This window comes from Pelodiscus sinensis, chromosome 2 (genome assembly GCF_049634645.1).
Source record: "Pelodiscus sinensis isolate JC-2024 chromosome 2, ASM4963464v1, whole genome shotgun sequence".
Classification (NCBI taxonomy): domain Eukaryota; kingdom Metazoa; phylum Chordata; order Testudines; family Trionychidae; genus Pelodiscus; species Pelodiscus sinensis.
Window position 1 is genome coordinate 19,945,504 of NC_134712.1, and position 121,896 is coordinate 20,067,399.

The 121,896-nt window shown below is 44.8% G+C and overlaps 4 protein-coding genes and 1 non-coding gene across 7 annotated transcripts; 3 read left to right on the forward strand and 2 right to left on the reverse strand.

Moving 5' to 3' along the window:
- Positions 1-6,024: 6,024 nt before the first annotated feature.
- On the forward strand, positions 6,025-25,468 carry C2H8orf76 (chromosome 2 C8orf76 homolog). Its single transcript, XM_075920169.1, has 6 exons — positions 6,025-6,446; positions 18,110-18,205; positions 18,425-18,568; positions 19,390-19,916; positions 22,206-22,338; positions 23,634-25,468. The coding sequence occupies exons 1-6, from the start codon at positions 6,336-6,338 to the stop codon at positions 23,790-23,792; spliced, it is 1,170 nt and encodes a 389-aa protein (XP_075776284.1). The 5' UTR covers positions 6,025-6,335; the 3' UTR covers positions 23,793-25,468.
- A 1,965-nt stretch (positions 25,469-27,433) lies between these two features.
- On the reverse strand, positions 27,434-46,107 carry FAM83A (family with sequence similarity 83 member A). Its single transcript, XM_075920168.1, has 5 exons — positions 45,749-46,107; positions 42,504-43,504; positions 39,509-39,676; positions 38,112-38,236; positions 27,434-29,309 (listed from the first exon to the last, which is right to left on the reverse strand). Exons 2-5 carry the CDS (start codon positions 42,981-42,983, stop codon positions 28,778-28,780), a joined length of 1,305 nt encoding a protein of 434 aa, XP_075776283.1. The 5' UTR covers positions 42,984-43,504; positions 45,749-46,107; the 3' UTR covers positions 27,434-28,777.
- Positions 46,108-46,523: 416 nt separating this feature from the next.
- Positions 46,524-46,596, forward strand: TRNAM-CAU (transfer RNA methionine (anticodon CAU)). The gene has a single exon. It is a non-coding gene; the product is annotated as a tRNA-Met (tRNA).
- A 7,555-nt stretch (positions 46,597-54,151) lies between these two features.
- On the reverse strand, positions 54,152-93,618 carry TBC1D31 (TBC1 domain family member 31). 3 transcript variants are annotated; one of them, XM_075920171.1, is made up of 23 exons: positions 93,454-93,588; positions 89,770-90,011; positions 88,243-88,389; positions 86,949-87,064; positions 82,470-82,648; positions 80,447-80,598; positions 78,094-78,253; positions 77,672-77,872; positions 75,852-76,028; positions 73,489-73,568; positions 73,251-73,397; positions 71,897-72,030; positions 70,402-70,535; positions 69,483-69,662; positions 68,301-68,533; positions 66,945-67,097; positions 65,901-66,036; positions 65,419-65,511; positions 60,831-60,971; positions 59,685-59,879; positions 59,125-59,275; positions 56,968-57,099; positions 54,167-55,251 (listed from the first exon to the last, which is right to left on the reverse strand). In XM_075920171.1, the coding sequence occupies exons 4-23, from the start codon at positions 87,040-87,042 to the stop codon at positions 55,106-55,108; spliced, it is 3,018 nt and encodes a 1,005-aa protein (XP_075776286.1). In that variant the 5' UTR covers positions 87,043-87,064; positions 88,243-88,389; positions 89,770-90,011; positions 93,454-93,588; the 3' UTR covers positions 54,167-55,105. The 3 variants fall into 3 exon arrangements, with proteins under 3 accessions (XP_075776285.1, XP_006137558.2, XP_075776286.1); XM_006137496.4 differs by lacking the exon at positions 89,770-90,011 and having other exon boundaries at positions 54,166-55,251; positions 93,454-93,618; XM_075920170.1 differs by lacking the exons at positions 69,483-69,662; positions 89,770-90,011 and having other exon boundaries at positions 54,152-55,251; positions 93,454-93,618.
- Positions 93,619-97,018: 3,400 nt separating this feature from the next.
- On the forward strand, positions 97,019-120,296 carry DERL1 (derlin 1). Its single transcript, XM_075920172.1, has 8 exons — positions 97,019-97,403; positions 98,587-98,698; positions 105,239-105,303; positions 110,167-110,193; positions 112,964-113,059; positions 113,874-113,926; positions 115,140-115,250; positions 117,854-120,296. The coding sequence occupies exons 1-8, from the start codon at positions 97,251-97,253 to the stop codon at positions 117,987-117,989; spliced, it is 753 nt and encodes a 250-aa protein (XP_075776287.1). The 5' UTR covers positions 97,019-97,250; the 3' UTR covers positions 117,990-120,296.
- Positions 120,297-121,896: the final 1,600 nt, after the last annotated feature.

Here is a 121,896-nt window from a genome sequence, read left to right on the forward strand (position 1 = left end):
GCTCTTCATTGATATTGGATAAGATCAGGGCCGAATATGACCTTCTGCTTTACAGACAGCATGAACTCAGATTATTTTGGAGTTTGTAACTTAAAAAAAAAATCCAATCTGAGGAGCATACCTGCTGATTACTGTGAGGTCTGTAATGTAATTGTGCATATTCCATGCTAACCACTAGAGGGCATCTGTATGTACCAAAATCCCCAGAAGTGGAGTAGTAGAGTGTTGGGGAGCAAGAAGCAATGCAGCAGCTGGATAAAAAAGCAGGTTACTTAGCTCTCTGTCTGTCTTAATTGGCAGGTTGCTGGGTCCACACATTAACAGATCTAACAATGGTGAGGAGGTGATAGGGCTAGTACCCAGCTGCTATTTTAACTGGTCTCCAGTACTAGGACCCTGTGAATGTGACCAGGCTGAGAATGGGAGTGGGGGCTGGCACAGGCCACTGTTCTCCAGCAGCATACCTTACTGAGGGAAGGAGGGGATTATGCAAATCCCTATTAGCTAGATAAGGCTGGTGAGATGGCCTCAACAGCCTCACAAAGATGTAAAGATCTTGATTTAACAGCTGATAGTGAAAATATAGTTGTGTGAGCTGTGGTGTTATGGAGTCTGATAAAGAATATATAGAAACATTTGACACAGACTGGCCTACATACATTGAATGGCTGGAGTAATATTTTGTGCTACATGAAACATCAGATGAGTAGAAAAGTGCCTGCATTGCCAAATTATACAGGTGGCAAGACATACCACCTTCTTGGCAGCCTGACGTCTCCCTAGACTTTTGATAAGTTAGGGATGATATTACAAAAGCATTTTGCTTGGAGACAGCTGAGCGTTATAGCTTCCATAAACACAATCAACAGGAAGGTGAAACCATAACTATGTATGGTGCTGCGCTACAACAATTAGTGAGCTACTGCATACCCTACCAGCTGCCTTGAGGAATCAGCTGGTATGTGGTATCACAGATGAAACGACCTAGAAAAGCTGCCTGACAACAACCATTCTCACTGTCAAAACATCTATGGAGGATAGTTTCCTCCACACAGGCTGCAATTCAAAAGTCATATAAACTTCAATCAATGGATAACAGATTAATTAACAATCTACATGCTAATTCCATTATATTCCCAGGTGAAAAAACAGGTCAGAGTTGCAGAGAAATTGCTATCACTGTGTTTAGGGTGGACCCCGTGCAACTAATTGCCATGTCTTGCATAAGGTCTGCCAGGACTGTGGCAAAAAGGAGCACATCCAAGTGATCTGTAGAAGGAAGAACAAAATGCCAGGAAAACACCAGCAAAACCCAACAAGGCTCACTTTTCCAAGACGATAGCAGCTATAGTAGTGAGACAGCCTGGAGCACTGGGCCTGGCACAAAATCTAAGACCTGAACCAGGGGCTGTGAACCAAAGTCAGGCCAAGTATTAAAGCAGACACAAGTTACAAAAGAGAATCGAGAGAGGCTGTTCTCAGCAATGACAGAACAAGGAGCAGTGGTCTGAGGCTGCAGTGGGGGGGGCCTAGGTTAGATATTAGGAAAAACTATTTCACCAGGAGGCTGATGAAATACTGGAATGGGTTACTTAGGTAAGTGGTAGAATCTCCTAGAGGTTTTTAAGTCCTGGCCTGACAAAGTCCTGGCTTGGATGATTTAATTAGGGTTGGACCTGCTATTAGCAGGGGGTTGGACTTGATGACCTCCTGAGTTCTCTCCCAACCCTATTATTCTATGATTCCAAGTTCGCAGTCCAGTACATGAACTTGGCCAATGTATTAGGCATTTGATATTGACATATATTCCCGATAGAACTGACACATCCCAATCTAGTACAGGATGGTTTGCCAAAATAATGAAGAGGGATGTTATCTCGAAAATATCAGAAACAATGGGAGGTAAAAAAGAGATGTCATGAAATGTGTAAAGCGGTGCATATGTTATGTATTTTAGTTGTTTGCCTATAAATGTCAAGGTACTTCACTTTAATTCTTTGTCCAGCTCAGGGGGCCAAACACATGTAACATATGTAACAGACATATGTGTGCTAGTGCACCTGCAACCACGAAGCCAGGGCACTAAGCCCATGCTTCGTTGACGATAAACCGAGTGCCTTTTGTCACCAACTATGCCTGTGGCCTTTCTTTATGTAGATCATTGAGGTCTGCTGAATTAATGTGCTGCACATTCTTCAAAGAAAAAAAGCAGTGAGCTGCAATGTTACTAAGGTAACAACACTCCATACTTCAGCACTTAACAGCACTGGGTCTAACTATCCAAGTCTGTTGAATCAGCTAGCGGGACTGAGCTGGACAGCACACTGAAAGCACATCACACACACAAGCCAACTGACAGGAGGCAGAGTGTCTTAGCCAAATTATCAGAGGGGTAGCCATGTTAGTCTGATTCTCCAAAAACAACAAGAAGTCCTGTGGCACCTTATAGACTAACTGATTTATTGGAGCATACTGTATTTAATTGTATGGAGTGGAAATCCATAAACCATTGCATCTGACGAAGTGAGCTTTGCCTACAAAAGTTTATGCTCCAATAAATCAGTTAGTCTACACGGTGCCACAGGTCTTCTCGTTGTTTTAGCCAAATTAAGTATTGATTGCCTGGAAGTGTCTTGCATGCAAGACAAAGGCAAGGAAGCCATTTGGATAACGCTTGTGGTAAATGGGAAACGCCTTAAGATGGACACGTGTTCAGCTGTGTCTGATTCCACAAAAAGAAATTCACCCCTTAGTAGTACACACAGCAATGGTCAGCACCAGGGCTTGAATCTCTGTTTAGACCAGCACTCTCTGGATGGAAGTTGGCTGAAGAGCATTCATTTGGGTCCATCAAGAGTTTTCAAATTCATCAGTGTGCTATCTCATAGTAGCAGCTGGAAGAGATTGTATCTAGATATGCATCCATGTTTCAGAAGGATATCAGGCATATGAGGGACATAAAAGCCAACATTATTCTGACCGAAGGAGCAAACCCTCCATTCCCAAGGTTTGACAAGTATCACTTCCTAGCAGAGATGCAGTTGACAATGTAGCTGGAATGTCTAGCAGGCATGGGCATACTAAACAGGGTTGACTGACATGAAAGAGTGTTGCTGTTATGAAAAAAAAATGATGCAGTAAGTGTTTGTGGTGACTTTAAAGTGATCATTAATCCCATACTCTGGATGGAACAATACCCCTTACCTTGCACTGAAGCTATTTTCTTATTACCCAGATAGTCTATTCTGACCTTATTTATAGTTGCATTTTAAACATATTTGGCATGGGGTAACAACTCAGTAAGGGAGGAAAACTAACATATGTGGTGCAATTGTGAGTTTATTGATGCTGACAGATGAGATGCGGGCTCATGATCCCTATGTCTATACTGAATACTGAATACACAGCTGGAACTAGTCTGGCTCCCTTGTGTATTAATATAGTTCAAGTAGGTATTTGAATTCTAAGAGTGTGTTTACTGTTTAAAATTTATTGAATGTTTGTGAGCTGCTGCATGTCTTAATCTCAGTCATAATCTCTTTATCACATATTGCAAGGTAATATTTGAGCATTTGCATTGTGAACCTTTGTAATTGTGTAAATCACCAGACAGAAGAGAAACATTAAGTAATATGAAATGCTATTCTCCAACAGAAGGTGTTTATGTTCTGCCCAACAAGCAAAGCCAACTGACACCAGATAACTAGAGTAGAACATTAAGGGTGACCAAAGACTTTGTTGTTTCCTCTCCCTCCCCAACCATCTGTGAATGAGAATTGCAAGTAAATTCCTACTATTAGCAGACTTTGCAAATCAAAGCAGAAAGGCCGAAAGGAATAAAAAACACAAACATGGAAGAACTGTATCTTTATGTTGCTTGAACTCAGCAAGGCAAGGATTACTAGGCATACAAAAAAGATCCTCAGTGTTTAGCCTGGTTTAGCCATAAAGAACATACGGGGATTGCTTATTATAGAAGCTTCTATTACTTTTTGAAATGCAGAACTGGAACTCATTTGTGTGTATATGTGTTTATCTGCTTTACCTTAGAAATTGTTCTTATTTACTTAAGTATAAAATAAATCTTTATATAGTTTATTATAAAATTGTCTACAAGCCTAGTCTAGCTTTCACACCACAAAGTGCAGCAGAGTCAGGGTAAGTGACTGGTCTTTCGGGACTGGGAATAATCTGAATATGTCCCTGCTATAAAGGACACATTTATCACAAGCGTTAGCTTATCTGGGTTGATTGGAGTACACAGGGAGACTCCAATTTTGTCAAGACTGTTAACAGTGCCTGAGGAATTTACACTTGGTAAATTGTTGGTGAAGTCTCAGTAGAGAACTCAGTACCAACTTGGGGTTTGTGCCCTGAAGTTAGTACTTACAGGCTACGTCTACACTGGCAGCTTCTTGCGCAAGAACTCTTTTGCAGAAGAGTTCTTGTGCAAAAACTCTTCCATAAGAGAGCGTCTACACTGCCATGTGCTTTTGCGTAAGAGCATCTATGGCAGTGTAAACGCTCTCTTCCGCAAGAAAGCTCTGATGGCCATTTTAACCATAGGGGTTTCTTGTGCAAGAAATTCATGTTGCCTGTCTACACTGCCCTCTTGTGGAAGAGCTCTTGCGCAAGAGGGCTTCTTCCTGAGAGGGAGCGTCAGAGTTCTCGCGTGAGAAGCCCTGATTTTCTACAGTACAACGTCAGTTTACTTGCGCAAGAACGCGCGGCTAGTGTAGACAGGCGGCATGTTTTTGTGCAAGAGCGGCCGTTTTCGTGCAAGAACATGCCAGTGTAGACACAGCCGTCCTCTGGAGCCACAGGACAGCTTGACAGAAGGCATGCATTTGTCTGTAATCAAGATCCTTAGGGATGGTAGAATGGGATGGGGCAAGAAGCAAAGCAAAAGCTGCATTAACTACAGGCACTTTCGCTCTCTGTCCTTGTCTTAACTGGCAGGATCCTGGGTCCCCACGTAAAAGCTCCAACAATTCTGTCAGGATGTACTCAAACCACACAGCGCTCTGCCCACAGCACACTCACTTGCCACGTGTAATAGTAAAAGGCAAAGACAAAACCTATAGGCTACGTCTAGACTGACATGATTTTCCGGAAATGCTTTTAACGGAAAAGTTTTCCGTCAAAAGCATTTTCGGAACAGAGCATCTAGATTGGCACAGATGCTTTTCTGCAAAAGCACTTTTTGCAGAAAAGTGTCTGTGGCCAATCTAGACATGCTTTTCTGCAAAAAGCCCCGATCGCCATTTTCGCGATGGGGGCTTTTTTGTGCAAATCTCAGCTGTCTACACTGGCCCTTTTGCACAAAAGGGACGTTTGCCTGAACGGGAGCAGCATAGTATTTCCGCAAAAAGCACTGATTTCTTACAGTAGGAAGTCAGTGCTTTTGCGGAAATTAAGGCGGCCAGTGTAGACAGCTGGCAAGTTTTTCCAGAAAAGCGGCTGATTTTCCGGAAAAACTGGCCAGTCTAGACACAGCCCTTAAGTGTGTTAGGCTGCTGCCCCCAAACTGCATGTTTATTACAGATATCAAGTCCTGCCTGCCCTGGCTTCTGTGACTTCACAGTGAGAGGGGGCGGGGAGCCGCCTTAGCCCCGCTAGCAGCTTTCTATAGTCCTACCCCCGGACCAGGCTTTTAACTGCCTGGCCCGCAGCGCGGACCCCGGCAACCCAAGTGGCAGAGAAGAAATTCGGAAGCGGGAAGACACCCGCGTGCAAATCAGCTGTTCCTGTCCTGCCTACGACCCATGCTTGGGAGTCCTCGGGCAGCTCTAGCACAAGCCTCGGACTACAACTCCCAGCATGCCGTGGTGCACGAATAGGCCTACCGTACCCAGACGGTAGAGCAGTGCATGCTGGGAGTTTTAGTTTTCGCCTCTGAAATCCCCGCTTGGCAGAGGAAGGAGCGTTGCATGCCGGGAGCTGTAGTCCCTGCCTAGCGACTGTCCCGCTGCCCAAGCGGCTCCGTTCCCACCAGCGCGTGGGGCCTTTCCCGCTCCCAGTGACCCTGCCCGAATCCGCGAGGGCCCCCGCAAGCAGGGGGCGGCGCTCCAGCTGCTGCCGCTGCCTCTCAGGGGCTCTCGAGCTGCGTCCGCCTCAGTGCCCCGTGAGGGGGGGGTTGAGATAGTTGCTCCCCGTGAGAGGAGACACTCTGGCCGCGGCGCCGCGCTTCTCTATGGTCTCCCTAACTCCCCTCCCCCACCCACACTTCCTTGTGGTTCAGCCGGGGACTCTCTAGCCCACGGCTTCCTCTGTTGCCGCGCGGGGGCGCTCTAGCCGGAGACTCGGTGGCCGGGGAGGCCGGGTTTGTTGAGGCGATGGCGCTGGCGTTCGGCTTCGAATTCGAGGACTCGGTTTTTGCCCCGAGCAGGGAGCGGGGCCGGGGCGGCGGCTGCGCGGCCTACGCCGCCAAGCGCTGCGAGCCCCGGGTGAGCAGGGGGCGGGGGGCTTCTCTGCCCCCGGGCTCTTGAGGCGCGGGAAGGGGACCTGCCGGGCGGAGGGAGGCGCGGGGCTGTCGTGCGGGCAGTGGGGGGGCTGGGCTGGGGGTGCAATTGTGCGGGTACCGGGGGTTGGGGGCTGTTGCGTGGGCAGTGGGGGGGCTGGGCTGGGGGGGCAATTGTGCGGGTACCGGGGGTTGGGGGCTGTTGCGTGGGCAGTGGGGGGGCTGGGCTGGGGGGGCAATTGTGCGGGTACCGGGGGTTGGGGGCTGTTGCGTGGGCAGTGGGGGTCTGGTTTGGGGGTGCAATTGTGCGGGTACCGGGGGTTGGGGGCTGTTGCGTGGGCAGTGGGGGGGCTGGGCTGGGGGGGCAATTGTGCGGGTACCGGGGGTTGGGGGCTGTTGCGTGGGCAGTGGGGGGGCTGGGCTGGGGGGGCAATTGTGCGGGTACCGGGGGTTGGGGGCTGTTGCGTGGGCAGTGGGGGTCTGGTTTGGGGGTGCAATTGTGCGGGTACCGGGGGTTGGGGGCTGTTGCGTGGGTAGTGGGGGTCTGGTTTGGGGGTGCAATTGTGCGGGTACCGGGGGTTGGGGGCTGTTGCGTGGGTAGTGGGAGTCTGGTTTGGGGGTGCAATTGTGCGGGTACCGGGGGTTGGGGGGCTGTTGCGTGGGTAGTGGGGGTCTGGTTTGGGGGTGCAATTGTGCGGGTACCGAGGGTTGGGGGGCTGTTGCGTGGGTAGTGGGGGTCTGGTTTGGGGGTGCAATTGTGCGGGTACCGGGGGTTGGGGGGCTGTTGCGTGGGTAGTGGGGGTCTGGTTTGGGGGTGCAATTGTGCGGGTACCGGGGGTTGGGGGCTGTTGCGTGGGTAGTGGGGGTCTGGTTTGGGGGTGCAATTGTGCGGGTACCGGGGGTTGGGGGCTGTTGCGTGGGTAGTGGGGGTCTGGTTTGGGGGTGCAATTGTGCGGGTACCGGGGGTTGGGGGGCTGTTGCGTGGGTAGTGGGGGTCTGGTTTGGGGGTGCAATTGTGCGGGTACCGGGGGTTGGGGGGCTGTTGCGTGGGTAGTGGGGGTCTGGTTTGGGGGTGCAATTGTGCGGGTACCGGGGGTTGGGGGCTGTTGCGTGGGTAGTGGGGGTCTGGTTTGGGGGTGCAATTGTGCGGGTACCGGGGGTTGGGGGGCTGTTGCGTGGGTAGTGGGGGTCTGGTTTGGGGGTGCAATTGTGCGGGTACCGGGGGTTGGGGGGCTGTTGCGTGGGTAGTGGGGGTCTGGTTTGGGGGTGCAATTGTGCGGGTACCGGGGGTTGGGGGGCTGTTGCGTGGGTAGTGGGGGTCTGGTTTGGGGGTGCAATTGTGCGGGTACCGGGGGTTGGGGGGCTGTTGCGTGGGCAGTGGGGGTCTGGTTTGGGGGTGCAATTGTGCGGGTACCGGGGGTTGGGGGGCTGTTGCGTGGGTAGTGGGGGTCTGGTTTGGGGGTGCAATTGTGCAGGTACCGGGGGTTGGGGGCTGTTGCGTGGGCAGTGGGGGTCTGGTTTGGGGGTGCAATTGTGCAGGTACCGGGGGTTGGGGGCTGTTGCGTGGGTAGTGGGGGTCTGGTTTGGGGGTGCAATTGTGCAGGTACCGGGGGTTGGGGGGCTGTTGCGTGGGTAGTGGGGGTCTGGTTTGGGGGTGCAATTGTGCAGGTACCGGGGGTTGGGGGCTGTTGCGTGGGTAGTGGGGGTCTGGTTTGGGGGTGCAATTGTGCAGGTACCGGGGGTTGGGGGCTGTTGCGTGGGTAGTGGGGGTCTGGTTTGGGGGTGCAATTGTGCAGGTACCGGGGGTTGGGGGCTGTTGCGTGGGTAGTGGGGGTCTGGTTTGGGGGTGCAATTGTGCAGGTACCGGGGGTTGGGGGCTGTTGCGTGGGTAGTGGGGGTCTGGTTTGGGGGTGCAATTGTGCAGGTACCGGGGGTTGGGGGGCTGTTGCGTGGGTAGTGGGGGTCTGGTTTGGGGGTGCAATTGTGCAGGTACCGGGGGTTGGGGGGCTGTTGCGTGGGCAGTGGGGGTCTGGTTTGGGGGTGCAATTGTGCAGGTACCGGGGGTTGGGGGGCTGTTGCGTGGGCAGTGGGGGTCTGGTTTGGGGGTGCAATTGTGCAGGTACCGGGGGTTGGGGGCTGTTGCGTGGGTAGTGGGGGTCTGGTTTGGGGGTGCAATTGTGCAGGTACCGGGGGTTGGGGGCTGTTGCGTGGGTAGTGGGGGTCTGGTTTGGGGGTGCAATTGTGCAGGTACCGGGGGTTGGGGGCTGTTGCGTGGGTAGTGGGGGTCTGGTTTGGGGGTGCAATTGTGCAGGTACCGGGGGTTGGGGGCTGTTGCGTGGGCAGTGGGGGTCTGGTTTGGGGGTGCAATTGTGCAGGTACCGGGGGTTGGGGGGCTGTTGCGTGGGTAGTGGGGGTCTGGTTTGGGGGTGCAATTGTGCGGGTACCGGGGGTTGGGGGGCTGTTGCGTGGGTAGTGGGGGTCTGGTTTGGGGGTGCAATTGTGCAGGTACCGGGGGTTGGGGGCTGTTGCGTGGGTAGTGGGGGTCTGGTTTGGGGGTGCAATTGTGCAGGTACCGGGGGTTGGGGGGCTGTTGCGTGGGTAGTGGGGGTCTGGTTTGGGGGTGCAATTGTGCAGGTACCGGGCGTTGGGGGGCTGTTGTGTGGGCAGTGGGGGTCTGGTTTGGGGGTGCAATTGTGCGGGTACCGGGGGTTGGGGGGCTGTTGTGTGGGCAGTGGGGGGGCTGGGCTGGGGGGGCAATTGTGCGGGTACCGGGGGTTGGGGGGCTGTTGCGTGGGCAGTGGGGGTCTGGTTTGGGGGTGCAATTGTGCAGGTACCGGGGGTTGGGGGGCTGTTGCGTGGGTAGTGGGGGTCTGGTTTGGGGGTGCAATTGTGCAGGTACCGGGGGTTGGGGGGCTGTTGCGTGGGTAGTGGGGGTCTGGTTTGGGGGTGCAATTGTGCAGGTACCGGGGGTTGGGGGCTGTTGCGTGGGTAGTGGGGGTCTGGTTTGGGGGTGCAATTGTGCAGGTACCGGGGGTTGGGGGCTGTTGCGTGGGCAGTGGGGGTCTGGTTTGGGGGTGCAATTGTGCAGGTACCGGGGGTTGGGGGGCTGTTGCGTGGGTAGTGGGGGTCTGGTTTGGGGGTGCAATTGTGCGGGTACCGGGGGTTGGGGGGCTGTTGTGTGGGTAGTGGGGGTCTGGTTTGGGGGTGCAATTGTGCGGGTACCGGGGGTTGGGGGGCTGTTGCGTGGGTAGTGGGGGTCTGGTTTGGGGGTGCAATTGTGCAGGTACCGGGGGTTGGGGGGCTGTTGCGTGGGTAGTGGGGGTCTGGTTTGGGGGTGCAATTGTGCAGGTACCGGGGGTTGGGGGGCTGTTGCGTGGGCAGTGGGGGTCTGGTTTGGGGGTGCAATTGTGCGGGTACCGGGGGTTGGGGGGCTGTTGCGTGGGCAGTGGGGGTCTGGTTTGGGGGTGCAATTGTGCAGGTACCGGGGGTTGGGGGGCTGTTGCGTGGGCAGTGGGGGTCTGGTTTGGGGGTGCAATTGTGCGGGTACCGGGGGTTGGGGGGCTGTTGCGTGGGTAGTGGGGGTCTGGTTTGGGGGGTGCAATTGTGCGGGTACCGGGGGTTGGGGGGCTGTTGCGTGGGTAGTGGGGGTCTGGTTTGGGGGGTGCAATTGTGCAGGTACCGGGGGTTGGGGGCTGTTGCGTGGGTAGTGGGGGTCTGGTTTGGGGGTGCAATTGTGCAGGTACCGGGGGTTGGGGGCTGTTGCGTGGGCAGTGGGGGTCTGGTTTGGGGGTGCAATTGTGCAGGTACCGGGGGTTGGGGGGCTGTTGCGTGGGCAGTGGGGGTCTGGTTTGGGGGTGCAATTGTGCGGGTACCGGGGGTTGGGGGGCTGTTGCGTGGGCAGTGGGGGTCTGGTTTGGGGGTGCAATTGTGCGGGTACCGGGGGTTGGGGGCTGTTGCGTGGGCAGTGGGGGTCTGGTTTGGGGGTGCAATTGTGCGGGTACCGGGGGTTGGGGGCTGTTGCGTGGGCAGTGGGGGTCTGGTTTGGGGGTGCAATTGTGCGGGTACCGGGGGTTGGGGGGCTGTTGCGTGGGCAGTGGGGGTCTGGTTTGGGGGTGCAATTGTGCGGGTACCGGGGGTTGGGGGGCTGTTGCGTGGGTAGTGGGGGTCTGGTTTGGGGGTGCAATTGTGCAGGTACCGGGGGTTGGGGGGCTGTTGCGTGGGTAGTGGGGGTCTGGTTTGGGGGTGCAATTGTGCAGGTACCGGGGGTTGAGGGCTGTTGCGTGGGTAGTGGGGGTCTGGTTTGGGGGTGCAATTGTGCAGGTACCGGGGGTTGGGGGCTGTTGCGTGGGTAGTGGGGGTCTGGTTTGGGGGTGCAATTGTGCGGGTACCGGGGGTTGGGGGCTGTTGCGTGGGCAGTGGGGGTCTGGTTTGGGGGTGCAATTGTGCGGGTACCGGGGGTTGGGGGCTGTTGCGTGGGTAGTGGGGGTCTGGTTTGGGGGTGCAATTGTGCAGGTACCGGGGGTTGGGGGGCTGTTGCGTGGGCAGTGGGGGTCTGGTTTGGGGGTGCAATTGTGCGGGTACCGGGGGTTGGGGGGCTGTTGCGTGGGCAGTGGGGGTCTGGTTTGGGGGTGCAATTGTGCAGGTACCGGGGGTTGGGGGCTGTTGCGTGGGTAGTGGGGGTCTGGTTTGGGGGTGCAATTGTGCAGGTACCGGGGGTTGGGGGGCTGTTGCGTGGGTAGTGGGGGTCTGGTTTGGGGGTGCAATTGTGCAGGTACCGGGGGTTGGGGGGCTGTTGCGTGGGCAGTGGGGGTCTGGTTTGGGGGTGCAATTGTGCGGGTACCGGGGGTTGGGGGGCTGTTGCGTGGGCAGTGGGGGTCTGGTTTGGGGGTGCAATTGTGCAGGTACCGGGGGTTGGGGGGCTGTTGCGTGGGTAGTGGGGGTCTGGTTTGGGGGTGCAATTGTGCAGGTACCGGGGGTTGGGGGCTGTTGCGTGGGCAGTGGGGGTCTGGTTTGGGGGTGCAATTGTGCGGGTACCGGGGGTTGGGGGCTGTTGCGTGGGTAGTGGGGGTCTGGTTTGGGGGTGCAATTGTGCGGGTACCGGGGGTTGGGGGCTGTTGCGTGGGTAGTGGGGGTCTGGTTTGGGGGTGCAATTGTGCAGGTACCGGGGGTTGGGGGGCTGTTGCGTGGGTAGTGGGGGTCTGGTTTGGGGGTGCAATTGTGCAGGTACCGGGGGTTGGGGGCTGTTGCGTGGGTAGTGGGGGTCTGGTTTGGGGGTGCAATTGTGCAGGTACCGGGGGTTGGGGGGCTGTTGCGTGGGTAGTGGGGGTCTGGTTTGGGGGTGCAATTGTGCGGGTACCGGGGGTTGGGGGGCTGTTGCGTGGGTAGTGGGGGTCTGGTTTGGGGGTGCAATTGTGCGGGTACCGGGGGTTGGGGGCTGTTGCGTGGGCAGTGGGGGTCTGGTTTGGGGGTGCAATTGTGCAGGTACCGGGGGTTGGGGGGCTGTTGCGTGGGTAGTGGGGGTCTGGTTTGGGGGTGCAATTGTGCGGGTACCGGGGGTTGGGGGGCTGTTGCGTGGGTAGTGGGGGTCTGGTTTGGGGGTGCAATTGTGCGGGTACCGGGGGTTGGGGGGCTGTTGCGTGGGTAGTGGGGGTCTGGTTTGGGGGTGCAATTGTGCGGGTACCGGGGGTTTGGGGGCTGTTGCGTGGGTAGTGGGGGTCTGGTTTGGGGGTGCAATTGTGCGGGTACCGGGGGTTGGGGGCTGTTGCGTGGGTAGTGGGGGTCTGGTTTGGGGGTGCAATTGTGCAGGTACCGGGGGTTGGGGGGCTGTTGTGTGGGTAGTGGGGGTCTGGTTTGGGGGTGCAATTGTGCAGGTACCGGGCGTTGGGGGGCTGTTGTGTGGGCAGTGGGGGTCTGGTTTGGGGGTGCAATTGTGCGGGTACCGGGGGTTGGGGGGCTGTTGTGTGGGCAGTGGGGGGGCTGGGCTGGGGGGGCAATTGTGCGGGTACCGGGGGTTGGGGGGCTGTTGCGTGGGCAGTGGGGGTCTGGTTTGGGGGTGCAATTGTGCGGGTACCGGGGGTTGGGGGGCTGTTGCGTGGGTAGTGGGGGTCTGGTTTGGGGGTGCAATTGTGCAGGTACCGGGGGTTGGGGGCTGTTGCGTGGGTAGTGGGGGTCTGGTTTGGGGGTGCAATTGTGCAGGTACCGGGGGTTGGGGGCTGTTGCGTGGGTAGTGGGGGTCTGGTTTGGGGGTGCAATTGTGCAGGTACCGGGGGTTGGGGGCTGTTGCGTGGGTAGTTGCGTGGGTAGTGGGGGTCTGGTTTGGGGGTGCAATTGTGCAGGTACCGGGGGTTGGGGGCTGTTGCGTGGGTAGTGGGGGTCTGGTTTGGGGGTGCAATTGTGCAGGTACCGGGGGTTGGGGGCTGTTGCGTGGGCAGTGGGGGTCTGGTTTGGGGGTGCAATTGTGCAGGTACCGGGGGTTGGGGGGCTGTTGCGTGGGTAGTGGGGGTCTGGTTTGGGGGTGCAATTGTGCGGGTACCGGGGGTTGGGGGGCTGTTGCGTGGGTAGTGGGGGTCTGGTTTGGGGGTGCAATTGTGCGGGTACCGGGGGTTGGGGGGCTGTTGCGTGGGTAGTGGGGGTCTGGTTTGGGGGTGCAATTGTGCGGGTACCGGGGGTTGGGGGGCTGTTGCGTGGGTAGTGGGGGTCTGGTTTGGGGGTGCAATTGTGCAGGTACCGGGGGTTGGGGGCTGTTGCGTGGGTAGTGGGGGTCTGGTTTGGGGGTGCAATTGTGCAGGTACCGGGGGTTGGGGGGCTGTTGTGTGGGTAGTGGGGGTCTGGTTTGGGGGTGCAATTGTGCAGGTACCGGGCGTTGGGGGGCTGTTGTGTGGGCAGTGGGGGTCTGGTTTGGGGGTGCAATTGTGCGGGTACCGGGGGTTGGGGGGCTGTTGCGTGGGCAGTGGGGGGGCTGGGCTGGGGGGGCAATTGTGCGGGTACCGGGGGTTGGGGGGCTGTTGCGTGGGCAGTGGGGGTCTGGTTTGGGGGTGCAATTGTGCAGGTACCGGGGGTTGGGGGGCTGTTGCGTGGGTAGTGGGGGTCTGGTTTGGGGGTGCAATTGTGCAGGTACCGGGGGTTGGGGGCTGTTGCGTGGGTAGTGGGGGTCTGGTTTGGGGGTGCAATTGTGCAGGTACCGGGGGTTGGGGGCTGTTGCGTGGGTAGTGGGGGTCTGGTTTGGGGGTGCAATTGTGCAGGTACCGGGGGTTGGGGGCTGTTGCGTGGGCAGTGGGGGTCTGGTTTGGGGGTGCAATTGTGCAGGTACCGGGGGTTGGGGGCTGTTGCGTGGGCAGTGGGGGTCTGGTTTGGGGGTGCAATTGTGCAGGTACCGGGGGTTGGGGGCTGTTGCGTGGGCAGTGGGGGTCTGGTTTGGGGGTGCAATTGTGCAGGTACCGGGGGTTGGGGGGCTGTTGCGTGGGTAGTGGGGGTCTGGTTTGGGGGTGCAATTGTGCGGGTACCGGGGGTTGGGGGGCTGTTGTGTGGGTAGTGGGGGTCTGGTTTGGGGGTGCAATTGTGCAGGTACCGGGGGTTGGGGGCTGTTGCGTGGGTAGTGGGGGTCTGGTTTGGGGGTGCAATTGTGCAGGTACCGGGGGTTGGGGGGCTGTTGTGTGGGTAGTGGGGGTCTGGTTTGGGGGTGCAATTGTGCAGGTACCGGGGGTTGGGGGGCTGTTGCGTGGGTAGTGGGGGTCTGGTTTGGGGGTGCAATTGTGCAGGTACCGGGGGTTGGGGGGCTGTTGCGTGGGTAGTGGGGGTCTGGTTTGGGGGTGCAATTGTGCAGGTACCGGGGGTTGAGGGCTGTTGCGTGGGTAGTGGGGGTCTGGTTTGGGGGTGCAATTGTGCGGGTACCGGGGGTTGGGGGCTGTTGCGTGGGTAGTGGGGGTCTGGTTTGGGGGTGCAATTGTGCGGGTACCGGGGGTTGGGGGCTGTTGCGTGGGTAGTGGGGGTCTGGTTTGGGGGTGCAATTGTGCAGGTACCGGGGGTTGGGGGGCTGTTGCGTGGGTAGTGGGGGTCTGGTTTGGGGGTGCAATTGTGCGGGTACCGGGGGTTGGGGGGCTGTTGTGTGGGTAGTGGGGGTCTGGTTTGGGGGTGCAATTGTGCAGGTACCGGGGGTTGGGGGCTGTTGCGTGGGTAGTGGGGGTCTGGTTTGGGGGTGCAATTGTGCGGGTACCGGGGGTTTGGGGGCTGTTGCGTGGGTAGTGGGGGTCTGGTTTGGGGGTGCAATTGTGCAGGTACCGGGGGTTGGGGGGCTGTTGCGTGGGTAGTGGGGGTCTGGTTTGGGGGTGCAATTGTGCGGGTACCGGGGGTTGGGGGGCTGTTGCGTGGGTAGTGGGGGTCTGGTTTGGGGGTGCAATTGTGCAGGTACCGGGGGTTGGGGGCTGTTGCGTGGGTAGTGGGGGTCTGGTTTGGGGGTGCAATTGTGCAGGTACCGGGGGTTGGGGGGCTGTTGTGTGGGTAGTGGGGGTCTGGTTTGGGGGTGCAATTGTGCGGGTACCGGGGGTTGGGGGGCTGTTGTGTGGGTAGTGGGGGTCTGGTTTGGGGGTGCAATTGTGCGGGTACCGGGGGTTGGGGGGCTGTTGCGTGGGTAGTGGGGGTCTGGTTTGGGGGTGCAATTGTGCAGGTACCGGGGGTTGGGGGCTGTTGCGTGGGTAGTGGGGGTCTGGTTTGGGGGTGCAATTGTGCAGGTACCGGGGGTTGGGGGGCTGTTGCGTGGGTAGTGGGGGTCTGGTTTGGGGGTGCAATTGTGCGGGTACCGGGGGTTGGGGGGCTGTTGCGTGGGTAGTGGGGGTCTGGTTTGGGGGTGCAATTGTGCAGGTACCGGGGGTTGGGGGGCTGTTGTGTGGGCAGTGGGGGTCTGGTTTGGGGGTGCAATTGTGCAGGTACCGGGGGTTGGGGGGGCTGTTGCGTGGGCAGTGGGGGTCTGGTTTGGGGGTGCAATTGTGCGGGTACCGGGGGTTGGGGGGCTGTTGCGTGGGTAGTGGGGGTCTGGTTTGGGGGTGCAATTGTGCAGGTACCAGGGGTTGGGGGCTGTTGCGTGGGTAGTGGGGGTCTGGTTTGGGGGTGCAATTGTGCGGGTACCGGGGGTTGGGGGGGCTGTTGTGTGGGCAGTGGGGGTCTGGTTTGGGGGTGCAATTGTGCGGGTACCGGGGGTTGGGGGGGCTGTTGTGTGGGCAGTGGGGGTCTGGTTTGGGGGTGCAATTGTGCGGGTACCGGGGGTTAGGGGGCTGTTGCGTGGGTAGTGGGGAAGCGGAGCTGGAGGTCTGTTGTATGAGGAGGCTGGGCTGGGAGAAGCTGGTTTGGGGGCACGGTTGGTGGGTGGGTTTTTGCAGTGCGAGTCTGATTTGCTTCTAGTTCAGCGACTCTCAAACTTTTGCATCCTTGACCTTTTTCACAGAGCTCAGCTGAGTGTGCCTCCCCCATTATGAATTAAGTACACTTTTTAAAATATATTTAACGCTGTTAGAAGTGCTGGAAGTGAAGCAGGGTGTGGGGATTGAAGCTCACTGCTTGTGTCCTGCCACAAACCTTGCAGTCCCCGAAGGCTCACTACCCCCAATTTGAGAATCCTTGCCCTGGTCTATAATGTACACCCATGTGTATTAGATCTGCATCCATTTCTTAGATTGTAAACTCTGTATGGTTGTGGTCACCAACCAGTAGATCGTGATCTACCGGTAGATCTCGGAGGCTCTAAGAGTAGCTCTTGAGCCCTCTCTGAACTGTGCGCCTGCGCAGTACATTTACATTAGATTTCCTCATTTGAGGAGCAGCTACTCACCGAGCATCAGCACAGGTGAGTAGCTGTGAGAAATGGAGGGAATTTTTTTTTTAAAGCAGCAGTATAAGGATTGGAGATAGCAAGTGATGGAGAGGAGGAGAATAGAGAGGGCGGGGCTTCAAGGAAGGGGCGGGCAGTAGATCTTGGCTTGGTCTGTCATTTAAAAAGTGATCTTGGGTGTAAAAAGGTTGGAGACCACTGCTGTAGGGCTAGAGCTTTTTTGTTCTGTGTTCCTACTGTACTCAGCACTATCAGATCCTGGTCCATAATAAGCTCCTGTGGTAATTCAAATACCAATCCATTCTGTTTTTCATGCTGTTCAAAAGCAGAGAGTCTACTTTGGCTTTGAAAGTTGACAAAGTATTTCTGATTTTAGGTCGTTTGTGTAACACAAATACATAGCAGTGTGTACATTTAAAACACACACTATCCTCCACCCATCCACCCACTCCCTACCAAACCAAAACTCTCTGTGTATGTCTACACTTGCACCCTCTTTCGAGAGAGGGATGCAAATGAAGACATTCAAAATTGCAAATGAAACTGGGATTTAAATATCCCGTGCTTCATTTGCATATTCGCATTATGGTGCTATTTCGAAATAACAAACGTGTAGACACGGTTATTTTGAGAGAAAACCCTTCTCTCTGAATAACCCTTATTCCTCATACAATGAGATTTACCAGTTATTTTGAGAGAAGGGTTTTCTCTCAAAATAACTGCGTCTAAACTGCATCTGTTATTTCAAAATAGCGCTATTTTGAAATAGCGCCATAATGCAAATGAAGCATGGGATATTTAAATCCCAGCTTCATTTGCAATTTTGAATGTCTTCATTTGCATTCCTCTCTCGAAAGAGGGTGTAAGTGTAAACATACCCTCCATTGCATATGCAGGTTGAACCTCTCTAGTCTGGCAGCCTTGGGACCTGACCGGAGCCAAACCAGAGAATTTGCTGGACTGCAGGAAGTCAGTATTGTCTAACAGCATTACCAACACTTCCATTGCTTACTGGGCTTTTAGAAGACATTTAGGGGTAAATTTGAGCTAAATAGCAGAACACTAACAGCCAGGACTGGTGACTGTAAACAAACTTTATGGGACTGCAGGGAAACTTGGCCACAACCATGATAAGTGGACATCTGGCTAACTAAAATCATGGCAGACCACCCACATTGCCGGACCAGAGAGTGCCAGATTAAAGCAGTTCAACCTGTGCTGTTCGCCAAGAGAATGTACTACAAGTGGCAAATGTTAATCATGGTCCTTAACTTCCTCAAGGCTCTACTGGAAGATGCTCAGATACTATGGTAGATTATATAAGAACTTATGTTGAGTAGAATAGTCATGCTGCTGTGGTACTTTAGAAGGAGCAGAACTTTTCAGCGGCATGTCTTTAATCTTCCTTTAAAAAAGTGAAAATGACCTCTAATGCACCATTAAGACTGAGAGTAATGAAACAGAGTAAAAAGTTAAGCCTTTTAATTCGTTCACTATAAATATAACAGTAATTAAAGTAGGCTATAAAATGCATAGGTTGTATGACATGCTGGAACAAATTGCTGCTGAAACCATAACTTCTGAATTTCCATTATTTATGTCTGGTTTAGTTTTTCTAGTATTGTAAATGTTTGCATTTAATGCAGTACTGTTTTTACCCGTTGTGTGATGTGTCTACACTTTCAAATCTGCTGTATAGTTTAATCCTGAAATACTGTGTACAGGTCAGATGTTGGTAGTTTGTAGTTGTAAGCTGCTTAATAGCAAACTTGAACATCATAACTTCAGTTTCTTCAATACACTTGAATATTTTCCTTTTGTGTTTACAGTGGTTTTGTGAGGAAAGAAATAGTGAAGATGATGTTGAAATTCTAACTACTAAAAAATTCAGAGGTGATTTGGCATACAGACGACAAGAATTTCAGGTATTTTTATGGTTCCAGTACTTTTTGCTAATTACTATCTGTAATTATAATGCATATAGACTGTTTAGTCCTATTTGGTCTAGATGGTACTGGGTCCTGCCATGAGGGCAGGCGACTGGACTCGATGACCTCTTGAGGTCCCTTCCAGTTCTAGTGTTCTATGATTCTATTTCTTGTAGCATTTCATTTTAACTTTTATTTTTGCAAACATCCTATTAGAGAGCCCTGTATGAATACACAAGCTGCTTGTTGCTGTTACCATCCAGTAACATCGCAATGAGAAGAGATGTCCAAGAGGGCCAGGCTCGGTGTTTAGCTCACCTAGGAAAGCACAAAGAGGCACTGGATATTGCAGAAAAACTGGTTAGTTGCGCAGTTTCTTCCTCTCCCCCTAGCCGCTAATCATGATCAGTACTTGTTTTTAACATGTATAGTTTTCTGTGGGGCTGGGGGTGGCGGGTGGGAATCCTTCTTTAAAATAATCCCTTTGTGAGCTCAGTGTTCATTATGTTTGATTAAAGTGGTTGTTGTCACCATATCTATTTTGTTCTTTACAAATAAAAACACTTTGCCACAAAAGTGGTGGTGGTAATCCTAGAGAGGAATAGCATCGTGCTTTTCTGGGCAGAATTAATGTAATTAAGAAAGGGGCTAAATCAGTAGCCTGTAACTCGCCACCATAAGTGGCACCTCAGTTTGAACACTCGTCTTCCTCTTTAGCATTCCTTCCACCCTCTCCCATACACTCCCAAATATCTTACCCAAAGCAGAGTTCTGATCCTATAAAAGGAGTTGTGCCAGACACTCCATGAAGTCCACTGGAGATTTTACTTTTGCTATTGTTTTATGTGGCAGGCATTTAGAGACCGTGTTGATGAGTGGCAGTATAAAGTTATAAAAAGATAGGTGGTGATAAAATTCAAGGACAGTACTGTCAGGGCAGGATAAGGGACAACTTAAGGGAATGCATTCTTTGAATCTACAATAGCTGAATGTACATAATGTATACCACACTATTTTAAAAATACTTAGCAGAATTTGGACAATTAATTTTGGAAATCATGAAAACGATATGATAGGGAAGGGAGGAGTTTGTGCATTCCTGTTAACATGAAAAAAATATCTTCTGAATAGTGATGATGAGTCCATTGTACTGTGTTTGATCTGTCATAATTTGTTTTTAGAGAAATGGAGCAACTAACACAGATCATTTAACATCTGTCCTCAACCTGCAGTTTACAATTTACTGTCTCCTGAAAAATATAGAGAAGAAGACCTCATGCTTACAGCAACTGATTTCTTTACATCCTTTTAATCCATGGAACTGGAAGCTACTTGCTGAGGCTTATATAAGCGTTTTACAGACTCTGCCTCCATCATTTATTTCAGAAATGAAACTTGTTCAATGCAAAGATTGTACTGCAAAAGACAAAGTTTTCCAGGCCTCACCAGGACCGTTTAGAAAAGAAATGAACCATCAGTGTCACCAGACACACAGCGGGAGAGATGATTTTAGGTTAACATTTTCTACAAAAACAATTGGAGACAACTCTGTATCTTCTAGCGATAGCCAAATGGTAGAGGGATCCCTCCATATCTCAGAAGAATGTGCAAAAAGGGACAAAATGAAACATACTCCCTTTGAGTCCTGGGGACAGGAAGTATTCAAAGAAGTTTGGATAAAAGCATGTGCCTCTTTTGTTAGAACAAGGTAACTATATAACAAGTCTCAGAGGGACAGCCAGTTGTGTTAGTCTGTATCTGCAAAAGCAACAATGAATCCTGTGACCTCTTAGGGTATGTCTAAACAGTAGCACTATTTCGAAATAACGTAACATAGTTACGTTACACAGCAACCTTTATTTCGAAATAATATCGAGCTGGAAGACTTCTTACTCTGATTCTTGGTAACCCTCATTTCACAAGGAGTAATGAAAGTCAAAGAAAAAGTGGTCTTCCTTCGACTTCCTGCTGTGTAGACAGTGCCAAAAGCTGAATTAAGCTATTTTGACCTCAGCTATGCAATTAATGTAGCTGAAGTTGTATAGCTTAATTCAACTTTAGCCCTGCTGTGTAGACATACCCTAACAGATTGATTTGAGCATAATCTTTCATGGGTAAAAAGCACTTCATCAGAGCCATTGCCTTTAAATATATAACAAACATGGTGCTATTGCAAGAGAATCAGAAACTAAAACTGACCAGTCTGCTTTCACTAAACAAATGAAGTTAAATGCAAAAAGCAAATTATTCTTGTGAATGGTGAAATGTAAATTAATTGTTTTTTAAAATTCTTTGCTTTAGTGTACTAGAGTGTGTTATGTATTCTCAGCAGTCTTTCATGACAATAATTTTATATGGAAAATTTCCCCTACTTACAGTATTAACACTGTGCCATTTCAGTGGCACTGCTGCTTGTACTTCTTTTTGGAATTCATGCTACAGCAACTAAACTTGAGCAGTGGAGAGGAAGGCCTGTCTTATTTGCTTCCAGGTTAGATAGCTCAGAGAAAAGTGAATTATTTTTATAATTCACAAGTTTGCATAATGGATGAGGTTGAAAAATAAATGAATTTTGTGACTGTTGATTGACAAGAAAACACAGAATTTCATAACTGTTTCTCTTCTCCCCGTCTTCCTTTGCCTCCTAAAACATAATAATTGGCAAAGATAATTAGAAATGAGCTTTTACAAAAATCTTGGGTAGCTTAGAGGTTTCACGAGGCATACCGGCGCAGTCAATAAAGGCTTCCCTTGTCGACTGCGCCATGTCTAGACTCCCGCGCTGTGCTGGATCAGCACGGTGGCCATTTTTATTTTAAGGAAGCAGGGATTATTTAAATCCCCGCTTCATTGACTATGTCGAGTAAGCTACTTTACGTGGCTCCGTCGACGGAGCCACGTAGTCTAGACACACCCAAAGTGAGTGAAATGAAATATATTATATGGCACCACCTTCTGAAAGAAATTGTCTATAAATACAATAAAGTCTTTGTGTGGAGGCTTGCAACATTTCCTCTGAAATGGGAACAGTTAGATGTGGTTCTAAAATATTTCCTGCGGATGTAAGGGAGTAGTCAGGTAGTTGAGTCAACAATTCGTATCCCCTCCCCCCTTGCTGCCTCTGTATTAGAGGCAGCAAGATGAGGAAAACCAGGAGCCAGTGCTGGGGGGCGCCAACTTAAAGCTCGTTCCCCCCAGCACCATCTCTGCAGTGCAGTCCATCTCTCCCCCCACCTCACTGCTGCCTGGGGGGGTATGGTCTGCTGCAGTGAAGCAGCCCCTGTCTGCGGTCACCGTGGGCTCTGCATGAAAAAATGTAGTAGGAGCCAGGCAGGCAGGCAGCCTGGTTCAGGCCCCAAACCCCGCTGTTGCTCTGTAATTTAAAACATACTAGGAGCTAGGGGGCAAGCAGCCCGGCTCCTACTGCCTTTTAAATTGCAGAGCTGCGGCGGGGTTTGGTTCCGCACCCAGCATGAGCCAGGACTGAGTTGGGCTGCCTATTAACTAATCGAGTTGTCAATACAAATTCTATTGGCTACTCACTTAGTTAAATACCTGCCTCTTAACATCTCTACTAAGGACTGGATTGTGTGGACATGAAAATAAACTCATGAGATTTGTTCAGAATCTAAGGTGCCTTTGTGTCTTAAAATTCAAGTTTCTGGCTCTTTGATACAGTGCTAGTCATCTCTATACAACAAGATTCTGCTTTCTTGTTAAGTCTGAAGTCAGACATTGGGCACAGGATGTATGCTGAATCTGGGTAACTCATATCAAATCATGGTATCTCATCATGGTGCTGAGCATAATAACCTACATAAATGTGTACCGATTTCTCATCTTTCTCTGCTTCCTTGGTTATAAATCCTACAAAAAAAAGTTTTAAAAAAACAATACTTTAAAAAAGTCTTGATTTCATGTGGTCTTTTTAATATTTGTGACAACCAGCACTACTTTGAATTGGTTACATATTTTCACTGAGATTTTCTTTTTTCAGGCTTTTACTTCAGATTACACAGTTGCAACAGTCATCCTTTGCTCTAGAGAAGAATTTGAAGATTCAGCAAGAAACTGAAGACACAGTAAAAGGTTTTGGTTTAAATGAAGAATCCTTGCTATTGATTACTGAGGTGAGTGACCATTCATAGACATTGTGTTATATTGATCCACTTAGGGTACGTCTACACAGCAGTGTTATTTAGGAATAACTGATGTTATTCTGAAATAGCATAGTCCATGTCTACACTACAAGCAGTTATTTCGACAATGTCAAAATAATGGCAAGCTGGAGGACTTTGTAACTCTCATTTTATGAAGAGTAAGGGAAGTCAGAGGAAGAGTGCTCTTCCTCAGACTTCCTGCTATGTAGACAGCGCCAAAAGCCAAAATAAGCTATTTCAATTTAAGCTATTCAATTGACTTAGTTCAGGTTGCGTAGCTTATTTTGGCTTCAGCCTTGCTGTGTAGATGTGCCTTGAGCGTGCAGAGATTTGCCTAATGGAAATGTTGAAACATCATCTCTTCAGCCTTACATTTGCAGGTAGTTTTACAGAGGTGCATGATGGGTTGAACTGTTTTGTTCTTACCTAACAATTTTTTGCTTTGAGTAGGACACAGGTTTCCTTTTTAAGGAAAATGTATGCAAGAGAGAAAATTATAAAAGTGCAGCAAACTGAGAACATATGGAGTGGCCTTAAACACTGAAGTTTCTTAATTAGTTCTTCTGAAAATTAAACTGAAGCATCTCTAATTTTGCATACTAGGGTTTATACTAGTTCTAGATGTTTTCATAAGAGCGGAAATAATATTCCATGTCTACGTTAATAGAGATATTACAAACATGCACCTCAAAGATGGAATTTGTGACTTTAAGCTCAAGACATATAGATATCTATATATGTCGAAGTCAAGGAAGATCTCCTTTTGCTGTCACTAGTAGCGATTTATACTTTTCATGTCATGAGCCTCTAAAAGGCAAATATCCATTGCAAGCTGACACATTCAAGAAGGCATCCATTTGTTAGAGAGCAGTAGTATGCAGATGTTACAAGGAAATCAGAGAATGGAAATGACTTCTTGTACATTTCTTGGTATAATCCCCACCTCCCTGAGAAATCAAAATATTTCTACTGTTACCAAGTGTCGAATTTATAGTTTTCAATTAGGTTTATCATTTTCGACTCGTTAGCAAAAATCCCATAACCAGAGCACAGCCAGACCAACTAAAAGGAGTTTTGCAGCTATAATACATGGGCCTTCATTATCTCCATTCTTATTTCACTATGCAGTAGAAACAGTTTGACCATGTGTTGGAAATTTTACCTGAGTTGTATTCTTAATGTTCTTAGATGTGTGTGTTTGTTACTGTGGAATGTATTATTTTCCCTACAGGTAATTTTTTTCCACTTTTTTATTTCATCTTTAGGTTATGGGAGAGGATCTCATTGCAGAAAAACTGAAAGAGGATGCTCAGGGAGAAATAAAATGTCTAGGCCCTTCAGCACTGACATCCTTGGTAACTGCCTCAGTCACAGAATTTGAACACAAATGGTTCAGAAAACTCCAAGATAGTTTGTCATTTTGACAGTCAGTTCTGCCTAGACATATACATTCCACCATAAATCATTTAAACACTCCTGTTCTGTTTATTTTTTATCATCTTTATCTCAAGTGATGATGGAATAAAGTTAATATTACTTTAAAAATAAAGTTGAGTGTATATCTTTTAAGAACATTGCACTCCTAATCATCAGTTTTCTTGCATACTCACTGGCTTTTTCTTTCTGTGCTTCTACATATTCAATTTTAAATGATCAGGGCAAGTGACATTATCAGCCTTCAAAGGCATATTGCAACACTGAACATCACACTTCTTGATCACACCTCGCCTATGATTTCTTTGGAGTTGTGATATTCTTAGAGTAATCTCTTCACTATATCTAGCCTGATGTTTCTTCAGTATTTGTTTTTATCTTGCTGTTTTAGACCAGTGGAATAAGCTGTTAGATTCTTGTTTTAAAATCTGGTGGATCTGTTTTTAAAATTAGTATAAACGTAAACAAAAACTGGTCTGGTAGCACTTTATAGACTAATGAAACATATAGATGGTATCATGAGCTTTCATGGGCACGGCCCACTTCAGATGACCGGAGTTTTAAGAAGTGGGCTGTGCCCATGAAAGCTCATGATACCATCTATATGTTTTGTTAGTCTATTAAGTGCTTCCAGACCAGTTTTTGTTTTTTAAATGTATCCTGTACAGACTAACTCAGCTACCCCCTGAAGCTTAAAATTAGTATTTCTTTATAAGTTGAGATATTTTTATTATTCAAATTCAGATATTTGAGAACCTTAATGTATTTTTAATCAGAATGTTTTCAATACAGAGCAACTTGTTGACTTCCACACAAGTCTTTATATAAGACTAATGGGTTCTCTATGCAAGTGTAAATTCACTCTATATCCCCAATTTCACTTGTTCAGAGAGTTCAGAGTAACAGGTCTCTGAGGCTATACATATTGAGGAGAACTGTACTCCTTTCTTTTGTACAGTTTCACAAAATGCAGTGTTAATTCTATAGCAAACCAGTTTTCTGTTCCTTACAGATTTTTGTAGTTGTTGTTAAACCTTTATGTTATAATGAATCCAGACATCTGTTCATTGTAAGTTTAAAAGCAGTGAAATTTCATGGTTTGACTTGTCCTGTGTTTTGGAAAGGCAGAGAACTAGTTTTTTCTATCAACAGTTTGCATTCCAAGCAACCGAAGTGTGCTCTTAATTTTTAATTTTTTTTTATTCTTTAGTCATCTTCAAACAAAATTTATTCTGATCTCACTAATTTTTGTTTTGGTATCAGTTAATGAAAATATGCTCGTTCACCATGATTTTTTTTTCTTATTGTGGATTCTCCTTTGAATGTGTTTGCCTTTCTTTTCAGTATACTAAAGTACGCTAAAGTTTTTTAAATGAATTCACTGAATTGTATCCCCCACCTAAAAATGCACTTCTCTGCTAATTTTAAATGGAGTTCAAAAATTAAGAGTTGTCTGTAATATTCAATAATGTATCATCTGTGCACAGTAAAAGTTAATTATTAGTCTTCTCCAGGAAAAAAAAACCCTTCCGTCATATCAGATTATTTATGGTGATTTGATGACTTAATGCGCTTCAACCACATCCTGATCAACTTGTTACAAAAGCTGGATGTTTGGCATGAATACTTGGATAGACGTTAATAAATATAACAGAATTCCTTTTAATCATGTGTGTGCTTTTAGAACACTTTATTGGGCTCTTAAAGAAAGCACTGAATAAATACATGGCTTACACACAACTATATATGTGCTTAATAGACTGTCAACTTGTACTTTAGGATAGGAAGCTTTATGGAAAGCTAGATGTAATGGTTCTAAAGTGATTATTGCATGGGAGTGCAATCTAACTGATTTTTAATACTGTTAAGCATTTGAATAGCCATTGTTTGAATGCAGGGGTGCTGGTTTGTGGCAGACATAACCAGCTATTTTACTACAACAATTAGTGTTGGAGTGGAGTATCATAGTGGTGTTTACATGAGCCCTTCTCCTCAAGCATATATAAGTGGCGTGTCAGTGTCTTTCTCTGGTTTTGCTGAAAGTTGGGACACTTCTGCAGCTGCTTGCAATTACTCATGTTTTTGATCGCTGGCCAGTTTAGCCTGTGGGAGCCTGTTTAGGATCTTTGGCTTAATTCACTGTTGAAATTGTGAACTGCTTCAGTACTCCTTTCCATCAAAACATAAATGACATTTATTTGACATTCAAACTCAGCCTTTGTGTAAATTAATGTGAGCTGCACCCATTAATGCCAGAGCTGAATTTGGCACTTAAACTGATAAAATATGGGATAGAGTTTGTCTTCAGTCTACACTTCCTCTAAAGTTTTGGAGAACTCAGTTGCACAAAGTATCCCTCACTACCATACTGGATGAATTTCATATGGTTTATGTAGTCTTTGCACAACATCAAGACTGCCTTACAGGACCCCAGTGTGGGGAGAACATAAAACCTGCTAAAACACCTCAGGCGGAGGCTTTACATTGGGGAGTTGTCAGTTGCTTAGGCCTATAAAATACTAGGATCAGTAAAATATTTCATGACATGATTTGTATGACTGGCATTGGGGCTTGGGAGTAGCAGATGCTTTTCAGATTGCCTGTGGAAGTGAAAATCCTAGAGCTGGTGCTCTTATTGTTATGCTTTTATATTACAGGCTGCCTTGCTTTAGCGAGTGGGCACTGTTGGTGGATATTCTTGAGACATGGATTGGGGATTTCCAACACAACATTAAATTGGCTTGACACTATGCCAGTGAATGAAGCTGTCTTTCTGGTGTTTGGCTTTAACAATTTCACTAAGGCACAGTACATTTCAAGTCATAATGTCATCTCACTACAATTGGGCACAAACAGATGACTGACTAGGAGGTAAATCATCTACTTACTAGTGAAACTCTGCTCTACAAAATATTTTTAAAGGGCCAAAACTGGAGCCCCCTCATTTAATGTCCTGGCTAGTTAGCAACACTCTTTATCACAGTGCTCTCATTTTTAAAAAATGGTATTTTATAGAATGTAACCATAAATATTTGCTGACAAGTTGCAAGTTTGTGTGATATTCTGGTTCTGTGCACATCGTTAACAAACTACTCTCCTGGTGGGCTGTGTGAAGCCTTTGATTCTGCATTCCCCAGGCTATGATTCCACAGTAACAAAGAAAATTGTTTATCAGTTTGGTTACCAGGAAGAACTCCCAAATCATGCTCCATCTCCTCAGAAAATCTGTAAATTACAGGTTTTCCAAAGGGTGAAGCAAATTCCAAAGTAGAAGGATCTCTGTTGTGTACCCCCTATCGCTAGTATCCTGCTGTCTCAGCAGATCTCTACTCCACCAAAAAAACATATGCTGGACCTGTGCCAATAAAAGATTAGCTTATAAACTTTACACTTTGAGTTGGAAATGGAACTAAATGGCAAGCCACTGCAGGCCTTTGAGCCTACGCTCAGAGTGTCAGCTTGCTGGGCTAAGGATTGTGTTCTAATATGTTTATGCAATACCTAGCCACGACTGAGTCTGTTAGATAATATAAATACCAGAACACGAGTGCAGTAAGCTCTCTCTGAAACATGGCTAAGTATACAAGCAGCTGCATTTACACTAGTTGATTACAAAACTGTCAATACCGATATATTTTATTGGTTCCTTTGGCACATCTCTCTTCAAATTATGAGCAGGACACATTTGCACCTTGTATAGGCCAGTAAGCAAGATGGGCTTAATAGATTTCAATGAAAATAAAATCTAATTTTTCATTGTTTTGATTATGAATAGTATAGAAACAAGTTATGGTACTGGAAAAGATGGTACAAGGCACAAGAGGAAAGGAATAATAAAAAGATTGTTCACAAAGGAAGTTTTAATGGAGGCGTTTAAAATCCGTTTGACAAAGAGAATAGGTTATGGTTGTCCTGACGGCTGTTTGCAGATGATAGCACAAGATGCCAATGAAAATCAAATAAAAACAATGCCATAAAATCTTTTTGCTATACGCAGAGAATTGCAATTGTAGTCAGTGGCTTAGTCACACAGTTCTGTAAGGTGTGTGATGGGCAAGACTTTGCATTCAGACTTCTTGTACTGTACATCATATTCCAGTCTGAATCTGCAAATGTTTTGAAGGTAAATTTGTTTTCTAGAAATGGGAAGTCTCTCCTAAACCGGAGGCTTCAGTTTCCAATTATATAAGTAACTGACATGACTGAATAGGTGGTGCAGGACTAATGGGACTAGAAGGTTTTTCATGTATAACTTGCTTGACTACATTAAGTTGTAAAGGATAGTACCTGAAAGCTGTTACCATCTGCTGGCTTCTGGTGGCCTGCGTAACATGAGCAAGTAATCTCAATCATATTCATAGCTGGCAGGTCTATTCACAGAAAGCACAGCAACAGCTGGCTGCCTTGTTACAAGTCTCAGCAGAGATGTCAGAAATTGAATGGAGATAGAGGCTGTGCCATCCTCTGCTCCCCAAGTGACCCTTCCAAGTCAGGACTGAGACACGTTGGTGGGGAATGAGAGAGCTGCTGCCAGGATCCTGTCTAGTGAGTAAATGGAAGACTTTAAGAGCACATAAAAACCATCATTATAAACTCTTACCCACTTTCATGTAATTGGCAATGCCAACTGGCCACATTGATCCATGAATACATTATGCAAGGACAGATGAATGTGACAACTTAAACAATGCTGCTCCTGTTCCTAAATGGTAACCGCATACCTGCAAGATTTCAGTGCTAGCAGACTTAGATTTTGTTAATTTGAGAAACATCTGGCAGTGGTTGTCCATTGTGACTAAAATATATAATCATACCTAAAGTGTGAAACCAAGAGAGAATGTTGTCTTGAAAGCCTCCCGTTTTTGAACAATACATAATTTCTATGCTGAGTGTTCATCATTGAACAGGTTATTGTTAAAACGGATCTTCAACACATTTTTTTGCAATACAAAAATAAGATGGTTATGTAATCAGGTTAGTGAAGGCATCTCCACACAGGATTTAACCTTGACCTGTTTACATCATCTTGTCTAAGATGCATAGGTTTGTATATGTTAACATTATTATAAAGGACTGCTGGGGTGTCAGTAACATATTGCCACGAATAGTAGTGGGTCTGGATCATGTTCTGTGTTTGGGTTGGCATGAATGAGGGGTAGCCATGGAAAGAATTTCCCCTATGCAGTGGTGACTGTGGTGTCGGATTGCTGCTGTATACAAGAGTTCTGGGGGGTTGTTTGGTTTGATACGTGCTATTGGCTGACAAGCTGCTGAATGGATCTGAAGGAGTATTGGCACTTTTCTGGTTGCTGCTGCTAGTGAGGCTGCCTTGCGTGGTGGTGCTCTTGTTTAGCAAGAAGGGCACTGTACGTGTTGGCGATCTCAGTCCCATCACTGGCTTGGACAAAGCATAGAGGTGTCGGAACTCTTCGTCAAAGAGCTCTACAACTTGGCCAGTGAACTTGGAGAGGAAGTTCCGGTGAACCTGGCCACACAACCATGTGAAGCTGGAGGAAAAGAGAACTAAAGTCAGTATTAACCTTGTCCATCAGTCATTGAAGAGCAATGCAAAGATGATGCCAATGGCTTGTCTATTACATTTTTGAAACCTATAGTCATAACATAACAACAAGACTGGTTTTCCAGCTGAGATGCAAGTAACTTAATGTCAGTTCTCTAACTAATATGATAAACATTGTTATTATAATGGCCTCTGAAGCCTTCAAGACAGTGTTCTTAAACTTTTTGGCTGCGTCTAGACTTGTACGTTTTTCCGCAAAAGCAATTGCTTTTGCAGAAAAACTTGCCAGCTGTCTACACTGGCCGCTTGAATTTCCGCAAGAACACTGATGATCTCATGTAAGATTGTCGGTGTTCTTGTGGGAATGCTATGTTGCTCCTGTTTGGGCAAAATCCCTCTTGCACAAATGCTTTTGCGCAAGAGGGCGAGTGTAAACAACGCGGAATTGTTTTGCGCAAAAAAGCCCCGATCGCGAAAATGGCGATCGGGGCTTTCTTGCGCAAAACCACATCTAGATTGGCACGGACGCTTTTCCACAAAAAGTGCTTTTGTGGAAAAGCATCCGTGCCAATCTAGACGCTCTTTTCCGCAAATGCTTTTAACGGAAAAACTTTTCCGTTAAAAGCATTTGCGGAAAATCATGCCAGTCTAGATGTAGCCTTTAAGACTGAGGAACACTAAACAATAATTTTATTTATGAGGAACATCAAAGATTTTTTGTTGAAAAGAGAGAAAAAAAAAGGGTGGGGAGGAAGGGGAGTTATTGACACCCCTCCCAAAAAAAAGGGTCAGGGGGAAAGTGTGCCATAGAACACCATTTAAGAAACACTGCTTCGACAACCTTGTCAAGTTGACAAATCCTCTAAGAGAATAGTGTGAACCAAGTTGATTATGTCTCTCTCTATATATAAAAAATGTTCCTGCGGGTCAACAGAGTGACATCATCATGTCACTCTGCATCTGCAGGAGCCAAGCCCCACCCACTCCCTGCTTGGCCCTCCTCACAGCCCACGTGGGGAGCTGGCGACCAGGGGGAGAGCTATAGCTGCCATGGCTATGGCCTTGGCCCAGCCCCGCAGTAGCTGAGGGAGAGCCAGAGCTTGTGTGGCCTTGGCCTGGCCCCCAGTGGCTGGGGGGGAGGGGGAGAAACAAGGCTGGTGTGCTGTAGCCTGGCACTGCCCAGCGGCCAAGGGGAGAGCCTGGGCTGGCACACCACGGCCCAGTCCTGCCTGAAGGCTGGGGGGAGAGCTGGGGCTGGCATGCCCCAGCCTTGCCCTACCCGGCATTGGGGGTTGGGGGCATGGAGAGAGCCAGGGCTGGGGCAGCCTCATCTCTGGACCCTCCCTGGTACCGAGGGTGGGGGGGAAGAGCCAGAGCTGGACAAGAGGAGGCAGAGCTGGGGCTGGCTGGGATGGGGGAGGGGGCAAAGAGCTGGGACTGGCCAGGGAGTGAAGAGCTGGGGCTGGGCTTTCCCTGGTAGTGAGGGTGGAGAGGGGAAGGACCAAGTGGGGAGGGGGAAGAGCCAGGGGCCCTTTCCAGCAGTTGGGGTGTGTGGAGAACTGGAGCTACCACACTGGTGCCTCAGCCTGGCCCTCCCCAGTGGCTTGTGGGGGAGAGTCTGAAGCACCTGGCATTGGTGATTGTTGGCAGACAGGATACTGGGCTAGAAAGACCTTTGGTCTGACCCAGTATGGCCGTTCTGATTTTCTTATATAGAGATGAAATGTATCTGCCCCCTGGCTGTAACCCACTGGACCCCACTCTTCTTTCAGAGCTCAGAGACAGCCCAGGAGTCCTGAAGGGATCTGTCTCTCCCCCCAGAGTTAGTAAGTAATAAGAATATACATTAAAATGTTAAGGCTAACTAGCGTCCCTTAAGCGCCTTGCCACAAGATGTCAGAATACATTAGTGTTAGAGCTGAGTGGGTCTAATATTTATTTATTTTTCTTTCTTTGATAATAAGAATTAGATACAGTGCTCCTGTCAGCTAACTGAGAAATTGTCTGCCAAAAAAAGCAGAGTTTCCAGTGCCTTAGTTGCCCCGAGATGATGAGGAGTAGGGAGTGGAGGGCAGAAGGAATTGGTCCCCTCTACACATTTGGTGCTTGTCTTGTACTGAGCATGGTCAGTAACACTGCTGAAGCTGCTGTCCTCAGTCTACCTCCCATGCTCTCACTCTCTTTCCCCCTATCATTGCATGCAAATCTGAAATGGCGCCCCAGGCTTTATGGAGTTGTGTTTAGTATTTGAACTTTAATGCATGTAACAACTCACAAGTATTTCAAAATCTCATTTATAATATCTGTAGCTATGTTGTAAGTTAATTAACTATTTCCTATGACACTAGCAGCCTTTTACAGGCAGGAGAGAAGTATTTCCAAGCATGAAATACTATTTTAGAACAAGTGCCCAACCAAAGCAGGCCTAGAGATAACAGATGAAACATTGACAAAAGACTTTGTTAATTGCTTCCTCCATACCTGTGAAGAGGATACATCCACAGTCCCATCTCAGTTTGAACACTAGCAGGAGGGAATAAAAATCCCTGACCAGAAGGCTTTGGATCATCATGCTGCTTGGCACTGAGAGACGGCAGTATTGCTAAGCATAAGTAAAAGATCCCCAAGCTGGAGCATGTGTTTTTACAGCAGCTCCTCTTATTTTTTTGAAGCCTAAGACTGAAACTCATTTATAGCATTTACATTTAGCTAACTTAACCTTGTAAATAACTCTCATTTCTTTTCCCTAGTTAACAAACCTTTAGTAAGTTTAATATAGGATCAGCTACAAATGTTGTATTTGGTGAGAGATCTAAGGTACAATTGGCCTGAGGTAAATGACTGGTTCTTAGGGGCTGGGAGTAACCCAAATATTATTGTGATTTTAGGTGTAAGGGGCCATCTATCAAAGGCAAGCTTGCCTGGGTGGCGAGACAGACTGGGGTGCCCAAGGGGACCATCTCCACTCCATGTTAATGTTTAAGTGCCTGAGCAGTTTACATCTGATAGATTTATTGGTGAAATCTAATTATGGAACACACAACCAATTGGGGGAGGGGAGCTACAGAGAGAGAGGGAGAGAGAGAAAGTGAGTGTGGGGGGGGTGTGTGAAAGAGGGACACTTTGTGAGAGACAAACTTTGTGACACAGATTGAGTGTGTGTGGCAATGACTGTATGTGGCACAGACTGGGTGTGTGTTCCAGTGACACAGGGAATGTGGGCGTGTTGGCTAAGTTTCTGAGAGAAGCCATGCTCTGTCTCTTTAAGGGAAATCCGTCCTGCTCTGTTGTCTCGCCTCTCCTCTGAGTCAGAGTTCAGATTGGAGCAGCTCTGCTGACTGTGTCTCTGTCTACAACCCCTGCTCAGGGGCAGGGGAACACCCTGACTTCAGCACTTTCCTCTCCCTCTCCCCGGTTCTGCACAGCTAGCGAGAGAATCCTGGGAGCAGCTTGGCTGCAGGATGGAGCAAGGTGGGGGAAGGGACAGCCGAACACACACTGCTGGCTGTAAATATGCACCTCTGCTAATTAGCTGGGTGGGCGGGATAGAAATGCTTGGCAGGCTGGATCTGGTCCCCAAACCTGAGTTTGCCCAGTCTTGCTTTAGAGCCATGCTGGGGAAGTTAGCATAGTTCTTGCCGTTGATTAATTTGTTCAGTGCAGACGGAGAGTGTTCACTCTCTCCAGGGCTTTTAACAGCACATTTATGAGCATGGAGAGTGTGCACCTCAGTAAATACCTGACCAAACATTGCTAAAGACTGAGTTCATTGTCTACTAGAGAGAATTAGGAAAGTAGAGCTTATATAACACATAAAAGGCACCAATGACCCAAAGCCAGAGGGAGAGGTGATATACATGTATGGAAATTATCTCCTATGCCAGACTCAAACCCTTCCAATGATCCACAACACAAGGCTGCGCTAACATGCTTTTTGGGTAGCTTTAAGGCCTACGCAAATGAGACATTTAAGAAACATCTGTTGCAAAAGGGTCTCTATTGTCATCATCATCCAGCAAAACAGCTCATTTGGTTTGCTCTTCCCCAGGAGTGTAAGATGTTGGCTAAGACAGAGGATTAACTGGGGAAGGGGGAAGTGAGCGAAAGCAACTTAAGAGTGAACAAAGTAAAAGCTAGCAGCAAGTCTATAAGAAACAACACGTGGCGCCTGTCTCTGGTGAGCTGTATGAATACACAAACCAGTGCAAGGCTTGATTGGGTTAGGCTGTGTATATAAGATTTGATACTCACCGTACCCTCACCTGGCCTGATGAGTAGGTTATCCAATTTGAGAAGACTCTTGAGGTTAGCAACTGCAATGTTAAATGCCAGGTATGACTGAGTATAAACAGTGGGTGGGTGTGTTAGCATTTTACAGCAAAGAGAAAGTCTTTGCTTGAGATAAGTTCCGCTTTCCTCATTCTCCTGCATTTGCTTTCCTTACACACACATTCAATACACTATAAACTGGCTATTACTTGGGGGCGATTATATGCTAAAAATTTATCTTCAGTCAGAAGATTAAAAGAAAACAAAAGTAGAAAGAACTAGAAAAGAAAGTAGAAAAATAAACTGTCCTTTGCAAAGCAACCAATGTATGTGTGTATCCATGTGTCTCACAGTCTACCTAGAACTGCTGTCTGATTCTATGGACAACAAAGCTCCTACCTCTTGTCTACACACATAGGCTACGTCTAGACTGGCCCCTTCTTCGGAAGAGGCATGCTAATTTCTAACTTTGGAATAGGGAAATCCGCGGGGGATTTAAATAAACATGGCCGCCGCTTTTTTTCCGGCTTGGGGAAAAGCCGGAAAAGAGCGTCCAGACTGGCGTAATCCTCCGGAATAAAGCCCTTTTCCGGAGGATCTTATTCCTACTTGCAAGGCGTAACCAAGGCCTTCGCAACCGAACCGATATCTGTGAAATGTTCCGTGTGCTGTGTAAGTTGGTAAGTATGATTTGATTTTTTTCTTGTTGTATAAGCTTAGTGTTGTAGTTGTTTTTGGGTAGTACATAAGAGTTTGTAGTTATCACTGTTATTTAATTAGTGTAGCTGGATATTTTAAGATTAGAGACTATTCCCCTTGCCATTCCCATCCTTATATCTCTGACACGTTTAACTAGAAATCATAGAATAAATATAATAAATACTGTAAATTCATTATTAACATTGTCTATTAAAAATCTTAGAATAAATACTATAAATTCACCACCGTCATAAATAAATATTTTTTATTTGATAAAACTGTCCACCTGGTTCTGTCCTTCCCCCCTTGGGGATGCATCATCAGACCTATGATTCTCGCGACAACCTCCCCAAAATCACACCTTTTAAAAATATTATTTGTAATCTTTTTCTTTGCCCTGAGGTTTCTGAGCCTGTAAGATTCACTTAAGTCAAGTTTTCAAGATTTTCTCTGTAGCCATGAGGATAAGAAATTTAGTTTTTTAAACATGAATGCTCAAATTCTCATATAGCCTCCTAATTTCCGCATCTGGGACTTTAATTAAAATCCAAATGTTCTGAGACTTATAATAAAATTGTGAGAATTGGCAACACTGCTTGTTGGAAGGGAAATTAATTAACATGGGTTGTACCACTTTATTTTAGTTAAAAACAATAAAACCACCCTTCCAACTAGAATAGTTATATGGTACATAAACTTTGAAGGCCAGCTGTTGCAGGTGTAATTAACAGAAAATAAAGGCTAAACCTAGATTTCCACTTTCCTTTCAACCAGCTAGCTTGTTAGTTAGGGCACGTCTACACTGCTGCATTATTTCAGAATAATTTTGAGATGGAGGACTTCTTATTCTGATTCCTGTAATCCTCATTTCATGAGGAGCAAGGGAAGTTAAGAGTGTTTTTCTTTAGACTTCCTGCTGTGTAGACAGCACTAAAAGCCGAATTAAGCTATTTTGACTTCAGCTACACAATTGATGTAGCTGAAGTTACGTATCTTAATTTGACTTTTGCCCTGCAGTGTAGACATGCCCTTAAGAGTGAAACTCCAGAGACTGACTTATGCCACATGAAGTGAGCCATAAGGTAATGGAAATGTACAACATATCTTCTGATAGTGATTTGCTGATGACATGAAAAATGGGAGAAGCAAAGCACAGGATTATAAGCAGCTTTCTAGTTCTGATCTCTGTCTGTTCCACAATCTCTTTTGTACCAGCTGTGAGCATTTCAGTTAGATCTCAGACTCCACTAGGATAGGCCATCAGTTCTTCAGCTGTTCAAAATTTTTGAATGTTTGTTTAGGCAGCATAGATTTGGAAATGGCTGTCTTTACAAAAACTTTTTGGTTTCAGCAAAATTTTTCAGTTACTTAAAACTTCCATCTACAAATGTTCAATTTTAAAAAATTAAAATGTTTTATTTATTTGTGGAGGGTGAGAGGGGAATGAATAGCAATTTAAAAAATACTTTGGGTTTGCCATTGTCTAAATTTTGATTGGGTACAGGCTGTGACTACGGTTACCATGTGTCTGGTTTTCAACCGGAATGACCAGTCAAAAAGGGACCCCGGCAGATAAAAAAGTCTGACTGACAGCACAGCAGGGCTAAGGCAGGCTCCCTGCCTGCTCTGAGTCTCTGCAGCTCCCAGAAGAGGCTCGCATGTCCGGCTCCTAGGCAGAGGAGTAGCCATGAGGACGCTGCATGCTACCTCTGCCCAGAGCTGTGGCTCTGCAGTGCCCATTGGCTGAAAAACACCTCCAACCCCCTCATCCCTAGCACCTGCCCCAGAGTCCACACTCCCAGCAGAAGCCCACACCCCACCTTCTGCCCCAGGTTGGGACCCTCCCCACACTCCAAATAGCCCCTCCTGCACCACAATCCCCATGCCTCCACCCCAGAGCCTGCACCCCCATCCAGAATCCTCACCCCGTCCCATGCCCCGACTCTCTGCCCCTGTCCTGTGAAAGTGAGTGAAGGTGAGAGAGAGTGAATGAAGGAGGGAGGGGGCATGCAATGAGCACCTGCAAGGTCTCAGAGAAAGGGTGGGGCAGGAGCATTCAGTTTTGTGTGATTAGATATTTGGCAATCTTAGTTGTGACATGCTGCCACTTGACATTTCCCCAACTCCTAAATTGATAGGATATGCATGCAAACACTTGAGATATTCACTCCAGTTGTGTCTTACGCAGGCGTTTCTGTGGTTTGGAAAGTTTTCAGTTTTCAGCAACCACAGAAGATATTTCCACTTTGTAATATGCAAAATAGAAACAAATTGTTTTTTCAAAATGTTTTGTGAGAAAAGGAAAATGGTTGTCCAGTTCTAATTGGCTCCAATTTTCACTAGTAAAGACTGAACCATTAACTAATTAATATTTAGATCAGTTGTACCAAGAAACTTCAAACTTTGCAGCCAATTACCCTTTATATGCCCTTGAAACCATAAAAGTGGTTCTGTGTATAAAATGTTATTTGTATTAGAGTAACGTCTAGCTGTCCCAATTCAGATCAAAGCCCACTGTTCTAGGCATATACCCTGGACAATTTATAATCAAGACAGAGTGTGTGGGAAAACAAGGCATTATTATTACATTTGTATAAGCAAGCTACAGAAAGATTAAGGATGAAAGCACCACTGAAGTCAATGGCAAATCTCAAACAGGAAGTCTAGGGACCGTGCTAAGATCTGGACACAGATTTCCTGAGTCCCAGTGCCATCCTTCCTCTCAGCAGCAGAGCTTTAGCATGAACCTGCCACTGTTCTGGACTGCACTGGCAACTACCACGTATAACAGAGGTGGGCAAAATATGGCCAACAGCCAGGCTCTGGCCTGCCAAACCACTGGACCTAGCTCACCACCATTCTGCAGACCAGGGCGAGTCTCTGGCAGGCTCCCTGCCTTCTGGGCCCCTGCATGCCACTCGAAGTGTCTGGCTGCAGGCCCTGTGCTCTCTATGTGCCACATCCTGGGGGGGGGGAGGGGCTTCATACACTGGCCCTGCCCCAAGCATCAGCCAATGAGAGCTGCCAGGGCTGTGCTTGTGGCTCAAGCAGCATTCAGTGGCATGCTAAGAGCATATGGCTCCCACAGCCAGCAACTTTGAGCAAGGTGCAGAGGTGTGGAAAGCAGGAAGCCTGCCTGAGGGTCCCACCAGGCAGCTGGCTGGGAGCTACATAGGTAAGTGCCTCCTGGCCAGAGCCTGCCTCTGGCACCCCACTTCCTGCCACCCCTGCTCTGGCACCCATACCTCCTCCAAGACTTCACACCCCCTCCAGACCCCAATTCCCAAGCTCCCTTCTGCACCCAACCTCCATCTCAGACCCTACACCTCCTCTAATAATATTAGGGAAGAGTGCAATCCTTGACCACTTACCAAATTCTTGGCATGCCCCCCCCAAAAAACGAATTGCCTACCTCTGATTTATAGCCATGAACCACTAGCGGCACGCTATCCATGACCACTGGCATGGGAGCATTTTTTTTCTGAGAATTATGCTAGCCAAACTTAACTATGCATTGTAAATAGTCTCTGTAGCACAAATTGATCATTGCACGGTTAGAACATGGTGCTCGGAAAGAAAAAAAAAACCTCAAACACTTTAAGAGGTACCAGTCTTGACCTTCAGTGTGGTTAGCGCCTATGAATCATAACCTAGAGTAACCCTTTACTTGCTGAAATACTTTTATCTGTAACTCAACCATCTTGTGTACATCTCCTGATGCAATGGGGCTCTGATCCCTGAATAGGACCCCCTACATGCAACTTCAATTCAAATAAGAATAGAATTAACCTCGGGTAGAACATGTGCTGACTGATCTCACCTGTATGATCCAGAAAGAACGTATCTCCAATCCGAGATGATGAATTTTTCCTGGATTTGTCCTGAGAATTTCCTGCCTGACTTGGCACAATAAATCTCTCCAGTAACACTGCGGACTGAAATATTCTAGAGAAGCCCAAAACAAACAGTAAACACACATTAAAATTCATCATCCTATTGCAAAGCTTAGCAGAGGAGCAGGCACCCCCCATCGCTTTTAGCCCAACAGTTAGATACACACACACCCAAGCCCAAGTCCGCACTCAGTAGACTGTCCTAACCATTGGCCTATGGGATATGCTGCCATGGCGCTCCTACTGATCTCACAGCTGTTGATGCTGTTCTACTGTGGATTAACTAATGAAACTTGGGACCAGAGACAGAGCCCAGAAAGCCTGGGAATGATTCTGTAGCCTGGTGGTTAAAGCACTCGCAGAGGAGAGCCAGGATCCAGTCCTCGACTCCAATGACTTTTAACATTATATATTCACAGTGTAACATTCCTCCCCTCACTCCCAGCTGTTTTGCGGAACCTCGCCTATCGCAGCCCAGGCTGCTACGCCAGCTCTCAGCGTGTGCTTACTGGGTCAGGCCCCACAGGTGAGTTAGCTGACAACAAGCCTATCTTTCCAATTCATTCAAGGCTCTGGGGCTTAAGCATCCGGACATCTGGCATAAAGGCACAGGACGCTTCCAATAAACAGCCCAGCAGTAGTTCAACTATCCTAATGAAAATCTTTAATTCATCTCAGTATAGTTAGAAACGTGGGTGCTGTTTATGGGAGAAGGCCCATTTTTTTAATTCGGTTTTCTTTCACAGAGGTTATGTCTAGACTACAGGCTTCTTTTGGAAGAAACTTTTCCGGAAAAGATCTTCCAAAAAAACTTCTTTCAAAAGAGAGCGTACACACTCCAAAGCGCAGTGAATGGACACTATCTCGCATATAAGCTGTGATTACTATGCGTGGGTGGCCACCAGGGCACCTGTGCTTTTTCCTCTTTCCTCTTCTATCCAAAGAACCCCCTCTTCTCCATTCACACACGCGCCTTCTTCCGAAAGAGCGCTTTTGGAAAAAGGCTTCTTCCTTGTAGAATGAGGATTACCAATGTCAGAAAAACCCCTCTGTTCTTTCGATTTTCTTTCGGAAGAACACGATTGCAGTGTGCATGTAACTGAAGTTTTTTCGGAAAAAAGGACGTTTTCCCAAGAAAACTCTGTAGCATAGACATACCCATAGTTGAAGACAAATTAGGCTAGAAGCTAGCTACTTTATACATGGCAGTTCAATTAATGCCCATGACACGGAGCTACAACTGGGAAGGAGTATGAGGCAAATCAAGCTATACATTACAAATGAAAGCTTTAAAGCTGTAAGAGTTTTGTTTAGTCAGTGATACCTTGAAGTGATCCTCTGCAATCTGCACCTTGTCACACATCTCACGGAAGAGCTTTATATTGCTTTGATCAAGCAACAGGTAGACAAAAACATCTCGCTTGTTAGCTGCTTCTAGCACATCACAGAATATCTCAGTATCAGTGAAGACATCCATCATAATGGCCAGAACCTAAGGAGAAAAGGCATTTGTGTAAGCAGAACAAAGATACATGATTTGGGGAATGCCAATAAAATATGTTTATTTTACACATTAAAACGTAAATCAGGGGTAGGGAAGCTTTTTTGGGTTGGGGGCCACTGACCCACAGAAAAAATCAGTTGGGGGCCTCACTCAAATGAGAAGCAAAACAAAACAAAACCAAAACCAAACCCTCACTGACGTGCCCACTGACTGAGAAGAAGAACACAACTCTCCACATTCCCCTCACATACCAGGCCTAGGGTCTCCAGCCTAGTAGATTTTGTGTGCTCCAGCCCCGTGGTGGGACAGCTGGGAGGCTGGAGCACCAGCATAGACTCCCCAATGCTGGGGGGAGCTCTGAACCTCAGGGGTCCAGATTCAGTCCCCAGGCCTGAGGTTCCCCAACCCGGTTTAAATGGTGGGGGAACAGAGGTCCATTTTACATAGATTCTTTTCCTTGTAAGCATGCAGCTCCAAGGGATATCTTGATATTGGTTTATTGCTCACATAAAGCCAATCGAAAATAGAATTTTTTTCTTTATGGTCCCTTTAATAAGAAATCTCAGGGTGGCCCAGGAATTTGTAGGCTGGACTTCAATATTGGGAAAAAGAATTAAACAGGAAACAATGGGAAAATAGCTAAAACTGGATTGTTTCCTACAAAATACACTTTGGGCTTAGCTAATTTTCTGAAAAATCAAAGGTACGTAGTATGAATTCATAGAAAGAAGCTTCTTCCATGTGACCCCTCAAGTGTGGAGCAATCCTCATTAAGGCACAGTCCTACAACTGCCTGCATGTGGGTGGACTAGAGTTAGGACCAACATTTAGTTTTCACTTAAAAAATGAGTTTCATAAAATGTAATATTAATAGATTTTTTCAATTTTAAAAGTAAATTTATTTTGAGATTAAACATCCCCCTGCACTGCTTACACCCAAAAAACTGGGCTAGTGCACAAGAGCCTCAATTTGCAACTGTCTAGAAACCAAAGGGAAAGAGTCCTCTGGCTACTCAACAGCTAGGAGTCAAGCTGCAGGTATAAAGCCCCCTGATACTCCTCAGGCTGCTCATATTACAATGCTCCTGGAGACTTCACCAATTCCAGCATAAGAGCTCTTGCAACTTTCATGGAAAACCTTTTTAACAGTCTCCTCCAAAAGTCTTGCTCACTGTTCCATTCTACTCATACCATGTAGCAACATTCTGGCAGAATAGGTGCATCTGGCAAGCTGGTAGATGTTCTACACATCCGATCCCTTTTTAGACAGAGTAACTCGCAGCAGTAGTTGCTGGCTGTTTGTTAACTTAGCAAGTACACAGATGACCATGGATACTAGTGACCAAGTAAAAATACTTGGGATTAAATTGCAATTCTGCTCTGAAAAGTGTCTGTAAAAATGGCACTGGAGGGTTCCATGTTTATTGTCTTACGAACATCTCCAGATAAAATATGTCGTTTGCAAATACAATGATGTATTTTCTAATGGCCAACCCTTCAAACTAAGGTTAGAGTCTGAGTTTCAAAACTGATTCTTTCCTTCTCCTGCACCATCACCAGTAATAAAGGTTCTCCAGGCTGGATTAGACACTTACTGACACTTGATCAATCTCTTGTCCTCAAGTTATGACCTCAGTGACACCTGTCTAAAATCATGAGTTGCAGGGATAAAAGTGGGAAACAAATCTGTGGTGCACAAGAAAGAAAACCCTAGCTCCGACTTTCTTAGCTGCTTGGCTCTGAAGGACTAAGGGGAATCAAAAAGAGCAGTGAACTTTTGTTGTTGCAGAAATAAGAAACTATTGCTCTGAATACACACAAGGAGCGATCTGTTCAGCAAGTGCCATTTTTACAGTCACTTTCCAGAGCAATTCTGCATGGCAAGGTTTGCACAGTGACTCTGCAGAGCTGTTTCAGACAGGCTGTGTGGTGGTGTTCCAAATACAAAATGGCTGAGCAACTAGGATACATTTATTTTATTTTGACACATTTATTTTAAACATGAAGAACAAGAGAATTTAGATGTGCCAGTGAATCAATGTACTAGCTTCTAATTACTGGATGACTGGGTATGGAGTTAACTAAGTCTGGGACTTACATAAAATTGTCAGATGCCTGCTTGGTCTTACTCTGGTTTCTTTTCATGACAAATCCAAATGGCACAGTTGTTATCTTAAGGCATTCATATGACAAAATCACCTAAGCTACGTCTAGACTGGCATGATTTTCCGCAAATGCTTTTAACAGAAGAGTTTTCCGTTACAAGCATTTGCGGAAAAGAGCGCCTAGATTGGCACGGATGCTTTTCCGCAAAAGCACTTTTTGCGGAAAAGCGTCCGTGCCAATCTAGATGTGCTTTTGCGCAAAAAAGCCCCACTCGCCATTTTCGCAATCGGGGCTTTTTTGCGCAAAACAAATCTGAGCTGTCTACACTGGCCCTTATGTACAAAAGCTTTGCTCAAAAGGGACTTTTGCCCGAATGGGAGCAGCATAGTATTTCCACAAGAAGCACTGATTTCTTACATGAGATCGTCAGTGTTCTTGCGGAAATTCAAGCGGCCAGTGTAGACAGCTGGCAAGTTTTTTCGGAAAAGCAGCTGCCCTACAGTTTTGCATAACATGGTGTGAGTGGTACTGTTTACAAAAGAGAGTCAAGCATAGAATGACATGCATCACCCCTATTTAGATGGAAGTGCATTGGCAGAACACAGTATAAGGAACATAACTAAGCCTGTTCTAATCAAGCACCACATTCACCAGTATTTATGAGGAGGGATGAAAACAAACCCAAAGAAAATGTGGAGTTTCTCTGTACCTGACTGGTCTTGTTGATGCAGCGGCGTATGATGTCTCTGATGTTGCTGTTCTTCTCTGTTTGGAAATACACGGTGGCACTGGATTTCTCCTTTAGATAGGGCATTTCTGCTGTACTCCATGTGTGAAGCAGGGCTGGATCTCTGTTTTCAGAGACCGTAGGGAAGTATGTTCCTGACTGGAGAGAGCCCGCTTCATTCTGCCTTGGTCCAGTCTCCTTCTCTGCCTGAGATTCGTCAGCATAAAAAGGCTCTCTGGCATTTTTCTTGATGTACAAAGCTTCCACCGAGGACAAAAAATCCACCTCTCCTTCTTCATTTAAGGCTCGGAGATAAGATTCAGTCCCACCATCCAAAAGAGCATCAGTGGCCAATCTTACACTTTCGTTGTGGCTGAAATCTGCTTTGGTTGGCCTGACTGTCTGATTCTTGATCTCCTCCAGCCGTTTCCTTATCTTGCCCACATGTCTAGATCGGCTCATTGCTCTTTGTATCAGCAGCTGAGTGATGCGTATGGTGAGCACTGGGCATATAGACTGTACAGAGGAGACCAACACAGCTCCCCTTGCATGTAAACAACCAGCAAATGAGCTTCCCACTTGTGGCCTCCGCTTTGTTGCAAAGTCCCTTTTGTCGAAGGGATCAATTGTTAACAAAATTAAAAACACATAAATGTCACTACCTAAGGCAAATTGGCACCACGAGCTCTCGTTGATTGTGTTGGTACAAGTATATCCAAAAACTGAAGCAGTTGGTTTGCAGATGTGCTTACACAAGGATTCTGCTCCAGATGGGACATAGATTTAAAACGAATTTGTTTGCCTGAGAGTCACATGCCTTGCCCTGAGGGCACAAGAAGGATTCAACCTCCCATTATCCAGTTCTGTCAGATTTAATCATAAGACTTCTTCTTGAAGTGTTCACTAAAGGGTGTGCGTGAAGATGGTACATTTCTAAGTGCTGTTGCACAACCTCCAAAACAGCTTGAGGCTTCTGAGGGTACCTACAGCATTTATCGTGGAGTCAAAGCAACTCAGATGTTAACTCAAAGTTCAAACAAAGATATCAGCCATTCCATAATTTCAAAACAGTTTAAAGTGGCACTGGCTGCACCAAGGTGCCACTATGATTATTAAAAAAAAAGTTTTAAAATGGACTAAACATGACAATTGTGCCCCATACATAAAGTCTGACCATTGCTTTAGGGATTCCAGTATTTATTTCTTTAAAGTTACTCACCATAGAATAAGATAGGTTTATTATAGGGAGGGAATGTTGTCAAACGACTCAGATAGGGATCAATGCCTCACAAGTGTTGCAAATTCTCACGATTTGGTCACAACGTATGATTTTTCTTAGCCCCCTCCCCCCAGCTCTTGGAGCCAACTGATTATACAAGAATCACTGCTTTAATTTTAAAAATAAAAGTCTACTGGTTGTGGAACAAACCTTAAAAACATGGTGCTAGTGCACCTGAAAGGCTGAGAAACCAAAAGGAAAATATAAAGAGCCCTGGATTTATTGTTTTTTTTAAGAATCACATGATTTGGGGCCTTGTCTCTCAATAGCTGAATGTGTGGGGTTACAAATAGTGGAGTCACAATGCCTGTGTTTGACTGCTGGTGCTGCCATGCACCTGCTGTGAAGTCTCTTGGGTAGGTACTTTTGAAATGAACATAAGAACGTAAGAATGGCTGTACTGGGTCAGCCCAAAGGTCCATCTAGCCCAGTAGCCTGTCTGCCGACAGTGGCCAATGCCAGGTGCCCCGGAGATGGACCAAAGACAATGATCAAGTGATTTGTCTCATGCCATCCATCTCCAGCCTCTGACAAACAGGCCAGCCTCTGACAAACCATTCCTACACCCTGGCTACTAGCCTTTTATGGACCTAACCTCCATGAGTGTATCTAGCTTCTCTTTAAACTCTATTATAGTCCTAGCCTTCACAGCCTCCTCTGGCAAGGAGTTCCACAGGTTGACTATGCACTGTGTGAAGACGAACTTTCGCTTATTAGTTTGAAGTGGGTGTGAGTGAGGCACCTAACTACCTTTGTGAAGATAATTCTTTATATCACTGTGCCTCAGGGAGCTCATGGACTCACCCAGGAGCCAACTGACAAGACTTCACGTCAGTGGTGCTGAAACACTTTCAATAGTGGGGGTGCTGACAGACAGCCCCCGCCCCCATCTGTAAATCCCAACCCAGGAGTAGGACCAGTCTTGGGAAGGGGAGACCCAGACAAAAGAAAGGAGGCCACAGCTGGGGCCATAGCTGGGGGCAAGTATAGGGTCTGGAGTGGAGCCCTGGGCAAAGGGTGGGACCAGCAGCCAGGACCCTGGGCACAGGGCTGGGAGCCCATGTGCAGGGCCGGGAGCCCATGTGCAGGGCCAGGAGTGGAGGCAAAGCTTGTGGCCAGCACCTGGGACTCCATGTGCAGAGCTGGGAGCGGAACCCCATGGAAAACCTGGGGGTGCTGCAACACACCCTGCACGCCTAGTCCCCACATCTGTGCATCACTTACTGTATCAACCCCCTGTGTCTGCCAGTCACTCCCTGTGCGTGTCCCTTATGCAGTATAACTAACTTGCAAGATGGGACCTAACTTCCAGAAATACGGAGTTGGCAAAGGAGGTGCCAAGGGCTCTGGGGGTCTGGCTAGGGCTAGAGAAAATGACACCTGTGAAGTCACCATGAGTGTGGCTCACAGCACAAATATTTTCACCTCTGTGTCATCTACATATTATAGGTCCTAATATTTTCAATGCAAATGTACCTCCTGCTATTAGAATGGTGGCTGCCCTGTGAATTAATGTAAGTAATAATAAAATGAAGAAACTGTGCTTCTATAATATTGATAAATGAAACACTCTTACGAAGAAATAATAAAGATTTGAAAATTGATATAATTAAATGGGCAGGAAATGTCAACTCTAATGTTGTGAAGGAGAAGTGTAGTTGGAGTCTCTATTAAACTAATTTACTATGTGCTGGTCTGTAAGGAACAGTTGATTATTTGACTTTATTAAACTGTAGTTTGCCCTGAACGCCAGCTGCAGCTCCATCAGAAGTGCCAAAAGGTAATTTATTCAGTGACCTGCTAAGTGCAAGTATATGGATGGAAAATTATTTTGCATATTTAATTAGACATGTAAAACAGCTTCCTGTCGACATAAAGCATTCCAGTAACACTCTGAACTAGGCAGGAGCTTGTCCTAGCTTTGAAAAACAAACGCTCTTTCCGTTACCTTGTGCTTTTAGCGCCGGTGGTCGGGGTAGGGGAGCGGACAGATCGTGATCCGTTGCAACCATTTTTAGGGGCAGGCTGTGTGGGGCAGTGTGAAGTTGCTCGTTCCAGCAGCACCACGAACCCGTGTGTTTCAGCAGGGTTAAACCGCGGCGCTTTTCCCGCTGAACGCTTGTTACAAACGCAAAAGGGTTTTGCGGCTCAGAACAATTGGGTGCACTTGGGGGGGGGGTGTCAAATTCCGCTGAGTCAGCAGTAGGGCGGCCAGCTGTTCGGGTCCAGCCTCTGCTAATGCGCGTCCCCCTGAACCCCGCAACCAACCAAAAGCTGTTGCACAACCGCAGACCGTCAGGGCTGATGGGGGGGGGGGGGGTGTTGCAGCTCCCCCCCCCCCAAATCCTGCCCGCTGAGCAGCCGCCCTTCTAGTCACTCACTCTTGGCAGCGGCGGCACGTGGCCCAGCCTGGCAGCAGCTGCCTGCGACTCCCTCCCCCAGCCCCGGGATCAGCCCCCGGCCAAGGGGACGGATGCCCGGGAGTCGCCGGGCACTGGGAGGGGGCTGCACGGGGAGGGCAGGCAGCCTTGTGCGGGCGTGGCTGGGGAGCAGCTGGTGCCCGGCTTCCCCGGGCGGCTCCGGATTCGCCGCGGTCCCCTTGGCGCGGAGCGGGGCGGCTGCATCGGCCGGGCCCCTCGCAGGCGGAGGGGGTCGCTGAAGCGGCCGCGCCACAAAGCGGCTCAGCTGGGCTGGAGGGCGGAGCACGAGCGCTGTAAGCAGCCGCCTCGTTAGCGCAGTAGGTAGCGCGTCAGTCTCATAATCTGAAGGTCGTGAGTTCGATCCTCACACGGGGCAGCAGTGCTTTTTTTTCCCTCCTCTCCGCCACTCAATGCTGGTTCGAGTTGGTTTGTGGCTTCAGAAGGCCAGGGGAGGGAGCAGCTCAAGCCCTTGCTACAGCCTTTTCCCAAGTCAGTGTTGGGAGCTGCAGATGGAGATGGCCCAGGGTGGGCTGTGATCTGGGGGACAGTGACAGCAGGAGAGAATGCAGGACAATGTAGCACTTTAAAGACTAACAAGATGGTTTATTAGATGATGAGCTTTCGTGGGCCAGACCCACTTCCTCAGATCAAATAGTGGAAGAAAGTAGTCACAACCATATATACCAAAGGATGAGAGAGTGTGTGTGTGTGTGTGTGTGTGCGCGCGCGCTGTGGTACTGCTCTGGCTCAGTGGGTGACAGCACCACTGCCCTCTGTGGCAAAGCATGTTCCCCTTCCTAGGGCCTGCGGTTGTTGTAGCAACCTGGGGGAGACTGCACATTCCCTGCTCCCCGCCAGCTGCCAAACCAGACTAGCCCCTGCTGCAAGTTAATATGTTTAACCAATTAAATGACACCACTTAATTGCTTTAACTTGGGGCCTGCTCCCTTGCCCTGCCAGCACCATGGCTGGAGGGGAGGGGGTCTCATCACAGCTGTGGGGGTCCAGCTGGTAAGCATTTACCATCCCTAGCCACAACCATCCAAACCCAAAGTACATCATGCCTGGCTGGCTCTAGGGCAGGGGTTCCTAGACTTTTTGACAAGGGGACCAGTAAATCCATTCACCAGCTTTTGGAGGACCAATAACATTCATTTGCATATTCATTAAGCAAATGATGAATATTCAAATAAGTTGTCTCTGGTCCTCCCAAAGCCCCCAGTGCCAGCTAAATTAGCAAAGCTTTAGATACAGACACCCACAATATTCTTGCCAGCAAGCTAAGGGAATATGGATTGGATAAATGGACTGTAAGATGGATAGAAAGCTGGTTAGATCAGGGTTTCCCGAGCTTTTTACTTTAGTTGGAACCCGTTTTTTTTTCGGTACTGTTTTTTGCAGCCCCAAAATATAAACATATAAAAAAGAATGAAAAACGAATAAATTTTCAGTGTTTCACCAGCCTGCATTCTCCGCCCAGCCTGGGCCAGGGTTTGGGGGACCCGGTGCCTCATGGGCACTCCAGGAGGCGGGAGAGGAGCAGATTGGGGGTAGGGTATCTGGCTAGGAGGGAGGGTGCAAGGAGGGGTAGGGTTGCCAGGTGCCCGGTTTTGTACTGGACAGTCTGGTATTTGAGGGTTTTGTCGGGAAAAAAAATTGAGAAATTACCAGACATATAAAATGTCCGGTATTTTCTAATTAGGTAAGTTTTATTATAATTAGATGTATCAGTCCTTAGCTGTGAACTGCCTGGCTGGTAGATGTGCTCATGCTGTGTGAGTGTGTTTACCTGCCAGACAGTTCGCAACTACTCGAGTAAGGGTAATGGAGGGGAGGGGGCAAAATGGAATCCCCAGCCAGACTAACTCGTCTGCCAGGGTCTGCATGTGCCTGGGTCAGTCCCGCTTCCCCCCCACCCCCACTTCTCCTCCCGATCTCCCCAGTCTAGCACTGCTGCCCCCGTCCAGCCCTGCTTCTGGAAGCTGGTTCTCCTGTCCTCCTCCTCCTCATCTCCCCCACCCAGCCCCCCCTTCCCTCCCGCCCAACCCTGCTTCTGCTGCCCGCTTACCTGGATTTCCGCTGGACAGGCCCGCTAACCCCAACCCTGCTTCTGCCGGCCACCCGCCTGCCTGCCCTGATCTCCGTGGGACAGCCCCGCTACCCCTAACCCTGGTTCCGCAGGCCACCCGCCCATCTGTCCTGATGTCTGCAGGACAGCCCTGCTTCCCCCAACCCCACTTCTGCCGTCTGCCCACCCGGATCTCCGCCAGACAGCCCCACTACTCCTAGCCCTACTACTGCCGGTCGCCCGCCCGCCTGCCCTGATCTCCATAGGACAGCCCTGCTGCCCCGAACGCTGCTTCCCGGCAGCCGGTTCCCCCCCCCCCCCCCCCGCCACCTCCTCCCAGCCTTCTCCACTCTGCCCCACTCTGCTCCCCTCCTGGCAGCCACCAGGCACGCTGAGGCCCGGTATTTTTTTCCCGCGGCCTGATATCGGGCCGCAGCCCATAGTTTGGGAAACACTGCTCTAAGGTGTTTCTGGCCTAACCTGTTTGGCCTCTTACACCTCATCAGCTCTCCCAGATGCTTATTTTGGGTGCCCACGGTGACAGGTCTGAGTGCCCTAAGGCCAGACACTGAGTGGATGTCAGGAATCTCACAGAGGACTATGGTGGAGGAGGTGGTGCTCACAAGACTTAAACTGGAGAGACTTGTTCTGTGTAGAAGGGAGGGTGGAGCAAGGCAAAGAAGGGGAAGGTGACAAAACAAGATAGAGCAGAATGGTGAGGAAAGAGGTTTGCAGGCAGGCCCAGGCTCCTGAGGGTGCGGGGCCTGGGAAACAGGTGCAGAATTTCTCCCTCCTGGCCCCACCTAGGACACACACCCCATTCCATTCCTTACCCACAGCTCCACCCAGCCTTTTCCCACCCCCACTCCAAACGGCCTCTTCCCCAACTAGCTCTGTTCTAGAGCATGCTGCACCCTTGTGCCTCTCTCCTTCTCCCCAGTGCCTCCAGACACAGGTCTGAGCTGTGGCAGATAGCAGGAAGGGGAAGGCAGTGATTGGCAGGAGACACTGGAAGATGTAGGGGGAAGTTTGGAGAGGGCTGTGAGTAGCACTGCCCCAAAATGCAGGGCTTGAACAGTTGCCCCAATTCATCACACCCTAGGGCTGGCTCTGGCAGCAGGAGTCAAGAGAAGATGACCAAGGGAGAGAGCAGGGGAGACAGGGACAGGAGAGGAAAAGCCCTTGGCAGTTGCTTTTGTGCAAAATCTTACCACCTGTCTACACTGGCCGCGAGTATTTGCGCAAGAACACTGACGTTCTAATGTACGAAATCCGTGCTTCTTGCGCAAATACTCTGACACTCCCGCTCAGGGATAAGCCCTCTTGTACAAGTATTCTTGCTCAAGAGGCCAGTGTAGACAGGCAACGTTAATTTCTTGCGCCAGAAAGCCCGATGGCTAAAATGGCCATCGGAGCTTTCTTGCGCAAGAGAGCGTCTACACTGGCACGGATGCTTTTGCACAAAAGCACATCTTTTGCGCAAAAGCACATGCCACTGTAGACGCTCTCTTGCGCAAATACTTTTAACAGAAAAACTTTTCCGTTAAAAGTATTTGCGCAAAATCATGCCAGTGTAGACACAGCTCTTATGTTTGTAGGACAGTTGGGGCAGAGACAATGGGTGAAAACCTGACCCCACTGAAATTAGGGTTAGTGTTGCCATGGACATTGGTGAGGTCAGTATTTTACCAGGTGTCTTGTGGTGGGTTATGTCTGGAAAGTGCTACACATACCTATAGTGCTATATGTACTGCCATAGCACTATGAACTAGGGATGTAATAGTATAGTCGATTAACCAATTAACTGATAAGCAAAAGCATATAGGTTAATGCTACAGAGCAGGGGTTCCCAAACTTTTTGACACAAAGACCAGTAAATCCATTCACGAGCTTTTGGAGGACTGGTAACAGTCTTTTGCATATTTGCATATTTATTAAGCAAATGTTAAATATTCAACTAAGTTGTCTCTGGTCCTCCCACAGCCCCCAGTGCCAGCGTTAGCAAAGCTTTTGATACAGACACCCACAATATTCTTGCCAGCAGGATAAGGGAATATGAATTGGATAAATGGACTGTAGGATGGATAGAAAGCTGGCTAGCTCAGGGTTTCCCAAACTTTTTACCTTAGTTGGAACCTGGTTTTTTTCAGTACTGTCTTTTGCAGCCCAGAAATAAACGCATATAAAAAAAATTAAAAATGAATAAATTTTCAGTGTTTCACCGGGCTGCATCCTCCGCCCAGCCTGGGCCAGGGCTTGGGGGAGCCGGCGCCGCATGGGCACTCCAGGAAGCGGGAGCAGGAGCAGATTGGGGGTAGGTTATCTGGCTAGGAGGGAGGGTGCAAGGAGGGGTAGGGTTGCCAGGTGTCCAGTTTTGTACCAGACAGTCTGGTATTTGAGGCTTCTATCCGGAAAACAAATTGAGAAAATACCGGACGTATAAAAATGTCCGGTATTTTCTAATTAGGTAAGTTTTATTATTATTAGGCATATCAATCCTTAGCTGCAAACTGCCTGTCTGGTAGATGTGCTCACGCTGCCTGAGTGTGTCTACCAGCCAGGCAGTTCACAACTACTCAAGGGAGGGTATATGTGTGTGTGGGGGGCAAAATGGAATCCCCGGGGTGGGACTCACTCCTGTGCCCAGGTCAGTACTGCTTCCCCCCCCTTCTCCTCCCGATCTCCAGCCCTGCTGCCGCCGTCCAGCCCTGCTTCCAGCGGCCAGTTCCCACCTACCCCCACTAATCTCCCCTGGTCAGCTCCGCTCTCCCGACGACCCCCCACCGGCCCCGCTGCCTCCGTTCAGCCCTGCTTCCGGCAGCTGGCTCTTCCGTCCTCCTCCTCCTCATCTCACCCGTCCAGCCCCCTCCCCCATCCCCTGGACAACCCGCTGCCCCCATCCAGCCCTGCTTCCCGAGGGTGGTTTTCCAGTCCTCCTCCCGATCTCCACCAGCCAGCTCCCCCTCTCTCTATCCAGCCTTGGTTCCGCCGCCTGCCCATCTCTCTGCTGGACAGCCCTGCGACCCCTAAATCTGCTTCCGCTGGCTGCCCTCATGCCCTGATCTCCACGGAACAGACCTGCTGCCACCAACCCTGCTTCCCGGCAGCCGGTTTCCCCCCACACCTCCTACCAGCCTGCCTGGCTCTGCTCCCCTCCCAGCAGCTATACTGAGGCCCGGTATTTTTTCCCCATAGTTTGGGAAATGCTGCTATAGACGATACACATTTCCCGCTCCTCTCTCTCCCTGCCACGAAATTTTTTAGCAGGCTGGTCAGCAGCCTGACTCCGTCCTGGCTTGCGAGAGGTCCGGGACCTACCCCTGCTGTGACACTGCATTTAAAGCGTATTAGGAGCTGGGTGGGCAGGTAGCCTGGCTCAGTTCTGGCTCACGCTGGGTCTAGGACTACCCGTTTCAGCTCTGCATTTAAAGTGTACTAAGAGCCAGGTGGGCAGGTAGCCCAGCTCAGTTGTGGCTTGCGCTGGGTTCAGCAGCTCAGACCACCCTAGACAGGGGCTGCTGCCACCCTGCACTGCTGCCTCTTTCTCAGAAGCAGCAGCACAGGGCAACAGGCAGACAGTCCGTGAGAGGAGCTGGATTTTAAACTGGCTCCCCTCGCGGACCAGCTCCCACCTGGCACCCCATGCTGCTGCCTCTGATACAGTGGCTGCTGGTCCCGCCCTCAGGGACTATAGAATAGTCGACTAAGCGATAAAATTTCATGAGGTTACTCGACTATTCAATTAACCAATATTTAACATCCCTCCTGTGAACCACTAGGCCCCATGCTAGCTCCAGAAACACAGAATAGAAAGCTGCTTCCAAAATTAATAAAGGCCCTTGACACGAAAAAAAATTAGCTGCTTGGGCCTTCCTACTAAGTTCCTGGTTAATTTTGCATACATCAAATGAGGTGAGGAGGGAGGTCAAGCAGTGATGAATGCAACAGAGATTCTGGACTCACGTCTCCCCTGGAGCACAAAGTAGAATATTTTTTGTTTATTTCTGTGGCAGATAAGACATCATGAGACTGACCACACCTTTGAAAAAACTCTGAAAAGTTTTTAGAGTCCATTTATGAGCTTCTGAAAACTTCCTTCTGTTACTATTCTGTAATCTGGTAGGGGCACTGCTATCAGGCTTGTAATAGATGTACCAATGCCAGAAGCAGATTGCTGCCTGATTGTTTCTCCTTTTCTGTTCACTTAAGGTATGGCTAGACTGTGAAGATCTATCTTTTTCCAATACTTTTGTCAGAAGTGTCTTTTCCAAAATTTGGTCCATTTAGACTGGGCCAAATTTCAGAAAAAAATCCTTTTGAAAGCTCCCTTCTTCCTCATGGAACAAGGCGTACAGGAGCTTCTGAAAGAGTGTGTTTGCTCTTCTGCCAAAAAAAGTGGAAGAGCAAACACGTTTCCTGGACGTGGTGGAAAACCCCCCGCGGTCTAGCCGGATACTTAGAACACCGTGTGTTGTCTTTTGGCATCTGCACTGTCCTGCCTTGGATCAAAGGTAGAGTATGCTTATACTTTGACCTAGGAGTGTGATTGCCAGCACAAGGAGTCACCCAAGCTTGCTTTGTTGTTTAGTTCTCTCCTGAACAATGAACAAGAGATTTAAGTGTGGGATGAGTTTAAAAGTACTCAAACAACAGAGATGGCACCTATTTCTTTGCATTTTTTTAGATGTTGGAGGAATAGATGCAGGTGTCTATCAGAACTGCATGGGTTCCAGTAGTTCCATTTACTGGCATAGCCAGTCTGGCTAGCATAGAGGTGTTCAAGATGTGAAATAGTTCTTGGGATTTCTCCTGTAGTACCTTGGTTGAAATCCTCAGGTTTCTGCCATTCAACAAAGAAAGTCTACTCTAGAAAGACCTTGTTATCAGGGTGTGATTTTCGTAGACCGGGCACACAGCTTCATCAGGTGAAGATCACAAAATGGCTGTGGGAGCAATACAGGTGGCTGATTTATTTAATTAGAGCCAAGCAATTAGCTGCTCTGGTAATACAAATAATAGTTGAGGATCAGCAGTTGCTGATTTGGGGCTGGCTGTTGTTGTTGGGCTCTGATGGACCCTAATGGGGAAGAAGATCTAGGGGGCCAGTAAGGATGATTTCCTAGCCTGGTGCAAGCACTATGGTGCCCAATAGAGCCAGGTACCATACATACATCAATTTGCCTAGTAGAGAAAGCTTTAAACCAGCTTCCCTCCTCTTTTGGATTTTCAGAAGAGAATTGATAAATGGAACATTTGTCAAACTAAACAGGCACATGTATCTATCATCACTGAGGTGCATTCACCTAGCATGAAGGGCAATACTTGAATACTTGTAATTTTTGCTCACCTGATTTACATTTGTAATCATTACAAAACCCACCTGGAATGGACACCAACAAAAACTGTCCTGACTAACTCAACTATTCATCTACACTAAATTGTAACTATTTACAAAAATATCAGTTTTACTGCAACTATGTAAGAGGCAAAGCCACTGCTCTCAATTCTGGCCCACAGCCATAGGCAAGGTGAGGATTGGCTGGCTCCATGTTTCCCACCCAATGGCATAAAGGGCAGCATGAAGGAACTCAGAATGCAGGTTCAGCCCTAAAAGGTACAACCTCGGTGCACACACACTAAAAGTGGTAAGCTAGCATTTTCTTTTCCCATTTTGAGATTTAAATTGTTACTTAGCCTTCATGACATTGTTGCTCTTAGGACTTTTTAAAATGCAGACTATTTATTCTTCACTCCCAAATATGAAGAGAAATATTTTCGGTAGAATCAAGTGGTTAGCTGAGATAAGGTAGATGGATACAGGAAATTTCAGTATTTAGTACAGACGATGAGCAACTCACATCTTTATTTTGACTAGCTAAGCTACTAATAGTAATTTAGATTAAGAAGCAGGTTCCAGCTTTAGAGTTTTGAAAAATCAGAAATTTTATTTTAATTTCTCATTCCTTATATTGCAGCTTTTATATGATGTTCCAAGTCCTGGGCGAAATCTTCATCTGGTATAAATTATTTTAGGACCATCAAACTCAATGGAGCTATAGGTGATTTACAGGAGATAAGGATCTGGATACTATATCCATTTTTACTTTTTGATCACCCTTGTCTTCTCTGGAATGCACCATAGGAATACAAGATCAGTGGATCAGACCAGTTGTCCATCTATCTAGCATCCTGTCTTCCAACAGTGGCTGGTGCCAGATGCTTCAGAGGGAACAAAGCAGGACAATTTATTGAGCAACCTGTCTTCCAGTCTCAGTTTCTGGTAGTCAAAGATTTTAGATATACCCAAAGCATAAGGTTGCATCCCTGACTTTCTTGGCTGATCGACATGGATAGACCTATTCTTCATGAATTTACCTTATTCCTTTTTTAACTCAGTTATACTTTTGGCTTTCACAGCTTTTCTTGATATTGAATTCCACTGTACCAGGTAACATGACCACAAAAAGAGACACCTATTAGACACTACAGACAAATAAATCATTTTAACTGTGCTTTGATTTTTTTAGGGAATCAGCGTAATCATAATATGCCATATACTCAAATACAGATTATTCAGTAGTTCAGCAATAAAGAAAGTGTGTTTATTTAAAAAAATAATAATCAAGAATGAAGTGTCATAATGGACAGATCAGAAGTGTGCAACTATAACATTTCTAGTTAGTATTTATTTTTATATAAAAAATATTTCCAAAATCATTCATAATAAATAATCTAAAACCAGTCTCTTTGATCACAACATTGCTATTGAGAATCTCAGTGATTAATATGATACAGCTAAAGTATAAAGTGTGTTTTCTTAAGTGGCCCACTTTGTGTCTGGAAAATGAGGTAAGGGATAGGTAGCTCGGGCCTGTGAAGTAAGCTTTTGCCTGAGCTCTCTGACTTCTGCCATTAATTCCCGTTCTCTGCATTCCAGGTCTTCTCGTCTTCTATCTAAAGAAACTAGAAATGAAAGACGCTCAGAATTAATATTACAACTATTGCAAACCGTTAAAAGGACTGAAAACTCATAGACTTTAATGTCAGAAGGGACCATTGTGATCATCTAGTATGACCTCCTGAATGGGATTCAGCTTTTTATGACTAAACTGGTACAAAGTTATTTCTTGTTGTAGAATAATACTGCAGGGCTGTGTCTTTAATATAGAACAAGATAATCATCTCACATTCAATTCTTCATTAGTCCCTTGATTACTCAGGAGAGAGATCCAAATACTGCAAGTGGAGAGGAACTCCTATTTCTTAGTTTTTTTTTTTTTAAACATTCTTTGCAAAATGTATCATTACCGTAGTGTACTTTTGTAGGGGAGCCTGGATGGTACTGCCTTGACAATGAATGGTGATGTCTGCCTTGACCACAGTGAGGATCTCTAACAAGCAAAAACTAGGCCTCTCTTAAGTCTGGTGCACATAAGCATGCAGGCAAAGTCGGGGAAGCCTTGAGAGGTGGAAATGTTTTGCATAGTAATGCAGATTAAGCGGTACAGTGAGATCACGACAAGAACACATGACAAGCAACCTTGTACTGGTACTTGTTTCTGATAAGCAAAAGTTATAAATGCAACCATAAAACTGTTAATTATGCACGTATTTTTTACAACATCCTGAGTAGCAGGATGTACCCCAAATAGAGACATTGGGCATTTTAGGTATCTTACACAATATGTAATCAATTGGTAAATATTAGAACAACCAAGTGTTGCATTGCTATAAAATGGGCTTAGTAAGAAGAATCAATAGGAGTGAGTAAGCAGGATTGACCCACAGGTCTTGCTAGTTGTAACTAGAAGTAACTAGACCCTTCACACTGGCGACCCCAGTGCATAGTGTCCCAATGGGTGGGAATCAAAGGGACCACGACTTCCTGCCTGGTACTGTAGGTAGCATATGGGTGAATTGTAAGTGAACTAGGCTTAATTATTGTATTATAATAATCTTCTATTAATTGCTTTTGCATTGCTTTTCGCTGTATTAATTGCTTTAGAATTTATAGTCTTCTTTAAGGTTTAAATTGTATAGTAATTACATTTTACAAGCTTTAAAAAAACAACCAACTATATTAACCGCTTAAAGCTGGCAATAAATAAGAAAGTGGTTAAGTCTCCCTGGAGTGTCCTGGTTTCTCTTGGATCTAAAATAAATCAAACCATATGACAGCTTGTGGCAAATGGAAAAGCTCTATCAAAGTTTCAAAGGTATTAAGGTTTCCTGTAGTGTCAGGAGACTTCTCCAATAAGCTGTCCAATTAAAGAATAGCTGTTAACAAATGTTTTCACTGGCTGTAGAAGCAGAGGCAGCCCAGAATAAATTAGAGACCAGTTATTGGCTGCAACAAATGATCTCTAAAATGATTTGAATGACAAATAATTCTTTATTTTCTCCACTCCTCAAAGTCACAGAAAACTATGTAAAGGTGCTTAAGCCATAGATACTGCTGCCAATCCCATAGAAATATGAGATGGAGATATAGTTAGGTCTAACAACATAATCAGAGACAAGTTGCCTTCACAATCACCATTTTTTAAAGGATTTTTCATGTGTGAAACCAATTAAAAATAAATCTGCATATTTACTGAAGACTAATTCACCCACCTTGGTGCTCAGGTAATGCTTCCAAAATTACGAGAGGAAAATCTGTTCCAAAGTTTAGCAACTTACAGTTTGCTGAGGACTCTGTTGTAGAGAAGTCATTTAGACAGACATATCCTGACTTGGGTTGAGCTTCCTCACGCACCTGCTGGAATTTTAAATCTTGCTGTACACACCCGGTCTTTAAATCACGCAATCTTTCTGCGGGAAATGAAGAGAGGGTTTCTTTGTCAACTGCTAGTGTTTATTAAAAGCCACGCTTTCAAAACTTGAGGTGAAACATCTTTCAGGAAGCAAAAAGAGAACATCTACTTAGGACTTATTTACACTGCAAGTTACTGCTTGGCAAGGCAGGGTATGACTCTACAGCTTGCCACACAGTAAGATCCCTTGTGAACCCTGGAACAGTGCAGCGAGAATCTTGGAGTGGAACATAGCATACTACAGGTTGGACCTCCCTGGTCTGGCACTTTTGGGACCTGACCGGGCCCGGATGAGGGATTTTGCCAGACCAGGAGAGGTCATTTCTGGGCCCCTGCTACCAACCCCTCTACCCAACCTCCTTGCTGCCCCCTCTCCAGCCTTGCCAGCCCCACTGCCCTGCTAGTCCCCTCCTTTCCCTGCTAAGCCAGGCATCTCAGCTCCCAGTACACTGGGCTCCTGGCCCTGCGGTGTTATGCCGGGCTCCTGGCCCCACCAGGCAGCCCTGCTGGGTTGTACCTAACTGCTCAGCTGTGGCGCACCAGGCAACCCAGCTGCGGGGAAAGCCCAGCCGCCAGTCTTCCACAGGGACTCTCTGGTCCTGGAACAACTATGGTCCTGCCGAACCAAGGAGTCCCGGTTAACAGAGGTTCAACCTGTACTAGAAAGCATGGCATGCTACAGAGAACAATGGGAGCAGTCACTGTTGATCTTCCAGGGTTCGAATTAGCGGGTCTAGTTACGACAGCTAATTCAAACTCAGATTGATGCCAGTAGTCTGGCTTTCGCAAGGAGTAAGCGAAGTCGAAGGGAAAGTGTTCTCCCTTTGACTTCCTGCAGTATAGAAAGCATCAAAAGCCTAACTAAGGTACTTCAACTTCAGCTATGCAATTAACATAGCTGAAGTTGTGTATCTTAATTCGATTTTGTCCAGTAGTGTACACATACACTAACAGATTTATTAGGGCATAATCTTTTGTGGGTAAAGCCCACTTCATCAGATGAACTGGAGTGGAAATTACAGAGGCAAGGGTATATGTGAATAACAAAAAAAAGAAGTTACTTGTCAAGTGTAGAACTAGTGTTAATGAGGCTAATCAAGTCAGGATGGATGTGGCTTATTCACAGCAGCTGATGTGGAGATGTGAATATCAAGAGAAGGTACATTACCTTAGTACTGGTTGAACCTCTCTCAACCAGGACTCCCTGGTCCAGCAACATCCGTGGTCGAGTAGAACCACGGATGTTGCTGGACCAAAGAGACCCGATGGAGGGCCAGAGGCAGGAACCCTGAGGGGGCTGGGAATCCAGTCAGGCTGGCCACCTGGAGACCAGCGGCTGGAAGCCCTGCCGCAGGAGTCCAGCTGAGCCAGTGGGAGGGCAGCGGTCTGCTTTGGTGGGGCCAGGAGCCCTGGCGGTGGGACCGCGGGGCTGCTGCAGCAGGGCTGGCAGAGCCAGAAGCCCCAGCAGCAGGGAGGTGCTGCCCTGGTAGGGTCGTGAACCTCAGTGAATTGGCCACAGCCTGCTGTGGGGGAGGGAAATCCAGGTGGTGGGACCACAGTAAAGCTGAGAGCTCCAGCGGCAGGACCATGGGCTGTGGTGGCAGGGTAGCAGGGGTGCTCCCATGTGGGGAGCCAGCAGGGAGGCCAGGCCAGGAGTTGCGCTGGGCTGGAGGGCCAGATGCGGGGGGGCAGAAATGACCTTCCCTGATCTGGCAAAAATCCCTCCTTCAGGACCACTCAGGTCCTGAGGGAGCTAGACCAGGGAGGTCCAAACTGTAGTGAGTTAACCAGTTTAGATCCTTAGTCGTTCCTAATTTGATTGTATTGAATCCCTGTCATGTACGGACTAGAATTTGGATAATACTTAGCCCTGTCTCAATATAGGGGATTGAACTAGATGACCTATTGAAGCCTCTTCCAGTTCTACATTTTTACGGTACTGGCTAAAATATTAACATAGACAAGTTAGTGTATTATCCATGCCATGTACACTGTAGATGGAAGTACTATATTGCATGCTCACCAAAATAGCCATCTTCACATTGTAGCTTTTCAGACAATTCTATTGCATCGTTCATTTCATCTTCTAAGAACTGCTTCCGCTGGGCATCTAAAGCAGTAGCGGCTAGCTGCTCTGATTCCAGGTGAGCTCTTTTCTCTGTAAGTTCTTCCCACTGTATAATAGACATTTTCAATAAAAGTGTAAGGTGCAAAAAGCAAGCCTCAGAGAAAGCCATTGGAATGATTTAAAATTACATACAGTCATTAATTTAAACACAGAAATTTGCCATAAGACACTTAGTTAATGGTTTCCTCTTTTGAGAAAAGCTTTTGCTGATGCCCAACCAAGATCTTCCTGAAGCAGCTACATTGAGATAAGAGATAGGCCTGGGCTCAGTTAACCCTCATGGTTATACACAGCACGGGAGAGGCAGGGGGCAGGGGGAGAGGGAGGAAGGAGAGGAAGGGGGAAGCATGTGGGAGCCAGTATGCATTGGGAGCTGGCTCCCACCGTACTGCTTACCTCCCATTCCTTGCATCTCTCTGCATGTTGTCTCCTCAAAAATGCAAAGGCATGCTTACCCTTTTATCCTCCTCTGCCTTCATTGCTTTCAGTAACTCAGCTTCTTTTTCTCTGTTGTCATGAAGAAGTTTAGCTATCTCTTCATAATGTGCTTCACGGTCTAGATCATCACATCTTTGTTTATACAAGGCTTGAATTCTCCAGTCTGTGTCAATGCACTTCTGATCAGCTTTTGCTAAACTTTCTTCAGCCAGCTAAATAAAAGTGAAAAGCCAAATGCACTTAATTGAACTTTAGCACATTATCCTATTATGGATAAATAACCTTCTCCATTCAAATTTAAAATTTATTCCACTACCATTGTTAACGGTCTTTATCAGCAATAGGTTCCAGAGGATTATCAATGTAGTAGAGGCCCTCTTTATATACTACAGCACATTGTTTCTTTACGAGTCTCTCCCTTTGCTTATCTCTTACCTCTGTTATATTCTCATATACACACGGGCACATTTTAAGGAAGCCTCAATTGAACCGCTAATATTTTATGGGTGCCATTTTACTAATATTTAGATATTTAGCAAGTACAATTAAGTCAGATGCTTTAATACAAGCATTTTTACTCAAAGTCAACTGCAGCCACAAAACTGAAGGCACATTAAAAAAACCCAGACTTATATGATTATTTCTGGACAAACTCTGGAGACGGTTGTTAAGCACTGGGACAATAGGTTAAGCTTCAACAATGTTCCAATTGTGCTGAGCTTGGGAAGCCAAGCTCCTAATGACAAGCTGGATGCATCTATTGAGTATTCTCTATAGTTAAATTGTCTGCTGATCTCCACCAATTCTTTGGATGGTATCATTTGCGACTGCAAAGAACCAAAAGCTCGATGTTTGTGGCCATGAGATCCAACATTACTGACAGAAAAATCAACTGGAAAGCAGTAGCATGTATCAGAAGGATCATGCTATTTCTTGTAATCTTTAGGAAGACAAAGAAAGGCTTTCATTCAAGCTATGCCTAGCAAGACCTCAATATACTCCTGCTGCCTGAACAGTACTTAAAGTGGGATTCTGTGTATAAGGTCGAAGTGTGGTAAGTATAGTTGTCTGGAAAAAATTAAGATTCTTTTTCAAAGGGTTTCATGCTTGTATAGTTGGAAGGAATGCCTCTTCCTTCACACAAGTTACATTCATTTTCTTACCACCTGAGCTTTGCGGTCCTCATCCCGATCAATTTCTATTAACCTCTGAACTAGGTGTTCTTCAAGATCAGCCCTTCTTTGACTGGCATCTATCTCTCCTTTCACTTCCTGTGTCACTGCCTCTTGATCTTTGACAAGTTGCTATAAAAACAGTTATGCATAAAAATTATTAGGCTACTATTGTACATTAAAGGTAATTACGGCTTTTTCACATTAAAAACTCCTGTGCAGAAGCAGCATGCACAGGGAGCCTGCCCCGTTTTTATCATAAGCAGCAGTGGGGGGGGGGGAGGGAAGGAAAAGGGGGGATGTGGCAGGCAGATCCAGCACTCATGGGAAGCCTGCTTAAAGCTAGTTCCTCACGGGCACCTGTTCCCACTTCCCCCCACAACTTGCTGCCTCTGATAGAGAGGCAGCTGGGGGGGAGGGGCAGGAGAGTTCATGTAGTCAACAAGGATATCCCCCTCCTCTAGAAAGTTTAATCCACTTCATAATAAAATATGGCGAGCCTAAGTCATCAGGACTGTAATACTACCATGGTGAATCAGGCCCACTGTAAATATTTTGTACATCAATAGTAGGCATGTTAGAGGTCACGAACTAGCTTCTGCTCAATGGGAGCTTCTATCTGCGGGGAGCTCGGATCCCCTGCAGACAGGGGCTGCTGCTGTGGACCAGTCTCTGTCTATGGTGCATCCAGCACTGCAAACAGAGGCAGTTTCGCAGCAGCCTCCCCAGCCCTCACCTCCCATGCTGCTGCTTCTCAGAGGAAGAAGTGTGGGGACCAGGAGGTGGCGACACCAGGGAGAACTAGCTTTTAAGCTGGCTCCCCTCAACACTGGCTCCTGCCTACCCCCCTTTGCTGCCTCCTACAGAAGGCAGCAAGTGGGGAGGGGCAGGCAGGTCCATGGAGCCAGCACACACTGGAAGCGTGCTTAAAAGCCGGCTCCCCGTGCATATGGGCTTCCTTCACCCTACCCCCTTCACCCTCTGCATCAGTGGCACAGCTAGAAATCAAACTTAAAATGAAATTCTGACTCAGTACAATTAGCTAAATAAGCACCACCCCTTTATCCTGAAAGGCCCTGATCATTATAAGACTAATTCTTTAAACTGCTGACTTTACAGATACTTAGTATAAATAGGTTTAGACAAGTTTGCGTTGCATAGGCACAGTACCCAACCGGAGCTGACTATATATTTAATAAGTAAACCCTTAAAGACAGTTAACCTCATTGTGTTCAGCATAGATTTTGAAACTTCATATGGCAATAAATATTTTTTAAATCACATACAAGTGAAGTGAAGGTACATTTGGAAATAAGTGGTCAGATTTTTCAGAAGTCCACTTTTGTGCATGCAAGTTTGCAACATGTTCAAGATGGGCACACTTGGGTTTTTGAAAGTTTGGCTGGTTCTCTGCAACTTAAATTAGCATTTTTCTAAAGCTCCCGCTCACAGCAGCATTTTTAATAGGTAGGAAACCATTTGTTATGTGAAATTGACTTTCTATCTTTAAGTAGTAAAACCCAATAAAGTTCTTTTCTGATTTTCATTGCAGGATTACAGAACAGTAACTGCTTTATGAACAATACTAATGAAGACACTTTGAAAGAAAAATGCTTCTTTTCTATAAACGGTTTCTTAATAGTTCTATTGACACTTCAACATTTTTTAGTTCTGCCATGGCTGAACAAAATCTATCCCTACACTAATCACTTTAGTTAACAGCAGGGAATCGCAGACTAACACAGGAGTTGCAGAGAGGAACAATATTACTTTGACAGATTGATTTCTACTGATGGCAAATTGTTCCTCAGTACTTCACCCAGCTGTGTAGGTGCACCTTGTAACAACCAAGCTGGCCTGCGTTCTTCCTTACGCCCTGACACCCCACCAGCAAGGGTGGCAGCTTCCCCCATTTTGTGGCCAGGAGGCCTGCTCTGGTCTGGCCCTGCCTGAACTAGGGCTCCAGATGGTTTGCTGACACTCCCAGCAGAGAGTTAATTTTCCTCAGAACTGAACTGGTTGCCACCCTGCCATAAGTGAGGGCTCCAGATAGGGATGTTAAGTAACAGTTAATTAGCTAATGGAAATTCTATCAACTACTCGATTAATTGATAAGGGGGGGTGGGCTCGCTACTGCCGCTATGGTTATGGCTCTTGCTACATTTAAAGTGCAGAGTTGCAAGGGGGTTAGCTTCCTGGGCTGGTATGAGCCAGCACTTGCAGCAGCTCCAGGACCGCTATGGCTCTGCCTCTGCTACATTCCACCCTGCCCCCCTCGAAGCTCCCTTCAGCACTGGCTCCTGCTTCCCCCTTGCTGCCTTGGATACAGAGGCAGTGGGGGGCAGGAAAAAAGAGAGTAGTTAAGTAGTCACTTGACAACCCAATAAGCCTATGCAACTCGACTCATCGCTTACATCCCTAGCTCCAGGTCAAACTCACTCCACATCTCTCGGCCTCATGGCAGCCAGAACTGAACTGAACGCCACCCCATCTTGAATTAAATTCCTGTCTGCTCTACCTGATTGTGGGTTAGAGCCCACTTGATTACTGCCTTGCCCCAAGTGAGAGCCTTGCACCTACAGACTTATCACTCTCTGGCCTGACTGCAGGCCTGGGACAACTAACAGGAGATTTAATTTCCCCCGAACTGAAGTATTGTGGTGAGGGGTCATGGTCTCCTGCCTTGATGGACAGGGTGAGAGCTGCAACAACCTTATACCCACAAATAACTTTAGGAAATTCTCTCGCTGCCAGATAAATTGGAATAAATCAGACACAGTGAAGATCTCATTGGATCTGGTTGAAGTGGCTCTCCTATAGGGACATTTAGATTGCAACAGACAAACCTCAGATATCTTTGTACCTGTTCCTTACAGAAATTAAAAATATTTTCAAAGTTAATCTAATCCCATTACTCATGCACTTAAACAGTTTTAATAGACAGAAGGTTCTCTCTCTCACTTCCCAGGATCCTTTTTATTCTGCATTCCATATTACTCTCTTTTATTTTTACCAAAACCAGCATGATATTCAGGTCCTTCATGTGGGTTATTGGTAACAGACCCAGAATCTTCTACACAGATTACAGCTCCCTGTCAAAACAGGTGGTTTTAGATTGCCCAGTTTTGAACTTTACCACCAGATGATAATTTTAGTCAAGCAGCACAGTGGTTCATTCCTTTGTGGTGTACAACATTGGGCTGGCTCCAGCTGGAAACAGAATTCATTGCTCTTTTACCCCTTTCCAATGTGCTGCACTACCAATGTGATTACTACCAAATCCCTAAGAAAAATTACCAACCATTGTGGCAACCAGAAATCAATAGCATATTAGATCTACTAAATTTAAGGTCATCCCCTCCCCATATATCAAGGCCTCTATCTAGGGCAACATGAAACTGCATAGTGTGCAATTCCATCATTTGACCAAACTATATTAGTAAAAGGAATTCTGACCATCAGACTATTAAATGAAAAAAAACAACTTCCTCCCTTTTACAATATTAAAAGAAAGATTCAATCTAGAGACTAAGAAGGAGTGGCAACATATCCAACTTAAACATGCCATCTCCAATCTGTTTGGCCCTGATATCTGCACCATCAATAACCCACTGAACTGCTTCCATTTCTCCACATATTACCCAGATTGCCAACATCCACACCTGGGCAGCAAATCTCAATTAAAGACAGAGTCACTTTAAAAAAAAACAAGAAAAAGAAATGAAAGGAGGAGCTACACCACTTATTCCTTGTTAACCAATGAAAACACATTTTAACCAGTGCTCTGAACTGCCCCTTGGACCTCCATTTAAGTTTAATCCAGCAGAAAAAGCACATAGAGAATGTATTGGACCCCACTCCAACTATTCAAAACAGGTCATGCTAAATCAGAAAAATGCTGCACTGTGATTCAGATGTAAACTCAACCCACATGCTCTGAAAATGTTTCTATACCCGTATATTTTGAGAAAAATTCAATTGCATAGTTAAATTTTTCCTATGTTGATTGGAAGCTGAAAAATCTGAACACTCTTTGGCTCAGCAGAGCATTTACAATTAACTAAAGATTATTGGATTTCCATTTTTGTGGCACTAAAAGACCAGCTTTTGAAGGCCAGAGAATAGACATCATAAACTTGGCCATCACAGAAAGAACTGTGTACTGTATCAAATACTCAAGAAAAATTCTCAGAAACATGGGATGCTTTCTTGGAAGTATCTGAATGATACTGTTAAAAGCATAGGGCTCATCACCACTTTTGCCTCTCTTCTTTTCTACCCACTTCCTTTCCTCCCAGTCTCTATCACCCTGCTCTGAACATTGCTTTTAGTCTTTATCTTATTTCAGTACTTAACTGGTTGGATTTTTATTACAAAAAAAAGTTGTTTGTTCATAAGTTATGTAATACAAATACTTAATTTATCTATATTTCAGTATTTCAATACAGTTAAGGTTAGGTATCAAGTGGTTAATATATTTGAGAAGTTTATGTATAATCTGTTTTTTTTTCCTGTATACACATTTAATAAAAAAATAGAAAAAAAATCAAGAGATTGTATGTAAATCATTGCTGTGTACCTGTTCAAAAAGTTGTCTTTGGGATTCAAGTTCCATTTGCCGCACTTCTACATCTTGAACAGTAGCAGCTGTTTCTCTCTCTCTCATGGACACCTAGAGAGAGGAAAGAAATATACATGTAAAAACCACAAAATGGAAAAGTTGTTTTGGCCTTGATATCTTCTCTTTCCTTTTAATGCACAGACACATTTTAAAATATTTCAGTTAGTAGGTTTAGAAACCTAGGCAGCTCACTTTGTTTTTCAGCAATGCCAACATTTGGATCAATCTGGCTTTTCTCAGGAAATTTTTCTAATGCAAATAAACCATGAACAGCAGCAGGTGCGAGAATTACATAAATATCAATGAACCACACAATAGCCCAACTTTGGCTAAATGCAACTTGTTTCATAAAACATGCTATAATTGGATTAATTACCCATGAGTTCTGATTTTTTTCTTAGTTACTTTTAAGAAACGTTGCTTAGATGAGGAAAACAAACCTTTCTTGCAATTTCATCATCCAGACGTTTTAGTTCCATTTGACGCTGATCCTGCTGATGTTTCAGGAAACGTCTTCTTGCAGCATCCAATAGCTGGAGCTCTTTTACTTTCAATTCCCTTTTCACAGCTGCTAGTCTTCAAAGCAAACATTAAATAAGAACAAATAAGCCTCCACAGGTAGAAGACTGACACTAAAAAGTGTGATGTTTCATCATAATTAACTGTTACAGGTCACAAACTACTCTCTTTAACCCACTAACACTCTTGACACAACAGTTTTATTTTGGAATTAAAAACTACACTGCTATAAAACAAATTTTAATCCAAAGAGTGGCACACACTGCTCATTTCCCACAAAATTTCCATCAGTTCTTTTATTATTATTTGTGTCAATTAAAAAAAAAAAAAAAGCAGCACTTTAGTTTGTTGAGAGAATTTCACAAAAATAGTACACCAGATCTGTGCTCCTCATTCATTAGTAAATATGGAAAGTTGCTTAACTTCATTAACCGACAACTCTCAATAAAAGAAAAAAAACTGCAAGTTTTCTGGGTCTAAAAAAAAAAAATCCCCGTTTCCTTTAAAAAAAAAAAAATCTTCTGGGGATCCCATGTTTCTCTCACAGTTTATAACCCCTAAGATTATTTCTACATAAATCCAATGGAAATGAGGATGCATATCCACAAATTATTATAAAGGGCTTTTATCACAGTACAGCTAAAGGAACCTATTGAACTTAAAGCTCCCCTGCACAAACATACAGTGAAAGACAGTCTAAAGAGACAGGGACAGTAAGCCATCTGGGGGAAGAGAAAAGTGGGACTGGAAAAATGTATGACTTGCCCAAGGTCACACTTCAGGTCAATGGCAAAGCCAGGAACACAGTCCTGATTACTTGATTCCCAGTCTAATGCCCTACCCACTTGATCATGCTGCTTCCCCACGTTACAATTTGAACAAAATAGTAGCCATCTTTGTCTCTACTTGTGGTAAAAGGTTAAGTAGCAAGGTGCTGTACACATGGTTCATACTACCGCTACTACCTCTGTCTTTGATCTGTCAGTTTTTCCTCTTCTTGCAGCAGAATTTTTCTCCTCTGTTCTTCAGCCTTATGAAGCAGTTCCTGCTTCCGATACCATGCCTCATCTTCTACTTTTCGCTGTATTGCTTTAGCTTCTATTTCGTGAACTAATTGTCTGCATACAAAAATTGTATATATTACCATAGAAAGTAAAATAGATGTCAAGAAAGTATTCAGATAGTAAAAACTGTTAGTCATATATTGAAAAAATATTAAACAAGATTATGATAAAAAGCTATATCTATGCTCAAATTGCCCAGTAATGAAGTAGTTTGGATCATGTCTTCTAATGCAAATTGACTATAACACCAAAAAGAAGCCTATAACAGAAAATAAGAATTATGACAAGAGGATTACATGGATTGCCTTATATAGCATCCAGGTGCATAGATGGGTAAAAGCATCAAATATCATAATAGGTACCAATACTTCTCAGGCTATAGCAGACATGTAGCTGCTCAACAAGATTTTGAAACTGCTTTCTTTGACAAGAGAATTTCAGATTAGTTTAACTACAAAAATCTGCTAAAATAAAAATTCACGCACCTGGGTTACTGAAGTTAGGAACCAAAAGCCTTATTTAGATGCTTAAGTAAAACTGACCTAATTTTCAGAAGTGAATATCCACAGTTCCCACTTCCAGCATCGCTGGAAGTCAGATAATTTTTATTTTGCCATTTTAAGGTGGATTTAGGTGCCTCACTTCAGGCACCCAAGTTTGAAAACTTTGCTATAGGTGTTTCTCGAGAATTAATGGGTTGATTTTTAAGCTTAACATTACTTTAGCAATTAATGCCAAGTAATCCATTTAACTAAGAAATCCAACAAGCCAAATAGAGACATATCAAAAGGTGACGTGTACATACACTTTCTTCTATTTCTCTAAACATTCTGTCCTTTTCCAAGTGCATACAGGTGTCTGGTTTTTGTTCATTGGCTATTAAAAGTCCAGTTAGTGTAGGGCTGGCAGGCTTCCTGCCTGGCACTTGGGAAGGAGCCAGCATGTCCCTCTGGTTCCTTAATGTAGGAATGGTCATGAGCGTCAGTGCACTGCCCTCTACCCCAAGTGCTGGCTCTCCAGCTCCTATTGGCCAGGATATGCAGCCAATGGGAGCTGTAAAAGGAGCACCTGTGGGCAGTGCACAGAGGTACCTGGCTGTGCCTGCCTTGGAGAATAGGTATGGTAGGACAAAGATGTTTGGTTTTGTACATTTAAAAAGTTGGCCTAGCCTTTATTATTTCTCTAGTTTCCAGTAAATCCAACAGATATCTGCCCTCCTCCAAATGTTAAGGTTTCCTTTTATTTTCCCATTAATACCTCTCTCGTAAGTATTCTATTTCATCCTGTCTGATCCTCTCTCGCTCCTGAGTCTGATAATCCACAATAAACTTGGGGTATTTATTAAATACTGGGTACTGGCCCTTTGTGAGTGGTATGAAGTCATCAAGCATACGTTTGGGATGGATATCTGCTGGGGTAGCTTCCATAAGATGATAGGCTTCTTTAATCACAACATTAATATCCAGGTTGTTCCGATGATGGAAAAAATACTGGAAGAAAAAGGTTTTCATATTAAATCCTACAAAAAGTTCAACACGTCACTATGCCTTCCGAATAGGTAGGACAATATATTCATTTATTCTGTATACTAAAAGTTGATTAAAAGAAAATCTTATTATTCTGGCACCTCTAGTTAATACATAAATACATATCCAATGGCTTAATTGACTTAACCCAAAACACTAAATCCTAAAATAACTTGCTCTGCTTTACTTTCTTTACTCTAAAGGCTAGCAATGTTAGTCTACCTTCTTTCTTATGTATATATCTTTTTGCCATAGTGAGTGAGAGAAGGATAAGTGTTTTCAACTCTGCTAATGCATTACTGGCCTCAATTCTGCAATACACATGTGAATACTTGTATTCATATGAGGATCCCCACTGAATTCAACTGTATGATTCACACTGGTAGTTGCAAAATTAGGCTTTAATATTTGCAAATGGAGATTTTTCCACATAAGGCATGCTTTTCTTCACTCCAATTCCCCCCATAACTTCAGAAATACAAAATTTCATTTTAGTTGAAAGGAAGCCAACTAAGACCGCCTCACCATGCTTGCATTTTAGAAGGCAAAATAATGAGGCATCAAAATGCCAGAACCACTTTATATTGTCCTAACATACAGATCTCAATTCTCTTTCCAGAAAGAGAGCCAGAAAACAAAGAATAGTTTAATGGGTAATGAATTTTTCATAATTCAAGAACATTTTTCTTGGCATTAAAACACACAAAAAGTTTCTGCAAGCTCTTAAATTTCTTTATGCTCCTCTTTGTCGATATATCCAAGTGCAAAAAATTGATTAATATTGTATTAATTCTATAGGGAATATATCGGATACTAGAGAACATTGCTTAAACAGATACAGCATAATTAACATTCGGCTGTAACTTTCCTAATATAGGTCGCAAGGGTCTGACTTACTATGTAAGATGTTTACCTCAAAGTCCTCTGTTTGATTACAGTGAAGTAAAGGAGATCTGGAACATATAATATAGGCAGCAACCATCATGAGAAAATATGAAGGATGGTTGGAAAAGATATTATCGAACACTTTCAGCCATTCTTCTCTTGTTAGAACCTCAGAGAATAATGTTTCTAGAAGAGGCCAGGCATATAGCTACATTAATTGGGAAAATGAATAAAATAATTCATTAGTAGAGCTCCCCTGTTCCTATCGTAGAATTACAAAGAAAGACAAATCTGAATATGCAGAGGGACCTTTCCTGTCTGATGCTGAAATTTTATTTATTTGTAAATATAGCGCACATTGGAACTATGACAAAAAGGTATGAAGATGAGGTCCTCACCATATGCAGTTGAACTGGATATGGTTTACACATGTCGTATTTCTCTCATTTTTCCTTTCATCATTTACTCAAATAGATGTATAATTTTTCAAATTAGAATTATTCTTAGTATCAATATATTCATTAACTGTACATTTTAACTTAATTTAATATTTGAATTATGTTACTGCATCTGTTTACTGAATTCAGTCACATATTCATTTGTGTATATTTTTAAAAAACCAAGACAAATTATATAAAAATTGATCAATAATTTTCCCTGATAAATTTATGAATCCGTACACTTGCAAAAAAGGGCAACTATAATTCCTCCTAACGCATGTATAAGGAGACATATGATTTAATGCAACAGGATGCCAGATGATCATATGTTCAGGCAAATGGTATGTTCTTTATACTCCTACAAGTTTTACTTATACATTTATACTCCTAAATTTTACTCTTAATTCATTTAAAGAGCAAATAAAGGTTTAAACTAAAATGAGGCATTTGAACACTGCCATTTATGAAGAGTTATATATAAACCACGAAGCTAGGTTGAAGTTTTACCTGTGAAGTTACATTGTAGTTTATTAAATGTTGAAGCAATTCCTTGTCATGATGTGCCAAGATATTCTCCACCATACTAAGGATATTGACTGGAGGATTAGGAAAATATTCAAACCAGTGTTGACACCAATTAACTATAAAAGGAATAAACAAACCACTTGTCGCTTAATCACTCTGACACCGAGGAATAGCACACTATGGAAGTCACCCTACTTTTCAAATTATGTGCCTTCCACTTTGATTTGTATATTTACATTACAGTACTTACAAATTCAACATTCTATAATCTGCAGACTCAAATATTTTAATATCTGTTAATTTCTCCATTATACATATATCTGTTTTCCAATGTATATATGTACTTCTTCACACAACCCATGTTCAACCTGTGGAACTTGCCATTATGGAATGTTGTGAAAGCCAAAATTAGAAATGGGTTCCAAAAAGAATTAGATAAATTCATGGAGGACAGGCTAATCAATGGCTATTAGCAGGGCTCGCCAAGCAGCGGCAAGCTCCGCTTGCCAGCTGCGCGGTTCTGCGGTCTGCACGTGCGCAGACCGGTCTGAGCCGGCTTTGAGGCTTGTAATCTACTTGCCACAGGCGAGTAGATTACATAATTTGTCGAGCCCTGGCTATTAGCCAAATGGTCAGCTATGCAACCTCATGCTCCACGTGTTCCTAACCCTCCAACTGCCAGGATCGTACTGGATGACAGGGGATGGATCACTCAAAATAACTTGTTCTGTTAATTTCCTCTGCAACATCTGGCACTAGCCACTCTCAGAATTAAGGATACTGGGTAAGATGGACCATTGTTCTGATCCAAAAAGGCCATTTTATATTATTCAAAGATGCTGTTAATCCAATTGTAATGGGCTCTTAGGGTTGGGTCACTGAGCATCAAAATATTTTAACTTGTTAGGACCACAGGTGGATACTTATTTTGCAATCAAACTATGTGTTTGCAAAATGGGTTCTTCTGTAAAATAACAAATGTTTGCATTTTGCAGGAGCTGGAATGACTAATTTCAGTGCAAGATATTTAAATTTACTACTTTTCTTCGGAAGCCAAGCTACTAAATGCTAGTAAGTCCTAATCAATGATCACTCCAGCTTAGTATAATAAACCTTTAAACGGAGACAGAGGTTTTTCTTTTGACAACTGTCTCCCTAGATCTCAAGCCTGCATTCAAGGATTAACATGACAACAAAACTGTATTGGACAAACATTCTTTTGCTGATTAGATTTTAAAGATACTGATAAGAAAAACTGATGAAGATGCCTGTTTACAAGTTAAATTGTGTTTGATAACTATGTCCTTTTGCAACAGCTGCATTTTATAATACTTTCTGGATGATGCCTTTTATACATTTTAAAACAGAACACGAACTCGGCAGTTATAAGAGAACCTATGCACTCTATTCTGTTTTAAGCAAGGCAAATTTGGGGGAAACTAAATAAGTTAAGTATATGGTAAAAATTCTTGCTTACCTATTACAGTAGCAGCAACTTCAAAGCAGATTAGCTGATTGTTCTGGAATAATTTTACAAATGGGAACGCTAGCAGAGGAATATATGGGGTCTCACCAAAGATAGCAGACCAGTGAGCTAAAGCAGATAAGGTCCTGTATATGAAGGCACACAAGTACATAGAAAATACCTGTTCAGAAGAAGAATCATGTGTAGTTTGCCATAACATATAAACAGTAATTATATAGCAGAAAGTAATACTGGTGTCAAACTTTTTTTTTTTTTTTTTTTTAACAAGATCCATTAAAATAGCATTGGTCTAGAATAGACTTGCAGTACTAGGGAATTGCAGAATTAGCTTGTCAGTTCCTAGATATGCTCTACTGTTCCTAGAAATTGTAGAACACATGAAAAGCAATATTACACTACAGGTTGAACTTCTCTAGTCCAGCACTCTCTGGTCTGGAACATCCATGGTCTGGCATAATTTTACTTAGCTGGATATCCACTTAACAAGGCTGTGGCCAAGCTTCCCATGGTCCCATAAAGTTTATTTACTCTCATCAGTCCTGCCTCTCAGTATTCCGTGATGTTATCTAGTTTTAATTTACCCCTAAAATGTCTTTTAAGAGCCCAGTAAGCAGCGGAAATGATGGTAATGCCACTAGACAATATTGACCTCCTACGGTCTGACAAAATTCTCTAGTTTGGCACCAGTCACGTCCCAAGGGTGCCAGACGAAAGAGATTCAATCTGTACTATCAAAATTCTTATTAAATCCTGGCACAAAACAGCAAAACAGGTTTAGTTTAGCACAGGAAAATCCCTAATTTTACTTTTTTTTTTGCTCATGTAAGTTTAATAAAGAATCTGTTATTTTCACACTTTTTTTTGTACAGAATTATCAGCCAAACTTGCCTGGAACACTTTTGGTGATATTTATAGGTAAATCTATAGATGAAACGTTACACAGTCAGAAAATGCCTGCATCCTATCTGAAGATCCCACTAACCAAATAAATGTTGGCTTCACCTAGAATATGATAGCCCTGCCTTCTTGGTTATCATAGCACAAAAACGTGATAAGGCATATGAAGTTTTGTATTTTAAAAAGCACTATAGTACAGCAAGAAACACTGTGACATTCTATATACAAGCAGGAAGAATAGGGGACAATTAACTCTCTGGTAGCTGAAACAGGAAAGCATCTGTAGCCATATAACATACCAACCAGAAAACTGCTAAATAAGAACTACTGTGGTATAAAAAGAAGGTACTGCTTTATGTTGAGCTTAATTTAGCAATTTAAAGCAACCTTCCATAGAGATGGTTCCAGTAAAATGGGTTAACATCAGTGAACGGTCACATAAATTTACCTTTGTAAAACTCTCAGGAGTTTCCTACTTTTCATGGGGTATTCATCCTTTAGGTGCACAAATGCAGAATGGATACCTTTGTCTATTAGGCTACTAAATGCTAAGTGGTTTTCAGGAAGTTGTAGTAAGGCACGCCAAACAAACATCCTGCAGATAAAACATAAATTTAGCAAAGAAAATTCCCCTTGTTACATCAGTACAGCAAAGGAGATTTTTAAATTTGCACACCAACACCCACCGGTATTTTGCTGGATATTCTCCAAATCCTTTCAGTAAGGCTTGTAGACGTTTCTTGTTTAATCCATCTGGTAGCTCATTCTAAAATATAGGGAAAACAGTAATTTTAAAGAGTGTTTTTGTCCCCATAATTTGTAGTTCTTATTCATAGAGTTGGTAGACATGGTTGATAGGGGACACACAGTTTTATTTTTTAAATTTATAATGGTGAGATTCCAGGAGTAGGTGTTAGAACCCCTACTTCTAATATCAGCTCTGCCACTGATTCACCAGGCAGCTTTTGGCAAGTAATGTATTATTTTGGATGCGTTGAGTGACTGCCCTATCCCAATTTTTTTGGCACTATGATAAAGTTAATATAAACAAAAATTCACAACATACCTAATGAAAATGGATCCTACCTACATGTGTTTGACCTCTCTGTAGATTAGTAAACCTCTCACAATGAAACAGGGGACTTTGAAGCTTACTAGTTTAAATGGTTTCAGATTTTTGGATCAAGGTGTCAGGAAATTTTTAAAGTAATAATACTTCATAAATACCAAATCTATTTCTGTTAATCTTGACTTTTTGGTGTTGATTTAAGGTTCCCTAGGACTCAAACCAAATATCAATTTGTAGGTTTTTATATCTGAGTGTAAAATCTCTAGTCAGACTCTATAGGGAAGTACGTCTGTTTAAGTTCAACAAAAAATGGTAGAACATGCTCTGCTCAGACTTTCAAAAATATTACTTAGGGTTGAAAAAAAGCCTTTATTGGCAATTTAATCATGCCAATAAAATGTTTCCAGAAAATTACAAGCAAATGAAAGAGAGAAGCTATAATGGAAACAAAAATAGTATCTGCCACAGTATTCTAGCCATTTTGCAACTAAAGGTTTAATTCAATACCTACAAAACTTGACAGAAAAAGATTCCCACTGATTTCATTTGGAATAGGATCAGGTCCTAAACCAATGGTTCTCTACTAAGGATAAGTGTACCCCTGAGGATCCACAGAGGTATTTCCAGGGACATCAACTCATTTAGATAGCCTGTAGTAAAACTACGCAGTTATATAAAAAGCTTTCGCAAAGTCAGTCCAGACTAAAATATCATGTAATGACTTATTTATATTGTTCTATATACTATATGTCAGTATAATATTTATATACCAATTGATTTATTTTATAATTATATGGTAAAAACGAGAATGCAAGCAATGTGTCAGTAGCAGGGCGCTGTGACTTTTTTATTTTTATGTTTGATTTTGTAAGCAACTAGTTTTTAGGTGAGGTAAAACTTGAGTCTGCTTTGTTTTGCATACCCCCATGAAAGGGATTGAGAGCCACCTCCTTAAATGACCAAAAATACATGATTAAATTGCCAATAAAGTCATACTATAATCATAAGTGTATATATAAATAAAATTCAGCAATAAATACTTTTGCTGTAATTATTATTGTAAGAAAGTTACACATGAAATTTAACAAGAATTGAGAACTGGCAAGGTAGGTGGATGAAGAAAATAAGCAGCGATATCAGAGTAACAGTGATGAAATATATAGATAACATTAAACCAAGTGAAAGCCTTTGGAAACCGTTTAGAAGTAAAGTTAACAATTAGAATACAGGCAGTCCCCGGGTTACATGGATCCGACTTACATCGGAACCCTACTTACAAACGGGGTGAGGCAACCCCACACTAGCTGCTTCCCCCCAGCAGACCAGAGAGACGCAGAGTGGCTTTTCTCAGCAGACACCTCAGCTTGAAAATAAAGGACTGAGGGAAGTGAGGTGTGGGAGAATAAAACTGAGCTCTGGAGAAATGTTTGGCTAGAGTTTCCCCTACAATATGTACCAGTTCCGACTTACATACAAATTCAACTTACGAACAAACCTACAGTCCCTATCTTGTACGTAACCCGGGGACTGCCTGTATGGAAGCTCTAAAACAAAGATATGTAAGGAAGGCAAAAGTTGCAAACAGCATGTAAGTCAGATACTGAATAGTTAGCAAACATTTTGATATAGAAAAGTAATTGCTAGGGAAACTATGAATGGAGAGTAGGGATGTAAAATTCCATTGAATTAGTTAACCAGTGAAATGTTAAATTAACTGATTAAATGGGGTGGGCAGGAGAGGCCAAACTGGAGCACCCCAGCTCACAGTGCACCAGGCCCAGGCCCACTGCTGTCAGGGGCTACTTTGACCAGGCTGGAATGCCAGGATGGGGGCTGCTGCAGCCCCCACTAGTTCACGGTAATTGGCAAGCCTCGTCAATTAAAGGTGAGCCTTACCGGTTCATTTCATTCTGACAATGAAAATCAAATGCTGCAGATTAAAGAAGAGAAACATTTACAGTATTTACAATTTGCTCTTACCTCTTTATTTTCAAGCGATGAGTTCACTTGTGGTTTTAGCACTCTGGTTTGAGTTTTAGTTCCTTTTGATTTCCAAGGCCTCTCTGACCTTCCTGACATTACTCTCATTGTAAGTTTACTCGCTCCCAACTTGCCTTTCGACAAATCTTCAACTACTTTAACCAAGGGTGCTGGTGGCTGGCATGAAAGAAGAATGATACAGTTAACATTCTATGGTACTGTAAGAAAAAACATTTTACAACATTTTATAATGAGAACACCATTCATATTATACAGAGTGCTCTTTCACTTGATGACCAATGTTGAAAGATGTTTGTTATAAAACATGACTTGACACACACAGCATAAACCAAAACCCAGACAGATGTGATAAGCGCATGTTTAACTTTCATTCACTTAATGGAATATGTTACAAGCAATTTATGTAGGTTCTATTTTAATTCTGATTTTCAAACATTGACTCAACCAGAAATAATGTATCTTTTGAATTAGATATACAATGATGCATACTAGTGTGGTTTGACCAACATATATGTATTGTTCTATGTTTAAATTACTTCAGAGAATGCTTGAGTGTTACTATACTACTTTGCACTTCAGAGTACTATACAAACAGTCTCACCAGACCCATGTACAGTGTGAAATAATTCCATGTTAAATATGTGGAAAAGTGAGTAACAAAGTGGCTACATAAGCTGCCCAATGGTCCTACACCAACTAAGCATTTAAGTTGAGAATGGAACTCAGGTCATCTGACTTAAAGGCCTGTGCTCAAGTCCCTTATTACAGAGTAGTCCAGGCTCACGGGCCAGATCCAGTCCATGAGGGTTAGTCCCTGGAGAGCCTTCACCACTATATTTACCTGCACCTCCGCAGGTACCGACAATTGCAGATTCCTTTGACAGTGGATTGCCATTCCCAGCCAATGGGAGCTCCAGGAAGTGGTGTCCCGGTCCGCATTGCTTCCCAGAACTCCCATTGGCTGGGAAGGTCAATCTGCAGCCAACAAGAGTTGTAATCACTGGTATCTGTGGAGGTGCAGGTAAATATAGCAGCAGTGGCCTGCCAGGGACTAACCATGGTAAACTGCTGCCTTTTTATTGCCAGCCCCTGAAGTAGTCCTTACATGTTTACTTTTAGTGTGTGAGGATTTATGATCTACAGCATTCTGGATTTAGAAATGTTTGTCTCCCCATAGGTCTCCAAACAGAAGTTATTTTCTTAGTCAAATAAAAGCTGGTCTTTATAATTATATATATATATATATATATATATATATATATATATATATATATATATATATATATATATATATATATATATATATATATATATATATATATATATAAAAGGGACTAGATATAACTGTTTTATAATCATGACTTCCAAGGCCTGATGAATAAACTGTGAATAGTTCTTGACAAACACAGCATCGATGTTCATTTGTGTCTGCAGTTAAGGAAATATCTGTTGCATGGTATTTCCAAGAAGGAAATGAACAAAAAGCTGTATGATCAAAGCCAAACTGATAGAAAGATGTGCAAAGACTAAATTGCTGCGGGAAGTACAGAAAAACTGGACAGAATGATTAAATATTTTTTTAAAAACACAGTTTGCCTAACAGAGTGGAATAACCACAAAGGGAGGACTAGAATCCCTATGTTATTTATCTCACAACTTATATTACACAACTACCATGTATATAAGGCAATGACACAGTAACAAATTGTCTTTTCAGTATTGATCTTTTGGGGTGACAAGATTGACTTACATTGGTATTTCAGTGCTGTTGTTGTGATTTACTTTACTTACAACTCTACCTTATTTACTTCCTGCGTTAAAGCCTGGACACTATATATGTTGAGGCTACCATTTTCCATTACTGATGCAATATACCGTCCATTTGGGCTAATAGTTACTGCGCTGATTCCCTCCTCATGACTCCCAATATCAAACAGAATCTTGCACGTCTGTATATTGATAAATCTCATAATATTATCTTGACTTAGAACTCCAAGAACCTAGAAATAAAAAACTTTTATAAATTAATCTTAATGCAAAATAGAAAAGAAAATAATGAATTCAAGATTCTGAAATAAAAAATATTGAAGCAGCAAATATAGTAGTAACTTTAATGTAGTAACCTTCCCACAGCTAGAATAAGAAAAGCAAGTCTCAGAAAGTATGTGATTTCAGTTAAGTAACCAAGTGATTTTGTTCTTAAACTTCCTACACAACTGACCTGATTAGAACCACCATCAAAATTATCAGGAAGGAATTCCAGATGGCGAACAGCTCGTACTTTTGTAGGCATCTGGATTATTCTTAACAGCTGTTTTGATTCCAGACACCACACGTGAAGATGATTTGATTTTCCTCCTGTTACTAGCACCCGGCCATCTCTGCATCACAAACAGAGTTTGTATCAGACCAATCTAATATACTGCTAATTACAATGGTAGGACCATATATTATCTTCCAGGCTCACAAATCACTGCTGTTGAATAGATCTTAATTTCTGCTGTATTATACTGCTAGCACATAATGTTGAAACAGCTACCCAACAAAGTAAAAAGCAGTTGTTTTAGTGGATACTTATACAGTTCACCTTCAACCTAAATTAAAAAGCTCCTTTTTCCGTAATGGTTATGGGTTTGCAGTATAAACTGGTGCAGCTCTCAACAAGGAGCAGTGCAATCTATAGAACAGCTCAAAATACTACAATTGATCCCCATAGAAATTTGGGGAAGTGAGATTCCAAACTTTTGAGTTTTGGTTCATCTGCAGTGAAAAAATCTTTGCTCAGACAAAACAACATGATCAAGTGGCAGAAAAAGACAGGAGCCTGAAATACAGTTGAATGTTTTAGAAAGGCATTAGTAAGAATAAAGTAGTAATATCCTTATGATTATGTAAAATAGCTTAAATAAATTGCTACACAAGGATGAGGAAACTAACCCATTTACTACAAACTAAACAAAAAAGTGTTATCAATGAAATCATGTTTTCTTAATAATAATGTGCACCTTCTAAAATGTTTTACAAGACTTTGTATTAACAGAGTACAGTAAAACTCCAATTGTCTGCCATCCAGTGGTCTGGCACTCCTGATAGTCTGGCACCAACTGGAACCCGGAAGTGCTCCAGCCAGCTGGACAATTGAAGCTGCTGAGCCCCATGGGTGCTCGCAGCTGGGAAAGGGAAGGAGAGAAGAGGGGAAGGGGATTATACCCCTGTGACGGGTCTGCCGGGACCCACACTGCGTCTGGCTGGTACATGGGGGATGGGCGGGGAACGGTGCAGCTTGGGGCGAACCCTCTGCCGTTTTGCAGGAAGGCGGGGGAAGATCCGCACAGCCGCCGGCGACAGGCCAGCTAGGGAAACCCAGCCATTGGCCTGCAAGCAGCAGCGGAGGAGAGGGGGCGAGAGTTAAGTCCCCGAACTTGCCCCGTTCCGGCTGTGCTCAGCCCCGCGCCGCCGCCGAGAGTTTCCGGGAAGGGAGCGGGCTCCCCACCCATCAGACTGCAGTAGTTATCGCTGAGCAGGGGGCTGAGGGACGACGCTGCGGGGCCAACCCGGCAGCACCCCAAGTGTTCTGCTCCGCCGCTTCCCCAAGTTTGCCGCCGCTGCTGCTGAAACTGATGAAATTGACTTGGGGAAGCGACAGAGCAGAGCACCTGGGGTGCTGCTGGGTTGGCCCCGCAGCGTCGCCCCTCAGCCTCCTGCTCGGCGATAACTACTGCAGTCTGACGGGTGGGGAGCCCGCTCCCTTACCGGAAACTCTCGGCGGCGGCGCGGGGCTGAGCGCAGCCGGAACGGGGCAAGTTCGGGGAAGTAGCTCTCGCCCCCTCTCCTCCGCTGCCGCTTGCAGGTCGGCGGCTGGGTTTCCCCAGCTGGCCTGTTGCCGGGACTTCCCCTGCCTTCCTGCAAAATGGCAGAGGGTTCGCCCCTTGCCTTTCCCCACCCACCTCCCGGACGCAGTGCGGGTCCCGGCAGACCCGTCACAGCCCCCCACCGGAGTACCTCCCGATACTCCGGCATATCCGATAATCTGGCATCACTTAGGTCCCAAAGGTGTTGGATTATCAGTAGTCTACTGTAGTTAGTTTGGATCATTGCTCCAGCTGCTTCACTGCTCTCAGTAACTGCTTATCTTTATAAATGTTTGGCAGCAATACCTTTTTGTTGTTAGCATGCAAATCAAGATGGCCGGAAGAGGACATGACTGACTCTCACACTTCTTAGTTCATTTTTCTTCTTTATACAGAATACATTTTATACTGAAGCTGATACCCAAAGTATTTTTAACTCCTCACCATTATTGAGCTGTGCAGCCTTGCATAGAGATTGTTTTAGTGAGTGACTGGTCTGCCTTTCCTTTCTGTAAGAAAACCCAAATACGCTTTGGGGGGAGAAAAATTCCCACACTAGCATTTTGACTTCTGTTAGAAATAATGCTGAAATCCAATTTAGAGATTAAAAACCACAGCTCAACACTTATGTAAAATATATAGAGAAAGGAGAGAAAAAAAATCTGTATTGCCTGACAAGAATTTTGTAATATTTCCCTTCTTAGTATTTTAGCAGTAGTTTACCTGGTAACAGCAAAGACTTTATAATGCAACACAGAGCCTTCTATTGGAGTTGGCAACTGGTATTTACATTGAAGTGTATCACATTCCCATGCAAAGATAGAATTGTCTTTGAAACAGCTGATGATGGTGTTGCTTAGTGGAAGAAAGAAAACCTGAAAGAATATGAAAAAGGAAAAAATAGAATACTTTTCAGACTAGTTACCTTATATATTATATACAAAGATCGCATGTGAACTTCAGAAATGTCAGAATAATACAGTAGTAAAGCCATGGCAGTGCACTTATTAGGCTCCTGAAGACTTGCAATGAGCTTGAGAAGTGCACCAATTGCCTTCAGTCACTGAAGTGATTTATTATTTTTAGAGGACAGATCATTAATTTTATGTATAGTTATTAAAAAGTATAACGACAGCTGTCAGGGTTTATGCAAAGTATTGCTCCACTACGAACAAACAATGATAAAAGAAAAATAGGAAAATGTAGTAAACACCTTTTGTCAACTCTTTTGAATATATTTATTGTTTACTTGAAGTCTCTCTGTATAAGATCACCTAGACTGGAGAATCCTGACTAGATGTCTTTTTTTAAAACTACACTTTTAAAGCTATTCCCCACTAGCCCTGGGCTCAATGTGGCATTTTAATCTTTGTACATTTCAAAGCAGAAGCGCAACATGGAGTCTGGGGTCAGCAGGGGACTCCCTGTTGGTCCTGGGCTCTATATCACGTTCCAACTTTGAAATGTACAACTCTCGGACATTTTAAACGTGGAACACGCACTACTCCTTATCAACTAATCAAATAGTTAAAGGAAATCGTATCAACTATTTGATTAGTTAATTAATCAATATTTAACATCCCCACTTCCCTGCTCCCCAAAAGCCCACCCATCTTTCAGGCAGCCGTTTCTGGCCTAAACCAAGTTGAAAGCCACTATATAGGTAAAAATAATAGTCATCTAAAATTTCCACAATACATACACTGACTGAAATGACAAAGACAAACTCCTGAACTTCAGCTAAGCTCAAGATTTTTATATACATAATATTACATGGTTGACAATTTGTAATACAACAATAACAGATAATCAAACACAAAGATATAATTCTACAGAATTGACAACATAAGCCATACAAGACCTACCACCTATTCTTTAGTCTGAGAATTTCCTTATAATGAGCCAAATCTTACTGAAATCAATGGGAAAGCATCCACTGACTTCAAAGACTTCCAGCTCAGCCCCTTATCTTTGTACTGAATTGTTACACTTGGAATAATCAATTCATATATTGAGTGCAGATATATAATAAAATAATGTATGTACTTATTTATTTTGTTGGGTTAATGATTGATTTTGATGCGAAAACCTCTGAATATCACCAAATTCCAAAAGCTATTGGCAGATAACTTCACCCACTCACCTATGCAAAATGTGGAATGTACTACAATCACCTGCTAATTGAGACTATCAAATATAGGGAGCATTTCATTCCCGAATGAAGTGCACACACCTCTGGTATAAACAATTATTTTAATAGCGCTCACTACAAAACAGTTTTAGGACAGAAAGTGAAAGACGTATGTGTAATTGAAGCTAAAGGGTGACTTCCAGGAAGGAAGAATGTAATGCCCTAGCTAGAATCCAGAAAAGAAATTAGAGTTAACAGCACTACGCTGAGAAAAAGTGTCATGGGATTCTTCATGGGCACAAGTGGTGAGGATTTCCTTTTTAGTCTTTCAAATGAGATTTATCTCCTGCAGCATAATTCCACCTAACATGGAGCATTGATTCAATACTGACAAAACATTACTACTTTATGCAGCACATAGGTGTTCCCTGCACGTCTCTACAAGAACTGACCCATAACCTTATCTCGTGAGATCAGATGGCATCAAAGGTGTGAGACGGTTGGAGGCAAAGATAAAAATATTCTTTTAAAAATAGATTAAAGTACTCCTGATTTAGCATGTTACTGTAGTCTCCCGTATGTTTATATACACTTTGATCATTGCTCTTTACTGACCTTTTGAATACCCACTGATTGGCGGACATTCAACTTTCTTTTTCTTTGGAAGGTATCAAGGTCCCAGAATTGTGCTGTATCACTGGATGTAGTGATGGCGTATCTGCCAGATCCATGGACGGAGATTGAAGAGACTGAAGAATCATGTCCCCTCATCCAACTAACTAGCTCCTTGGTGTCTATGGTATAAATTAAACTGATTTAAAAGTTCTGTAATTTGAAACAAGTGCTAGTATTTTTCAGTAACAATAATATGAAAGGTAGTCTCTTGAGAATGCATAATGTACCTCTATTTATCATCAAATGAGGAACAAGTAAGGTCCTTCATGTAATTCATATACATAATGGAAAAACATTGTTTTTAATTACAGTAAAACTCCATTGGTCCGGCATCTGACGGTCTGGCACTCCTGATGGTCCGGCACCATCAGGAACCCAGAAGCGCTCCGCAGCCAGACCATTGGAGCTGCTCTGCCTCCAGCGTCCCCTATTCAGCCACTGCTAAAACTGACCAGCGGCTGAATCGGGGAAGCCGGAGGCAGAGCAGCTGGGGCGCTGCAAGGTAGGTCCCCTAGCGCTGCCCCTGGGGGCTGCGGGACCAACCCGGCAGCACCCCAGGCGTCCCCGATTCAGCCGCTGCTGAAATTGACCAAGAGCTGACTCCAGGAAGCCTGAGGCAGAGCTGCTCTGCCCCGGGCTTCCTGGAGTCAGCTCTTGGTCAATTTCAGCAGCGGCTGACTTGGGGACGCTTGGGGCAGAGCAGCTGGGGTACTGCTGGGTTGGTCCCTCACCGCCGCTCCTCAGCGCTACTGGATCAACCGGGCAGCACCCCAGCTGAGCTGCCTCAGGCGTCCCCAAGTCAGCTGCTGCTGAAATTGACCAGCGGCTGACTCAGGGAAGCCCGGGGCAGAGCAGCTCTGCCTCAGGCTTCCTGGAGTCAGCTCTTGGTCAATTTCAGCAGCGGCTGACTTGGGGACGCCTGGGGCAGAGAAGCTGGGGTGCTGCCGGGTTGATCCAGTAGCGCCAAGGAGCGGCAGTGCGGGACCAACCCAGCAGCACCCCAGCTGCTCTGCCTCAGGCGTCCCCAAGTCAGCCACTGCTGAAATTGACCAAGAGCTGACTCCAGGAAGCCCGGGGCAGAGCAGCTCTGCTTCGGGCTTCCTGGAGTCAGCTGCTGATCAGTATCAGCAATGTCTGACTTGAGGATGCCTGAGGCAAAGCAGCTGGGGTGCTGCTGGGTTGATCCAGTAGCGCCAAGGAGCGGCACTGGTGGACCAACCCAGCAGCACCCCAGCTGCTCTGCCCCAGGCGTCCCCAAGAGCAGCTGGGGTGCTGCCTGGTTGGTCTCGCCACGCCAAGGGTCGCGTTACCCCGACCAACCCGGCAGCACTCCAGCTGCTCTGCCCCAGGCGTCTCCGATTCAGCCGCTGCTTGTCAGTTTCAGCAGCGGCTGAATCAGGGATGCTTGGGGCAGAGCCGGACTATCAGAAGGAGGGGCTATGAAGGGGGGGCTATGAGGGGTACTTCTTACTACAGTAAACTTCCGATAGTCCGGCATATCTGATAATCCGGCACCCCCTGGGTCCCAAAGGTGCCGGATTATCAGAAGTTTACTGAAGTAATGGATTTTGTGAGTTATTTTTCAGTTCTACAAATACAGCTATCTTGCATATACTTATTTAATCTGCCTTCAGTGGTCTGTCTTAAAAGTTGTGAATGTGGACACCAAACAAGTTGGGTATGCCTTCAAGGCAGACTTTTGCAAGTAGGAATATCAATGTTAAACCACTCCCCATCCAAAAGAGCAACAGCATAGTTTGCAGTTTCAAGACTAAAGATGGGAAAGATTAACTATAAGCATTACCCTTAATGGGTGATGTTTACCGGTTTCGGTTAACCTGTGGAAGCTAAAGCAGCTCCCCACCCGCCGTCGGCTGCTCTAGCCCCACATTCCAGCTGTCCGGAGCAGCCTATCTGTGGAGGGCCTCGGTCAGGGGTGGCCAACCCATTAAACGAAGAAAGCCGAAACAGCAGCGGAAAAAACGTGACGAGCTGTACCAGAATTGTTGGGGGGGGGGGGGGGGGGAGGAAGAGCTCCACACCAGCCAGAATTGTTGAACCGGGGAGAGAGGGGGTAAAAGACGCTGCCCCTTTAAAAAAACCACAGATTAGGTTTTTTGGCCACATTAGGCTCCCACCAGCTGATGCCATCATGCCACTCTGGATGACTCCCCTGCACCCAGTGAGCACAGGGAGCTGAGGGCTGTTTGTAGGGGCACATGGGGCAGCTTCGCAAGCCATATGCGAGGCTTCGCAAGCTGCACTTTCAGGGGTGAAAAGCCACGGGTTGGTCACCCCTGGCTTAGGTGCATCGCAGGCAGGAGCTGCTCCGGCTGGGCTGCAGCACCCCTCCCTACCAGCGCCCTCTTTAATAAGTTAACTGATTAAACATCATGTTTAACCGGTTAACCAATTAAATGGGATTTTACATCTCTGCACAAGACAAGATTCTACACTTGTGTTAATTTGCAGGTCAAATGAATTGCAGTTACTATTTATACATGTAAGGAAGGTTGATTTAGTGAACAGTTGACTATGACCACAGGAACCTATATTCAGATGCAATATTCTGATTAATTTTTTAGGCCTAGGGGTTTAATGCCTTTTCATGCTACTGACCACTCTTTAGAGAGATTGCCTCAGACCACCTTCTCTCACATTCATAACTGCATTACTGCCTTCCCTCCCAATGGCAACTGGATAATGTATTTGTGGCAACTACATTAATTACTCACATGGTAAAACATTTAAGCTATTTGAAAGCTTGTTTTCATACTACCAATTCACACTGGCAAAAAAACAACCCCCCCCCCCTCAAAAATAGCACCATGTGAATAACCAGCTCAATCAATAAGATTTGTGTAATTGCATCCAGAAACTTAATTTGGAATTAGTCTACATACCTACTGAAAGGAAGAGAGAGAGGAGGACTTCAGAGCTCTGGTGAGATGAATGCCATTTTGTAAACTAGATTTTTGGGGACTATATTTAGTTACAGGCAGTCCCCGGGTTACGTACAAGATAGGGACTGTAGGTTTGTTCTTAAGTTGAATTTGTATGCAAGTTGGAACTGGTACATATTGTAGGGGAAACTCTAGTCAAACATTTCTCCAGAGCTCAGTTTTATTCTCCCACAACTCACTTCCCTCAGTCCTTTATTCTCAAGCTGAAGTGTCTGCTGAGAAAAGCTGCTCCGCGTCTCCCTGGTCTGCTGGAGGGGAAGCAGCTAGTGTGGAGTTGCCTCACCCCGTTTGTAAGTAGGGATCCGATGTAAGTCGGATCCATGTAACCCGGGGACTGCCTGTATTACCTGATTAGTGGCTATTTAGTTCTACAGTAAGTTATAATCCTCACTAATTAAGCTGGTGGGAGAATAACAAAGTCCAGAACTGTATCTGGTTGGTTTCCACTAAATTAAAAGAGTCTAAATCCAGATGGTCTGAAATAGCAGCAGTAGGCATGCATTTCTTAAATGGGGAGAAAATAATATCTCTGAAGATTAACTTCTGAACAATGAATTGCCAGTATTACTAGCCATTTAACTACTAGTCACATCATAAATAACTAATTATTGTTCTTGATTAATTTAGCAGAAAACAGAGTCATCACATCTGGACATTTCATTAATTTGAAAAAAATATTGTATACAAATAAGGATGCAGGATTTAAATATGCAAATATTGCAGTTTATTGACTGTTCTTTCAATAACCAGTTATTTGAATAAAGATTTGTGATAGTCCTTAAAACTTTTATCCAAAATAATTCAGTTGCAAGGTTCTATAAATTAAATGACTGATTTTTAAGGGTTTCTACAAAACCTTGTTTCAACACAAGCAAGTCTAGCTCATTTTTAAAAGGTAACAAATATGTTTTTGATCCTGCAATAAGCTATAAATTGCAGAAAATTTCTGCATGCTTCCCCCCCCCAAAAAAAAATCACTTCTCATCTTGTCTACACAGCAACATTATTTTGAAATAACTATCATTATTTTGAAATAACATAGTCCACGTCTACACATCAGGCAATTATTTTGAAATAATGTCAAAATACTGTCAAGTTGGAGGACTTCTTACTCCGATTCCTGTAACCCTCATTGTACAAGGAGTAAGGGAAGTCAAAGGAAGAGTGCTCTATTTCAGAATAAGGATGCAACTGACATAGCTCAATTTGCATAGCTTATTTTGAGTTAAACCCTGCTGTGTAGGCGCACCTTCTATGTGGGTAAAGATATTACACCTTCAAAGTTGATTAGAGGATTAAGATCATTCTTTTCACGGCCCTCCTTCTGCCTTGCAAGAATACGTGGCATCAAACGTATAATAAAAATAGTCACAAAACTTTCAAACTTGATGTTGATATGGATTTGTATGAAAATATAGATATTGTTTTTCTAATCAGACTTTTACACAGGATTTACCTGTATCAAAGCATTTAATGGAATAATCTGCCAAAGCCACAAGGTATTCAGTCTTCCTGCGGAGATTAAATGCCAAAGCAGTGCAAGCCTGCATTGTTCGCTGAACAAGAATGAATCTATTTAAAGAAAAAAAAACACAAGTCCAATAGTGTCAGAAACACTTCAGTTCACTGGACATTGAACTGAATATGCTACTCAGTTTGAACATACTTTACCCTGCGAAAGAAAGTTTCATGAAAACTTCTCCTCCAATTAGTTCTATCAAAACAAACCCCATTTAACACACAGAAATAAGTATCTTAAGTGGGAGGAGTGTTCTAAAAAGTTGATTTATGCTTATTAAGAAACCTAAAAACAAAAATATAGGTAGGGTCTTACCAAATTCACAGTCCATTTTGGCCAATTTCACGGTCATCAGATTTAAAAAATCGTAAATTTCATTATTCCAGCTATTAAAATCTGAAATGTCATTGAGTTGTAATTGTAGGGATACTGACCCAAAAAGCAGTTGGAAGGGGTCACAAGGTTATTATAGGTAGGGTTGTGGTACTACTACCCTGGCTTCTACAGTGCTGCCTTCAAAGCTGATCAGCTGGAGATCAGTGGCTGTGGGTTGGGAGCTCAACTATGAAGGCAGAGCAGCTGCCAGTAGCAGTGCGGAAAGATGGCATGGTACCTAGTTGGGCCTTCAGTCAGAAGCCACCACTCGCCAGCCATCCTGATCTTAAAGTATAAGCACAGATATTAGGGTGGCATGCTTTGGTATTACCACACTTAATTCTGTGCTGCTGCTGGCAGGATACTGCCTTCAGACTAGTGATGTAAGTGACTAGTCAACTATCCGATAAACATAAGCTTATCGGCTAGTCAAGTAGTCACTCAAGTAGTTGCTTCACCTCCCCCCACCCTTGCTGCAGAAATTCCATCGACTACTCAGTTGATTAATCGAAATTTAACTTCCCTACTAAAGAGCTGGGCATACAGCCAGCAGCTGTTGTTCTCCAGCTCCAAAGGCAGCATAAAAGTGAGGGTGGAAATATTATGAACCTTCTAAAATAGCTTTGGGAATCCCCTGCAAAACCTTTGTGTCAGGTCCTCCAATTTGAGAAATACTGGTCTCCCCTGTGAAATCTTCATAATGTAGAGTAAAAGCACACACAAACACCAGATTTCACAGGAGGAGACCAGATTTCACAGTCCACTACATCTGTGGAAAACATGTGAATTTGGCAGGGCCATAAATATAGATTATGAAGAACAATAACTGAGAGCCGCAAGCAAGAGTAATGTTTACCTGTTTCCAGTCAAGTCAAAAACATATATATTTCCTTGGTGGTCTCCAGCAAGTAAAGAATCTCCAGAATTGTCAAAGGCCACATTCAGAAAACGTATTGTCTTTGAATGGTATCCTGTGGCACTGTGAATAATGTTTACTATGACACTATGAGGAAAGCAAAGAAATCACTGTCTTTAGCATAATTTTCTCTATGGTCATTAAGATATATCGAATATAAAAAACAATTTTAAGCTATATTTTCTGCAACTCTGATTAAACTTTTGAGGAAGACCACACACTTATAAAAGTGTATTACACTAAAGATGATTTGCTATCTAACAAGCAATAAACAAACCTTCTGTAAAGAAATCAAATGAAAAACTGAAAAGTAGCTGATTCATGAGAAAAATTAATATAGGCAGGTAGAGTCAGTAATTATATGATATTAGGGGAAGAAGGGAAATCACTGAAACAACTTTTAGCTGTCTTCTTAAAAATAAGGGGCAGGCCAATCTCTGTCATGTCGCACTAAAATGGGCTCTCCCATTTCTGTTTTTCACAGGTATCTATCCTTCGGGTTTGTATATTAGCTGGGGATAGGTGAAATAGCAGCAGCCAAGGAGATGATGGTAGTCTAAAATGCAGCAGTTAACACAAAAAACCTGGGGTAGAAGAATGAAGAGCATATGGATTTTCCCCCCCTTTCAAAAATCAGGGACAAATTAAAACTGTGGCCTGGAAGGAAATCCCTTTAGAGGAGCACTCTGATGGTCAATCAAGTGTGAAGGGGAGGCAGAGTCTGTGTGATTATACCCCACAGAATATCTCTCAAGAGGGATTCACCCTCTACAGTTTGCAGTGGAATCAATACTAGAAGGAGAGGCCCAGACCCAGTTTCCTTTTTCCCCAAAGAGAAGGCGGCCTTCAAGAGGGAAAAAGAGATGGGTTAGTTCATAAGAAGAGCTGAGGACTGGCTTTCCTGTAACCTGCCTGCTAAGCTTACACTTTCTCTATGATTTTTGGAAAAGATTATTTAATGGTAGCTGGTAATATTTTCATCATGGGAGAATATTAGTAATAACTTTAAAAGGCATAATGGAAAATATGAAAAATTAAAAGCCAACTTTTCCCAGCATTGGTTGTGTCAATCTGTTATTTACAGATTCATTCTTCAACTCATCTCCCCACCCAAATTCTTTCCTGAAAATAAAGTAACATTGTAAATGGAATAAAAGGGAAACTGATAATAAAGTCAACCTATTGAGCCACAATCAGAACCTCCAAACGTATTAAAAGTTTTCATCTTTTGATATAATGTACATGCGAGTTATACCAGTTCATCTTTTGCACTTGTTCTCTATCATCACATGCCTGTATTTCTAAAAAATTGTCTTGGGAACTTTCCAAGCAATTTTGTCTAATGCAATATTTAAAAATGAGATTATGCATATATTTGCTATTCATGATGATGTCTCAAAATAATTTACAAATGAATTTACTTAAATACTATTAGAATTGTTAGTTGGTCATTTTTAAACATTAAACCTGTGTCATCCTGTGAAAGGTGAATCTCTGAGAGATGCCCTTTGGGGATATAAATACACAGGCCCTGTTTCTCCTTGGTAGCAGATCAGAGGGCACACAGGCAGGGATTTCTCCCCAAACCACAGCCGTAAACAGTCTCGATCTTTAGAGGTCTGTGCAGGTAAAAATATGTGGCTATGCATCTTGCAGACTCATCATGCAATCCACAATCTGGATTTACTTGCATCTACACAGCAAACCACCTGGAGGGGAGAGAGCAGAAGTGAGTGAAGAGGGCGCAGGGAAGAGGCAGGCAGAATGAGAGCAGGGATCGGGAGTGAAGAGTAGCAGGGACCTGGGGCTCTGCAGATCAATGCTCACCAGGTGGTGGGGTGGGAGAGGAGATCTGGGAAGGGCCAGCACTCTGTCCCTCCTACAGAGAGGGATTTAAGAGATCTTGTTGCATCCTTTCCCTGGTGGTAATGCAAGGGCCTGCCCTGGCACAGGCCCCCCTCTCCTCTGCCTGGCAGTTCATTGGAGGGAGGAGGTAGAAGAGCCCTGCACAAATGTCCACTCCAGCATCCAAGGTTATGAAACACATATCTGTGGATAAGTAGGGCTCTATTGATCTTGAGGGTTCAAGGTCTTTTCTTACAGACTCTGCCAATGGGTCTTATTTTTTTCCTAATCATTCACATTTCATAGGGTCTTGTGCTTTTCTTCATAATCTCAAATCCATAGTTTGCAAGATCATAGAACATCTTCTGTTCAAGTTCCTGAGAGCTCAGGCCATACCCCTTAATTTTAGTTATTATACACTTGTTGTTGGGTTTGTGTGATGTTACGATTATGCTGTAGCGTATATATGTTAGAGTTAATTTGTAAGATTCTAAGGCTACATCTACACTGCAGGCTTCTTGCGCAAGAACAGTAATTCTTGCGCAAAAACTTGCAGAGTGTCTACACTGCACGCGCGTTCTTGTGCAATTAAATTTACAGTAAGGCATTGGAACACAGGGCTTCTTGTGCAAGAGTTATTCCTCTCCCCACAAGGAATAAGCCCTCTTGCACAAGAGCTCTTGCGGAAGAGCAACAGGGGTTTCTTGCACAAGAAACCCCTATGGCTAAAATGACCATCAGAGCTTTCTTGCGCAAGAGAACATCCACACTGCCATGGACGCTCTTACACATGGCAGTGTGGACGTGCTCTTGTGCAAGACCTTTCGCTCAAGAACTCTTGCGCATAACAGTTCCTGTGCAAGAAGCCTGCAGTGTAGACATAGCCCTCGAGTATAATGGTAGTTCCTCTAAACACTAAACTATGTATTAGACATGAATAAGACAAGCTGAATTGCAAGAACCTATAGGTTGACATCTACAGGATTTCAGCTTAACTACTGTAGGTCTTGGAGACAAGAAATGATAACATAAGTGACCACAAAATAACCTGATGCCCTAAGATTATGAGAGATGTACCGAGTGATATTGCACAAAAATTACCCAGACGGTTAATACTAGATTATAAAAATACTGCAAAAGCACATCTGTCTCAAACATGTCTCTCAATCATAGGATACAGGTTGTACTTCAATGCTAATAAAGGGAACTTCCTCAGCCTACAGAAAATTGGGTTCTTTTAAGTTTCCAGGGGACACAGACCAATAAGAGAAAAGAGGGTGGACATTTTTATGGACACACACAGAATGTATCTATAGACAGAATCACATTATAAGAAGGGGATACCCAGAATGGGAAACTGAGTTCCCTTTAGAAAACTCCAGCAGGAACCATCCCTCTACTGATGACCAAACCACAAGAGAGACATCAAGCGCTAATATTATTATCAGGATATGAGTGTAACTGTTTTTCTAACTTGCGCATAGGCCTGCATAGACTTTCTTTGTGTGTTCCTAGAGACTCTAAATTTGAAGTAACAGAGGTGACTCACACCAGCTGTAGCTGCCAGAGCCAAATCCATGGTCATATCACACCATATTACAAGATATACTTTAAATAAAATAAAAGGCCACAAGGGCATGGTGTGATATGCACGAGGAATAAACAAACAGTATCCTTATATAGTATTTGATTTTGAGAAATCACTAGTTGTGAAGAATATGTATTATTCAATCAACACTATGCATGTGCATGACACTTCTCTGTCAAAAGAGACCACAGACCAGGAGCTAGATCTTGGAAATGGCGCTGCACAGATGGAGGGCTACCCTTGTGCAAGTATTCACAGGACCTCATGTTAAGTTTACATACATCACAATAAGAGACAACACTGGACAATGGGATAGGAGTAGGAAGAAAGACAAATAAGACCACAGAGAAGAAACCATAATTAGGCACATATGTTGGATATTGTTATTTATTGTTTGTATGAGATCTTACTTTGTTTTGTAACAAACATCTTTGTAGGTTGGGGTTTTGGAAATATGTATGCTTGGAAATTATAAGCAAATACTATTGTTCCCTTGCTGTTCAATTTAAGATGAATATGGCTTAAAACAGAGATCCTAACTTTCCTCCCCAAAACTTTCCCCACTACCTCTTTTCTTGATCATTATGGATAATACCACCACCCTGCATGTCACTCAGGACTGTAACCTGCATGTCATTTTCCAGTGAGAACTCTCTTGTTCTCAAGCATAACATCTCTATTAATCAACACAGCTAAAACTCTGGCCCAGGCTCTCATTACACATCTTGAATACTGCGATATCTTCTCTAACCCTGACAAATGCAATCTTGCCCCACTCACAGAGCTACTGCTAAGATTATTTTCCTAGCCCATCACTTTGTTGATCACATCATCACTCTTCTCCTTGAATCCTTCCATTAACTCCTCCTTCTCTATTGCATGAAACATAAGGATTGAATTCAATCTCTACTCTCTCTAACACTATCAAGCTGTTGATACTCATTTCTGATCAACCCAAGGTGCCAGCCTCCACTGCATAGGCTACAGTTTCAGGCCAGCACCTTTGCACTTTCTTTCTTGCTTTCCCCCCATAGGAGGAGATGGCATTCTTGTAAACATCTGCAGCTCTAGCTCATTATCTACCTTCAAATCCCTTATCACACATCTTGGCCTGGATTCCTACAAAATACTTAGCATCAGTTAGGCTAGTGGGTGCATCGAGACCAAAACCTATCATGCTGACCCCTACTGCCTCATTGTATGTCAGCAGGCTCCCTCCTAAGCACAAAGGAACAGACATGCTGCCTGGAACCTCTCCATCTAGTCCAGTATCCTGTCTTCCCCCAGAGGCCAATGCCAGGTGCCGCAGAGGGAACAAACAAAGCGGGTGATCGGGAAGCGAGCCCTCCCCTCTTGCCCATCCCAGCTTCTGACGGAGAGCATGGATTTATAGCTAGTCCTTGACCTTGTGTTGAGACTAGAGACTGCCTGGGGCCCAGCCTGGCTTGTTTGTGCAGCGGCTCACGCAGCGGGACCCCGGCGCGAGGTGCTGGCTCAGTAAGCACCGTGCGCCAGCCCTCTGGCTTGGGACGAAGCCTTTTGATGCGTCTCTCTTTCATGAGGGGCCAGCCCACACAGGGGCCTCCTCACCGGCCTCGTCCCCCCGCAGCCAGCGGCAGGCACAGGCCTACACCCGAGCAGGCGCGATCGGCTCAACCGGGGGCGGCAACGAGGGGGTCTCCCCTTACCCCTCCCCCGCCGCCAGCTGCCCCCATTACCCCTGCTGCGCGGCCGGGGCGGGCTTGCGGTGCCAGATCTTGCCCTGCTCCCTGTTGCCCAGGTCCGAGCTTTGCATCCTCACGCGGCGGGGCGGGAGGCGCTTCCCTCCTCCGCAGGTGTACCGGGAGCGGAGGCGGCTGCGCGCTAACCGTCGTTTCTCCCGCCCGTCGCGCCGCAGGAAGAGGGGAGACTACGAGGGGTGTCCTCACCATGGTACAATCCATTGGCCCTTATGAATGCTGCACGCTGACGCGTGACCGTTAGCGGCACCTCCCCGCGGCGTAATGGAACAGGCCACGCATTCCGGAACCGCTGGTGCCTGCTGGGAACTGTAGTTCTCTTTGTGGGGTGGGCGAGCCCGAGGGCATTTGAGAGGCGAAAGGAAAACGGCTTTTCAGCCTGAGCTGAGTGGGCGGGGCTTGGCAGGAGCAAGAGGACAGGAGGGAGGATGTAAGGGGAGCGTGAGCAGGCCTGGAGACTGGGGAATAGCTTCCCTTAGGGGACACTCCCTGAGTTTTCTTTCTTCCCCACAAAAAATAATTCAGTACAGGCGTCCACATATGTTGAATAATAAAGCAGAAATGGTCTGCAAAGACCAGATCTCATCTTCCACCACTTGCCTATTATCTCCCTAATTTTTCCTAAGTCAATGACTTTGCAAGACTGGGGCCTTGGGTATATATATAATGTGGGAATTATAGTAAGTGTGATTCATTTAACTACATCATGTTCCAAAAGGAAATGAAAAAAATCGTCCTACTCAGTTTCACACATTTTCAATATGCTTATCAGTAATATTCAGGTAGCAAAATATTCCTTGCATTCTCCATTCAGATCGTTTGATCTCATTATTCTTTACAAACATTCACAGAATCCCTTTGAACAAAAAACAGGACTATGTAGCACTTTAAAGACTAACAAGATGGTTTATTAGGTGATGAGCTTTCGTGGGCCAGACCCACTTCCTCCGATCAAATAGCAGAAGAAAATTGTCACAACCATATATACCAAAGGATACAATTAAAAAAAAGAACACATGTGAAAAGGACAAATCAAATTTCAGAACAGGAGGAGGATGGGGGGGAGGCAAATGTCTGTGAGCTAATGATATTAGAGGTGATAATTGGGGAAACTATCTTTGTAATGGGTAAGATAATGTCTTTGTTTAAACCTAAGCATAAAGTGTTGAATTTAAGCATGAATGACAGTTCAGAGGATTCTCTTTGAAGTGTGTGTTCTGAAAAGGTCTTTGAAGCAGAATGCAGGTAATCAAGTTGTTGAGACAATATCCTTTCTGGTTGAAATGGCAAGAAACTGATTTCTCTTTGTGATCCTGTCTAATATCTGTTTTGTGGGTATTGATCCTTTGGCGAAGTGTCTGAGACGTCTGTCCAATGGACATAGCAGACGGACACTTTCGGCACATGATAGCGTATTTCTGGATGCACAGCAATATGCGTTCTTGATCTTATAACTCACTGGGTTAGGTCCAATAATGGTATCAGCAGAGTGAATATGTCAGGGGTGCCCAAACTTTTTTCAAAGAGGGCCAGATTTGATGAAGTGAACATGCGTGAGGGCTGACCATTTTGCCTGACATTCTTTGAACCATTAAAATTAAATGCAAATTAACTATTTTATGCAAAGTTTATTGCAAATGGCATACTTTTCATTTCGTCACATGGATGACAAATCTAAACAGGTGTTATATCACTCTGCCTTTCATATCTGAAGGCCAGATGAAAAAAAATCCAGGAAGCTGAAATATATGTCAGGAACATTGTAAAGTACATTACATATTATTGGTAATAAAGGTTGTCTGTCAACTTTTAAGTTAAAAAATTATGAACAGGAACATAACACCAAGTATACATGTTGTGTCCAAATATATTTATAACTGATTTAGACCAACTGACATTAACTGAGATTTTACAATCTATTCATCTCAATACATATGGATTCGTTGGAGGCCATAAAAGATAGATATTGCCAAATTACCTGTGGGGCCGTATTAAACCGGAACACGGGCCGCAATTGGCCCCCGGGCCGGACTTTGGACATGCCTGGAATATGTGGACAAAGCTAGCAACGGGGTTTGTTGCAAGGGATGGTACCAGGGTTGGTATTAGTGTGGAATGTCCTGTGGCTGTTGGTAAGAATCATCTTGAGGTTAGGTGGTTGTCTATAGGAGACTATGGGTCTGTCTCCCAGAGTCTCTCCGAGTTTAGTATCCTGTTCCGGTATAGGCTGTAGTTTATTGATAATGTGTTGGACAGGTTTAAGATGGGGGCTGTAGGTGATGACAAGTGGTGTTCTATTGTTGGTTTTCTTGGGTCTGTCTTGAAGTAGATGGTTTCTAGGTATTTGTCTGGCTCTTTCAATTTGCTTCAATTTCAATTTATTTCTCTGGGTGGGTAGTTGAGGTTTATAAATGCTTGGTAGAGACCCTGAAGTTTCTGGTCAGTGGGATTAGAGCAGATGCGGTTGTATCGAAGGGCTTGGCTATAGATGATGGATCGTATGGTGTGTTCTGGATGGGAGCTGGAAGCATCTAGGTAACTGTATAAGTCAATGGCTTTTCTGTAGAGAGTGGTGTCTAATTTTCCATTGATGATTTGTACTGTGGTGTCCAGGAAATGGATCTCTCGTGTAGAATGGTCCAGACTGAGATTGATGGTGGGGTGTAGGTTGTTAAAATCTCTGTGGAATGTCTCCAGTGTTTCTTGGCCATAAAGGTGTCATCGATGTAGCGTAAGTAGAGAAGGGGTGAAAGGCAGTCATGTAGCACTTCAAAGACTAACAAGATGGTTTATTAGGTGATGAGCTTTCGCAGGGCAGACCCACTTTGTCAGATCATATCTTCTGGATCTGTGCAAGTTTTTTCATATGGTTGATGGATTTCAATTCCATACAGTTAAAGGTAGTGCTTTGCATGATGAAAAGTAACTGAGAGGTAGCTGTGTTAGTCTGATCTTGGTAAAACAAAAAAAAGCAGACCCACTTCTTCAGCCCCACAAAAGCTCATCACATAATAAACCCTCTTGTTAGTCTTTAAAGTGCTACATGACTGCTTTTTTTATAGACGTGCAGAGCACAGAACTTCATTTGGAGTTAATGGGGCACCTGGCACTGGTTAATTGTAAGGGTTAACTTTTAAAACAGAATTTAAAATCCCTTTAAAACAGGAGTTTACATCCTAAGGCTCATAACGATCTTTTTAGCCACTGTTGTCAGTGGCAAAGAACTCCACGCTGCTCCCTGCGGAATAGCTCTCTTAACTAATCCATATTCTTTTGGAGCGGTTTCTGCTGCAATGCAGACATGAAAGCATTTGCATCAGTGGTGGCAACTGGGGGCTGTGGAGCTAGGAGTCCGGTTGGAAGGATGCTGCGGGGATGGGCTCTGTTGGGAGAGGACCACAGCTATGGGGAAAGGAATAATAACGGGGAGGGGAGGGATATCCCGTGAGTCTGCAGTGGGCAGCCAGGGGGCAACAAGCAGCGCACGGTGTCTGTGGTGCTGTCCCCTTAAGAGGCGGGACTTCCGCCACTGTCACGGAGGTGTCATGCGAGGGATGGGTGGGCACGAGAACCGGAAGTAGCTGTTGGTGGCCGAATTCGCAGGAGCCACGTCTGGACTCGGGCTACGCGTGGATTTGGCGCCGCCCGCATCACGCGCCCTGTTGTCCGGCGGCCGCGGCAGCAGGAGGCGGACGCCGGCCTCGGCGCGATCTGGACCCCCGCCCTCGCGGTGGCCGGAGGACAGTGAGGTTCCGGCGGCGGCCGAGCTCGGAGACATGTCGGATCTAGGGGACTGGTTCCGGAGCATCCCTTTAATTACCCGCTACTGGTTCGCCAGCTCCATCGCGGTGCCGCTGATCGGCAAGCTGGGCCTCATCAGCCCCGTCTACCTTGTCCTATGGCCCGACGCCTTCCTCAGCCGCTTCCAGGTAGGCCGTGGACTCCAAGTCCCAGCATGCATAGCGGCCGCCAAAGACAGCGCCTTTGCATTCTGGGAGCTGCACCAGGTGGATGCTGTGCCTGCTGGGACCTGGCCCTTCCACTCTTGAAGGGTCTCAGAGTGGGATAAGAGAGGTGCAGACGGGGTTGAATCCCTGCTCACTATGTCTCCTTCTTTCGATAATAGTAGGCATCAGATGCCCTGCCCTGTTACCCAGGTCAACTGCTCAGGGGAACTCCCCTTCATAGTTAAGGTGTGGTCCCTCCACGCAGTGGCAGCTGGCACTTGGATTGGTCCAAAATGATGGGCTGCACTTCCACTTGTAAATGAGGGGGCCCGTGCCAAGAAGGCACTTCCTGGGATCGGGTTTATGCCTGCTGAGGTGCCACACTAAGTTATCTCACTTTTGTATTAGAAAAAAATGCTTCTTGCTCATTCTGTGTGTATGTGATGGTTAATGTCCTCTCCCTTTCCCCTCAAAACTAATGGAGAAAGGAGCCTTAAAAGAATGGGGATCATATATCATGCTTAACAGCAAAGACCTGAACACAATTCCCTCTGTAATTTGTTCCAAGTATCAGCCCCAAAGTGTGTGGAGTAGGAGTCCCGTATCTCTAATGCTAATGATCCCTGCTGATTTATGGAACTTGGGACCAAACACATCATTCTGAAATGTTGCATATTGGAGTGTCTCATATCAACTCAGAAGTGGCAAGATTATTTCTGTGCTGACTACTATGTGCAACATGTTTAAAGACTACTTATGATGTTGATAGGCAGGGACTTTAGTAAAGCGGGTGCATAAACACTAAAAATAGTGTGTGATATTATCTGAATGAAATTACACTAAAAAGATTGTGTGAGTTTCTTACTTAAGGTAAATAGAAAGGATCCTGGTTGGATGTCTTTAAAATTGTGTAGAATAGTTGTGAGGACTTCTCTTGTTCTCTAGAGCCCTTTTGGAAGTTAACCTATGCTGTAGCTAAAAACAACTCATAAAACTCTTTTGTCTTACCTGTTATGGCTATAAGTTACAAGGGCCTTTGAAGTCATATCACAGAATAACAAAATTTGATACACGGGAATTTGCTCCTTAATCTAATAATGGAACATTGTTGTTATTCATTTATCTTTAATATATGTAACTACACTCACTTTTTTGGTCTGGACAGATCTGGAGGCCAATAACTGCAACATTCTACTTCCCAGTGGGTCCAGGGACTGGATTTCTGTATTTGGTGAACTTATATTTTTTGTATCAGTATTCATCCCGACTAGAAACAGGTATGTTATTAATTGAAGCATATGCATGCCGTAGGACAATGGTTCCCAACCTTTTTTACACTGTGGACGAGCAAAACCACTCTCAGACTTTTGGAAGACTGGTGACATTTTATTGGCATATAATGAATATGTCAATAAAATGTTACTGGTCTGCCAAAAGCCCCAGTCTCCGGAGCTCCACTGCACCCAACCCTCCTCCCCCCACGCACCCACTGTGCCAGCCCCCAGATCTCCCTAGCCCCTCCCAGTGCCGGCCCTGCCCATGTAGCCCCCCCCACTACTACCCCCTCCTCCAGAACCCTCCCTCCCCCCCCCCGTGTCAGCCCCTGGCCTCTTAGAGCAGCTCGAAGGCTGGGCAGAGAGAGCTGGGAGAGGGGAAGGAGGCTGCTTGGAATGACCCATGCGGGGACTTGGGCAGAAAGTGGCAGGTCCCAGCATATGGGGGCAGTTGCACAGGCTCAGCATTTGCCCAGCTACAACCCCCTGGCAGTGGCGCTGCATGGGAGAATCGCACCACCAGCCTCTGAGCCCAAGTTGGACCCAATAGCTCCTGGGGCTCCCCAGCTGGCCAGAGCAGGGCGCAGGCAGGAGCTGCACTTAACCTTCATGATGCATCCTGTTGGGGTTGGGATCTGCGCTTGGTGTGTGCATGGCCGGCGATGCAGCTCCAGCCTCCTCTGTGCTGGAAGTTTGTCTTGTAGTAGCTCCCCCTGCACATGGGCCTTGGGCTGCCTGCGCATTGCCCTACTCACTGACATGACACCCTCACCTCACTTCCCTGCAGCTCCGGCTCTGGTCCCAGCCAGGGCCACCAGAGCAGCTGCCACCTAACACATGACTCTGTCTCCAATTGGGGACACCGGAGCAGCTGCTGCCCGCCACACGGCCTGCAGCTCCAGTCCTAGGAAGGGCTGAAGCTAGGGCCAGGGCCGCATGGTGGCTGCCCTCCTACTCTTGGGGTGGGGCAGCCGCCCGCCATGTGGCCCCACTGCAGAGTAGCTGGGCAGGCCTTTTAATTCCTGCACAGCGTGCACCTTAGAGAGAACACTACTGTGCTCCTCAGTGGAGCCCAGTTAGGGGCATGGCCTGGCAGTATGCCATGGCCCGGCAGGCAGGGGATGGCCACGTGGTGCCAGTGCATGGACCAGCGGTTGGGAACCACTGCTGTAGGGTTTAACATGAATTCACAAATAGATTGAATATCTTTACACATATATACAATTTCATTCAAAAAATCTTATGGGAATGATCAGTGACTACGACTCAGGCAATGCTCTGGAAAAGAAAGATAGCAATGTTCATGTCTTTACGTTCACTTAATCAATAGAAAATGGAATTAATTCATTACACTTCCCTCTGTTTTCCAGAGGTCACTTTTGAGTCTCTAGTTATTTTAGGACCCAGTCCTCCAGCCATTCTGTGGGACCACTTACATGATTCAGAATTGGGATTTCTGGTTTTGGATTTGACATAGTAGGAGGGAATTCTGCCTCAGTTTTGCATGATTATATGATCACTTAACGTAAAGGAAGTAGAAGACATAGTCCATGCTGGCAAGTCACTTAATCTTTTTGTCTCTTTTAGTTTGTAAAGAGTGGCATGTTTTGAGGTTTAGTGTTGATAAAGTAATTGGAAATTTTCAGACTTGTCGATGCTGTAGAAAAGCAAAATAGTAGCATTGGTATGTATGCAGAAAGCATGTATAGTAGACCTCTTCCTTGCCAAGTAGTTGTGAGTACCTCATTTATACTACTCTAGCTTTGTGAGAGCCCTTAAGGAGGGGCTCAGGGCAGGGGACTGTGTGTGTGTGGAGGGAGTAGTATGGGGGGAGGGCCCAACCCCCTTCCTCTCCATGAGATTTGTACCAGGCTTGCTTACTCTTCCCCTTCCTGTCCCTGTTGGAGCGAGAGCAAAGTGCACAGCTTGTCTGCCTGCTATTCTCCCCGGACAGAATGAGGATTGCAGCAAACTGTGAGCTTTCACCTTCCTCCCTGATGAGAACAGCTAGCAATATCCACATACGCATCTGGGAGGGGGAACTTTAGTCCCCCCCCTTCCCAGTATCCTTTCTAAAGGGTGCTTGGGGGGGGTGGGAGGCTCATGGCTAGGACAGTTTCAGAAGTGGGGACACATGCCCCCAGCCAGCCCCTTTCATCTGCCTGGTAATTCTGTTTCTTTTCAGTGTGCTTTTATGAGAAGCAATCCCATAAAATGCTCATCCCATTTCCCTGGCACAACCAGACCCTTACCTGCCTTTAAGTTACACGAGGTAGCTATATACCAAATGTGGTAGTCCTAGCTCTTACCATTTAGGAGGAATTCTTGAACAAAAAGACAGACAGACTAACAAACTCTATTAAATAGATAAATAGTAGATTTTAAAGGGTAAAAAATTAAAATGCTGGGCTTGATACCACCAGGCTGAACTAAATAAATCAAAGAAATAAATGCTTTATATTTGTTTAAAAAAAACCCAAAAGCAAAAGATTCAAAGTAATATTCATGATGACATTATATAAAATACACATACTACAGTTCTTGTCGATATGTCCTTTTGTAGCTCATCCATGAGCAATGGGTGGGAAATCTAGATATTTTATATGGCACTCATAGTACTGAATGTCAAATGAAATTGTACATTATTATTAATAGGGTACATCCCACTTGAATGAAGACAAGTTAGTACTGTCATGATAAGATGCAATAACATGTTCCAAAGAAATGTAACTTAGCAGTGATTTGTGTAGGAATACAAAAACTTAACTGGTTCAGAACTCTTTCATCAACTCCTACCCCCTTTTAAGAAACTTGTTTGGGTACTATTGGAACTCTCAATGAAACATTTGCAGATGGTTCACAATGTAAATCTGTGTTGCGATCAATCTGAGAGCACAACTTTCATCAGTGGGCTTGAGTACATCGTACTTTGGATTATCTTAAGAATTCACAGATTCCAAGGCCAGAAGGGCCCATTGTAATTATCTGGTCTTACTTGCTGTATAATACAGGCCATAAAAGTTACAATATTTCCTAGAGCATACCTCCAACCTTGATTTAAAAATGATCAGTGATGGAGAACCCATCATTATATAACGCCTTATTTTCAGTCCAACTCTGTCTAACTTTAACATCCAGCTAGTGTACTGTGTTATATTTTTCTCTGTTTGACCAAAGAATCTATTATTAAATGTTAGTTCCCCACATGGGTACCTGTAAACTTATCAAGTCATCCTTGGCTATCTCTTTAAGAATTTATAGCCTAATTCTTAAGGTCAGCTATATAAGGCTTTGTGCATTTTCTAATGTTAAAGATGAATTTCAAAATTCATGCTAACATTAAAAAAACCTGCAAAACTCTAGAAGAGCCAGCTTAAGTATATTGTATCTCTGTGTCACCAGCTAACAAAAATTACTTCCCTAAATTCCGGAAGAAACCAAGATTCTGAGGTCACAGCTATTCTGTCAGAGTGACTGATGTCACCACTGCCAGGATTGAAAAAGGAATTAAACCAAGGGGGTATAGTAAGAGGGTTCTGTCAGACCCTAGTTGTACTTATGTCACATTGTCTGGAACAGAAATCAGGAAATCTGCAGCTCATTTTTCTCAAGCATTTAAAGTGACAGGCTGTGTCTACACTGGCACCTTTTTCCGGAAATGCTTAAAACGGAACAGTTTTCCGTTTATAAGTATTTCCAGAAAAAGAGCATCTACATTGGCAGGATGCTTTTCCGGAAAAGCCCTTTTTCCGGAAAAAAGGCCCGATAGTCATTTTCGCAATCAGGGCTTTTTTCCGGAAAAGACTACTGTGCTGTCTACACTGGCCCTTTTCCGGAACAGTTTTCCGGAAAAAGGACTTTTGCCTGAGCGGGAGCAGCATAGTTTTTCCGGAAAAGCAGCTGATTTCTTACAGTGAATCGTCACTGCTTTTCCGGAAATTCAAGGGGCCAGTGTAGACAGCTCGCAGCTTATTCCGGAAAAGCGGCTGCTTTTCTGGAATAAGTGGCCCAGTGTAGACACAGCCACAATGTACACATGACTTTCTGTAATGTGTTATTCTTACAAGTAACTCCCAAGATTACTAGAAGTAAAAAAGCTTATAGGAAAAAAATTACTTTGGGTTTTTTGTTTTCTTTTTGTTTTCAGTCTGTTCGTTTTGTCATGATCAGGTTCCGTGGCATTGCCAATCACTTTCCACTTTTGTTCGCGTGGATCTCTGCTATAGCAATGGTAGGGAGAAAAACATAATATAAGAAAAAAGGATCAGGGAAAGGGCCTGAAACTTTCAACTAACTTTGAAAAGTTGATTAGATTTAAAGTAGGAATATTATTGCATAGATGAGTACACAATTGGCTTATCGGTTAATCTTGTGGACTTCGTTACCCACCCCTCCTTGCTGCTTCTGTATTAGAGACAGCAAGGTCAGGGTGGAGTGAGGGCGAAGGTGGGGGGGCGGGAGAGAGCTGGAGCCAGTGCCCATGAGGAGCTGGCTAAAAGCTGGATTCCCATGAGCACTGGATGTGCTTGCTCCCACCCCTGTGCTTCTGCCTCTGATAGGCAGCAGCACAGAGGGTGAGGGGGCCAGACTGGAACCAATATGCGTGGGGAACTGACTTCAAGCCAGCTCCCCATGTGTATCGGCTCCCGCGGACCAGCCTGCTTCCCTGCCCAGCTGCCTCCTACAGAGGCAGCAAGGAGGGGGCATAGGAGGCTGCTGTGAAGCAGCCTCTGTCTGTGACGAGCCTGGGCCCATTGCAGACAGAAGCTGTTACTTGGCATCAGCCCGTGTCCATGGGGGGGTTCTAGCTCCCGCAGCAGTAGGGTTGCCAGGTGTCCGGTTTTTGCCCAGACTGTCCGTTATTCAGGTCCCTGGTCCAGTTAAAAAAAACAGAAAATACTGGACATGTGAAATGTCTGGTATTTCCTGTTTAGCAGGGACAATTTTCCTCTGCCGCGTCTGGTGGAAGTGAGGAGTGCTGGGCCATTTAAAGGCACAGTGCCTTTTTTTTTTTTTTTTAAAGCAACTTTGGTCTCTTCCCCCACCCCACCCCACCCCACCCAACCTTTTTTTTTTTCTCAACAGAATTTTGCAGGGGGTGGGGGCGTGTTCAGTATTTTTTGTTATGCCACCTGGCAACCCTACGCAGCAGCTCCTGTTCACCGGGAGGGTCTGAGCTCCCCATGGACAGAGGCTGCTCCGCATCTCATGGAGAGGGGCTGCTGTCACCCTGTACTGCTGCCTCTGCTCTCATCTGCCACCCCACGCTGCTTCCTCTGATAAATAGGCAGCATTATGGGATGGCAGGGGGCTCCCTGGGAGTGGGGCTGGGAACGCACTAGATTTTGGCCCTGCCTCTGGAGACTATCAAATAGCCTCTGGAGACTATGAAATAGTTGTGTAACCACATAGACATGCGGTTACACGACTATTCAATTACACGATATCTAACATCCCTAATTTAAAGTTGATGGTGTCTTATTTTAAGTAGGTTGAACTGCCTCTGATGTTAAAAATACAGTCAGCTACTCTCTTTAACAGCTATATGCTTTTCTTATTTTGGCAAATCAACATACTCTTAGGAAAGTTGTTGGTGCTATGGAATACAAATGTCTGTAAACAGAACTCCATCTTTTCAACTTCACCTTTTTGGGCAAGTACATGCATGTTGAGGGCAGTATAGATTCCCAGGCGTTTTGCCGTTTAACAAATCAAGTGTGGTTCTTCTGTGGTGTTGTGGTGGTTTTGTTTTGTTTTTTAAATACTCACTCTGGTGTTCCATGAAACAAAATACAGGACTATGTAGTACTTTAAAGACTAACAGGATGGTTTATTAGATGATGAGCTTTCATGGGCCAGACCCACTTCCTCAGATCAAATAGTGTTCTATCATTGGTGTCCCATGGCTATGTGTCTCGATGAGATCCTCACCTGTGTTTTGATGATATGCAAATAAGTCAAAAAGGATTAACAATGGGGTTTTGTTTTGTTTTTTTGGAGTATTTGGGGATTTGCTATCTAAATGATCAGGTTCTTGAATAGTCACATTTTGAAATGCCACTTTCTCCAGTGTTGCAATTCCATACACTCAAACACCAGAAAAAGAGAGCTGGAGAAATTCCTGGAGGATAGGCCCATAAATGGCTATGAGCCAGGAGGAGCAGGGACGGTATCCCTGGCCTCTGCTTGCCAGAAACTGGGAATGGTTGACGGGATGGATCGCTTGATGATCACCTGTTATGTTCATTCTCTCTGGGGCATCTGGCATTGGCCACAGTCAGAAGACAGGATATTGGTCTAGATGGACCTTTGATGGATAGAATGATGGAATACTAGAACTGGAAGGGACCTCGAAGTCAGCCCAGGCTCCTGCAATGCCCCAGACTGGACTTGGTCTGACCCACTATAGCCATTCTTATGTTCAGAGAATTGTGTTTGGTACCATGTGGTGTTTCTGCTGACCTACAACTGAGATAATTCTTGGGACGTACTGTGATCTAAAATCTTGAAAACTGTTTTGTTTATTCCTGTATTTGTTTATAGGTGCTTTTGATGGAAGGCCGGCGGATTATATGTTCATGCTTCTGTTTAACTGGATTTGCATCGTTGTATCCTTCTGTTCATCAAGTTCTTGGCATACTTTGCTGCTTGTGTTTATGCCTAATCTAAGGCATCTTCATAACCATTTTTTATTGGCTGAAAGCACTAAAATAAATTAAGTTTTCCATAGACATGAAAAGATGGCTCTTACTCATCAGGGCAAGCCAGTGGAATTATTGTTGAGGAAAAACACAGTGATTGTGCTAGTTCAAAATTCCAGTTTGTCTGATAAGTTTGGAAAATATGTAGTTTTGTTTACACACAAGAATATCAGAGCAATACAAGCTTTCCCAGAGTTCACTGATAGTGTACCTCTATACTGACCATTTATGGACCATTCCTAGGGTTGGGAGTAGGGATGTAAAATCCCGATTAATTCACTAATTGGTTAACCAATTAAGCAGGCTCCCAGTCAGAGGGTCCCTCCAGCCCAGCTGGAGCAGCCCCCCAGCTCCACACAGGCTGGTCCTGGCCCCAGCTGCCAGGCAGAGCTGAAGCAGCCCTCTGCCTTTGGTCACCTGTTCACATCCCTTGTTGGGAGCAAATTTAGTGGCCATGTCCAGCCAATCCTTAGCTTCCAAAAGCAGTTGGCGGTTGTGCTGGGGTTTATGTGAACTCTTGATCACTGTGAACTGTATGATACTACAAAGCTAATGTAACAAAGACCACCAGATGGTAACAGCATTCAGTAACCAAGGCCTAAATCAGGTTGTTGATCTTGAGGTGAAAGGCTTAATAGCCTGTTAGCAACTCTATGAATCATTTACTTCCCCGCCTCTCAGGCCATCCTTTGAAGTTGCATTGGTATATTTTAGTCCCATCACCGGCACTATTTCTTTACTCTTCTTTTCTCTGCTGAACATTAGTTCATTTTTAGCAATTCTTTCCCAGTATGGTCACCTATGACAGTTTTGTGGCTTGAGACGGAACAGAAGACGTGAATTCAGCACAACCTGTGGTTATGGTCAGGAGACTTGCTATGTAGAATGCCACCTTAATCAATAGATGTGCTCCTTATTTTTTTCTTTTAATCATATCTGCTAACTGCAGTGTATAGAAGGAATCTCTACTCTCAGCATATTCTACTTCACTGCCAAAAAAAACATTGGATGAATTCTGACTGCAGAATTTTGACTAGGTGCTAATGTAAGGGTACGTCTAGACCCGTGGTCCCCAACCCGGTGCCCGCGGGCGCCATGGTGCCCACCGGGCCCTTTACATGCGCCCGTGGAGCAACTTGGGCTGGCCCCGCCCCCGGGGGTGCGGCAGGTGCCAGCCCCGGGCGCATGGCCGGCCCCGGCCCTGGGTGCGCCGCGCGTGCCCTTGCCGGCCCTGGCCCCGGCCCCGCGCCTGGGTGCGCTGCGCGTGCCCTGGCCCTGGGAGGTCTACAAATGCCTTTGATGTCGACCCCCGCGCGTCCAGACTACCACGCTGAGCCAACAAACAGCTGATAGGCTCAGCGCGGCAGCCATGTAAATTTAAATGAAGCGGCGATTATTTAAATCGCCGCTTCATTTTCCTATGCCGGGTAGTCTAATCTACATGCCTCTGTCACCAGAGGCATGTAGTCTAGACGTACCCTAAGACTCTGATTACAGCTTGATTTTTTTTCTTTTTTTAAAGACCTACTCCCCTCTCCCCGCAAGAGTGTGCAATTAGACTGTTTCTCTTAACTTGCAAAATAGTACAAACTTGATACAGAAGTCTGTAGAGAAACCCACAGGCCCATAGTGTCACATTGGTTTCTTTTTCAGACTATAGTTGCATTTGGTACTACAGTTACTGAGGAATAGTACTGTTATCTGTTAAAACAAAAACTTCAACAGGTAATTCAGTTTCCTAGTCGTCATAGTAGCATTGGAAGGTTTCATCAGTAAATTTTGAGACACTGTTTTTTGTTACTTGTTATTAGTGACATTACATTTTCAGTTGATTTGCTTGCTGTTTCCTTGAGATTACAAATCCCGGGTGAGAAATAGGGATATGAACGACTAGTTGACTATCCCATAAGCAAATGCTTATCGGAGAGTCGACGCACTAGTTGACTAGTCACTCCCCCCCCCTTGCTGCCTCTATCAGAAAGTGGCAGTAATAGGATGGGGAAGAGGAGGGGGCGCTTCAAAGCAGTGGTGCTGCGTGGAGCCTGGGATCCACTACTTTGAAATGCTTCATGCTGCCTGGATCCCCAGCTGGCCCCAGGCTGCACATGGTGTTTCAAAGCGGCAGTGCCGCGTGGAGCCTGGGGTCAGCTGGGGATTGCTTGAGTCCCACACTGACCCCGTGATCCTGCAGCGCTTTTGCCTTTGAAGTGTAGCAACAACCCCTTCTAAACTAATCAAGGCGCCCTTATCAACTAATCAAAGAAAATTGCATCGATTCGATTGGACTATTAATCTAAATTTAACATCCCTAGTGAGGAACCTGCAGCACATCCAGCCCCCTCTTTGATTCAATATGGTCCAAAGCAAGTCTCCAAGTCCCCCAGCGCAGAGCTGGAGCTACAAGCACTGGCTTGTAGCAATCCGGGAAGTTCTATGTGCTGCCCCCCTCTGACCTCCCATTAGCCATGAACCGCAGGCAGTGGAAAGTGTGGGGGGCCAGCATGTGCAGGCAAGGACAGCACACAGAGGCCCCCCTCCCTGCCAGGAGCCTCAGGGAGATGCTGGCTACTTCTGAATTAAAAAGCTGCCTGAGGGAACTGCCCTTACACCCCCTCCTGCATGCCAGCCACCTATCTCAGCCCTTAGACTACTCCAGCATCGTGACTCTCACACAGAACTTGCACCCCCCCCTTAATCGCCTACCTTGAAGCCTGCTCCCACCCTTGATCCCATTCCGGGGTCCCAATCAGAGCCTCTACCCCCATCCCAGAACCTGCACCAGCAGTCAGAGCCCTCACCCTTCTCCCACACCTCAGTCCTCTGCCCCAGCCTGGAGCCTCTTTCTGCATCCTGAACCCCTCGTTTTTGGCCCTGTCCCAATTAGAAGGTTGCCAATGTTCCCAACCAATAGACTGGATACCATTGCCATATGCAGCAATGGTGTCCAATTCATCTGTTCAGGAAAGTTGGCAACCCTGATCCCAAACCTTAGGGGAAGCTCTGAGCCTTTGCCATCCCCCTCATGCCCCACTGGTGGGGATTAAGGATGTTAAGGACTAGTTGACTAGCCGATAAGCAACTTAACGGATAGTCCAGTCGACTAGTTAATTTCACCCCCAGATAGAGGCAGCAAAGGTGCGGGGGAAGGAGGGCAGAAGAGGGGGTACTTCAAAGCGGCATCTCCATACCCAGGCTCCATGCAGTGATGCCGCATTTGTTTCAAAGGGATGGCACCACACAGCTGAGCCTGGGCTCAGCGGTGCGGTGCTATCCCTTTGAAACGCCATCTTGGCATTTTAAAGCAGCACCGCAAGATGTTGACCCAGGGCTCCATGCAGCACTGCCCCTTTGAAATATTAAGGCAGCGTGTCAAAGGGGCCGCAACGCAGGGCTGGTCCCGGGCTCAGCTGTGCGGCGCTGCCCCCTTTAAAATGTCACCATGGCGTTTCAAAGCGGCAGTGCCGCGTGGAGCCCAGGTCATCGGGGGACTCTGAGTCCCCTGCTGGCCCCAGGCTCTGTGAGGGCGCTTCTGTTTTGAAATGCACAAGAGCCCCCACTGGGGACTCGTGTACATTTCAAAGCTGGCACGCCATGTGCAGCCCAGAGTCAGCAGGACTTCCCGCTGGCTCCGGGAGGCTGAACACGGAGTTCCGCATTCCTCCTTTGAAATGTACAAGAGCCCCATGGGGGCTCTTGTACATTTCAAAGGAGGAGCGATGAGGAGTCCTGTGGCACCTTATAGACTAACTGAAGTGTAGGAGCATAAGCTTTCGTGGGCAAAGACCCACTTCGTCAGATGCATGCATCTATAAGGTGCCACAGGACTCCTCATCGCTTCTGCAGATTCAGACTAACACGGCTACCCCTCTGATATTTCAAAGGAGGAATGTGGAAGTGCCTATCGACTAGTTGAGTAGTCAATGGAAATTCCATCGACTACTTGACTAGTAAATTATTTGCTTTTTAACATCCTTAGTGGGGATGTGTGTAGCCTGTGACTTTCTTTTCTTTTCTGAGGTCCATTGGCCCCTGGTGGGAAAAACATCCCCCCGTTCCCCATTGGAAAATAAATAATTTGGTATAAACCAAAGTGTTGAATTAGGGATGTAGTTGACTAGTGACTTGACTAGTCAGCCCCTCTCCCCCCCGCTGCCTCTGTCAGAGAGCGGCAGCAAGTGGAGGGAGCAGGAGCTGGTGCTGGGAGGGGACTGGCTCTAAAGCTGGTTTCCCCCCCCCCAGCACCATCTCCACATGGGGGGACAGCGCAGTGGAGAACTGGCAGTGCTTCCGCCTTTGAAATGTAGCACTTTTGAAATGTAGTGCCACGGGAAGCACAGGGTGAACAGGGAACTCAAGCAGTCCCTCGCTAGCCCCATGCTTCTTGCTTCTGAAATGTACAAGAGCCCTGTGAGAGGTGGAGGTGCCCTTATCGATTAATTTAGTAGTCCATCGACTATTCGATTAATTGATTAATCTAAATTTAACATCCCTAGGTTGAATGGGCATGAAAAGTGAGCATGGTTTCTCAGGTGTAGGTGGGGTCACTTCACGTCATAATTGAGTCCCATTGGCAGGGCTCAGTGGGAGAAGCTGGAATCAATCTGTTCTGTGGATCTTAGAGGAGGTGATTTGGAAGCATTCTTGATCTGGCATTTTTCAGGAACACAAAGTTTACTTGTAAAAAATCAAATTAAAATCTGAATCAGTTTAAAAATCACCATGGTCTAGCACATTTTCTGCATTGTATTTTCCTTAGTAGTCCAATGAAAGATAACCGGCTTGTTGATGGATATGCAGGTAAGCAAGACACAATTTTAAAAGAAAATTTCGTAACATTACATTTACTTCTAGGTAGAATATTTTTAATGTCAAGTGTGTGTGTTTAGATTACACATCAGTATTTTGGGAAATTGCTGACTTTTGTTTCTGGGGCTATTTTAGAAGAGCAATAAAGGCTGTTAATCTTTTTGTTGTAAACTAGATATAGTTAACTCATTCCGGCACAGCAGGCATGGGTGTATTGTGAAACTCAGTTATATAACTCAAGAATTAAGGGGTGAAATCCTGGCCTTTTTGAAGTCAATTGGAATTTTTGCCATTGATCTCCAAAGAGCCAGGATTTCATCCATGGACTTTTATTTCCCCCCAATAATGGATTAACATTAGGACCTACAGAATTTACTTTTTTACCCTTTCAGCTAAAAAACAGTTCTTACGCTAAAGTTCAGTAGTGAGATGACTTGGAAAGAATCCCATTCTAGGTGAATTCGTATTACTTTGATAATCTAAAAAGCAAAATTTAAGCATGTTTCTGACAAAGAACCAGGATTAATTTCAGAAATGTAAAGTAGGAGACTATCCCAGTAATGATTAAAATAGATCTTACTAAAAGAGTCTTCGATCGTGTCAGTTGGCTTAAAGTGACTTTATTGGATGGTGCAGACTTCTTATCTTTTGAGCCACAGATAAGTTGTTTCTGAGGTACATTTGGTTTTAGTCTGGTGTGTTTCTCTTCTTTTCTTTTCCCTTCTTGTCTTTGACCACTTCCACGTATAGACTGTATTTCTCCTTTCTCACTTCCTCCCTTGCTCTGGCACATCTAGTCTCTTGTATAAAACCTTGCAGATAATCCCTTAGACTACATCTGCAGTCTGAAGTGAAGCCTAAACTGATTTTAGGGCACTCTAAAAAAGGTAATGGAAAAAAAAAAAGTGATGTGGAGTGGGGAAAATTTCCTCCTCCATATGATGTTCATAAAATTAGTACTGAGGTCACCTTGCATAGTGTTAATTTTCATAGATTCTGAAGTCAGAAGGGACCATTGCAATCATCTAGTCTGACTTCTTTTGTAACACAAGCTTTACAATTTCCTCAGAATAATTCCTAGAACAGATCTTTTAGAAAAACCTCCAAAATTTGCCAGTGATTGGAACTCCACCACGACTCTTGACAAGCTTCAACAAACCATCATAAAGAGAACTCCTTGTTGTTTTACTTTTTAGTGTTAGATATACTGTAAATGAACATGTATGTCCACTTATTGTCGTGTGTGTGTGTACGTACATGATACCAAGAAAATAGTATTCATGGGTTAGCGTGTATTTTCTTAAAATACTACTGCAAACTAATTAGCTGAACTTACTCCTGTTCTTTGCTGAAGTGGGCTCAGGATTGGATCAGGTTATTGGGCTACAGGAGGGGGTGTAGGAAGCTTACCTCCAGCACCACCTGGATTCAGAAGTGGCAGACATGTCTGTGCACTACCCTTGCCTGAAACACTGCCCCCATAGCACCCATTGCCTACTGTTCCTGGCCAAAGGGAGATGCAGTACTGCAGGTGAGGGTAGTATGAGGTGCTTTGTGAATCGTTGCATGGGGGTGCAGACACTCAAGGGACTTGCCAGGGGCCAGATGAAATTAAGCCAGAGGCCAGATCTGGTATGCGGACCGGAGGGTCCCCATCCCTGCCCTAATAAGATGCATTTAAACTGCTTTAACTAGTGCAGATCAGTTTAGCCTAATTCAATAGTTTTAAAATAATGGAAATTACTTATTTGGTGCATTTCTTTAGGTTAGACCTATACAGCAGAACATAAGAACATAACATAAGAACATAAAAATGGCCGTACTGGGTCAGACCAAAGGTCCATCTAGCCCAGTAGCCTGTCTACCGACAGTGGCCAGCACCAGGTGCCCCAGAGAGGGTGGACCGAAGACAATGATCAAGCGATTTGTCTCCTGCCATCCCTCTCCAGCCTCTGACAAACAGAGGCCAAGGACACCATTTTATCCCCTGTCTAATAGCCTTTTATGGATCTAACCTCCATGAAATTATCTAGCTTCTCTTTAAACTCTATTATAGTCCTAGCCTTCACAGCCTCCTCTGGGGTACACCACTAGTTACCCCTCTCCAATCTGAAAATTTACCATTTATTCCTATCCTTTGTTTCCTGTCTTTTAACCAGTTCTCAATCCATGAAACGACCTTCCCTCTTATCCCATGGCCATGTAATTTACACAAGAGCTTTTGGTGAGGGACCTTGTCAAAGGCTTTCTGAAAATCCAAGTATACTATATCTACTGGATCCCCCTTGTCCACATGTTTGTTAACCCCTTCAAAGAACTCTAACAGATTAGTAAAACAGATAAGTATGGACACTGCTGAATGTATTGCACTGAATAAGCAATTGGTTTCTGTACTGTCATTTCTGGGAGTGACAGAAGTCTTGCTGTCCTCTCTCAGAATCTTTTAACAGATGTACAGCAGACTTTTTTTAAGTCTTCCAAGAACTGGGAAGTCTATAATATTTCTGGAGACCCGTAAGTGGAAGTACATTACTAATGGGATTATAGACCCAGCAAGCTAGTGAGACCAGTTTTCCACACAATAAAACAGAATGACTTGTTGGTTTGGGCATATTGATGCAGCAAAAGCCTTCACTTTAATTATTAGAAGACTATACTGATGTATCATATTAACAGCATTTCTAAAACTAGCCCTCTTTTTAAGCTCCTCAGAGGTTTTAGATGGATGTAATTATTTTTGTTTACTTTCTTTGTATTGCAGTTGCTGATGATTCCCTTGATAATGTCAGTGCTTTATGTCTGGGCCCAGCTAAACCGAGACATGATTGTATCATTTTGGTTTGGGACAAGATTTAAGGTACAGCATGCACGATGTTGATACAGCTTTCTTCTGGGATTCACACACACACACACACACACACACACACACACACACACACACACACACACACACACACACACACACACACACACCCTCCCCCCCCCCCCCCCGCCTCCAAAGTCTAAAAGAGTTTCATGCTACCTGTTGACAGGGGCTGGATGCAGTATCTTCTGAAGTCAGTCACTTTTCAGTCAGCCATGAGCTATCAATAAAAAGCAGATTCTCCAGAGAGAGATTTTGCTGACCTCCCATCAGAAGGGGTTAGGAGCTCTGGGAAAAGATCAGAGTTCGGTCCCCAATGTGTGTCACATGGTGTAAGCAGTTGTGTACCGCAACAGCTATAAGTGCCCCCAAAATAGAGGTGAACTTTTCTTAAAAGCTGACACCACAATCAAAAGACTTTCTGGTCAGCCTTAACCTGAATAAAAGCCACCTTTCTTCAATAACTAATTTTCTTCACCAGTCACAGTTTTCATTACTGCTCAGTAAAATGTTCATGTTCTGAATAATTTCCTCTTCCACAACCCAGCTTCTTTTTGTTTGACTTCAGTAGAGACTGAGTGTGAGGGAGACATTTGTTTAAACACTGATAATTCTTTACATTTATATAAAAACTATAAAATGCTTAAACGTCATTTAATATGTATTGGTAGTTAACTTACCAGAATTCATGTAGTAATTATGTTTGAGATTAAGTGATTACACTGATGCAGATGCAAAGGAATTTGTGCAGCCTTCTGCTGACCTTCAGTTTTCATGACTTCTCTGTTTTGCTTGTGGTTTCTGCTAGGCTTGTTATCTGCCCTGGGTTATTCTGGGATTCAACTACATCATTGGAGGATCGTAAGTATTCATTATGCTTGCTCACATGAGCTATATCTGTTTTCTTTGCTCGCGTAGTGTTCTATATATTGCTCATTCAGAGGATGTTTGGAACCAATAACATAAAAATAAAGGGGCTTCAAGCCAACCGAAAGACTAGCAATATGATTATTGTATTTTTAATATGATGGCTCTAAACTACACAGGAAAATAAATGTGATGCTGAAATCTTGTAGAAAACGTGGTTGGGGAGGGAAGAAACAGTATGTCTTGTTAATATAGTACATTGAAGGATTGGGTTTTCTTGAAAAGGGAAATTTCAACCATCAGGATTTGCAAATACTGCTCTTCCTAAAAGCCCACCTTTAAATAATGTCTTTTTGATGGAGTAGTTACATCTTACTCGCTTCTTCCTGTTAACTCTTCTCTGCTGCCATTTCCCCTAAGCCTGGCCTTCCATGATTTAAAAAACAAACAAAAAAACAGCAACAACCTTCCCTGCCCCCTCACAGCAATATGATACTTTCCTACCATTATCTCTCTGAGCAGTCTCCTTGTATTTTGTTGTTGTTTTGTCTAGTTAGCCTGTAAGCTCTTTGGGGCAGGGATTCTCTATGTTCTTACAATCTCTTGTACAGTGGTGCCCTAATCTCTTGGTGGCCCCGTAATACAAATAATAATCTTATGTGGTCTACTAAGAGAAGTGGATAAGGAATCAGAATTTGTGTGTTCAGATTCTGGTTCTCTCTCAGATTTGACTTCTCCCCAGTTCAGGAAACTGCTGCTTGCTAGATACTTGCTGTTTCTACGCATGGAAGAAAATACCGCAAGGCCCACTGCTGAATTGGGGCCCAACAAAAGTTTTAAACAGCAGAGGGCAGGCTGTCCAATGGAAATAGCAATATATTTTTTCAGGAGATGGGGACTGTTGATAGCTATAATGTCTGTTTTTTGATGAGAGTATTAATGGGATTATATCATTCAAGAATGGCTGGAGAAGGCCTGAAAGGACAGTATTGGAAAGGCTTGCTGAAGTGTTGATGCTGATAGGGAAGTTGACTGAGAGGTAGCCTGCAATAAGCGGGCATTAATGTGTTTTTAATGTTGGTGGGGGAGTAAGGGGAAGATGAGGCTATAATGCATGTGACTCCCATAGTGCGTACACAAAAAATAGCTGAAAAATTTCACAAAATCACCAAGTTCTGAAATTGAAATCTTTCTTCTTGCCTTGCAGTATCATCAATGAGCTAATAGGAAATCTGGTTGGACACCTGTATTTCTTCTTAATGTTTAAATATCCAATGGACTTGGGAGGAAGGAATTTTCTAACCACACCCCAGTTTCTGTAAGTTTTTTTGTTTTTTAAACTAGTCATTTCTTTGGCATACTTTTCTAGGGATACTGTAACTGGAAAAGTAAAGTGCTTCCTATATCACATTTTAAATACATTTGCTGGGATAGAGGGGATAAGATTGTTTCCCTGGGCTAATCAGCCAACAATTGGGACAACTGCCATACCTTCTCACATAGAAATTAACATATCACATCAGACTGACATTCAGCACCTATCTGTGACTGTAGACAGCATCAAGGGAAGAAGGTGAAAGAAACCAGGTAGTATGTAATTTTGGAATTAAAAAGCCCATATGACTGTTAGTCAGTGATCGGTTTATGTTCTTTGCTAGCCCAAGGAAGAGATGGTGCATAGTGTATTCAATGGCAATAAAAAGACATCCCTGGAAGTATTACAAAGGCAATATCTGTCTATCTTGATTGTAGAATTGTACTTTTTAATTGGGTTTTTCTTTCTTATTAATTAAGTTTTATCAGTTTTCCTGCACCATTCCTCTAGCTAAAAGGCAAATAAACCTATAGTACCTACATTACAGAGACTAGTTCTATATCACATTTGGTATTGCTGGGTATACATTGCACATTGATATTACCTGCTTTCTGTGTATCCGGCACATGAGTAAAATAACTTGGATCCCAGAGCAGCAATCTGTTAATGGTTTCAATATAGAAAATAGGGATGTTAGATATAATATAATCAAATAGTCGTGTAACTACATGGAATCTTATCGGTTATATGTCTATTCAGTAGTCCCTGGGGGTAGGGGCAGCAGCCAGGGCACTCCTGGTGCCACTTCCAGAGAGCCCTCTGCTATCCCGTGCTGCTGCCTCTGTATCAGAGGCAGCCATGCAGGGTGGTAGGCGGGAAGTTTAACATCCAGCTCCCCGTGTAGACCAGCTGCCTGCCACCCCGCGCTGCTGCCTTTGATATATGCTTTTCCCTGCCATGCCCTTGTTTAATGACTTCAAGTTGATCCCTCTTTAAAACCTGAGCTGTCAATTATAAAATGAGGTACAGGGTTAACATTCACATAATACAGTAGACTTCCGATAATCCGGCACGTTTGGGACTTAGGTGGTGCTGGATTATCAGATATTATCAGTATCAGGAGGTACTGCGTACTCCCAACCCAATCTCCTGGCCTGCCCCCCTCCCCAATCAGCTGACTGGGACACTGTGAGTAACCCAATCTCCCTCCCCTTAGCAAAACACTTCTGCTCCCTGCTGTAACCTGATCCCACTCCCCCCCCCCCCCCCCAGCACCTCAAACTTATGCTCAGGTCCCGGTACAGCCGGCACGTGTGCTGAGCGGCCGGCTTTTCAAGCAGCTGGTCGGGATACCGTGAATAACCCAATCCCTCTCCTCCTCTCCCTCCCCCGGAACCAAACACTTCTACTCCCTGCTGTAACCCACGTGAGAGCGGCTTACCTGAGTGGTTCCGGGTTCAATCCTGGTTCCGTCAGGAGCGCTTGCCATTTTGATGCCAGACTATCGGGAGTACCGGACAATTTGGTGCTGGACTGTTGGAGTTTTAGTGTACTGCATAACTTCCAACAGCATGGTTGGGTGCTCAGCCTTACATGGTAGCTGTCTTTGCTATTTCAAGCCCTTCTTTTAAATATTAGAAGAAAAAATTGTACTTAAAATGTTTTTCAAAAAACTGCCCTGAAGCTACCATCAGCGTTGTTCGTTATATATAATTCTGTCTTTTATTCCAGTTACATACATACATACATACATACATTTAATTCCTCTCAGTATATTAAGAACCGTAAGAATAGCCATCCTTGGTCAGACCAATAGGAACATGTCCGTATTCTGACAAGAATAGAAGTGGTTTATAGTACTTCTGAAGAGGCACCACTTCTGGATTTTTGTATCAAAATCTGTAGGGAGCTTCTGCAAGTAGGATATGGTGGTAACATTAAGACACTTCTGTGTCGAAGTTCTTTAACTTCATGGTGTTCTGTTTGTGAAAACAAAATTATAGAATTGGGACTTGCCAGTTTTCTGTGAGGGTTCAGTGGAATTGTGCCCACTTTAACCCAGAGCTGAATTTGACTCTAGGTCTGTCGGACATTTGAATTTATTCAAGAGTTGCTGTGACAAAGAGGAAGAATGGCCCATTGGTTAGGGTGCCAGCCTGATATTTGAGAGACCCAGTTTTGATTCCCTGATCTGCCCTGAGCTAGTCACTTAATTTCTGCCTTGACTCCTCATCTGTAAAATAGAAATCCCTTCTTTACAGGGTGTTGAGGAAAAATCCACTAAAAGATTAGGAGGTGCTCCGATATTGTAATGGGAACATACTGTAGAATTTTCCCTACACCTCTTGTCTCTACTCACTTACAGAATAAAACTTGTGGGAGGTTTTAGGTGGGCTAAAGATACCTACTTCATAGGGTATTGAGACTTAATATTTGTAAAGCAAATTATGTGATGGCTGTATAAATTAAAAGCTATACTTTTTATAATTTTTAGTAACTAAAATGAGCTGTGATTCAAGCCCATGATTTTTAAAGAGTAATTGTACTATATTCAGCGTTTGGTCTCTTTCTCTCCTTTTCTCCCTGCCCCCAAATGTGTGTTCCAGATACCGATGGCTGCCAAACAGGAGAGGAGGAGTATCAGGATTTGGTATTCCACCCGCCAGTGTGCGAAGGGCTGCAGAAGATCAACAGGGTGGTGGAAGACACAACTGGGGCCAAGGTTTTCGGTTGGGTGACTAGTGAAACACTGCTGCTTTTGACAAAAAGTTGCTGCAGATAGGAATGTTTGTTGGTGCAGAGCGCTTAAGAACTGAGTCTTTTCTCCAGTGCTTCTGGAGTTGACCCTTAAAGAATTTTTCTGGCGCATGACAAAACTAAGAACTCTTGAAGAAAAATGTAGATTTTACCCCGGGTTAGAAATTAGCGCTCAATTCAATACTGCCATTAAAAAAAAGCCACCTTTAGTACTGTTCATCTGTCATAGTGTGTCTCTTCCACCTCTCTCCTCTCTGATGCAGTAGAAGATGCTGATGGGTTTTGTCTGTGTTTCTCTTCATCTGATACATGGAAGTTAAAAATCCAGTCCCTGGCCAAAGGATGGCTCAAAGTAATGTCCCCATCTGTATAACGAAAAGGCTGATTCGTCAATATTTATGTTTGGAATCAAGAGTCTTCAGTAACCTCTTAGATGGCAGTAACTTACTGCACTGCATTCATAACAACAAGACTAAAAGTTTCAGAAGTTTTAATTCAATTATCTAACTATATTTCAAGAAAGCAGTTTTATTTTCTCTTGTCATGCAACATTGATGAAGAGATTCTACCCTATGCACTGCAGGAAGAGGAGAGAGGATTGCCATAAGAAATTGGGGGAAAAAAGCTGTTACCAATATTCGTGGATCTCTCTCTCTCTGAACAGTCGGTGTAATGTACAAGATTCCGTGTGTTTACACCAAAATTATGGCTGTTGCTAACTCTCCTGAAATCTGAAAAAAAAAAGTTGGCTTCAGGGTTTATATTTTATTTGCAAAATTAAAGAGCAAAAATCTTATTTTACAAGTAGACAGTATCACATTTTGGGTGTTCACGTGAAGGGTTTTGACTGCAGAGTTATGTCTATATCAAACAGACTTCTGCATTCTCTTTAAAATTTTTAAGAAATTAAATCAAAACTGGAAATAAAAGAACTGATTGCTTTTTAAAGGCCTTTCTCATTGTCAAACAAACTATATAAAGCTGTTATAATCAGTTCTTCTTTTCACAGTTACTCTATTTTTCTCTTGGGAAGAAGTGGGAGAAATGATTGATAGAGAGCTATAGCATTTTCCTAATGTAATCATGAACCAATGGGCTCTAGTGAGCAGTGTACATTACTAGGAGCTAGGAAATTCTAATCCTGGCTCTTCCCACTGATTCACCATATGGCCTTGAGCAAGTTATTTGGCCTCCATATCTCTGTTGTCCTGTCTGTAAAATGGGGGTGATACTTACCACACAGGTTCAGTTAGTTTTATATAGTGCCATGAAAATAGTAAGTAACAATGTTGTTATTACTGCTGTTTTTTTTTCTGGCACTAAACTTGTAGATTTCTAAATACTGCCACTCACCCTGAGCCTGGGAAGAAAATAAGCAAATAAGTCCTTTTATCTGTGACTGGCTTCAGAAGGATGCATTTTCTCTTAACACACCATAGTTATGGTGGTCTTCTGGCTCATGGATGAATGCAAAGAAGTGGTGATCATGCTATGTGTTCATGGCTGTGTAGGTATATAAAGGTTCAAAATTCACTTAGCCATTCTAGTTTCGGTAATCAAGTTTTAAAGATGCTCTTGCCTTGTCCTATTTATGTTTTAATAATGGTAAGTGGAAAGATTCCACTGATGGAAATGCTACTGTATCTATTCTCATTAGTGATGCTGACTTGTGACAGTCCAGAAGCTATAATGCATACAGTAGTCATGTTGCAGCTGGTCTCCAATTGGTCATGTGTAAATCACTTTCTCCAGAGCAGTTGTCTTCATTTTAGAAGCAGGATCTAACTGCTAAGACAAGTGACCGTTTAAGTGATTGTCACATAGGTTATGGTTTACATGCATTCTGGTTGAAATTCATCTCTGTGGTGACGGACAGCACAAGTGGGAGTTCAGCGTGGTTAAGTGGTGTCCTCTGTACAAAGGTGAATTTTTCTCTCCAGTGCATGCTGTATGAGCAGTGCCTTCTGTGACTCTACAAGTCTGTTGTGTTTGCAAGGCAAAGAGAAGCTTTTGTCATAAGATTCTTGAATTAAACTGTGTTCAAAGACCAAGGTGACAGGAGTCTTGTAAATTTGGAACTCTGAACTAATCTTAAGTTAACGTTGAACACTTTACATTTCCCATTTGAAGACCTACAGCTTGACCTGCGTGCACTTGAGTGTACACTGACAATGGCAGATTCTCCTTGTTATAAGGAGGCACTCATTAATTTTTTGTACGGGGAATTTCCCTTTTTTTGTAACCATTTTTTTTTTGTTGGCAAAGTTTAAATTAAAGTTTTAATCTCTGAAATTGTCTGTCTGTTTTGCTAAATCACATTTAAGTTTTCTGCAAGTTTTTGATTTTTCTCTGAAGAGCCTGTAAGAAACTCTGTTTTATGCCATCTCTCATCCTTAATCAAAAGCCTCATGAGAGTGACCTACTTTTTGGATCTTATCTGTTATAGTTTTCCATAGTGCCTGTCTCCACTGGTTTCAACCGTCTGCTGCATCCCTCTGTTCCTTGTGCTTGTGTAATTTCATGCTTCTCTTTTGCTCACCTGTTTGCTTTTTCAGGATCCCCTTCTCCTTGTTCTTCCTTCTTTGGGAATTTCTTATGCATACACTCTGAAAGCCCCTTTTCCCATTCAAGCCTTCTCTTTGGGTGACTTGAATTCAAATCTAGGGACTCAGGTTTGACCCTTACATGGTTAACTCCCTTTGTCGGTCTCTTCTATATCCCCGCTTTGATATCTAAATTCATTCTGTCAAAAACTGTTCTAGCTGCTACCCTCTCTAGGATGAGTGACTAGTCTGTTAGCTACGTTCATAACCTCATCTTTATTGAGTTAGCACAGAGGCCCCAGTTGAGATAACAGATGTGTTGTGCAAACATATTGGCTGTGTCTACACTGCACCCCTTTTCCGGAAAAGGGATGCAGATTAGACACTTTGGAATAGGCAAATCCGCAGGGGATTTAAATATCCCCCGCGGCATTTGCATTAACATGGCTGCCGCTTTTTTCCGGCTTGGGGATAAGCCGGAGAAAAGCGCCAGTCTAAACGTGATTCTCCGGAAAATAAACCCTTTTCCGGAGGATCTTTTATTCCTACTTGCCGGAAAAAAGCGGCAGCCATGTTAATGCAAATTTCGCGGGGGATATTTAAATCCCCCGCGGATTTGCCTATTCCAAAGTGTCTAATCTGCATCCCTTTTCCGGAAAAGGGGTGCAGTGTAGACACTGCCCTTGGGTGTAGGAATGTGGAGGAGTAGTCGAGTAGTCAACTACCCGATAGTACTACTTGATAAGCAGGAGCTTATCGACTATTCAGTCACCACCACCCCCTGCCTCCCCCCGCTCTGCGCTCTTAGAGGGACAGAGAGGAGACAGACAAGCAGACAGAGTGGCAGTGTGAGGGTTGTCCTGAGACCCAGCGAGAGACCAGAGAATGAGCCAGCTCCTCTCTGTCCCTTTACGAGTGCAGAGCAGCAGCCGGGAATTGTGCTCAGATGCAGCCTGAGCTGGAAGTGAGCGCTTAAAGCGCCCTTCCTTAACGACTAGTCGAGTAGCCAATGAAAATTCCATCGACTTCTCAACTAGTATATTAATTGATACTTATCCTTAATTGGGTGTTGGCTGGACCAGAAACTGTTTCCTATTATAAAGACAAGAGGGGAAACTGAAGCACTGATTAGGGGAAGAGCCATTCTAGTGCCCTGTTTGGTAGGACACTCTGCCTTTTCTCCCTCAAGAGCCAAGCTGTCACTTAATCCAGATTTATTTTGCTCTGTGTCTTTGTGTCCTTTGCCCTTGTTTCTTGTTAAATCAGCTGGTTCCTGATCTGTTAGGGTGCATCTACACAGCACCAAATTTTGAAATAATGTGCTATTTCGAGACATCCCTTGATCCTCG

Excerpts from the sequence above, each read along its gene's own strand:
- C2H8orf76 (XM_075920169.1), top strand. The coding sequence starts at position 6,336 with ATGGCGCTGGCGTTCGGCTTCGAATTCGAGGACTCGGTTTTTGCCCCG. Across the intron at positions 6,447-18,109 it reads CCAAGCGCTGCGAGCCCCGG|TGGTTTTGTGAGGAAAGAAA; the intron begins GTGAGCAGGGGG and ends TTGTGTTTACAG. Across the intron at positions 19,917-22,205 it reads GCCTCTTTTGTTAGAACAAG|GCTTTTACTTCAGATTACAC; the intron begins GTAACTATATAA and ends TTCTTTTTTCAG.
- FAM83A (XM_075920168.1), bottom strand. The coding sequence starts at position 42,983 with ATGAGCCGATCTAGACATGTGGGCAAGATAAGGAAACGGCTGGAGGAG. Across the intron at positions 38,237-39,508 it reads TTGCAGAGGATCACTTCAAG|AATATTTCAGTCCGCAGTGT; the intron begins GTATCACTGACT and ends GGGCTTCTCTAG. Across the intron at positions 29,310-38,111 it reads GTTCTTTCTGGATCATACAG|CTTCACATGGTTGTGTGGCC; the intron begins GTGAGATCAGTC and ends CTTTTCCTCCAG.
- TBC1D31 (XM_006137496.4), bottom strand. The coding sequence starts at position 93,530 with ATGCAAAGCTCGGACCTGGGCAACAGGGAGCAGGGCAAGATCTGGCAC. Across the intron at positions 88,390-93,453 it reads GCCCCGGCCGCGCAGCAGGG|TGTCATAGTAAACATTATTC; the intron begins GTAATGGGGGCA and ends CTTTCCTCATAG. Across the intron at positions 80,599-82,469 it reads AATCAGTGGGTATTCAAAAG|GTTTTCTTTCTTCCACTAAG; the intron begins GTCAGTAAAGAG and ends ATATTCTTTCAG.
- DERL1 (XM_075920172.1), top strand. The coding sequence starts at position 97,251 with ATGTCGGATCTAGGGGACTGGTTCCGGAGCATCCCTTTAATTACCCGC. Across the intron at positions 98,699-105,238 it reads TTCATCCCGACTAGAAACAG|GTGCTTTTGATGGAAGGCCG; the intron begins GTATGTTATTAA and ends ATTTGTTTATAG. Across the intron at positions 115,251-117,853 it reads CTAACCACACCCCAGTTTCT|ATACCGATGGCTGCCAAACA; the intron begins GTAAGTTTTTTT and ends TGTGTGTTCCAG.